At 43.6% G+C, this 134,723-nt stretch overlaps 3 protein-coding genes and 1 long non-coding RNA gene across 4 annotated transcripts; all 4 read right to left on the bottom strand.

The window, feature by feature from the left end:
• Nucleotides 1–17,432: 17,432 nt before the first annotated feature.
• Nucleotides 17,433–29,586, bottom strand: aldoaa (aldolase a, fructose-bisphosphate, a). The gene is made up of 8 exons (XM_084145735.1): nt 29,321–29,586; nt 27,783–27,901; nt 23,823–24,086; nt 23,443–23,603; nt 22,934–23,017; nt 21,850–22,024; nt 20,027–20,226; nt 17,433–18,064 (listed from the first exon to the last, which is right to left on the bottom strand). The coding sequence occupies exons 2-8, from the start codon at nt 27,892–27,894 to the stop codon at nt 17,969–17,971; spliced, it is 1,092 nt and encodes a 363-aa protein (XP_084001861.1). The 5' UTR covers nt 27,895–27,901; nt 29,321–29,586; the 3' UTR covers nt 17,433–17,968.
• Nucleotides 29,587–32,981: 3,395 nt separating this feature from the next.
• Nucleotides 32,982–37,517, bottom strand: LOC311103561. The gene is made up of 5 exons (XR_014610103.1): nt 37,458–37,517; nt 36,927–36,991; nt 34,282–34,392; nt 33,794–33,946; nt 32,982–33,716 (listed from the first exon to the last, which is right to left on the bottom strand). It is a non-coding gene; the product is annotated as an uncharacterized lncRNA (long non-coding RNA).
• An 862-nt stretch (nt 37,518–38,379) lies between these two features.
• On the bottom strand, nt 38,380–93,999 carry LOC311103831 (transmembrane protease serine 9; the record flags this gene model as incomplete). The annotated part of the gene is made up of 11 exons (XM_084145468.1): nt 38,380–38,463; nt 79,708–80,079; nt 80,191–80,288; nt 80,617–80,873; nt 84,492–84,669; nt 84,782–85,052; nt 87,402–87,547; nt 88,143–88,414; nt 88,719–88,881; nt 89,031–89,051; nt 93,942–93,999. 11 exons carry the CDS (start codon nt 93,997–93,999, stop codon nt 38,380–38,382), a joined length of 1,920 nt encoding a protein of 639 aa, XP_084001594.1.
• A 21,680-nt stretch (nt 94,000–115,679) lies between these two features.
• LOC311103604 (transmembrane protease serine 9-like) lies at nt 115,680–126,884 on the bottom strand. Its single transcript, XM_084145199.1, has 10 exons — nt 126,812–126,884; nt 122,491–122,511; nt 122,179–122,341; nt 121,587–121,858; nt 121,024–121,160; nt 120,091–120,361; nt 119,798–119,975; nt 117,530–117,786; nt 117,106–117,203; nt 115,680–116,994 (listed from the first exon to the last, which is right to left on the bottom strand). Exons 1-10 carry the CDS (start codon nt 126,867–126,869, stop codon nt 116,587–116,589), a joined length of 1,863 nt encoding a protein of 620 aa, XP_084001325.1. The 5' UTR covers nt 126,870–126,884; the 3' UTR covers nt 115,680–116,586.
• Between the last annotated feature and the right edge of the window lie 7,839 nt (nt 126,885–134,723).

Here is a 134,723-nt window from a genome sequence, read left to right on the forward strand (position 1 = left end):
TTTTTAAAGTTGAATAATTACTTTATAGTCTCTTTAAAAATATACATTTGAAATGTAATGAATTGCACATCAAACTAGCTCATTTAATTTCTCTTGAATCTTGAAAAATACACCCTCCCCCACTCCCGCCTCAAGCGCGCACTCGCCTGACTTCTGCATGTAGTGCACTGTACTGGCTACGGGTGGTGAGTTTGAATACTGGTAGGCTACTTTTGAGTCGGACCTGTCATGTATGTCTCTTACTGTTATGGACAGAGAAGGGGGCAATTCACGTGTTTGTTAGTAAGAGGCAGATGCAAACTCAAGTAAAAAATTGTTTGTTTTGACAGTTTTGCTAAATAGCTAGGTACTAGCTATGATCAGCTGATAGCCTCTTTTCCCAATGTCACTCATTATCCCACTGGGCACACAGTGGTTGAATCAACGTTGTTTCCATGTAATTTGAATGAAATTATGTTGAACCAACATGGAATAGACGTTGAATTGACGTCTGTGCCCAGTGGGACGTCTCTAGTTAGTAGCCTACTAGGAATCACTGGCAGGAGTGATGAGTGTGTTGTTGCATGAAATAAATAGGCCAATGCAACAAAATAAAAAAAGAAATAATCTGATACAGAAACAGTTAGTAAATTATGAATTTCGAGTTATGAATATGAATTATGAAGTTTTCTTTCTTCTGGGGGCACCCTTTTTTTCATTTTGAGAACCTGCATCCCCAAAGGTCTGTGCACGGCCCTGCTACATGCAGCAAAGTTTAATGAGATAGTGGTGGAAACACTTCCTATTCAAAGAAGGCGTTACAGATCCACTGCTAGAAAAGTCGCTTTTTTTCTCCTCATTGTCATGTTACGTGGAGAGCGTTTGAGTGTCTTCTAACAGTGCAAGACAGTCGAGTGAGTTTTACTCTAGAAGGTCAGATACTTATTAGATTGGCACCGTGAAAATGCACAAATACAGATTTGACACTAGATTGGAGAAAACACTGACGGTGACTATAGCTCTTCCAACGTCGTGCCGCGTGACAACTTTCCGAGAATCATATCTGTACATCACACTCAAGCTTTGCGTGTATTTCTCGTTTTCCTCTAAGAAAATGAATTAGCAAATCAGATATGCGGCCCGCTTTCTGTGGGCAAGTGTGTCAGCAGGGCCATGCACAGACCTTTGGGGGGCAGGCGCTCATTGAAAAATGGGCAGTACACACGGCCCTGAAAAATGGCAGTAACCTGGCAGTACAGATGCCACAGATGCACCACCCAAGCTCCATCCACTCTTCTCCGTGGATCTGGCCTAATTTTCAGCAGCAACAATTTTGTTATTTGATTTTACATTGGGGCCATTTTCTGTTGTCTAAGTAGTTCAACACAGAGTGTTATTAAAGCATTAGTATAGTGTTATGTCAAGAGGTGAACATTTGATCAGGTTATTTGGATCTGAGTTGAGCAGAGTGAAGTAGAGGGAGACACAAAGATCATTTTCAAACATTTATTTTAAGGCATGGTCCTGTCCATAACTATTCAATTCAGTATCAACACATATGATTGATTTTGTTATTTTACATTGTATCAAAATCGAAAGGCTCTGTGACAGACTGGTGTCCTGTCCAGGGTGTGTACTTGTACATCAAGCTGCCTCGTGGTATAGAAACAGGAGATAGGCTTCTGCCCTATAGGCCGTTCTGGCTCGGACAAGGCTACTTTCTTACTTATAAAACCTTAATAAGTTACTTAACAAACATTACAAGATAAAATCATACCAAATAACAAAAAAACGGAAACCAAATCATAAGAATTGGTGCAGCCCAGAAGGCAGACGTCCTTCTTTTTCAAGGCTTTTTCAAGGCCCCCATTACTATTAACTCTAAGGAACCACCATGTCTCTGGACTGCATCGTCTACCGTGGGCGGCAGCACCTCAAACAGAATTAAACAAGGCTTTAATACAATTGAGGTGAACATACAGTACAATTAGATAATTAACCAATGACATCACTTTGAGAGTTAACGAGGCAACCTGTGACAGTTAAAATCCTATTTCAAAGAGGTTTCCACATTTTGAACTGTCAGTAATGGATCATCAGCATATAATCATTCTTCACTTGAATTCCTTGGTTATTTCCCTTGTGGTTCTTGGGAGAAAACAAATAAGAGGCAGGGCTGCCAAGTTTTGTAGACAGCTTGGAGTGAGATTTGCTATTGTGAATTTCATTGCCCCCTGGCACAATCCCTATATGGGGGTTCAAGGGGTCCTCCCCAATAAATGTTTTACTGTTTTAAAGCAAATGTCCTGCAATTCAATGTATTTTTACATGGCTTAGGCCTATGACCAGGGAGGCAAACTGAATTTGTTAAAATCACAGGTCAGGTGTATTCAGGATGCTTTGAACATTGAATGCATAATCAAAATTCGAAGACTTCAGTACTTTGAGATTTTGAGGGGATTAAACATTTTTTTATATATATACATACAGTGCCAGTCAAAAGTTTGGACACACCTACTCATTCAAGGGTTTTTCTTTATTTTTACTATTTTCTACATTGTAGAATAATAGTGAAGACATCAAAACTATGAAATAACACATATGGAATCATGTAGTAACCAAAAAAGTGTTAAACTAATCAAAATATATTTCAGATTTCAGATTCTTCAAAGTAGCCACCCTTTGCCTTGATGACAGCTTTACACACTCTTGGCATTCTCTCAACCAGCTTCATTAGGTAGTCACCTGGAATTCATTTCAATGAACAGGTATGCCTTGTTAAAAGTTAATTTGTGGAATTCCTTTCCTTCTTAATGCGTTTGAGCCAATCAGTTGTGTTGTGACGAGGTAGGGGTGGTATACAGAAGATAGCCCTATTTGGTAAAAGACCAAGTCCATATTATGGCAAGAACAGCTCAAATAAGCAAAGAGAAACGACAGTCCATCATTACTTTAAGACATGAAGGTCAGTCAATCCGGAAAAGTTTCTTCAAGTGCAGTCGCAAAAACCATCAAGTGCTATGATGAAACTGGCTTTCATGAGGACCGCCACAGGAAAGGAAGACCCAGAGTTACCTCTGCTGCAGAGGATAAGTTCATTAGAGTTACCAGCCTCAGAAATTGCAACCCAAATAAATGCTTCACAGAGTTCAAGTAACAGACACATCTCAACATCAACTGTTCAGAAGAGACTGCGTGAATCAGGCCTTCATGGACCGCAGAGTGAAGGAAAAGCAGCCCACAAGTGCTCAGCATATGTGGGAGGTCCTTCAAGACTGTTGGAAAAGCATTCCAGGTGAAGCTTGTTGAGAGAATGCCAATAGTGTGCAAAGATGTCATAAAGGCTAAGGGTGGCTACTTTGAAGAATCTCAAATATAAAATATATTTTGATTTGTTTAACACTTTTTGGGTTACTACATGATTCCATATGTGTTATTTCATAGTTTTGATGTCTTCACTATTATTCTATAATGTAGAAAATAGTAAAAATAAAGAAAAACCCTGGAATGAGTTGGTGTGTCCAAACCTTTAACTGGTACTGTAATTTCCGACATTTGGTAGGCTATTTGTTAGCCAACTTGTCTATAATTAGTTAGGCCTACATTCAGCTGTCATTAGACCTAGGCCAAGCCTCCCTATTATCCCTAGAAGACAACAAGTGGTGCTCACCAGAACAATGGAATAAATTGATAGAATGAATGCATCAATAATATGCCTAATCTAGGCTAGTTGACATCAGTAAAGTTCTCTTCCATTTCTGCTCGCAGAGCGATGACGTGTAGCCTAGGGACTGGGGAGAAAATTTAATAGCTTAACTCTAAAACAGCAGAAAGATTTCCTGCTAAATTTCCAAATGACATCAGTTTGCACGGTTTCAAGGAAATCCAAGGTGTGAAAACGATCCAACCTGAATCTGAAAAGATTTCAGTTCATCATTTTAGGTGGTTGAAATAGGCTATGTCAGCTTTTATGTTGATGACAAAAACAGCATGTTTGCACGGTCCCTAACCGCGCATTCCCATTCTCCCAAGATGCTAAAAAGAAATAAATCATATTTCTCCGCCCCAATTCCCCTGAAACAAAATTAACATTTGGTGTATTACTTTACCGCAATAAATTATATTAGGCTACATGTGAGAGTTACAGTTAAAGTCGGAAGTTTACGTACACTTAGGTTGGAGTCATTAAAACTCATTTTTCAACCACTCCACAAATTTCTTATTAACAAACTATAGTTTTGGCAAGTCGGTTAGGACATCTACTTTGTGCATGACACAAGTAATTTTTCCAACAATTGTTTACAGACAGATTATTTCACTTATAATTCACTGTATCACAATTCCAGTGGGTCAAAAGTTTACATACACTAAGTTGTCTGTGCCTTTAAACAGCGTGGAAAATTCCAGAAAATGATGTCATGGCTTTAGAAGCTTCTGATAGGCTAATTGACATCATTTTAGTCAATTGGAGTTGTACCTGTGGATGTATTTCAAGGCCTACCTTCAAACTCAGTGCCTCTTTGCTTGACATCATGGGAAAATCAAAATAAATCAGCCAAGACCTTTAAAATTAAATGTGAGGAATTGTGAAAAACTGAGTTTAAATGTATTTGGCTAAGGTGTTTGTAACTTTCGACTTCAACTGTATGTAAGGGATAATCAATGAGGGGCTATGCGTTCTCCGGAAAATAATCAATGATGTGGAAGGCGTGCTCCACGCGCTAGTGGAATAGAACTAACCTTCCACAGAGTTGCATTATTTTATAGAGAATGCATAGAGCCCCGAGTTGATTATCCCTTTTATACCATAGCTATAATTTAAAACATTTACCTCTAGAAATGTGTTCATTTGCTGGTAGAAATGTGTTCAACATCCACTGAAGTATCTAGGAAGTTTACTAGATAGAGACAGTAGTTGTCTTGGTAACCAAACATCAGACTTGCTAGATTAGCTGACCAAACCATCAGTCCTAGCTTGCTATTATGAAAATCGAATTGAACAATGCCAATAATATGTTTTCAATTCGATTTTTGCTTTCAAAAACAGCTCAAACATAGAACATGTAAGAATGAACTATAGCCATTAAATTCTACTGCGCAAATATACGGTGCACGCTCTAGAATGCCCTTCAAGCCAATCAGAAACAAGTAGGCAACAATGCCATGCTACACTATATATACAAAAGTAGGTGGACACCCCTTCAAATTAGTGGATTCGGCTATTTCAGCCACACCCGTTGCTGACAGGTGTATAAAATCGAGCACACAGTCATGCAATCTCCATAGACAAACATTGGCAAGAGCTCAGTGGCTTTCAACGTGGCACCTTTCCAACAAGTCAGTTCGTCAAATTTCTGCCCTGCTAGAGCTGCCCTGGTCAACTGTAAGTGCTGTTATTGTGAAGTAGAAATGTCTAGAAGCAACAATGGCTCAGCCGCGAAGTGGTAGGCCACACAAGCTCACAGAACGGGACCGCCGAGTGCTGAAGCACGTAAAAATTGTCTGTCCTTGGTTGTAACTCTCACTACCGAGTTCTAAACTGCCTCTGGAAGAAACGTCAGCACAAGAACTGTTCGTTGGGATCTTCATGAAATGGGTTTCCATGGCCAAGCAGCCGCACACAACCCTAAGATCACCATACTCAATGCCAAGCATCGGCTGGAGTGGTGTAAAGCTCTCCGCCATTGGACTCTGGAGCAGTGGAAACGCGTTCTCTGGAGTGAAGAATCACACTTCGCCATCTGGCAGTCCAACGGACGATTCTGGGTTTGGCGGATGCCAGGAGAACACTTGCTGCCCCAATGCATAGTGCCAACTGTAAAGTTTGGTGGAGGAGGAATAATGGTCTGGGGCTATTTTTCATGGTTCAGGCTAGGCTCCTTAGTTTCAGTGAAGGGAAATCTTAACGCTACAGCATACAATTACATTCTAGACGATTCTGTGTTCCAACTTTGTGGCAACAGTTTGGGGAAGGCCCTTTCCTGTTACAGCATGACAATGCCCCCGTGCAAAAAGCAAGGTCCATACAGAAATGGTTTGTCGAGATCGGTGTGGAAGAACTTGACTGGCCTGCACAGAGCCCTGACCTCAACCCCATAGAACATCTTTGGGATGAATTGGAACGCCGACTGCGAGCCAGGCCTAATCGCCCAACATCAGTGCCCGACCTCACTAATGCTTCTAGTGGAAAGCCTTCCCAGAAGAGTGGAGGCTGTTATAGCAGCAAAGTGGGGACCAACTCCATATTAATGCCCATGATTTTGGAATGAGATGTTCGACGAGCAGGTGTCCACATACTTTTGGTAATGTAGTGTAAGTGTGTTCACTGTGAAGTTTATGTGTTTTCTCAGTTGTATTCGATTTGACTGTGTATTGACCATGTTTTGTGGTTAATGTGTGGTATATCTGTCATGTGGTCCTCTGTAGCTCAGCTGGTAGAGCACGGCGCTTGTAACGCCAAGGTAGTGGGTTCGATCCCCGGGACCACCCATACACAAAAATGTATGCACGCATGACTGTAAGTCGCTTTGGATAAAAGCGTCTTCTAAATGGCATATTATTATTATTATTATCAGAGGGATCTGAGGTGCAGACAGCAGACGATGGGAGTGGAGGTGTTTGGGGTGGAGAGGACAGTGGACTCAGTGGAGGACATCCCAGCCACTTGGCAGTGTTGGCACTGTTACTTCTTCCCTGACGGTTAGGAGGACGCCACTCGACTTGTACAGTCAATCAAGCAAATTATATTTACATACAGGACACCACTGCTCCAGTCATCACTTTCTCCCTTTGTGATGTCATATCCCGTTTCTGTTTAGGCACCTGGCCAGCCGTGTGCAGGTGGGCTCTCCGTCAACATGAGGCTCTTGATGGTCCCACTCCAAATACACACAGGTACACACATACACAGGAACACACACAAACCACTAACCCCTAAGTTTCCAACATGACCTGTGTGTGTGTCCTGTGAGTTACAAGAGGAGTTGAAGGTGGCGTACCTGCAGCAGCACCTAGAGCTCCACGCCATGATGTGTGACTCCTTGCAGTTCCTGTTACTACGAATGACGTCATCATGTTCGCCCGCTAGGACTTCTTCCCCTCGTGCCGACCCCCGGGGGCACCTTCAACACCTCCTCACCTTGAGGACACACCGTGGCTGCGTCTCAATAGTCTAGTAGCTTCCTTTCACAGGCACTTTAGTGAGGACAATACTATTCTGGTTAGCACTTGTCACTAGTATGTACAGAAGCCCTCGAGATCTTTTGTTTTTGATTTTGTGATACTGTTTTTACTGTCTTCTTTTGTATGAGGTGCACTGAAACACATTCCAATCAACTCTGTTGATATGGCAATCACAAGAGTTACAGTTGTGTCAGTTAGTGTGAATTAAAATAAAATGTATTATTTCATGTCTTGTATATTTCCCATGCTTAATTTCTGTTAAGCACTTTTTCCTTTAGTGAGAATTCCAGTAACTGCTACTTTGCTTTGGTTCTTATTTGATCAACCCATTAATGTTTTAAGAATAAAGTTATAAATAAAATGAGGCTCATGCTTGTCTGACTCAACAAGTAATGCTATTGTTTGTAGATCTTATTCAACTGAATGTGACAGCCTTTGAAAAGCACGTATGTGTGTGTATTAATACTCCAGAACATATTGCAAGGCAGACAGACTGCATTGACATTCCATACCAAACTGTCTCTACTTTTCTTATTCCCCCATACATAAAATAGCAGTAAGACAAAAGTCTTCATTCATTCGACTTCACTAACAACAAGAGGGCTTTGTTTGAGCCTATTTCTTCCTATTAAATAAAATAAGAGGTAGGCCTACCTGTTGGACAGACGCAATTATGCTATCCGTAGATTTGTCAGTATGGCCAAATCCTCCAATGCTGTTACCATGCACTCCTTAAATACCTCAGTGTCTGAGAACGGCTTGGTGTCTTTGGTTAAAGCCAGGGCTCAAATTGAGTGAGTGTATGCCATAACCTTTCTTAAAGAAACGGGAGAAAAGGATACCAATTATCAGCTTTATATTTTGAAATAAATAAATAAAAAGTATCCAGATAATATAAAGTGTTCTATAACTATTGTCGTGGAAATTCTAATTAATTAATGAGGAGAGACAAGGTCAATCACCAATCAGGATTTTACTTTATTCAAAACGTATAAGGGAGCAGGTCACACCACACACACAAATTAATAGAGAGAGTGCTCTTCAATAATGAGGTTGGTCGACCCTACACACTCTTGAGTGTTGGGCCGAGAGCTCTGACATACAGAGATAAACAGAGGTCTTATATAGTTGACCTATAAATGCTTAGTCATGGCTGGTTCCACCACAACTGTCTCAATGTGTCGAACCAACAGATATCTACTGGATGTGGTAGCCAAGTAGTCCTCTGTGTTCTCATGCGAGTACTAAGAACTGTTTGTTCTTAGAATAGAGGATAAGGAGAGACTTCGTTCGGAACAGAGATACCTTGTGTTCGAACATGCAAGTTTCAGAGTACAGAGGGTGGGGTAAGAACACGAGATGTGAACAGCCGTGGTGGACCAGGTACAGAGTTATGTTAAAACAGCAACTTACACAACCAGAGTAACAGGATTGTACACACCTATCATTTATATTAACCTTAAATAATGCTAATACACATTTTTTCTCTCACACTATGCTTCACTCTGTGATGCCTTATGCTAGAAACATGCTTTAAAATGCCCACAAAAGATGTAAATCTGTTGCATATGGGGATATATTGATTCGTCTCTATGACATTCTGAAGCTGAGCTGCTGCCTTCAATATTCGAGGAGACAAAAATTGGACTTTGCTATTCTGTCCCTATTAATTGAGCTTTTCACTTTCTGAAAAGAGAAGATGTTTAAACCCAGGCATCTTTTAGGGAAGCGCTTCTGTTATTGGGTTAAGCAACGGACAAGTAGCCAGCAGTTGAAGCTTACATTTTTCTGCGTCGGTCGAGCCACTGTCTGGGTGGAAAGGTGACTTTGAAAGTGCCGTGCTTAGATTCATAAGGATGTCTAATGTTTATTATTTGCAAACAGCAACCATTTCTTGGAAACAAGACACTCTGGTTTGTAATTATCGGGTATTGTGTGTAGATGGGTGAGAAAAACGATCCATTTAATCCATTTTGAATTCAGGCTGTAACAACAAAATGTGTAAGTCAAGGGGTATGAATAATTTCTGAAGGCACTGTACGTGAGAATGCTGTTCATTGACTGAAGCTCAGTGTTCAATACCATAGTGCCCTCCAAGCTCATCACTAAACTAAGGACCCTGGGAATGAACACCTCCCTCTACAACTGGATCCTGGACTTGCTGGCGGGGCGCGACCCAGGTGGTGAGGGTAAGCAACAACATATCCGCCACGCAGTCCCTCAATACGGCAGTCGTAGGTGTACTCCCTGTTCACCCACGACTGCCTGGCCGCGCATGACTCCAACACCGTCATTAAGTTTGCAGACGACACAACGGTGGTAGGCCTGATCACCGACGACGGTGAGACAGCATGTAGGGAGGAGGTCAGAGACCTGGCAGTATGGTGCCAGGACAACAAGACAAAGGAGCTGATCGTGGACTACAGGAAACGGAGGGCCGGGCACACCCCCATTCACATCGACAAAAAGTTATACAGCTGCACCATTGAGAGCATTTTGGTATGGCAACTGCTTGGCATCCGACTATAAGGCGCTACAGAGGGTAATGGGTACGGCCCAGTACATCACTGGGGCCGAGCTCCCTGCCATCCAGGACCGCTGTACCAGGCGGTGTCAGAGGAAGGCCCTAAAAAAGACTCCAGCCATCCAAGTCATAGACTGTTCTCTCTTCTACCGCATGGCAAGCGATACCAGAGCACCAAGTCTGGGACCAAAACGCTCCTGAACAGCTTCATCCCCCAAGCCATAAGACTGCTGAACAGTTAATCAAATGGCTACTCTGACTATTTGCATTGTCCCCCTTTTTATTTGCACTTACTCTCTTGCACTGGCTTTATGCACACTCACTGGACTTTACCCACACACTCACACATACTACACAGACACACACACAGACACACACACAAACACACACACACAGACACTACATATGCTCACACACACAAAACAAACACATATTGACGCCACACACATTCACACATAGAAACACTTTCACATGTACATATTACCTCAATTACCTCAACTACGTCGTACCCCTGCACATTGACTCGGTACCGGAACTCCTTGTATATAGTCTCGTTATTGTTATGTTATTGTGTTACTATTTCCTTTTTTGGGCAAATGTATCTTACTTTTTAACTCTGCATTGTTGGGAAAGGGCTCGTAAGTAAGCATTTCACGGTAAAGTCTACACCTGTTGTATTCGGCGCATGTGACAAATAATATTTGATTTTATTTGTTCAGATCCCCCTGCTGTTCTTCACCCTTCGGTGCTGTCTGCTGACCATCGCTGAGGCCAGGAAGAAGTCCAGCTGAAGTTGGAGCCAAGCTCATCGCCATGCAACGCTCTACTGACTGAGGTATTGTAAACTAACTATGCTTTGAGTAGCAACTGACTGACTGATTGACAGGCAGTCAGGCAGGCAGAGACAAACACACATATTTGACTTGACCTTATATTGACAGCACTCTACTCACAGATATCCCCCCTCTACCTTTCCCTGCCATTAATCTCCCTGTCTCCACCCTAGGTGCCACCTGGTCTCCTATCTCCTTCATAGTGGCCTCAGCTGGACCCCACCGTATAACCTCTTGGTCTAGTCAATATAAGGTCAAGTCAAATGTGAGTGAGTGTCTCTGCCAGTTGCTACTTCAAGCATAGTCTCCCTCGGTCAGTAGAGCGTTGCATGGCGATGAACTTGGCTCCAATTTCAGTTGGCGGACTTCTTCCTGGCCTCAGCGATGGTCAGCAGACTTCACCAAGGGGTGAAGGACAGCAGGGGGATCTGATAGGTGCTCACCTCTCCTGCAATAGAAGTGTTCAATGCAGAACAAAGCTAGTCCCAGATCTGTATGTCCTCTCACCCACATCTACTAATCATAGACCAGGGGGTCAACCTGAAGTTATAGAAAGGATGAGAGAGAGAATTCACCATCAGAGTAGGAGTGCTGATCTAGGATCAGGTCCACTCTGTCCATATAATACTAGTATTCATTATGATTACATTTTAGTCATTTAGCAGACGCTCTTATCCAGAGCGACTTACAGCTTAGTGAGTGCATACATTTTCATACTGGCCCCCCGTGGGAATCGAACACACAACCCTGGCGTCGCAAACGCCATGCTCTACCAACTGAGCTACACGGGACTATGATCTTACCTTTTGCAAATTCTTAGTCTGGATTGTTCTCTTGGGTCAAAGTGGACCCTGTACCTAAATATGATTAGTACTGTAAATCTATACGTACATGTACAGTGGGGAAAAAAAGTATTTAGTCAGCCACCAATTGTGCAAGTTCTCCCACTTAAAAAGATGAGAGAGGCCTGTAATTTTCATCATAGGTACACGTCAACTATGACAGACAAATTGAGAATTTTTTTTCCAGCAAATCACATTGTAGGATTTTTTATGAATTTATTTGCAAATTATGGTGGAAAATAAGTATTTGGTCACCTACAAACAAGCAATATTTCTGGCTCTCACAGACCTGTAACTTCTTCTATAAGAGGCTCTTCTGTCCTCCACTCGTTACATGTATTAATGGCACCTGTTTGAACTTGTTATCAGTACAAAAGACACCTGTCCACAACCTCAAACAGTCACACTCCAAACTCCACTATGGCCAAGACCAAAGAGCTGTCAAAGGACACCAGAAACACAATTGTAGACCTGCACCAGGCTGGGAAGACTGAATCTGCAATAGGTAAGCAGCTTGGTTTGAAGAAATCAACTGTGGGAGCAATTATTAGGAAATGGAAGACATACAAGACCACTGATAATCTCCCTCGATCTGGGGCTCCACGCAAGATCTCACCCCGTGGGGTCAAAATGATCACAAGAACGGTGAGCAAAAATCCCAGAACCACACGGGGGGACCTAGTGAATGACCTGCAGAGAGCTGGGACCAAAGTAACAAAGCCTACCATCAGTAACACACTACGCCGCCAGGGACTCAAATCCTGCAGTGCCAGACGTGTCCCCCTGCTTAAGCCAGTACATGTCCAGGCCCGTCTGAAGTTTGCTAGAGTGCATTTGGATGATCCAGAAGAGGATTGGGAGAATGTCATATGGTCAGATGAAACCAAAATATAACTTTTTGTTAAAAACTCAACTCGTCGTGTTTGGAGGACAAAGAATGCTGAGTTGCATCCAAAGAACACCATACCTACTGTGAAGCATTGGGGTGGAAACATCATGCTTTGGGGCTGTTTTTCTGCAAAGGGACCAGGACGACTGATCCGTGTAAAGGAAATAATGAATGGGGCCATGTATCGTGAGATTTTGAGTGAAAACCTCCTTCCATCAGCAAGGGCATTGAAGATGAAACGTGGCTGGGTCTTTCAGCATGACAATGATCCCAAACACACCGCCCGGGCAACGAAGGAGTGGCTTCGTAAGAAGCATTTCAAGGTCCTGGAGTGGCCTAGCCAGTCTCCAGATCTCAACCCCATAGAACATTTTTGGAGGGAGTTGAAAGTCCGTGTTGCCCAGCGACAGCCCCAAAACATCACTGCTCTAGGGGAGATCTGCATGGAGGAATGGGCCAAAATACCAGCAACAGTGTGTGAAAACCTTGTGAAGACTTACAGAAAATGTTTGACCTGTGTCATTGCCAACAAAGGGTATATAACAAAGTATTGAGAAACTTGTGTTACTGACCAAATACTTATTTTCCACCATAATTTGCAAATAAATTCATAAAAAATCCTACAATGTGATTTTCTGGATGTATTTTTCTCATTTTGTCTGTCATAGTTGACGTGTACCTATGATGAAAATTACAGGCCTCTCTCATCTTTTTAAGTGGGAGAACTTGCACAATTGGTGGCTGACTAAATACTTTTTTTCCCCACTGTACATGAACTAGCTAGCTAGCTAGCGCTGTAGTAGTACCTAATATAGGATACTTGAATCAGCTGTTATAGATGATTGTAAGTAAGCATTTCACTGTAAGGTCTACACCTGTTGTATTTGGCGCATGTGATAAATACAATTTGATTTGATCATTGCCGAGAAAAAGTTAATTCGGGGACGAATATTCATCTTAATGATGAAAATTCTAGCTTGTAGAGAGTTTGAAGCTGTGACCATTTTGAGAGGTCCGCTTCTACTCACTTATATATTCCTGGGACTCCTCAACATTCACAACATCAACCAATTCCAAATCTGCCTGTGCTCAAAAATAACCTTTACCTGGACTTTTTCAAGGACCACTTCCAAACAAACTCACAGGACTCCATTTGGGGTATTCATTCATTTAGGATGTAGTAGGCCTACAGTTAGTACAACTCATCCCCTGCTTTAATAACCATGTTAGCCTAAAATATTCTGTAAATATTCACCTATGATTCCCAATAGAGTGCTTGATTGGAGATCTAAAGATGGCGGATTTCCACTGGAAAGGCTCATATCAGATATGCCGCCATTCACGAATGTTGGTGTGGACTTGTTCAGTCCCATTGAAAACAAAAACGGAAGAGGTACAGTAAAGAGGTGTGGAGTAATCTTCACTTGGGGTGCAATTGCGGCTCGCAATTCGGGGCGCTCCTGCATGTGGGCATTCCTGCATCTACAGGAAGCTAGCTAGCTGTCCAAGATGTTCAAACATTCATAGATGACCAGCAGGGTCAAATAATAATCACAGTGGTTGTAGAGGTCGCAACTGGTCAGTACATCAGGAGTAAATGTCACTTGGCTTTCCATAGCTGGGCATTTAGAGGTTGAAATAGCAGGTGCGGTAGAGAGAGAGAGTTGAAAACAGCAGGTCTGGGACAAGGTAGCATGTCCGGTGAACAGGTCAGGGTTCCATAGCCGCAGGCAGAAGAGTTGAAACTGGAGCAGCAGCACGACCAGGTGGACTGGAGACAGCAAGGAGTCATCAGGCTAGGTAGTCCTAAGGCATGGTCCTAGGGCTCAGGTCCTCTGGGAGGGGAGGGAGAGAGGGAGAGAGAGAGAATTAGAGGGAGCATACTTCAATTCACACAGGACACCAGATAAGACAGGAGAATAACACCAGATATAACAGACTGACCCTAGCCCCCCGGCACATAGACTATTGCAGCATAGATACTGGAGGCTGAGACGGGGGGGGGGGGGGTCAGGGGACGACAACAAGAAGCGCGAAGTCGAAAATCCTAACAACAATGATGACTGCTCTTGAGGAGGTTGCTGTTGATTCTGCTATAGCAGCAGTTATATCAGAACTGGAGGGCATAACTTAATTGAAAGAACAGCATATAACTGCATTCAAGGCTTTTCATGGGAGAGAAGATGTTTTCGCTCTTCTTCCGACTGGGTTGGCAAGAGAGAGCTTGATTTACCAGCTAGCTCCGCTGGTAGTCAAGAAAATGGGATGGATCGAGAACCCAATTTCTAGCCGTTGGTCACCCTCATGGAGGACCAGATCAGAGAGAATGCAAAGCTGGGGATCACTAACATGCAGCTTGGTGTAAATAATGACGCAGACATCCTCCCTGGACATTGACAAATTGTTTTCAGTAGCCCAGAGTCTTGGTTGCTGAACAACAAGTGGTGGAATATGCTGGCATCAACAGTGTATTGAAAAAACCTCATGGAGATTGTTGTGTATGAGGTTCACGTCACATACAAATGGTAAATATAACCACATAATTTGAAATTAAACAAGTCTGCGCTATGTTGAACATTAATTGGACTCCTAGCTAGCAGCTAACTGCTGAGGGCCTCAGAATAAGCCAGCATCCCCCCTGACGTTCCTTGGACAATTAAAATATTTTTTGCATCATTTTTGCATCATAACGGACAATTGTGGACAATATATTGAACTTTGGCTCCATCTAGTGTATATTATTGGTAATTGTTTTGTGTCCTCACGGTCACAATTAGGGTCTGGTATAGACGGGTAGGTTGTCTAGCAACAAAACCGATGCATGTGCAACTATGTAGCAAAACAGATGGAGTTGACAAAATGTCAACCATATTTCATCGCCAAATGTTTATTGAAAAGATAAATACAATGGATACCATAGCATTATTCTATCACACATTCAATAGTCAGTCCTCTGGATACTGTAGAGAGATACATTTTTACCCTTTTACCGGGGAATGGCTGACTGGTCCTTGGGCATCACAGGAGGCTGCTGTCATAATGGCTGGAACAGAGCAAATGGAATGGTATCAAACACATGGAAACCATGTGTTCAATGTCTTTGATACCATTCCCCTGATTCCGCTCCAGCCATAACCACGAGCCCATCCTCCCCAATTAAGGTGCCACCAACCGCTTGTGTTGGGCATTGTCTTGGGCCATTTGCCATGCAGCCAGAAGTGACAAACAAGTTCCCTATCTTCTCCCCCTTCCACTTGCCTCCTTCCATTTTTGCAGTAATGCTGCAATCAGTTGGTTGTAATTCTGGATAGCGCAAACATGTCCATATATTTTTGTTAACTGCACGTGTGACATAACTCCACCATTCCTAATATCATTAACAAATAAATTCCCTAAAATAAAAATAAATCCATAAAGAATGTTTTTTTTTTTTATATCAATTAGTATATTTGAGTTTAATAATAATATTTGTTGTAATATTTGTTCAGTCTTTTCTGGGGGATGAAACTGGAATTGCAACCAGCTTTGTATGTTTTATAAAGGGCGATATTTTGAAAAAGGTTCCACTTTCAATTAACCGAAAGTGAGAAGTTGTAACCTGGATTAAGGGAAAAAGTTCTTCTTACTGGATAACCAGTAGATGTTGGCTTTTCTGCATCCTACCTTTCTTGTTCTCCTCCCACTCTCTCTCCTTCTTAATCTTTTGTTCTCTAGATCCCTTACTTGATCTTTTAACCCAATGTTTACCCTCTCGGTCCCCCTCTCTCGCTCGATCACCCTCTCATGTTCTCCAGGACCGTTGTCTGCCGATAAGATCCTGCAGCAGCTGAGAGTGCCCCCTCATTAACTCATTAAGCAGTGTGCTTGCCTGGAAGCGTATCCTGTTCTCACCTCTGACACGTGTGCTAGGTTCTGGGAGGGTGGAAAGGACACCTGCCAGGTACTGCATCACTTGAAGGAACACACTTGTGGTTTATCTTGTCCAATTTTCAGGGGGACTCTGGTGTGCCGTTGGTGTGTCTCTCTGCTGGTCAGTTTGTCCAGGTGGGAATCACGAGTTTCGGGAAAGGCTGCGGTAGAGAAGTTTTCCCTGGAGTCTACACCCGTGTGGCCCGCTACATGGACTTCATCCAGGAGACCATAACCTCAGACACACAGGCTTCTGCTGAGGTCATCCTGACTGTTTATAATAGGACACACTTTTTATATTCTTCTTTATCTCAGCTGAACCAAAATCTCTGTGACTTGTGACTTTTGTTTAAAAGGGATAGCTCACCCAAATTCACAAATACAAATTGACAATGGTTTCCTTACCCTGTACGCAGTCTATAGAGAAGGTATGACAGCAGGCCTTGCTTTGTTTTTGTCTACCTTGTGTAGCTCAAAGAAGTTACTGATGAATGATATCGGGACTTGACTTGGATTTAATTTGTCCCACAAATTTGGAAACAGTGGCCAGGTAAACAACACCAAAGCATGGATTGCTGTCATACCTTGTCCATAGACTGCTTACAGGGTAAGGAAACCATTGTCAATTTGTAATGTCAATTTGTATTTGTGAATTTGGGTGAGCTATCCCTTTTAAACAAAAGTCACAAGTCACAGAGATTTTGGTTCAGCTGAGATAAAGAAGAATATAAAAAGTGTGTCCTATTATAAACAGTCAGGATGACCTCAGCAGAAGCCTGTGTGTCTGAGGTTATGGTCTCCTGGATGAAGTCCATGTAGCGGGCCACACGGGTGTAATTTTGTAATTTAGGTGAATTATCCCTTTAAATCATGCATTGATGTCTTTTTAAAGGCCGCATATTGGTACTGATTGTGAGTTAACTACTCGTTGATTCTTGACTGTGACTATTCATACTGCAATAATTATTTAGTCAACTCTGAAAGAATCAACCTGTTTGCGAGTCTTGTTTTAACTGTTGTCAGTGTGAGGCTGATATTGTGACTGTTCAAATGTGTCATTCATTGCCAGTCGGTTGGCATCTATAATATTCCCGTATTCCTTAGACTAATGTGTATCGTCCTTGTCCATGTTTTAATGGCTACAGCATGACATGTTGTGAATCCCCAAGCATTTTCTGACCCTGCTGTCACTTATAAATGGTAGTTACACCCCCACCTAGCAGTCTCTTTAGAGCAGGCAGTCTACCCAAACCCAAAACAGGATATCACAAAAGTGCATTTAGTGAATATGATTCTTTATTTCTATTTCCAGTGTATAGAATATCATACATTAAGAATATACTCTACAAGGTCTTCCTCCAGTGGTTGTTTCAGTCGAGAGAAGAAGGAACATGTACTTAGGAATCATCAAGATGACAACACTGAATCACGAGGGATAGTCTGGGGGAGGAGCTTGTAAGCAGAGCGGGGGTGGGGACAAAGAGGTGGAGCTCTCAAGCTCAGCAGCGAAGGGGGAGTGACTAGGGGCAGAGGATCACAGATTCTTCTCTTGGGGGAGGAGGGGTTTGAGTGCTAAAATGTAATAAAAGGTGACGAAACACACAACGCTCCTGCATTAGACATAACATAACAGCGACATCACAAGTCCAAAGCAAAAAAAATAAAAATGTGGAAGAGGGAAAGAGTTTTGGGAAGAAACGAGTAACAGGAATAGACCCACGAAGGGGGCGGGGTCGGGCCAGAACTGTATCAGCTGAGTGGATAGTGTGGGGGATTGGGGGTGTGGTTTGATATTGAAAGGGGTGGGTACTTAATAGGCGTGGTTGGCCACATAGAGGGATTCTCCGCCGGCGGCGCCCTTGTCTCCAGAGGAAACGTACTTGCCCTGACAGGCCTTGCTGTTGTTCTGTAAACGAGAGAGATAGAGAAGGAGAGAGAGAGAAAGAGTGAGAGAGAGAGAGAAGAAAGAGAGGAGAGAGCAGGTATGGGGGAAAGAGAAGAAAGTAAGATGGAGAAAGAGATGTTGTGAGACAGAAAGCAGAAGACACAGATCAAAGACAACGATTAGTACAGAACCTCTGTCTCCCCACACAAGAACACATGGAGCCTTAGCTCCACTTCCTCTTGCCATCTCATTATTATAGGAACAGTAGGCCACCCCATGGCCTTACTTTATTAGGTTTATATGGTGTATGCAGTACTGTTTAGGACCTTTCACCTTATCCTAGAGACTGTATTCCAGGGCTAGTCAACTAGCCTACTATACAATTTACAGTAGTGTACATGTGATGGCAGAGTTTGCAAAAACAAATGACCACCCGATTTATAGGCTACAAACCATCATGATATCATTCTGTCATGTAGGCCTACTTTGGAGTCAACATTTAATTGGGAAGGTTTTTGGGGAAAGCCTTAAAAATGACTGTTTCGGCATTCTAACTGGCTACACAACACATGGGCGCACACAAACAGGCGTTACTTCAGAAGGTCGCAGGAAATACGAATCAGTGATGCATTCTTTTTATGAATGATGAAAAACTAGTTTAATTAAACTACTCTACCGCTGTTGTTCGTCTGTAAACTGCTCCATGGGACAACCAGTTGTTTGAGCTGCACGCTCTTGCTTCCCAACAGATGTTATTCTGCTCAATTCGAGCCCTGAGTGTAGGGAAATTGAGCATTTTGTTGGGCCTCAAATCAGAGGAGAAAATAACAAATTTATTGTGAAAAGCAGACATTTTTTCAATCATGTCTATAACTATTTTATCCCTCCCCTGTAGTACCAAATTAAGTCCATTCAAGTGATTGCAGATCACTCAAAAAACAAACCTTTGCTACGAACTCCCTATCAAGCATTTTTGCTAGATTTGTGTTGCCTTTCTTGTTGCGGCAATCGCAGAAAAAAGCATTACACATGCTTTAGAGCATTACACATGCTTAGCCACCTAACATCATTATGTATAAGCAGATCATGATGACTATGAAACAAGCGATGTTCCTGCGGTGGCGCCGCCAGATGTTTGCAGCTGCGATTGGCTGTATGTTAGGAGATATTAATTGACAGCACTTAATGAGCGGGACTACAGGAAAACAGATTATCCTACTGGAGAATACTGACAGAGGGCTCATTTTGGCACTAAACATATCTTTTGGGATTTTTTAAATTAATGTTCCGAATTTATCAAAGGGGGTGGCCTGAAGTGGTCTAGCTGTTAGGGCCACATATATACTGTCTTGGCCCACGCCCTTCTGGCACAAACATCTCTCCAATTTCCTGTGTTTCTCCCACTGTCTCTAACCCCAATAAAGAAAAATACACAAGGAGTGGGAATGCCCCACTGCTTAAAAAAAAACATTAAAATAATTGATCAAAGGGCCATTATAAATGTATAAACCGGCTGCTAGTTGAATAGCCCTGCTGTAGTTTGTTATCACAGAGGGTCACAATAATTATAAGAACCTTGTGATGTAATGCCCATGTATTTCAGTTTGTATTCACTGCTACTGTTGAACTGTTGTACTATTCACAAAGTACCATCAGGCTTATTATATAAATGCCTTAACCTGACTCTGAGAATTGACAGCTGTGCTGCATTAGGGTCACTTGATAGATTAGTAATATCTTACGGGAGTTATCGTAGTTAAAAGTGAATCTAGGAACACTTTGCTTGCCTGGTGCAATGGAACAAATGGAATAATTCCGAAAGTGCAAACCCCGCCCATCTCACACTCCAGGCAGGCAGGCTCAATGAAACGCTCAATCAAAGTATTTGAAAGAAAACAAATACTACTATTTGAACCCAGGTCTCAATGTCACCCTTCGTATCTCCCTCCCTCCCTCATGTTCGTCGCTCTGTGTGGGTCATACCAGGGCTCTCTTGATGAACTCCTCCTGGCAGGCCTTGCCGTTCTCTGGCTTGCCTCCCCAGGCCTTGAGGGCGGAGGCCTGCAGTGCGCGGCCGTAGGAGAAGGTGATGGCCCAGGGCCGGTGAAGGGGACACTGGTTCATGGCATTCAGGTTGATGGAGGCCTCTTCCTCAGACTGGCCGCCAGACAGGAAGGTGATGCCTGTGGAAGGACGGAGGGAGGGAGACAGGAAGAGGAAGGGTAAGATAAGAGAGGGGGAGGGGATGTGTGTGGGGGGAGGGGGGTTGTGTGTGTGTTTGTATGTATGTGTGTGTGTGGAAAGTGGGTTGAGTGAGTGTGTGTGCGTGCGTGCGTGTGTAAAGGATGTCATGCTGCTTGCTTAGTGTGTACCACTTCCTCCCGATTCGGCACATACCTGGCTCGAAACCGGGACCTCTGCTTCACAAACACACCTGACTGTCCTCCCTCAAGCATCTCTACGGGTTGCGCCACTCTAAAGCTAGGTCTTGAGCGGCGCAAGCGTGGACACTTAAGGCTGAGGGGTACGTTTCACACATCTCCATGTGCTAAACATGCGTGCAATCATGTGTGTATGTGTGTGCATGTGTGTCTCCATTTTTATATATGTACACCACCAGTCAAAAGTTTGGACACACCTACTCATTAAAGGTTTTTTCTTTATTTGTACTATTTTCTACATTGTAGAATAATAGTGAAGACATCAAAACTATGAAATAACACATATGGAATCATGTAGTAACCAAAAAAGTGTTAAACAAATCAAAATATTTGAGATTCTTCAAAGTAGCCACCCTTTGCCTTGATGACAGCTTTGCACACTCTTGGCATTCTCTCAACCAGCTTCATGAGATAGTCACCTGGAACACATTTCAATTAACAGGTGTGCCTTGTTAAAAGTTAATTTATGGAATTTCTTTCCTTCTTAATGCGTTTGAGCCAATCAGTTGTGTTGTGACAAGGTATACAGAAGATAGCCCTATTTGATAAAAGACCAAGTCCATATTATGGCAAGAACAGCTCAAATAAGTAAAGAGAAATGACAGTCCATCATTACTTTAAGACATGGAGGTCATTCAAAATTGAACATTTCAAAAACGTTGAAAGTTTCTTCAAGTGCAGTCGCAAAAACCATCAAGCGCTATGATGAAACTAGCTCTCATGAGGACCGCCACAGGAATGGAAGACCCAGAGTTACCTCTGCTGCAGAGGATAAGTTCATTAGAGTTACCAGCCTCAGAAATTGCAGCCCAAATAAATGCTTCACAGAGTTCAAGTAACAGACACATCTCAACATCAACTGTTCAGAGAGGACTGTGTGAATCAAGCATTCATGGTTGAATTGCTGCAAATAAACCACTACTAAAGGACACCAATAAGAAGAAGAGACCTGCTTGGGCCAAGAAACACGAGCAATGGACATTAGACCGGTGGAAATTGGGATGGCTTGGGATGAGTCGGACGGCAGATTTAAGGAAAAACAGCCAACAAGCACTCAGCATATGTGGGAACTCCTTCAAGACTGTTGGAAAAGCATTCCAGGCGAAGCTGGTTGAGAGAATGCCAAGCATGCAAAGCTGTCATCAAGGCAAAGGGTGGCTATTTGAAGAATCTCAAATATAAAATATATTTTGATTTGTTTAACACTTTTTTGGTTACTACATGATTCCATATGTGTTATTTCATAGTTTTGATGTCTTCACTATTATTCTACAATGTAAAAAATTGTACAAATAAAGAAAAACCCTTGAATGAGTAGGCGTGTCCAAAATGTTGACTGGTAGTGTATATGTCTCTCCTTCTCACCAGGCACGGCCGGGGGCACGGTGCGGCGCAGGGCGGTGACAGTTGCCATGGCTATCTCCTGGTTGCTGTACTTTTGGGAGCAGGAGTGTCCGGGGGTGACCATGTTGGGCTTCAGCAGGGTGCCCTCCAGGTACACATGGTGGTCTGACAGAGCCTTATACACTGCAGCCAGAACCTGGGGGGGAGGAGGGGGAGAGAGAGCGAGCGAGCGAGAGAGCGAGACAAGGGGGCAGAGAGAAAGAGAGACAAGGGGACAGAGAGAGAGAGAGACAAGGGGACAGAGAGAGAGAGAGACAAGGGGACAGAGAGAGAGAGAGACAAGGGGACAGAGAGAGAGAGACAAGGGGACAGAGAGAGAGAGAGAGACAAGAGGACAGAGAGCGAGAGAGAGAGAGAGAGAGAGAGACAGAGAGAGACAGAGAGAGAGAGAGAGACAAGGGGACAGAGAGAGAGAGAGAGACAAGGGGACAGAGAGAGAGAGAGAGCGAGACAAGGGGACAGAGAGAGAGAGAGAGAGAGAGAGAGAGAGAGACAAGGGGACAGAGAGAGAGAGAGAGAGAGAGACAAGGGGACAGAGAGAGAGAGAGAGAGAGAGACAAGGGGACAGAGAGAGAGAGAGAGACAATGGGACAGAGAGAGAGAGAGAGACAATGGGACAGAGAGAGAGAGAGAGAGAGACAAGGGGACAGAGAGAGACAAGGGGACAGAGAGAGAGAGATGTTGAAATTGAAATGGATTGAATGACTGATTTATCTAATGAGTGTCCCTATCCTACAGACTAAGCACACTCTATTCCAATACCCACACTAGCACACTAAGGTTGCGTTTACACAGGCAGCCCAATTCTGATATTTTTTTCACTAATTGGTCTTTTGACCAATCAGATCAGATCTGAACATGATCTAATGTGAAAAGATTTGATGTGATTGGTCAAAAGACCAATATGTGGGAGAAAGATCAGAATTGGGCTGCCTGTGTAAATGCAGCTTACTTAGAATGAAGCAGACATGCATTTTAAGTGGCATGCTAGAATGGCCATTGGAAGGTAGCCACTGTTTTTCTGTTAGTCGGAGCGATCCCTTACCTTCTCAGTGACATACTGGCAGCGCTTCAGGTCATGGTCTCCGTCTGGCAGGATCTCGGGCTCCACGATGGGCACGATGCCGTGCTAGGGAAGGGAACAGGAGCATGGCAACCAGCGTCATGACTACAGAACAGACAATGCAACTTTATTTGTTAGGGTGCCCGTGCCCGGCATTTCAATGGCACCGGAGTTGGCAACTTGGCACTCGAGCTAATTTGATTCACTTGGTGGTTAACTCTAAAGCTACAGAGCAGGCTAAAATAACTACAACTCCTTGATAAGTAATTATAGTGGTGATATGGTTTTTCGAAGCAGAGATGTGAAACATTTATAATAAATAGATATTGTTTTGTGGAGATTGATGAAGAGTGGGGAATGATGTTATGTAAGCGTGAACTGTAGGGGCCAGGCCAAGTGTGTGCCAACTCATTTTATGTGTGCCAATATGTTCACATATGTTCAATGCGTGTTTGTTGTTCTTTATGTGTGTGTGTTTGTGTGTGTCTCACCATCTGGCAGATGCTGGCGTAGCGGGCCAGGACGTTGGCGTTCTCCATGATGGCCAGCTCTGAGGGGGTGGTGTCAGTGATCTTCAGCACACAACGCCACTTAGCAAAGTCAGCTCCGTCCTTTTTGTACTGGGCACACCGCTCGTACAGCCCATCCAGACCTGAGGGAGAGAGACAGAGAGACATACAGAGAGAGAGACAGACAGACAGAGAGAGAGAGAGAGGGGATGGATATGTTTAACATTATGAAATAAACATAACTCGACACTTTGTTCCAGTTTCACTCTTCAAACCATCCCCTGAATACAATCTGCATATGTAGCAAAGTTGAGCTCAATACTAGAGGTCAAAGGTCACCTAGCCCTGGCGTCATCTCTCACCCTGTGTGGTGGTCTCTCCGTTGGTCCCGGCTAGGGGGACGACACCTTTGTCCACCTTGATGCCCACCACCATGTCCCTCTCCTTGATGAGCTGGGGGAACAGCTTGCCGTCGTCTGTCTTCTGGTACAGGGTCTCATGGAAGAAGATGACTCCACCGATGCATGGCTCTACGCGGTCGGCCGTGAAGAGGAGCTGGCGGTAAAGACGGCGGTTCTCCTCAGTGTTCTCAGCGTTGATGCTTTGGAAGCGCTTGGCCACGCTGCCTACAGGTGGGTTGGAATGAGGTTAAATATTAATACAATAAATATAAAATATACACAGTGCATTCGGAAAGTATTCAGACCCCTTCCCTTTTTCCACATTTTGTTATGTTACAACCTTCTTCTAAAATTGATTAAATATATAAAAATCCTCATCAATCTACACACAATACCCCATAATGACAAAGCAAAAACAGTTTTTTAGAAATACCTTATTTACATTAGTATTTAGACCCTTTACTATGAGACTCGAAATTGAGCTCAGGTGCATCCTGTTTCCATTGATCATCCTTGAGATGTTTCTACAACTTGATTGGAGTCCACCGGTGGTAAATTCACTTGATTGGACATTATTTGGAAAGGCACACACCTGTCTATATAAGGTCCCACAGTTGACAGTGCATGTCAGAGCAAAAACCAAGCCATGAGGTAGAAGGAATTGTCCATAGAACTCCGAGACAGGATTGTGTCGAGGCACAGATCTGGGGAAGGGTACCAAAAAATGTCTACAGCATTGAAGGTCCCCAAGAACACAGTGGCCTACATCACTCTTAAATGGAAGAAGTTTGGAACCACAAAGACTCTTCCTAGAGCTGGCTGCCCGGCCAAACTGAGCAATCAGGGGAGAAGGGTCTCGGTCAGGGAGGTGACCAAGAACCCAATGGTCACTCTGACAGAGCTCCAGAGTTCCTCTGTGGAGATGGGAGAACCTTCCAGAAGGACAACCATCTCTGCAGCACTCCACCAATCAGGCCTTTATGATAGAGTGGCCAGGCGGAAGCCACTCCTCAGTAAAAGGCAAATGACAGCCCGCTTAGAGTCTGCCAAAATGCACCTAAAGGACTTTCAGATCATGAGAAACAAGATTTTCTGGTCTGATGAAACCAAGATTGAACTCTTTGGCCTGAATGCCAAGCGTCACGTCTGGAGGAAACCTGGCACCATCCCTATGGTGAAGCATGGTGGTGACAGCATCATGCTGTGGGGATGTTTTTCAGCGGCAGGGATTGGGAGACTAGTCAGGATCGAGGGAAAGGTGAACGGAGCAAAGTACTGAGAGATCTTTGATGAAAACCTGCTCCAGAATGCTCAGGACCTCAGACTGGGGTGAAGGTTCACCTTCCAACAGGACAACGACCCTAAGCACATAGCCAAGACAATGCAGGAGTGGCTTCGGGACAAGTCTCTGAATGTTCTTGAGTGGCCCAGCCAGAGCCCGGACTTGAACCCGAACATCTCTGGAGAGACCTGAAAATAGCTGTGCAGCGGCACTCCCCATCCAACCTGACTTAGCTTGAGAGGATCTGCAGAGAAGAATGGGAGAAACTCAATGACATTCTGAGACTTGTCCCAAAGCCACTCCTGCATTGTCTTGGCTGTGTGCTTAGGGTCGTTGTCCTGTTGGAAGGTGAACCTTCGCCCCAGTCTGAGGTCCTGAGCACTCTGGAGGAGGTTTTCATCAAGGATCTCTGTACTTTGCTCCGTTCATCTTTCCCTCGATCCTGACTAGTCTCCCTGTCCCTGCCGCTGAAAAACATCCCCACAGCATGATGCTGCCACCACCATGCTTCACCGTAGGGATGGTATTGGCCAGGTGATAAGCGGTGCCTGGTTTCCTCCAGCCGTGACGCTTGGCATTCTGGCCAAAGAGGTCAATCTTGGTTTCATCAGACCAGAGAATCTTGTTTCTCATGGTTTGAGAGTCCTTTAGGTGCATTTTGGCAAACTCTAAGCTGGCTGTCATGTGCCTTTTACTGAGGAGTGGCTTCCGTCTGGCCATTCTACCATAAAGGCCTGATTGGTGGAGTGCTGCAGAGATGGTTGTCCTTCTGAAGGTTCTCCCATCTCCACAGAGGAACTCTGGAGCTCTGTCTGAGTGACCATCGGGTTCTCCCTGACCATGGCCCTTCTCCCCTGATTGCTCAGTTTGGCCGGGCGGCCAGCTCTAGGAAGAGTCTTGGTGGTTCCAAACTTCTTCCATTTAAGAATGATGGAGGCCACTGTGTTCTTGGGGACCTTCAATGCTGCAGACATTTTTTGGTACCCTTCTCCAGATCTGTCCCTCGACACAATGCTGTCTCGGAGCTACAGACAATTCCTTTGACCTCATGGCTTGGTTTTTAATCTGACATGCACTGTCAACTGTGGGACCTTATATAGACAGGTGTGTGCCTTTCCAAATCATGTCCAATCAATTGAATTTACCACAAGTGGACTCCAATCAAGTTGTAGAAAAATATCAAGGATGATCAATGGAAACAGGGTGCACCTGAGCTCAATTTCGAGTCTCATAGCAAAGGATCTGAATACTTATGTAAATAAGGTATTTCAGTTTTTTATTTTTAATACATTTGTTAAAATTTCTACAAACCAGTTTTTGCTTTGTCATTATGTGTGTAGATTGATGAAGATTTTTTTTTTTTTTAAATCCATTTTAGAATAAGGCTGTAACGTAACAAAATGTAGAAAAAAGGAAGGGGTCTGAATACTTTCCGAATACAGTGTATTTGCAGAAATCCATTCAGGTGTATTTTGTGGCTTTTGCCTAATGCGTTCTAATGATCTAAAGTCGCGCTGTTGCTACTGCCTGTAAACACACAGTCCAGTTCAAAGTGAATGATGGCAGGCCTGTGTGACAAATGGCTTGTTTGCATAAAGACCTACCGTAGCTCTGATTGGCTATGGCACACTGGTCTGTGTAGACTCTGGTGCTGGGCGAGACAGATGTTTTTATCAGGTTTTATTTACTGCAGTGTCTATTAATTGTCCAAAAGCACGGCCGTTTTCCCACTCTATATTGCTATAGAATTTTCAAAAAGCCTTACCGTATGTAATTCCCAAACATTCTAATGACCATATCTAAGTGCTCGCTTGTCAGAAAATGTAAAAATAAATAAGTGGCATATTCTTCCTGCGGTGTATAAGAACAGATTTGAATAAGATTTCATGTTGCTAAAATACTATCAGTTCCACTTTAATACATTCCTAAATATACAGTGTTACTAGTGTTATGACAATTCCAAATCTCTACTTTGGTTAGCGGGCTGGCCTTGGGACATGAAGATTCTGGTTTGAAGTGCAATACCATGCACAGACAAACCCCACAAAATCACACTTAATAAATACTAAATTTGGAATACTGGCCTTGTTGGCACCAAATGCTCCAAGACATCTGTATTGTAATTTGAATGGGAGGTTTAGTGCCAGCATGCAGGACAGTTTGCCAAGTGTTGTATTTCCGAGGCTCTCGGAAGGATGGAGGAACATCACCATGGTAACAGCAGAGAGTGGATGTTGCCATTCTCCCTTTCAGGGATTGTGACATTTTTTCTATGTGTTATGTAAGTAGCCTACAGTGCCATTTGGGCAAGACTTTCTCTGCGGTAGGTTACAGCTGAAGATGTGGTTTTGCTTGCAGACATTGTGAAAAGTGATGGTAAGCGTTCAAATTGTGTTTAATACATTCTTATACCCTTCTCTTTCTGATAATACACTGTTTTTACATGTAGACCTTGTTATGTAGGGAAGGTTGTGTATGTAATAGTGCGATCTCTCTGTCTCTCTCTCTCGCTCTGCCAGTCTGGCAGTGTTAGTTATAGCCCATTATAGGCCACCGTACACCATCTTTGATATGCCATGTATGAGTGTGTTTAGTGGGTGATCTGATCCGTGTGTGTGGACTCATCGGCAGTCCCCTACCTGTGGACTCATCAGCAGCAAGGATTCCCTTGCCGGGAGCGACGATCTTCTGAGCAATATCACTGAGCTCCTTCTTCTGCTCCGTAGAGAGGAATGGGAATGAGTGAGGCATTGTGTCTCTGAGAGAGAGAGCGAGATCGAGAGGGGAGGTGGGAGTGAGGGAGAGAGGGGAGGGGAGTGAGGGAGAAGGGGGAGGGGGGAGGGAGAGAGGGGGATGATTGAGGGAAACATGGAGAGAGAGAAATCATTGTTATAAATCATTCTGTTGAAAGATTCAGTGTTTGTAGCATGGATGGTTTATCACCACGCAATCAAATGTCATAGCAGCGTCATAAGGTATAGGCCTGGGCCTGGGCCTATGCTACTAAATTACCTATGTGTATTATGTTAAATAAATACATTAACATTGGTAATCATAACCATATTGACATTCTTGACAGCCTTCGCTAGCTAAGTGTCCTTTACAAGCGGTTATTATGTAGCCGCTAGTGCGCTTTATGGATCTCCACTATCGTCTGAGCTTGATGTGCGTAGCCGGTAATGCACTCCCCCCGCGACCGGTTCGTACATAAAACATTCTCCATTCAGGCTGCAAAAGGCTTCAATGTCCTTTTAATGGCGAGAAGGGCGAAAAAATGGGGGAAATATGCGTACTACGAACCTGTCGCCCGGGGACACGAGTGTATTACCTACCGTCTGTGTACATCAAGCCCAGACGATAGAGTAGATATAACCCACTAGCAGCTGCGCAGGCTAGTTATCATGATGAGTCTCCCAACCTTGGTCTGCCTATGTGCGCCATCGGAAGAGACCGTCTGATTTCTCAAACAAAAGCATCTAAAATATTCTGGTGAGCATTTCAACCGTGAAAAACGAAATGACACTCGTTTGAAATCTCATTATACATCCAAATCTTCCCTTATAGCCGGTGCGTTGCGCTCTATGGAGTTTTCACATGCCGTGCGTACGTGAGGGATTCGCTTTTGGCATCCGTTGATGTAGGCGTGTACACGATGCCCTGATCGTCTTTTGGGGAGCGCTTGTGTGATATTTCTGGATTTATTTGCGCGCTATGAACAGTTTACATAATATACGCGTTATTAAATGCTATGTGAAGTCCTGGCTAGCGTTACTTCCGCGTCTGTCCTTGCCATTGCATCCGTATGACCTTGTAATACATTGGGAGGTGCCGGACAGGAAGAGTCACACGTAAGAGTCATACTTCAACAACTATAGTCATAAAATAAAATACGACATCATATATATATATATATATATATATATATTACATTTACATTTTAGTCATTTAGCAGACGCTCTTATCCAGAGCGACTTACAGTTAGTGAGTGCATACATTTTCATATATATATATATATATATATATATATATATATATATATATATATATATATATATATATATATATATATATATAACCTATTCAGCTTGAGGCTTATAAATACAATGATACAGTAATGTCTGCTGAAAACGACATCATCTTACCTAAAAAAAGGATTAGTTGATAGAAAAAAACTTACCAGTTTATCTGCGCAATAGATAATAGAGCAAAAGCTGTACGGGTTTGAGGAGGAAGCGATGCGTTCTGTTGCAAAATCAGGCAATGAAGAAGGATGTCTAGTATTGTTAAATGTCAAGTGACGCGAAGGCCAGTGACGAAAAAGAGGGCCTTACCCCAGGCCACGTACGGAGACTGTCCAATCAAAACGCACTATGAAAGATTGACATATCATTCCATCCATTGTCTGGAGAAAACGCTTTTTTTCCATGTGACAGTGGTTGGCTCACTTGCATCCAAGGGCCGTTCTTTTGAGTGACGGAAGAGAAAAAAGGCGTGTTTTGGGAATAACGGGGTGGAAAAATTTGTGATAACGTACGTGACAGATTTCACGTGAATAATGCATGCTCTATACGTGCTCGTAATATACAGCCACAGCAGTAAGGCACTAAATTGCAGTGGTGCAGCACTGCACCATTGAAGGGGCATTATCCTCAATATAGGCCTACTATGTATAATAAGCCTTTTCAATTGAAACCTCAGGGATGTTATCAACGTGTTGCTGCAGATTTGTCGTGAGACTGTTCATGATGATGATAGATTACATGGCATAAGAATAAACCTTGGTCATAATAATCAATTAAATGTAATTACTAGACCTACTATATACGATAAATACAATATCATGATGACAAGATGTACAAAAGACTACTGGCAGCAAAGCTATTCAAAATATGTCCTATTATAGACTTCCTGTAGCCAGCTCTAAGCTATCTCTGAATGCTCAAAACAGCATTGTCATGCTCAATGTGCATCATTATCATCACCATACATTACTTCATTGTCTCCCTCTTTCAAATGTCGTTTCTAACTCTGCTCTCCTTCGTTTCCTTCATCCATACCTCCCTCCATGTCACCCATCCCTCTCTCCATGTTACTGGTGTGGAACATGATGTGCCGGTTTGGTTTGGCCATGTTGATGTTCAGCCTCAGCCTCCATTGGTGCAACGACTTAGCACCATCATCACACATTGTAAAAACGTTTCCTAAACATTTCAGAAACACTGCATTTGTAGTATTGAATTAAGTCTGTGTGTGATGTGACCTTCCTCTTGCGCAGTCAGACCATCATGTTACATAATACTCGCTGTGCTGCCCAGGGGACCACAGACTGACAGATGCTGTTTCCACAGGGGACACACTCTTTTCAAGGCATTTTGATTCAAAGTTATTTTCGTAGCAGGTTAGGAGAGCATTTTCGCTAACCCTAACCTCTTTCCTTACCTTAACCTCAGTCTCCTAACCTTCTACGTTAATTCTCCTAACCTGATACGAAAAAGTCACTTCGGAATTGAAGTGCTGTGAAAATAGTGTTTCCCGTTTCCACAGAGGCCTTAAGGTGGAGTGTGTGTTGATCCTGTGTGTGTATTTGTGTGTGTGTGTGTGTGTGGGGGGGGGTGGGGGTAAAATACTCAATATCAAGTATCTGTGTCACTCACTGGCACTGCAGAATGATAACAGTCTGTGTGGGTAGTACTGTTATTCATTGCTAACCTTCACCTCTTCAGGATGAGTTGGATTCACTGCATGTCTGTCTACAATGGTCACTGCATCCAGTTTAAATGGCACCCCTTTTCTCGCATCCTTTGGACACAGTGTCAAACACCAGAGGCCAGAATATTGCAGATTTAGTAGTAGCATCATGGGAATCCTTGAAGTATCGTTGTTCCTCATAGTGTACATTCTGTGTTCTACTAGTACATTCTACTGTTCCAATGGAAGGTCTGGTGGTTTGTCAAATATCTGGGTCTATAGGATAAGGACACCATAAGCCTGACTAAACAGCAGTACATTTAATTCCAAGTGGGAGATGAAAGTTTTCCTTTTCCACATCAGGTTGACTCAGTAACAGCATGAACTTAATCTCATATCTATTAAATGAAGTTGCCCCAAATACTGCATAGTAACATGGGAGTTTAACCCCTTTGGGAGAAATATCTTAATTACATGTAACAGTTAAAAGTGAGTTAATTAATGCTACCAAAGTACTTATAACATACTTAGTTAATAGTAACTACCGGTACATGTTTGTTTTGGCACAATGAAATGCAAAGTGTTGCTAAATATTGGAAAACAACATCCGGATAACCAACATGTCCTAGCTTGCATGGATTGCATGCACTGTCCAAAATACATTTGATAGTGTTGGATCATGTTGTCATTTGGTTAATGTTGGCAGGCTCTCAACTCTTCAACACAGATATGAATCAATGTTATTTATAAACATGGCAGCATTAAACATGGCCTACATATGAGCTCAAAAGATGGCATAGCCTCAATAATACAGCTTCTAGCCCTGTCCCACTGCATGTGCTGTAGCGAACTATACACCAAAAGATTACATGATTGGCTATTGAAGAGTAGAATGCCTGGGATGAGGCTACAATACAACTAGAACCCTATCATCAGGCCCAACAACGGTATTGTGACTAACATGATAACATTCAGAATATCATTCACATTCTGTACATACTGTGCAGTCTGCAGACTGACACAGAATACACAGAGAAGGGTTATGGTCAATGCCTCCTGCCTTTTCTGAGGTGGAGGTATAAGACGATTGTGGTGAGAGAGGGAAAGCAGACGATCCTGAGAGCGTCGTAGGCCCACATGGCTAGTATTTATGCTCTGTTCATGACCTTTGACATTTGGCCAGCCTAGCTAATCTTAGCATAAACAGCAACAAGAGAAGGGCATACATTACATTTACATTTTAGTCATTTAGCAGACGCTCTTATCCAGAGCGACTTACAGGAGCAATTAGGGTTAAGTGCCTTGCTTAAGGGCACATCGACAGATTTTTCACCTAGTTGGCTTGGGGATTAGAACCAACGACCTTTCGGTTACTGGCACAACGCTCTTACCCACTAAGCTACCTGCCGCAGGACAAAGGGAATGCATGAGAGGTGGCGGAGAAAAGGTGGGAAAGGTTACAGAAACAGAGTCCGAGAGAAACAGAGAGAGAGATGGTGTGTTAGAAACTCACATCACTTAGACCACACAGAAAAGTTATGCAATGGGAATGACAATAAAATGCCTTAGAAAGAAGTGATTCAATCCACTCACTGCACCCTTCGGTGAACTAAACTTAAACCTGGTGACCTTAGAGGATGGGTAAACCCAGCTCTACTGCTGAAGGAGGAAGAATTCACTATCTGTTCCCCAGTACTATCCTCCACCTGCCACACTAATGACAGGATGTCACCTGGAACAACCCAGTCAATGGCATTTGGTTACCTTACTCCACAAACCAAAGCAATTTTATGTCCCTTGACTTACAAGCAACATAGGTTTACCACCAGTCCCACTTATGGTAGTAATTCTTCTGAAGTGAACTTCCTGCTGTAACTGAGCCAAAAGATACACTCTAGTGTGTAGGTTTTCAGGCAAGTCAGCTGACTGCAACACATTTTCTTTCCTGTGTTGGTACTTCGGAATGTATTGAACATTGATTTGGGACAGTGGTCATTGTCAAGTGACAGGGCTCATGTGACAGTTGCTATTAGAGAAATAATGATGGGACTGACAGTCTAATGTTGCTTGAGGCTGGGAGAGGACCATACTGAGGAAATGTCACAATATTGCGCATATTTTGAGAAAAAGAAGAACCGCACAATATATTTCATCAGGAAAAAAAGGTTTATTCCTTTCCGTGGATTTTCTTTTCTAAAGCACACATTTGTCAAATCTCCAACAATGAGATATACAGGCCATTGATAAGAAGTTTAAAAATAGTCATCTATAATTTATATTGGTCAATAGCTTAAAAAGTACAAGTCCACAGCGTCAAAGCTACAGTATATACATATGTATTGTGTAAAAACTTGAGTGTAAATGTGATAAAAATAACTGATGAATTAATTAAGGAACAACTCGGGGTGCAACTCGATATTAGGCAGGTGTGCTTAATGTTTTGTACACTCAGTGTGTTTGATTGCTGCAGAGGCACAGAATTGTACCTAAGTAGATGCCCTATATTGTAATAGCACTCTAATAATGTTGTTCTCTCTTGGACACATATGGCACAACTATCCATAAACTAGCCTTTGACGTTAAGGCTGTGTGTTAAAAGGATTCAGATTGTATTTTCATATTGGTACATAAATACAGTAACCCACCCTGTCTTCCCTTTCCATTTCTCTAGGGATGAACGGATAACTCCTTACTTTTGCACAAATTGTCCATTAACATCAAGGTGTGAATATGTAAACATGCTGTGCGTCTTGAGTTAGGATTCATCATTCAATCCTACCGCTCCTCCGTTTCTCCCTCTATCTGAACTTGATATCGAAGCAGAGGCAGTTGAAGGACTCACATTCTTGGGGTTGGCAGGTGCAAGCACGGTCCCACATGTTACACTTTGGGGAAACAAAGCAGGGGGTAAGAACAAGTGATTCAAACCCTGATTGGTCGCACACTCAGGGGTTTTACTCACATTAGGAAGAGAGGGGCAGGTTGAGGGGCAGGTCTGGTCAAGGCACGAGCGCAGTGATGGCAGGCGACAGTTGCACGACTCTGCACATGCTAAACAGTAATCGAATGGGGCGATATTTGGACAGCAGTCACCACACTCAGGACAACACTGTTCCTGTAGGGCAAGAGGCCATGAATGAATTACCATCACTCTCACCAGTCAAACCATATCTCTATTTGCTGCTGGAGCTTATGGTGAAGATAGTTTGCTATGGTCAAGTACAATTTGGGGCCTACATTAAAAAAGGCAACGTCAGCCAAACCTATCTGCAGCATCAGTGCCTCTCACTTGAAGTATTTAAAAAATATATTTGATTCAGCAAGGTTCATCTTCCTGGCTTCGTTGAACTGCACTCTTTTTTTTAGCAACATTTGCAAGGTATCTGCACAACAGCATACTGTCTCTCAACTGGACAACAGCATATCGGGATAGGGAAGTAAATGCTGTACCTTGAGGCATTGGTGGAACCATAACGCCATTGCAAGGAAAATAATGTAAAGACCAACAACAATCATCAGTACAGCGGGAAGAGGGAGTGTGAGGCCCCACACAGGCAACACCTGAGGAAGAATAGAAACAAGTTTACAGTGTGCAGGAGATGGCATGTTCAAGATTATACTACTATGAATACCATGCACACTCTACATTAGTTCGGTGTAACGTTAGCTAGATAGCTATGCCTAGCTAATAATGTAAAAAATATATATTACGTCTGCAAACAAGCACACACACAGGCCACAATGTGTTTATAATGCTGCGTTGGTAATAGATGGGATGGCTGACAACGTCACGAAAATGATGTGCGCGCATTGGGCAGAAGTCAGCCTGTTGTTGTGATTCTGGATGGCCAGATTGCTAGCAAGAATGACAAGAAACTGCCACGTGGGGACAGTGTTGCCAACTTATTTTTTATTTTACCTTTATTTAACTAGGCAAGTCAGTTAAGAACAAATTCTTATTTACAATGACGGCCTACAACGGCCAAACCCGGACGACGTTGAGCCAATTGTGCGCCGCCCTATGGGACTCCCAATCACGGCCGGTTGTGATACAGCCTGGAATCAAACCGAGAGGTCTGTAGTGACGCCTCAAGCACTGAGATGCAGTGCCTTAAACCACGCCACTCTGCTATATTTAGCGAGTTTTCAGACCCCTCTAGCGACACATTTTCAAAAAAGCAACTAGCAACAAATCTAGCGACTTTTTCTGGTGTTATTGGAGACTTTTAGAGACTCTGAGGTGAAAGCACGTATCGTTCTTACTCTTCTCAATGAGCAGCGGGTGCTTTGTTACCCCCGTCCCAAAGCACTCACAGGCGGCCCAGTGCTTGCGCAGCAGTCCCTCCCAGCTGCAGTCAGAGCAGGAGATGTTCACCCCTCCACGTCCAGACTGCAAATGAATCGCGCATGCAGGAAGCCGCCGCTGGCTGATCCCGCCCTGTAGGGTGTTTTTTAATCACTTTTTGTCTCTCCCACGACGTTATTCCTCTCTCCTACAGCATCCATCACAATTACATGCACATGGCCAATTATGCAAATTAGGTGATGACGTCATTTAGCAACTTCTAGCGACTTTTAGGACAGCCAATAACTACTTTCCTTACTGAGGAGTTTGCAACACTGCGTGGGGAATCGTGTGGCTCATTTCAGCTTGTTATTGATACCATGTCTTGTTTTGAGGGTTTTTCACCTGATATAATGTTAGTGCTAATATGGCTAAAATTCGCTAGCTAGCTAACCAACAACAATGTAAAAGACAACAAATGGTCATTGTGCACATTTATTTATGTTTTCAATAAACATTGGTGACTAAATATAGCTTACACGTTGTCAACAATCTAAGCCAACCTCATCTGTTTTGCTCCATGGTTGCACGCACATCGTTTTTGTTGCTGAACAACCAACCCATCTTGTTCAACCGAATTGAAAAACGTCTGTGTGAGCATTTGAAATAAGATCAGGATCAAAAATGTTAGCTCGGTAGTCCAACATTCTCCCCTACATGCAACCATAACAGAGGCAGGGGAGAAAGGATGGTGATCCTGATCCTGCTACTGCTGTCTGCCATATCACAAGCAGTTGCACCTGATTCAGTCTAGCCAAATATTTGTAGTGTTCTATCTGTGTCCTAGTCAAAATACAGAAATATAATCAAGCATTTTGTCAACATTGATGCAAGTTGTAAACTGGAGGTAGGCTGTCTCCCTACTACGTTGACTTTGGTTTGCAGTATGACAGTAACTCACAAATATCTTTGATATAGATGTTTTTAGCAACTTTTGGGGTAGCTAGCTAGCTTTAGCTTGGTACCTAGTTAGCACCAATGCAACCAGCCTGAAAACAATGACCAGTAACTGCAATCATTTTCAATATTCTTAGCAATGATTTGGGAATCCATGTGACTAAGTACTAGCTAGGCAGCCACTTGTTGTTCTCCTATTGAAATCGACCTTCAGTTCATGAAAATAACTAGCTAGCTAGATAACGAACTAAACAAGCTAGCCAGCTACTGTTACCCAGCCCTGTTGCCCCAAGCTAACGTTATAAGCATGGCTAGTGTGGCATGACCGGACCGGGTCCGACCATCACCGGGTCATCAACCAAATACGAAAACTGTCTTAGAAATTAGGGGTTTTTTAGATGATGAAACCTAGCTAGATAGTTAGCTAGCTATATTTACTGAAACAGATTGTCGTTTTGCTATGTTTTTGAGGGATAAAATTGTTTGCATCCAACAGCTAGCTAGCTTTTTTCTGACCAGCACTGTCCCAGAGCTTGGGTAAGTGTGTCTGCCTCATGCAGCAGGTGCAGGAGAGAACTTTACTAGCATCATATTACATATAGGTGAATCACTATGACATATGAAATACTAGCGATAGTGTAATCAATGTTTAATAACTATGTAAACATTTTATGAACGTGTTAAATTAGTATGTGATGTGCAGTCATATTCAGGTCCTGATTGGTCAACAAACTTATTTGACTTGTCAAATAGTGGTATTTCATGCGTAAATGTATTGTTATCACGTAAAGCAAACACCGTTCCATAATATGGTAACTAGCTAAAACGAGAGTAGTCTGTAAAACATACATACCATCATCTCCACTATTTATCTCCTTCCTGCTCCTGGAGCGTTTAAGGGACTCTCATTTGTGTCGGCTGTTTGGTGGATGAAACCAGCAGAAAAGAGGCAACGTTAACAGTACCAAGCTAACGTACTGTATCTAACTAGCTATAGTACAGTAGCTAACTTAGCTAGCTAACACGTTAGTTAAATCAGGATTGGACATGGCTGGCATACAATCGTGTTAACGTTATCTAGCTAGCAAAGAAAGGAACCCAATCTAGTAACGTATTTTTTCACACATCGTATAATTTTGGTAACTAGCTAGCTATCAAAGTCGAACAGCTGGCTAGTCAGGGTTTGTAAACGGACGTGCCTAGCTAGCGACGCGTTGCTAACGTTCGTTAGCTAGATAACTTACCCTCATCCCACGAGATATATGAATACATAACTTCTACCGGTATGTTATATGCAGAATTGCCTTTCCTAACATTTAGCTCGTGTGCTTACTTAAAATATATTCTAAAAACCGTTTAAACCATTATGCGTTAGCTAACTTACGTTAGGTTTTCATAGCTAGCTAGCTTCACACGCTACAGTCGTTGCTGTTGAAGTTGCCATAGAAACAGACAGCTCCCTGGGAGGAACATCTTCTTCAGTGGGGTTTATCGGTGGTTGGCATCCAACGTTACGGTGCATTACCGCCACCTACCGTACTGGAGTGTGGGCCAGAGACAGGGATAAACTAAATCCTACCTGCCAACCCCGTTTCTCTTAAAAAATAGAACACAATTTGAGACTATATCTAATTACGCTCTACTCAATATACTCTTTAAACTAATTTCCTGTATCCTCTTCTCCCTCATACTAAATCTCCACGCCCCCCAGAAGCAGATGAGTGCAAGCGGATGGAGCCTGTTGTTGTGGTGGGTCGTACCTGTGTTGGGGACTTTTGTCATGTCCCTGTCACTGTGGAGGGGGTGCCCTGCTCTGCCCTGGTGGACACTGGGTCCACAGTAACCCTGGTGAGGCCGGATATTGTGCCAGGTTGGACTCAGTTTGAGCCCACAACTGTGCAGCTCCGCACAGTCACAGCTGAGCTGGCACCCATGAAAAGGAAGGGAATAATGACTGACTGTAGGGGGCAGGACTGTGCGTCATCCTGTGTGGGTGGAGGCTGACAGTAGGGGGCAGGACTGTGTGTCATCCTGTGTGTGTGTGGCGGCTGTGCAGGACCCTTGTATCCTGGGGTTGGATTTTCTTAGGAGCACAGGCTGCCAGTTAGACCTAAATGGGGGCACACTGAGCTTCCAGGGAGGTCCGGCAGTCACCATGGCCCCCCCTAATGTCACATTCACACAACCCAACAACCCCCTTACAGTTAAAGCAGCAGAGACTCATGGCTGCCCCCCCTCCCCCACATCTGTGTGTGACTTTTCCCCAGCCCCTCTGTCACCTACGGCTGTGTGTTACATTCCCCCAGCTACCTCCACGACACATCCCTCCGTGAGCCCGGGCCACGCCCCCCCAGCCCATTTACCCCAGATGGGAGAGGAGAGGACGCTGTCTGCAGTGAGGGAGATATGGGAGAGGAACTGTGTTGGAGTGTCTGGTTGGAGTGTCTGGTACACCTCGACGACATTCTGGCCCATGGCAGCTCCTTCCAGTCAGCCCTGGGGGCACTACGGCGTGTGCTGGAGAGGGTGGATGCTGCAGGCCTGAAGCTCCACCCTGAGAAGTGCCACTTCATGAGAAGAGAGGTGTCCTTCTTGGGCCACCAAGTGGGGAGGAGGGTATCAGCACCACGGAGGACAAAGTGGGGGCTGTCCGAGACTGGCCCACCCCCACCGACCAGCATCAGCTGAAGAGCTTCCTGAGCCTGGCCTCGTACTACAGGAGGTTTGTACGGGGCTTCTCAAGCGTCACTGCTTCCCTGAACCGCCTGCTGCCGAAGGACTTCACTTGGACAGTGTAGTGCGAGGAGGCCTTCAACACCCTCAAACATGCACTGATTGAGGCCCCCGTGCTCGCCCCCCCTGACCTCACCTTGCCGTTTATCCTGGACACAGACGCGAGCAATGTGGGCATGGGTGGGGTGCTGGCCCAGGTGGGGCCAGAGGGGGAGAGAGTGGTGGCGTACTTCAGCAAAACATTCAACAAACATGAGCGTGTACTGTGTCACCCGGCGGGAGCTCCTCGCTGTTGTGGCTTCCATCAAACACTTCAAGTACTACCTGGGTGGCCTGCCCTTTACTGTAAGGACTGACCACTCTGCTCTCCAGTGTCTCATGTCTTTCAAAGAGCCAGAGGGGCAGGTTGCACGCTGGTTGGAGGAGCTTCAGCCGTACGACTTCACAGTGGTGCACAGGGCAGGGGCACGCCACTCCAATGTCAGTGAAGACACTTGCCAGTTGGTCAGTGCATGCTCGGAGTACACGTCCTGGTAATTCGTCTGAATGTTGACCTGTTTAAAAGTCATACTCACATCGGCTACGTAGAGCGTAATCACACAGTCGTCCGGAACAGCTGATGCTCTCATGCATGTTTCAGTGTTACTTGCCTCGAAGCGAGCATAGAAGTAATTTAGCTTGTCTGGTAGGCTTGTGTCACTGGGCAGCTCGCGGCTGTGCTTCCCTTTGTAGTCTGTAATAGTTTGCAAGCTCTGCGACATCCGACGAGCGTCAGAGCCGGTGTAGTACGATTCAATCTTAGTCCTGTATTGACTCTTTGCCTGTTTGATGGTTCGTCGGAGGGCATAGCGGGATTTCTTATAAGCTCCCCGGTTAGAATCCCGCTCCTTGAAAGCGGCAGCTCTACCCTTTAGCTCAGCAGATCGAAGTGGGTTCAGTAAAGGCAGGGGAACGATGGATCCTGTACTCTGCCTTGAGTCAGTCATACGGAAGGCACAGGCAAATAAGGAGGTGGTGGTAGCCATTTTCTTTGATGTAGAGAAGGCTTATGATGTGGAAGGAAGGCCTACTTATCAAGCTGGATAACATGGGGGTTGGAGGAAGGGTTTTTAATGGAATAAAGGTGTCGTGACGTGACTTTCATTAATGTGATGACTGTTATTTATCAAATAATTACCTTCTATGTTTAATTGTTACTAGATTAAATTAATCATGTAACAATTAACTCATTAGGAATTTGGGGCTCCACAAGAGAAGTTGTTTAACGAGTTACCATCTCCGGAATAAAACTCAATAATATATACACTACCGTTCAAAAGTTTGGGGTCACTTAGAAATGTCCTTGTTTTTTTTTGTCCATTTTAAAATATCATCAAATTGATCAGAAATACAGTGTAGACATTGTTAATGTTGGAAATGGAAACGGCTGATTTTTAATGGAATATCTACATAGGCGTACAGAGGCCCATTATCATTAACCATCAGTCCTGTGTTCCAATGACACGTTGTGTTTGCTAATCCAAGTTTATCATTTTAAAAGGCTAATTGATCATTAGAAAACCCTTTTGCAATTATGTTAGCACAGCTGAAAACTGTTGTGCTGATTAAAGAAGCAATAAAACTGGCCTTCTTGAGACTAGTTGAGTATCTGGAGCATCAGCAATTGTGGGTTCAATTACAGGCTCAAAATGGCCAGAAACAAATAACTTTCTTCTGAAACTCGTCAGTCTATTCTTGTTCTGAGAAATGAAGGCTATTCGATGCGAGAAATTGCCAAGAAACTGAAGATCTCGTACAACACTGTGTACTACTCCCTTCACAGAACAGTGCAAACTGGCTCTAACCAGAATAGGAGAAGTGGGAGGCCCCGGTGCACAACTGAGCAAGAGGGCAAATACATTAGAGTGTCTAGTTTGAGAAACAGACGCCTCACAGGTCCTCAACTGGCAACTTCATTAAATAGTACCCACAAAACAACAGTCTCAACGTCAACAGTGAAGAGGTGACACCGGGATGCTGACCTTCTAGGCAGAGTTGCAAAGAAAAAGCCATATCTCAGACTGGCCAATAAAAATAAAAGATTGGCAAAAGAACACAGACACTGAACAGAGGAAAATTGAAAAAAGTGTTATGGACAGACGAATCGAAGTTTGAGATGTTCGGATCACAAAGAAGAACATTTGTGAGACGCAGACCAAATGAAAAAATGATGGAGGAGTGCTTGATGCCATCTGTCAAGCATGGTGGAGGCAATGTGATGGTCTGGGGGTGCTTAGGTTTTGGTAAAGTGGGAGATTTGTACAGGGTAAAAGGTATCTTGAAGAAGGAAGGCTATCACTCCATTTTGCAACACCCTGTGGACGGCGCTTGATTGGAGCCAATTTCCTCCTACAACAGGACAATGACCCAAAGCACAGCTCCAAACTATGCAAGAACTATTTAGGGAAGAAGCAGTCAGCTGGTATTCTGTCTATAATGGAGTGGCCAGCACAGTCACCGGATCTCAACCCTATTGAGCTGTTGTGGGAGCAGCTTGACCGTATGGTACGTAAAAAGTGCCCATCAAGCCAATCCAACTTGTTGGAGGTGCTTCAGGAATCATGGAGTGAAATCTCTTCAGATTACCTCAACAAATTGACAACTAGAATGCCAAAGGTCTGCAAGGCAGTAATTGCTGCAAATGGAGGATTGTTTGACATAAGCAAAGTTTGAAGGACACAATTATTATTTCAATTAAAAATCATTATTTCTAACCTTGTCTATGACTACATTTCCTATTCAAACTAATTTCATGTATGTTTTCATGGAAAACAAGGACCTTTCTAAGTGACCCCAAACTTTTGAACGGTAGTGTACATATCGATAACAATCACTTATTAATCATTTACCTCATATCAGTCTCATTCTGAACGTCGCAGACTTCTAGAATCTGCACAAACCCGAGTCTTACTGATCATTCCGTACCACACAAATTGATTTGATTATTTATTTACTACCAAACTAAATGATAACACAGGATACAAACACACACACACACACACACACACACACACACACACACACACACACACACACACACACACACACACACACACACGGTATAGGTTATTGATTAGAAACTTAATATGATGAGGACAGGTCCCTAGCAGACTAACACAATATGACACTTGTTACAAAAGATGGAGAGTTAAAGAGAGAGAAAGTGATAGAGGAATAGAAGCAACACTTGGCTACATTTGGGAACTACTCTCACAGTAATCCTAATACCTTGCCCTGAACTGCCAACCCTTTTGGGTAAGAAGTAATGCATGTATTTACGTGTTGAAGGTCTTCGTCTTGTATCTCTGTTGGACCCTTAGTGGAAAGGGTTCGATTGGGCCTTTTCCTTTGGATGGGCCTTCTCCTTCATTCTCAGGTGTAAGGCTCTGATTGTCCACAAGAGGTCACAATGTCCTTCTTCTTAGTTGTCTGTTTACTTTCACTCATTCTGGAAGTGGTCTTCTGAGGACGGCTGAGCTGTGTCGATGATCCCCAGTGGGGTGATGAGAGCAGTGTAGTAGATGATGGTTTGAAGAGAGTAACATGATGGTCCCACTTAAATTCACCTTCTTCGATACAGTACTTAGAACAGCTACTCAGCCATAACATTGATTGTTAGAGAGGCGACTTTGTCATCTTCACCTCGTGTTGATTTTCAGGGTCGTAACCAATGGAGACCTAAGCTGCAGCTTGAGTCCGTCTGGTCTGGTATGTTAATTCTTAACTCAATCTTTTATACCCTCGGGTAAAAAGGGGCGTTTCCGTTATACTGACACGCTCTCTGAGCTCCCTCGGGCGTGGCTAGTTACGAGGCAAAATATCATCATCACTATGATCTTGTTAGAGCGCTAAAATCACATTCCTATCTTCACAAAATGTTTGTCCTCCTCCTTGATATTTTCTACACAAGGTAAAGGATGTATACCTGATATACACAGTGTAAAAGCTCTTCAAGTTACAATGTTTTCGTTATAACGTATTTATTCCGTCACAAAATATACATTAATTTTCCATATTCCATTTCTCATCACTCCCAACATTCGGATGTTGAAATATATTGTCCCAGTGTTCATTGTTGGATGTTGAGGTTTTTGGGTGGCAAACCTTCTGTAACAAAGGGATAGTTATTTCCCAATACTGAGGAGCAAAGGGAGAGATTCCCCTCCTGCCTAATTTATGACCCGAGTGTTAAGGTGTCAAAACAGGCGGGTAAGAGGGTCTGGTAGTTGTCAGCTATTTACCAAGCTGATGTGAGGCCTTTGATCCTCACCCAGCAGAGTCATGACAAAGGATTTTATTTTTGGGCGATCAATACAAGTGAGGGTGGGGAGCTCTATGTCAGAAAGCAGCCCCTGAGATGTACAAACTATGGCATAAGGGGACAACGAGTGGATAATGAGCAAGCTAGGACGGACGTAGTCAATATAACTATTTGTTCAGCGCTTTTGAAATGTACAGCGACAGAATTCAGAACATGGGCCGTTCTTACAATGTTCTCCCTGTACACCAAGTCAGAACCATAGGATAAATAAAGGAGGCATATATGCAGACAATGAAAGCTCTTACAATATTCGATGATTACATTTCTCTAAAACAGGCTATAGGCTACATGTGCACCACCAAGTCAGAACAGTAGGCTTAATTATGAGGGGAAAAGGGATCAAATTATTAGGGTGAGGCACATGGGCTACTAACAGCTTACTACACAACATACACTTAGCATTACTTTCTTAGCTACAGTATATACAGTGGGGGAAAAAAGTATGTAGTCAGCCACCAATTGTGCAAGTTCTCCCACTTAAAAAGATGAGAGAGGCCTGTAATTTTCATCATAGGTACACGTCAACTATGACAGACAAAATGAGAAAAAAAAATCCAGAAAATCACATTGTAGGATTTTTAATGAATTTATTTGCAAATTATGGTGGAAAATAAGTATTTGGTCACCTACAAACAAGCAAGATTTCTGGCTCTCACAGACCTGTAACTTCTTCTTTAAGAGGCTCCTCTGTCCTCCACTCGTTACCTGTATTAATGGCACCTGTTTGAACTTGTTATCAGTATAAAAGACACCTGTCCACAACCTCAAACAGTCACACTCCAAACTCCACTATGGCCAAGACCAAAGAGCTGTCAAAGGACACCAGAAACAAAATTGTAGACCTGCACCAGGCTGGGAAGACTGAATCTGCTGTAGGTAAGCAGCTTGGTTTGAAGAAATCAACTGTGGGAGCAATTATTAGGAAATGGAAGACATACAAGACCACTGATAATCTCCCTCGATCTGGGGCTCCACGCAAGATCTCACCCCGTGGGGTCAAAATGATCATAAGAACGGTGAGCAAAAATCCCAGAACCACACGGGGGGACCTAGTGAATGACCTGCAGAGAGCTGGGACCAAAGTAACAAAGCCTACCATCAGTAACACACTATGCCGCCAGGGACTCAAATCCTGCAGTGCCAGACGTGTCCCCCTGCTTAAGCCAGTACATGTCCAGGCCTGTCTGAAGTTTGCAAGAGTGCATTTGGATGATCCAGAAGAGGATTGGGAGAATGTCATATGGTCAGATGAAACCAAAATAGAACTTTTTGGTAAAAACTCAACTCGTCGTGTTTGGAGGACAAAGAATGCTGAGTTGCATCCAAAGAACACCATACCTACTGTGAAGCATGGGGGTGGAAACATCATGCTTTGGGGCTGTTTTTCTGCAAAGGGACCAGGACGACTGATCCGTGTAAAGGAAAGTATGAATGGGGCCATGTATCGTGAGATTTTGAGTGAAAACCTCCTTCCATCAGCAAGGGCATTGAAGATGAAACGTGGCTGGGTCTTTCAGCATGACAATGATCCCAAACACACCGCCCGGGCAACGAAGGAGTGGCTTCGTAAGAAGCATTTCAAGGTCCTGGAGTGGCCTAGCCAGTCTCCAGATCTCAACCCCATAGAAAATCTTTGGAGGGAGTTGAAAGTCCGTGTTGCCCAGCGACAGCCCCAAAACATCACTGCTCTATAGGAGATCTGCATGGAGGAATGGGCCAAAATACCAGCAACAGTGTGTGAAAACCTTGTGAAGACTTACAGAAAACGTTTGACCTGTGTCATTGCCAACAAAGGGTATATAACAAATTATTGAGAAACTTTTGTTATTGACCAAATACTTATTTTCCACCATAATTTGCAAATAAATGCATTAAAAATCCTACAATGTGATTTTCTGGATTTTTTTTTCTCATTCTGTCTGTCATAGTTGACATGTACCTATGATGAAAATTACAGGCCTCTCTCATCTTTTTAAGTGGGAGAACTTGCACAATTGGTGGCTGACTAAATACTTTTTTTCCCCATTGTATATATATCCCTGGCATATTACATCATTCATGCAGCAGCATACAATACATTTTTGGACTCACCTTGTTGTGCTCACTTGAACAGGAAGGTGGCGCAGTGGTCCTTCGTGGGCAAATTTTGTCATCAAAGTCTGGCATTCTCTGGATTTATGGTGCTTTCAAGACAACTGGGAACTCTGAAAAAAACAAGGTCGAATCATGTCGTCAGTGATCTTCAGGTCGGAGCTCTAGAAGAGGCCCGAGTTCCCGACTTGCCATTCCAAAACGTATTTTCCCAGTCTGAGCTAGTTTTTTTTCAGAGGTCCCAGTTGTCTTGAACTAACTGAATTCTGAGATTTCCCAGTTCTGTGTTTCCAGTTGTTTTGAGCACCGCAGAAGTCATGCTGGATTGACAGCATGGCCGACGTTAAATGTTTATCCTTTTAAACTTGGAAAAGAGACCCTTAAACCCAGACTTGGACCACACATCCACTCCACTGAATAGCAGGCTAGTGATTGCTTTGCAATGCTTGCAGTTAGCCACTGATTCCTTCCAAACCACTCATTGTTGAATTTGCGATTTCCAACTTGTTGTGTAATGTTTATGTCCAATGGCCGATATGCACAGATAGGTTTTATCTATCATTTCTCTTCATTATTTCTCTTCATATGACAAGGATTGAAAAGGATTTGCTAGTAGATTGTTGACTTGTTTCATGATGATGACTGCTAGCTTGCTAGCTAAGATTTTGAAAGTATGATGTTGACATGATTAGTCCAATCAAAGCTATGGTAGATATAACGTGATTTGACGTCATTTTATCTGTGGCCAATGACCTTGAGCCTTCTTGGTTGGGCACGTCTAATGTAACTCTATGGCAGCACCCAAGGGGCTTGAATTTTCGAGCTCTACCCGTAGATTTTGCAATGACATAGTGTCCCAATGAGTGACAGAACACTGAGCTAATCACGGCGCAACTAGAGAACATTACCAACCCCTACACTCCGTATTTTCCGCTGGCTGCCCCACCACCACAGAAAGCACTGAGCTTGGCTGAAACACCTGCATTTTGGAGCTGCCTTACTCAAGAAAGCAAAAACGAGACCAAGTTTGTATGCGGCTTTATTAACTCAATGATTTTTTGATATTTTTTTTTTTACATTGTTTGCAAACTGATATGCGACACATATTAATGCCAAAATAACATGCAAAACAGGCACAAAAAAATACAAATATATATATATACAGTATATATATTTTTTAGCTAAACAGGTGGGGCTCAAAACAGGTGGGGCTCTGCCCCATCTGCCCTGAATGACGGGTCGCCACTGCACATCGTACAAACAAGGTACTCGTAGAGTGCTGGAAACATGAACGAAATCTGAATACAAGCTTTGGTTGGATAGGCAATGGCATGGCTATAGAGATGGGGTTGTTTGAGAGGGAGTTTAGCTCCTCTGTGGTTCTTCCTGCTATCCCACCTTGGTTTCTCCCTCAGCCAGTGATAGATCTGGGGTTGCTTGAGAGGGTAAGATATGTTGAGGAAGGAGTAGATTCAGTTGTAAGTGAACATTTAAGAACACAGTACTATGCTTTCTTGAATATATTCACAGATGGATCTAAGGACCCAAAACGGAGAGGACAGGTGCAGCTTTTACTGTTCCTGAGTTGAAGGTGGGAGTGACAAAAAGAGCAACGGATCATTTATCTGTTTACACAACAGAGTTGTTGGCCGCCAACAACTCTGTTGTGTAAACAGATAAATGATCCGGTGTGGCCAGACAGGGTAGTCATCTGCTCTGACTCCTGTGCAGCACTGATGAGCTTAAATTCATGTGTGTCTCAGAGCAGACAGGATGTATTGTATGAGGTTTTGCAGTGCTGGTATAGGGTGAAACAGATGGGGGTATTTGTGATGTTCCTCTGGGTACCAGCTCATGTGGGAGTAGAGGGGAATGAGGAGGTGGATGTTATTGCCAAGCAGGCTCTTAAACATCCTAATGTTGAGATGGAATTGTCAATCCGTAAAGCAGAAGCCAAGGGGTTAACAAGAACAGTGGTTAAAAACAAATGGCAAGAGTTGTGGAACAGGGAGAGTAAGGGAAGACACCTGTATAAGATCTAGGAAAAGGTGGGGGCAGGGAGGAAAGAGCGACAGAGCCTGGATTCAAACCAGGATCTCTAGTGGCACAGCTAGCACTGCAATGCAGTGCCTTAGACCACTGCGCCACTCGGGAGTGTGATGTTGTCAGTGCTGGTGGTTCCCCAGCCGGTGACCCAGCTAGTAGTGCCAGCATAGAATGAGCTACCTGGTGCTGCCAGGCAGACTGGCTGGATGTAGTTGGTAAAAGTCACGGGGGAGGAGAGCTTCAACTATTTTTTTCTACCAATTAACATCAGCATATGTCCCGATTGTCATAACATACCGATTAACATCAGCATATGTCCCGATTGTCATAACATACCGATTAACATCAGCATATGTACCGATTGTCATAACATACCTGTCAATGGCTGAGGTTAATGTGGTGTGGGAGTCAGGCGCAGGACACCGAAGCTTAGTCCAACAAAGTTTACTAGTGCAAACCAAAGCACAAAACAATGAACGGCCTCAACAATAAACAGAGGCAAGCTATTATGCAAACTGTGCGTAAACCAATAAAACAATAAACAGAGAAAACACGCAGCACTAACGGACAGGCGAATAACAACACACAAACTAACCAACACCAAACAGGCAACTTATAGGACACACAATTAGACACAAACGGACACATGTGCAACAGACAGACAAAAGCAATCAAACATAGAAACATTCAACGGTGGCAGCTAGTACTCCGGGGACGACGAACGCCGAAGCCTGCCCGAACAAGGAGGAGGAGCAGCCTCGGCAGAATCCGTGACAGTACCCCCCCCTTGACGCGCGGCTCCAGCTGTGCGCCGACCCCGGCCTCGGGGACGGCCAGGAGGACGCGGACCCGGGCGCGTGGGATGCCCACGGTGGAACTCAGTCAGGAGGGATGGATCTAGGATGTCCCTCCTAGGCACCCAGCACCGTTCCTCCGGACCGTACCCCTCCCACTCCACGAGATACTGGAGACCACTCATCCGGCATCTCGAGTCCAAGATGGTCCGGACCCTGTACGCCGGAGCCCCCTCGATGTCCAATCGGGTCTCTCCTATCTCATCTTCCTGGAGTGGACCAGCTACCACCGGCCTGAGAAGAGACACATGGAACGAGGGGTTAATATTCTTATAATCAATAGGCAGTTGTAACCTGTAACACACCTCGTTCAATCTTCTCAGGACTTTAAAGGGCCCCACAAACCGCCGACCCAGCTTCCGGCAGGGCAGGCGGAGGGGCAGGTTTCGAGTCGAGAGCCAGACTCGATCTCCCGGTGCGTATACCGGTCCCTCACTGCGGTGGCGATCGGCGCTCGCCTTCTGTCGACGGATGGCCCGCTGCAGATGGACATGTGCAGCGTCCCACGTCTCCTCCGAGCGCCGAATCCACTCATCCACCGCAGGAGCCTCGATCTGGCTCTCGTGCCATGGTGCCAGAACCGGCTGATACCCTAAAACACACTGGAAAGGTGTTAGATTGGTGGAGGAGTGGCGGAGAGAGTTCTGTGCCATCTCTGCCCATGGGATATACCTTGACCACTCCTCCGGCCGGCCCTGGCAATAGGACCTCAGAAACCTACCCACATCCTGGTTGACTCGTTCTACCTGCCCATTGCTCTCTGGGTGGTAACCCGAGGTAAGGCTCACCGAGACCCCCATGAACGCCCCCCAGACTCTGGAGGTGAACTGGGGACCTCGGTCAGACACTATATCCTTGGGCACCCCATAGTGCCGGAAAACGTGGGTAAATAGGGCCTCAGCGGTCTGTAGGGCAGTAGGGAGACCCGGCATTGGGAAGAGACGACAGGCCTTGGAAAACCGATCCACAACGACCAAAATAGTGGTATTCCCCTGGGAGGGGGGAAGGTCTGTCACAAAATCCACCGAGAGGTGGGACCATGGTCGTTGTGGAACGGGCATGGGATGTAACTTTCCCCTGGGCAAATGTCTAGGCGCCTTACACTGGGCGCACACCGAGCAGGAGGAGACATACACCCTCACATCCCTAGCTAACGTTGGCCACCAGTATTTCACACTAAGGCAGTGCACTGTCCGGCCAATACCTGGATGTCCAGAGGAGGGTGATGTATGAGCCCAATAAATAAGGCGGTCACGAACCTCGAGCGGAACATACGTCCGCCCCACCGGACACTCTGGGGGAGTAGGGTCGGTACGCAGTGCCCGCTCGATCTCCGCATCTACCTCCCACACCACCGGAGCCACCAAACAAGACTCCGGCAGTATGGGAGTAGGCTCAATGGACCTCTCCTCTGTGTCATACCGCCGGGACAGGGCATCTGCCTTACCGTTCTGGGACCCTGGGATGTATGTGATCTTAAAAACAAACCGGGTTAGGAACATGTTTCACCTAGCCTGACGAGGGTTTAGTCTCCTAGCTGCCCGGATGTACTCCAGGTTACGGTGGTCAGTCAGAATGAGGAAAGGGTGTTGAGCCCCCTCAAGCCAATGCCTCCACACCTTTAGGGCCTGGACTACAGCTAACAGCTCCCTGTCCCCTACGTCATAATTACGCTCCGCCGAGCTGAGCTTCTTAGAATAGAACGCACAGGGGCGGAGTTTAGGTGGCGTGCCGGACCGTTGCGATAGGACTGCCCCAATACCGGCCTCGGACGCGTCTACCTCAACTTGGAATGGTAAAGCGGGATCCGGATGCGCCAGCACCGGAGCCGAAGTGAACAGGTTCTTTAGTTTAACAAATGCCCTGTCCGCCTCAGCTGACCACTGCAAACGCACCGGACCCCCCTTTAGCAGGGACGTAATGGGAGCTGCCACCTGTCCAAAGCCCCGGATAAACCTCCGGTAGTAATTAGCAAAACCCAAAAACTGCTGCACCTCTTTTACAGTGGTTGGAGTTTGCCAATTACGCACGGCCGACACACGGTCAACCTCTATCTTCACACCAGACGCGGACAATCGATAACCCAAAAAGGAGACGGACTCCTGGAAAAACAAGCATTTCTCTGCCTTGACATACAAGTCATGCTCCAACAGCCTCCTCAACACTCGGCGCACCAGGGCTACATGCTCGGCTCGTGTAGAAGAGTACACTAGGATGTCGTCGATGTATACTACCACACCCTGCCCATGCATGTCCTGGAAAATCTCGTCAACAAAGGATTGGAAGACTGAAGGAGCATTCATTAACCCGTATGGCATGACGAGATACTCGTAATGACCCGAGGTGGTGCTAAATGCTGTTTTCCATTCATCCCCCTCCCTAATGCGCACCAGATTGTACGCGCTCCTGAGATCTAACTTTGTGAAGAACCGCGCTCCGCGTAATGACTCCGTCATAGTCGCAATCAGAGGAAGAGGGTAACTGTACTTAACCGTGATCTGATTGAGACTACGGTAATCAATACACGGGCGCAAACCCCCGTCCTTCTTCTTCACAAAGAAGAAACTCGAGGAAACCGGGGAAGTGGAGGACCGTATGTATCCCTGTGCCAAGGACTCGGCTATGTAAGTCTCCATAGCCGCGGTCTCCTCTTGAGACAGGGGATACACACGGCTCCGCGGAAGTGCCGCTCCTGTTTGGAGATCTATCGCACAATCCCCCTGTCTATGAGGTGGTAGCCGTGTTGCCCTCGTTTTGCTGAACACAAGTGCTAAATCCTCATATTCAGGGGGAATGCGCATTGCGGGCACTTGGTTCGGACTCTCCACCGAGGTCGCCCCTAAGGAAACACCTAGACATCTCCCTACACACTGGGCAGACCACTCCATAAGAGCCCTCTGTTGCCACGCAATGGTAGGATCATGGGCGCTTAACCAGGGAAGCCCCAGCACCACGGGATACGCAGGAGAGTCGATCAGATAAAACTGAATGATCTCCTCATGACCCCCCTGCGTCGTCATCTTAAGTGGTGCTGTGACTTCTCTGATCAACCCCGACCCCAGCGGCCGGCTGTCTAGGGCATGAACAGGAAAGGGGGCTTCTACCGGCCGAAGGGGAATTCCTAACCTATAACAAAATTCACGATCAACAAAGTTCCCAGCTGCGCCTGAATCTACTAGCGCCTTATGCTGGGAATGAGGTGCCACCTGTGGAAATCTCACAGGTATACACAAGTGACCAACAGAGAGCTCTGGGTAAGTGGGACGCCTACTCACCTGAAATGACTCCCCAGTGCGTGACCTGTTGTCCCCACTCCCAGGAGACCCTCCCCAGCACCTAGCCGCAGTGTGTCCTCCACTGCCACAGTTGGTGCAGGGGACGGCCCCCCTCGGGTTCTCTCTCCTCCTCTCCCTAGCGCCAGCACCCCCGAGCTCCATGGGAACCGGCTCGGAGGTGCTGGAGGGTGGAATGGACGACCCCCACTCGGGACGTCCGCGGGTAGCCAGCAGGGTGTCGAGACGGATGGAAATGTCCACCAACTGGTCAAAGGATAGGTTGGTGTCCCTGCAGGCCAGCTCACGACGAACGTCCTCTCGTAGGCTACACCGGTAATGGTCGATGAGGGCCCTCTCATTCCACCCCGCATCCGCCGCTAGAGTCCGGAACTCCAGGGCGAACTCCTGTGCACTCCTCTTCCCCTGTCGGAGGTGGAACAGACGCTCCCCCGCCGCCTTCCCCTCAGGTGGATGATCGAACACAGCCCTGAAGCGGCGGGAGAACTCCGCGTAGGTGATGGTGGCGGCGTCTATTCCCCTCCATTCGGCGTTGGCCCACTCCAACGCCTTGCCGGATAGACAGGAGATGAGGGCGGAGACGCTCTCGTATCCCGAGGGCGCCGGGTGTATGGTGGCCAGGTAGAGTTCCACCTGCAGGAGGAACCCCTGACACCCGGCTGCAGAACCATCATATGCCCTCGGGAGCGAGAGCCGAATGCCACTGGGTTCCGGTGCTGGGAGAGGAGGACTGGCCGATGGTGATGGTAAGGTGTGCGAAGGCGTGGGCACCTCTCCCGTAACCAATCGGCGCAGCGTGTTGGACACCTCGTTCATGGCGGCCCCAAGTTGCCGGATCATGGTGTCTTGGTCGCTGATCCGATCCTCCAGCGACTTGGGGGCCGCCGCTGCTCCTGCTGACTCCATGATGGTGTGTTGTTCTGTCAATGGCTGAGGTTAATGTGGTGTGGGAGTCAGGCGCAGGACACCAAAGCTTAGTCCAACAAAGTTTACTAGTGCAAACCAAAGCACAAAATGATGAACGGCCTCAACAATAAACAGAGGCAAGCGATTACGCAAACTGTGCGTAAACCAATAAAACAATAAACAGAGAAAACACGCAGCACTAACGGACAGGCGAATAACAACACACAAACTAACCAACACCAAACAGGCAACTTATAGGACACACAATTAGACACAAACGGACACAGGTGCAACAGACAGACAAAAGCAATCAAACATAGAAACATTCAACGGTGGCAGCTAGTACTCCTGGGACGACGAACGCCGAAGCCTGCCCGAACAAGGAGGAGGAGCAGCCTCCGCAGAATCCGTGACAATACCGATTAACATCAGCATATGTCCCGATTGTCATAACATACCGATTAACATCAGCATATGTCCCGATTGTCATAACATACCGATTAACATCAGCATATGTACCTATTGTCATAACATACATTGTCGTCTTTCTTTTCATTTTGGTCTTCGGCAGGTTTTTTTACGGCTGTTCGTGTGCACAACATTTTTTCATGAGGCAAGTTGAAGTTCGGTAGTCAAAGTCTATGCCCCTTCATCGGTGATTGGTCAACAGTACTACTCCTAGTAGGAGTGGGAACATGAACCCACTGGTAACAGATGTCAGTTCAACATCTAGTTTTGATTTACATTTCAATGTGAAATCAACATTTTTTTACCATGCCATTGGATTTAGGTTAAAAGTTGGGTGAAAAAAATAAAAAATTCCCTTATGTTGATTACTTTTTTCAAATCCAATCAGTTTTTCACATTGATTCAATGTCATCACATTTAATTTCGGGGTTGAAATTGTGTGAAAACAATGTTGATTCGACCTGTTTTTGCCCAGTGGGAAGTGTTTATTGTCATTCAATGAGAGACGACTAGTTTTCATGCAAATATTTTCACTTGAGAAATACTGCACCAAACATGCTAGATGTAAAATTGCCCGACTACGACCTCTGCAAAAACGTCAAAATTAATGACAGATTTCTTGATTTATCTTAGATTAATTTGGACTGTTTTGAGGAAGTGTTTCTGGCTATGTTGTTACAGTGGCTCAAGAGGGACAAACAACAGTAATATTGCCGTTTTTCAAGCGAAGGACTTTAGGGAGTATGCGATCACAGACGGTCACTTAGCCTAGCCGAGTTCTGCTGGGAGCAAACCGAACCTATGTATGCGGACGCCTTTAAGCCCACCTGCTAAATTTAACTTTTTGCCTTCTGTGTGTATGGCATGTTCCCTTTAACCGAGATATACTTGTTAGATGAGGGTTTGTCTGAAAATGTATCATCACTGCCCTTTGTTCATAGCAATAGAGCGGAAAGGTTTTGAAAGATTTTAGAATGCTGGAAGTATGCTCAGACAGTAGTACAGGTTACAGGTTATACAGGTTAGTACATAACAGGATACTCACAAGGTCATGATGCGACTCTGGATGCCACCTTAAGTGAAATAGGTAATGCCGCATGGACAGTGACTCATATAACTGGCTTGCTTCTTTCCTCAATGTCATCAAGAAGTATTTCTGCTCCAATTTACTCAACACTTTTGAAAACACATAGGCCTACCTGTAAACTACTATCCAGATGAAAGATTTATCAGTGCTTGTTACCTTGCTTCTTTCCTCAATGTCATCAATGAGTATTTCTGCTTCACTCAATACTTTTGAAAATACATACCTGCACACCTGTGCCTTCTTAACTTGAAGAACATGAAAGTTGTGTCTGCTAAGCCCGCTTTCCCTGCACCAAACTATTATAGGATATCTAATATGAGAAAAATAAGACATATCTGCCTACACAGTAACTCCTACATTTCTCTAAACCCAGAGGCAGAAATCAATGAATACTACAATTTTCCTCCTTTTTATTCTATGTTAAAAGCTATAACAATATCACTCAAGTTTAGAACATCTAATGAATTAAAAACACAACTCTCCAGTTGGAGAATCTTTTCTACATTTGTTTTTATTTTGTTGATGAAACAGAGAAGAGGGGCGTCTGTCAGCGTGGTAAAAAAAATTGCAGTACATATTCTGCTGTTCTATTGCACGTGTCTGAGGGAGATTTTTTTTTATTTGTTTGCAGTAACTTCTTTGTAGTTGTAAATCCCAAACGGACTTGGCAGTTTCACCAATTTAAAGGTTCTAGCTTTAAGATAGATGCTCTAACTGTAAGTCGCTCTGGATCATCAGGTTTGCAGACAACACAAGAGCGGTAGGCCTGATTACCAACAACGACGAGCCTACATGGAAGAGGTGATGGCCCTGGTGGAGTGGTGCCAGGAAAATCACCTAAACTTCAACAAAATGAAGGAGCTGATTGTTGACTTCTGGATACAGCAGAGGGAGCACGCCCCCATCCACATCGACAGGGCCGCAGTGGAGAAGGTTAAATGCTTCAAGTTCCTCGGCGTACACATAACTGACAATCTGAAATGGTCCACCCACACAGACAGTGCCTCTTCAAGTTCAGGAGGCAACTGCACCGTTCACTACCGCAGGGCTCTCCAGAAGGTGGTGGGGTCTGCCCAACGCATCACCGGGGGCACACTGCCTTCACTCCAGGGTGTCACAGGAAGGCCAAGAAGATCATCAAGGACCTCAGCCACCCGAGCCACGGCCTGTTCACGCCGCTACCATCCAAAGACAAGGTCAGTACACGTGCATCAAAGCTGGGACCGAGAGACTGAAAAACAGCTTCTATCTCAAGACCATCAGACTGTTATATAGTCATCACTAGCCGGCCTCACTACCCTGCCCTGAACTTTAGTCAGTGGCACTAGCCGGCTACCACCCGGTTATTCAACCCTGCACCTTAGAGGCTGCTGCCCTATGTACAGTTGAAGTCGGAAGTTTACATACACCTCAGCCAAATATATTTAAACTCAGTTTTTCACAATTCCTGACATTTAATCCTAGTAAAAATTCCCTGTTTTAAGACAATTAGGATCACCGCTTTATTTTAAGAATGTGAAATGTCAGAATAATAGTAGAGAGAATGATTTATTTCAGCTTTTAATTCTTTCATCACATTCCCAGTGGGGCAGAAGTTTACATACACTCAATTAGTATTTGGTAGCATTGCCTTTAAATTGTTTAACTTGGGTCAAACGTTTTGGGTAGCCTTCCACAAGCTTCCCATAATAAGTTGGGTGAATTTTGGCCCATTCCTCCTGACAGAGCTAGTGTAACTGAGTCAGGTTTGTAGGCCTCCTTGCTCGCACACGCTTTTTCAGTTCTGCCCACACATTTTCTATAGGATTGAGGTCAGGGCTTTGTGATGGTCACTCCAAAACCTTGACTTTGTTGTCCTTAAGCCATTTTGCCACAACTTTGGAAGTATGCTTGGGGTCATTGTCCATTTGGAAGACCCATTTGCGACCAAGCTTTACATTCCTGACTGATGTCTTGAGATGTTGCTTCAATATATACATTTACATTTACATCATTTAGCAGTCCTTCCCCGGAAGGAAGAGCAGCTCCGTCTTGCCGAGGTTCAGCTTGAGGTGGTGATCCGACATCCACACTGATATGTCTACCAGACATGCAGAGATGCGATTCTCCACCTGGTTATCAAAAGGGGGAAAGGAGAAAATGAATTGTGTGTCATCTGCGTAGCAATGATAGGCGAGACCATGTGAGGATATGACAGAGCCAAGTGACTTGGTGTATAGAGAGAATAGGAGAGGGCCTAGAACTGAGCCCTGGGGGACACCAGTGGTGAGAGCACGTGGTGCGGAGACAGATTCTCGCCACGCCACCTGGTAGGAGCGATCTGTCAGGTAGGACACAATCCAAGAGTGAGCAGTGCCGGAGATGCCCAACTCGGAGAGGGTGGATCTGATGGTTCACAGTATCAAAGGCAGCGGATAGGTCTAGAAGGATAAGAGCAGAGGAGAGAGAGTTAGCTTTAGCAGTGCGGAGAGCCTCTGTGACACAGAGAAGAGCAGTCTCAGTTGAATGACCAGTCTTGAAACCTGACTGGTTTGGATCAAGAAGGTCATTCTGAGAGAGATAGCAGGAGAGTTGGAGGGAGAAGGATTGAGCAGAGGGAAGAGATGATAGGATGGAAGAGGAGAGAGTAGCGGGAGAGAGAGAGCGAAGGTTGAGACGGCACATTACCATCTGAGTAGGGGCAGAGTGAGTAGTGTTGGAGGAGAGCGAGAGAGAAAAGGATACAAAGTAGTGGTCGGAGACTTGAAGGGGAGTTGCAGTGAGATTAGTAGAAGAACAGCATCTAGTAAAGATTAGGTCAAGCGTATTGCCTGCCTTGTGAGTAGGGGGGGGGACGGTGAGAGGGTGAGGTCAAAAGAGGAAAGGAGTGGAAAGAAGGAGGTAGAGAGAAATGAGTCAAAGGCAGACGTAGGGAGGTTAAAGTCACCCAGAAATGTAAGGGGTGAGCCATCCTCAGGAAAGGAACTCATCAAGGCGTCAAGCTCATTGATGAACTCTCCAAGGGAACCTGGAGGGCGATAAATGACAAGGATGTTAAGCTTGAATGGGCTAGTGACTGTGACAGCATGGAATTCAAATGAGGAGGTAGACAGATGGGTCAGGGGAAAAAGAGACAATGTCCACTTGGGAGAGATGAGGATTCCTGTGCCACCACCGCGCTGACCAGATGCTCTCGGGGTATGCGAGAACACATGGTCAGATGAGGAAAGAGCAGTAGGAGTTGCAGTGTTTTCAGTGGTAATTCATGTTTCCGTCAGCGCCAAGAAGGCGAGGGACTGGAGGGTAGCATAGTCTGAGATTAACTCTGCCTTATTGGCCGCAGAACGGCAGTTCCAGAGGCTGCCAGAGACCTGGAACTCCACGTGGGTCGTGCACGCAGGGACCACCAGATTAGAGTGGCAACAGCCACGTGGTGTGAAGCGTTTGTATGGCCTGTGCAGAGAGGAGAGAACAGGGATAGACAGACACATAGTTGACAGGCTACAAAAAAAGGCTACAATAATGCAAAGGAGATCGGAATGAAATGAACTAAACATCAGGGAAAGCGAGAGAGCGGGGCCTCCCTCACTTACGTTTCACTGAAACACTCAAATTTAACTCTCCCAACTTCCACTTTAGAAAAACTAGAGCGGTTCAATGTTATCTAGGAATAGACTCTAACTTAGTTTATTCAGCTAGCTAACTTGGTGCAGTATTCTTCCGTGAAAACCATCCAGGGCACCAAATCCTATGACGCCAAAGCCAACTAGCATGCCAGCCTCCAATAACACGGTTTAGCACCAATTCTCGGTTACAACAAACCACCAGTGTGTTAACACGCCAAGCAGATCATTCGTGTCCGTGTCTAGCGTTGTGTAAAGTTTTGGGTTAGTTTTGAGTGAGTACGTCATCAACTTATTCAGCCAGTTAGTTAGCTAGAATAGTTTGCATACTAGCTAGCCATTGCTCTCTGCCAACGAACCAACCCCTCCTCCCACGGCACGAACACACAGAGAGCCAAGCTAACGTTAACTAGTCACCCATGTCCCGAATTCCCTTGAACGACTCTGGTTACCAGTATGTAAAAACAAAACAAAAATAAATGTAGGTTATAACTTACCCTTAGTAGCTACTGATTGCCAGTTAAGTGCAAAGCTAGCCACTGAATCGATTCAGCCAGTTCGCCTCTGTCCCAATGGAGAGAAAGCGTCTCCAAATATTAAAGCTAGGTCTTTCCAGCTATTGTTTAGTTAGCTATCCAGGTAGCAACAAGCTAGCTACATTTTGAGTACAGTAGCTACTAACTACCTAACGTTAACGCTTCAGATAATGAGGTTAGAAAAACAGCTGAATGGTAGGTAGCTAGCTGGCATAATTACAGGTACTCTTAAGCGTGAAATAACATTGGAAACAACTACCCACAGTTGCTAATAGTTACCAGTAGCTACCCGCTATCTAGCCTGAGAGTACCGGTAATTACGCCAGCTAGCTGCCTACAATAATTACATACAATAATGCCTACCATTCAGCTGTTTTTCTAACCTCATTGTCTGAAGTGTTAACGTTAGGTAGTTAGTAGCTACTGTGCTCGAAATGTAGCTAGCTTGTTGCTACCTGGATAGCTACTAAACAATAGCTGGAACGACCTAGCTAACAGATGCGAACTGGCCGAATCGATTCAGTGGCTAGCTTTGCACTTGGCTAGCTAACAGTAGCTGCTAGGGGTAAGTTATAACCTACATTTGTGTTTTGTTTTTACATACTGGTAGCCAGAGTCGTTCAAGAGAATTCAGGACATGGGTGACTAGTTAACGTTAGCTTGGCTCTCTGTGTGTTCGTGCCGTGGGAGGACGGGTTTCTTCGTTGGCAGAAAGCAATGGCTAGCTAGTATGCTAACTATTCTAGCTAACTAACTGGCTGAATAAGTTGACAACGGACTCGCTCAAGCTGTCGGGACTAACCCACAACGTTAGACACGGACACAAATGATCTGCTTGGCGTGTTGACACACTGGTGGTTTGTTGTGGCCGAGTATTGGTGCTAAACCGTGTTGTTGGAGGCCGGCATGCTAGCTGGCTGTGGCGTCATACGACTAGGTTCCCTGGACGGTTTTCACGGAAGAATACTCTACCAAGTTAGCTAGCTGTATAAACTAAGTTAGTCTATTCCTAGAAAACATTGAACTGCTGTAGTTTACAACAATTATAGTTTCTGAGGTGGAAGTTGGGAGAGTTATATTTGGGTGTTTCAGTGAAACGTAAGTGAGGGAGGCCCCGCTCTCTCGCTTTCCCAGATGTTTAGTTAATTTCATTCCGATTTCCTTTGCATTATTGTAGCCATTTTCTGTAGCCTGTCAACTATGCCTCTGTCTATCCCTGTTCTCTCCTCTCCGCACAGGCTATACAAACGCCTCACACCGCGTGGCTGCTGCCTCTCTAACCTGGTGGTCCCTGCACGCACGACCCACGTGGAGTTCCAGGTCTCCGGCAGCCTCTGGAACTGCCGTTCTGCGGTCAAGAAGGCAGAGTTCATCTCAGCCTATGCTACCCTCCAGTCCCTCGACTTCTTGTCGCTGACGGAAACATGGATTACCACTGAAAACCCTGCTACTCCTACTGCTCTCCCCTCGTCTGACCATGTGTTCTCGCATACCCCGAGAGCATCTGGTCAGCGGGGTGGTGGCACAGGAATCCTCATCTCTCCCAAGTGGACATTGTCTCTTTTTCCCCTGACCCATCTGTCTATCTCCTCATTTGAATTCCATGCTGTCACAGTCACTAGCCCATTCAAGCTTAACATCCTTGTCATTTATCGCCCTCCAGGTTCCCTTGGAGAGTTCATCAATGAGCTTGACGCCTTGATAAGTTCCTTTCCTGAGGATGGCTCACCCCTCACAGTTCTGGGTGACTTCAACCTCCCTACGTCTACCTTTGACTCATTTCTCTCTGCCTCCTTCTTTCAACTCCTCTCCTCTTTTGACCTCACCCTCTCACCGTCCCCCCCTACTCACAAGGCAGGCAATACGCTTGACCTCATCTTTACTAGATGCTGTTCTTCTACTAATCTCACTGCAACTCCCCTCCAAGTCTCCGACCACTACTTGTATCCTTTTCTCTCTCGCTCTCCTCCAACACTACTCACTCTGCCCCTACTCAGATGGTAATGCGCCGTCGCAACCTTCGCTCTCTCTCTCCCGCTACACTCTCCTCTTCCATCCTATCATCTCTTCCCTCTGCTCAATCCTTCTCCCTCCAATCTCCTGATTCTGCCTCCTCAACCCTCCTCTCCTCCCTTTCTGCATCCTTTGACTCTCTATGTCACCAATCCTCCCGGCCACCTTCTCCTCCCTGCTGAATCCTCCTCCCCCCTCCCTCTCTGTGGATGACTTTGTCAACCATTTTGAAAAGAAGGTTGACGACATCCGATCCTCGTTTGTTAAGTCAAATGACACTGCTGGTCCTGCTCACACTGCCCTACCCTATGCTTTGACTTCTTTCTCCCCTCTCTCTCCAGATAAAATCTTGCGACTTGTGATGGCCGGCCGCCCAACAACCTGCCCGCTTGACCCTATCCCCTCCTCTCTTCTCCAGACCATCTCCGGTGACCTTCTCCCTTACCTCACCTCGCTCATCAACTCATCCTTGACCGCTGGCTATGTCCTTTCCGTCTTCAAGAGAGCAAGAGTTGCACCCCTTCTCAAAAAACCTGGCGCGGCTCACTCTTGGATTGCGTCCTACCTGACCGGTCACTCCTACCAAGTGGCATGGCGAGAATCTGTCTCCGCACCACGTGCTCTCACCACTGGTGTCCCCCAAGGCTCAGTTCTAGGCCCTCTCCTATTCTCGCTATACACCAAGTCACTTGGCTCTGTCATATCCTTACATGGCCTCTCCTATCATTGCTACGCAGATGACACACAACCAATCTTCTCCTTTCCCCCTTCTGATAACCAGATGGCGAATCGCATCTCTGCATGTCTGGCAGACATATCAGTGTGGATGACGGATCCCCACCTCAAGCTGAACCTCGGCAAGACGGAGCTGCTCTTCCTCCCGGGGAAGAACTGCCCGTTCCATGATCTCGCCATCACGGTTGACAACTCCGTTGTGTCCTCCTCCCAGAGTGCTAAGATCCTTGGCATGACCCTGGACAACACCCTGTCGTTCTCCGCTAACATCAAGGCGGTGACCCGATCCTGTAGGTTCATGCTCTACAACATTCGGAGAGTACGACCCTGCCTTCCACAGGAAGCGGCACAGGTCCTAATCCAGGCACTTGTCATCTCCTGTCTGGATTACTGCAACTCGCTGTTGGCTGTGCTCCCTGCCTGTGCCATTAAACCCCTACAACTCATCCAGAATGCCGCAGCCCGTCTGGTGTTCAACCTTCCCAAGTTCTCTCATGTCACCCCGCTCCTCCGCACACTCCACTGGCTTCCAGTTGAAGCTCGCATCTGCTACAAGACCATGGTGCTTGCCTACGGAGCTGTGAGGGGAACGGCACCTCCGTACCTTCAGGCTCTGATCAGTCCCTACACCCAAACGAGGGCATTGCGTTCATCCACCTCTGGCCTGCTGGCCCCCCTACCTCTGTGGAAGCACAGTTCCCGCTCAGCCCAGTCAAAACTGTTCGCTGCTCTGGCACCCCAATGGTGGAACAAGCTCCCTCACGACGAGTCACTCACCACCTTCCGGAGACACTTGAAACCCCACCTCTTTAAGGAATACCTGGGATAGGATAAAGTAATCCTTCTACATCCCCCCCTTACCCCACCCCAAAGAAAAAAATAATAATAAATAAATAAATACAAAAATATATATATATATATTGTCAAGTGGTTATCCCACTGGCTATAAGGTGAATGTAACAATTTGTAAGTCGCTCTGGATAAGAGCGTCTGCTAAATGACTTAAATGTAAAAATGTAAATGTAGCTAGCTTTATTGGTCCAGGTAGTGAGTTAGCTAGCCTCGTGCTTCACCGGGCTCAGCCGAATACAATACCTAACTACAATACCTACCTACCTACCTAACTACAATCTAAATACATGGTTTAAGCTTTACTCAACACCATATAAGCCAAGCTTACCTCCCGCCAGAGAGAGACACAACCTCACCCGACGCTGTCCAGATATCCACATAATTTTCCTTCCTCATGATGCCATCTATTTTGTGAAGTGCACCAGTCCCTCCTGCAGCAAAGCACCCCCACAGCATGATGCTGCCACCCCCGTGCTTCACGGTTGGGATGGTGTTCTTCAGCTTGCAAGCGTCCCCCTTTTTCCTCCAAACATAAAGATGGTCATTATGGCCAAACAGTTATATTTTTGTTTCATCAGACAAGAGGACATTTCTCCAAAAAGTATGATCTTTGTCCACATGTGCAGTTGCAAACCATAGTCTGGCTTTTTTATGGCGGTTTTGGAGCAGTGGCTTCTTCCTTGCTGAGCGGCCTTTCAGGTCATGTCGATATAGGACTCGTTTTACTGTAGATATAGATACTTTTGAACCTGTTTCCTCCAGCATCTTTACAAGGTCCTTTGCTGTTGTTCTGGGATTGATTTGCACTTTTCGCACCAAAGTACGTTCATCTCAAAATAGGGTTACTTAATGTTAGATCCCTCACTTCAAAGGCAGTCATAGTCAATGAACTAATCACTGATCATAATCTTGATGTGATTGGCCTGACTGAAACATGGCTTAAGCCTGATGAATTTACTGTGTTAAATGAGGCCTCACCTCCTGGTTACACTAGTGACCATATTCCCCGTGCATCCCGCAAAGGCGGAGGTGTTGCTAACATTTACGATAGCAAATTTCAATTTACAAAAAAAAAAATGGCGTTTTCGTCTTTTGAGCTTCTAGTCATGAAATCTATGCAGCCTACTCAATCACTTTTTATAGCTACTGTTTACAGGCCTCCTGGGCCATATACAGCGTTCCTCTCTGAGTTTCCTGAATTCCTATCAGACCTTGTAGTCATAGCAGATCATATTCTAATTTTTGGTGATTTTAATATTCACATGGAGAAGTCCACAGACCCACTCCAAAAGTCTTTCGGAGCCATCATCGACTCAGTGGGTTTTGTCCAACATGTCTCTGGACCTACTCACTGCCACAGTCATACTCCGGACCTAGTTTTGTCCCATGGAATAAATGTTATAGATCTTAATGTTTTTCCACAAAATCCTGGACTATCGGACCACCATTTTATTACGTTTGCAATCGCAACAAATAATCTGCTCAGACCCCAACCAAGGAGCATCAAAAGTCGTGCTATAAATTCTCAGACAACACAAAAATTCCTTGATGCCCTTCCAGACTCCTTCTGCCTACCCAAGGACGTCAGAGGACAAAAATCAGTTAACCACTTAACTGAGGAACTCAATTTAACCTTGCGCAATACCCTAGATGCAGTTGCACCCCTAAAAACGAAAAACATTTGTCATAAGAAACTAGCTCCCTGGTATACAGAAAATACCCGAGCTTTGAAGCAAGCTTCCAGGAAATTGGAACGGAAATGGCGCCACACCAAACTGGAAGTCTTCCGACTAGCTTGGAAAGACAGTACCGTGCAGTACCGAAGAGCCCTCACTGCTGCTCGATCATCCTACTTTTCCAACTTAATCGAGGAAAATAAGAACAATCCAAAATTTCTTTTTGATACTGTTGCAAAGCTAACTAAAAAGCAGCATTCCCCAAGAGAGGATGGCTTTCACTTCAGCAGTAATAAATTCATTAACTTCTTTGAGGAAAAGATCATGACCATTAGAAAGCAAATTACGGACTCCTCTTTGAATCTGCGTATTCCTCCAGGGCTTAGCTGTCCTGGATCTGCACAGCTCTGCGAGGGCCTGGGATCGGGAGAGACACTTAAGTGTTTTAGTACTATATCTCTTGACACAATGATGAAAATAATCATGGCCTCTAAACCTTCAAGCTGCATACTGGATCCTATTCCTACTAAACTGCTGAAGGAGCTGCTTCCTGTGCTTGGCCCTCCTATGTTGAACATAATAAACAGCTCTCTATCCACCGGATGTGTACCAAACTCACTAAAAGTGGCAGTGATAAAGCCTCTCTTGAAAAAGCCAAATCTTGACCCGGAAAATATAAAAAACTATCGGCCTATATCGAATCTTCCATTCCTCTCAAAAATTTTAGAAAAAGCTGTTGCGCAGCAACTCACTGCCTTTCTGAAGACAAACAATGTATACGAAATGCTTCAGTCTGGTTTTAGACCCCATCATAGCACTGAGACTGCACTTGTGAAGGTGGTAAATTACCTTTTAATGGCGTCAGACCGAGGCTCTGCATCTGTCCTCGTGCTACTAGACCTTAGTGCTGCCTTTGACACCATCGATCACCACATTCTTTTGGAGAGACTGGAAACCCAAATTGGTCTACACGGACAAGTTCTGGCCTGGTTTAGATCTTACCTGTCGGAAAGATATCAGTTTGTCTCTGTGAATGGTCTGTCCTCCGACAAATCAACTGTACATTTCGGTGTTCCTCAAGGTTCCGTTTTAGGACCACTATTGTTTTCACTATATATTTTACCTCTTGGGGATGTTATTCGAAAACATAATGTTAACTTTCACTGCTATGCGGATGACACACAGCTGTACATTTCAATGAAACATGGTGAAGCCCCAAAATTGCCCTCGCTAGAAGCCTGTGTTTCAGACATAAGGAAGTGGATGGCTGAAAACTTTCTACTTTTAAACTCGGACAAAACAGAGATGCTTGTTCTAGGTCCCAAGAAACAAAGAGATCTTCTGTTAAATCTGACAATTCATCTTGATGGTTGTAAAGTCGTCTCAAATAAAACTGTGAAGGACCTCGGCGTTACTCTTGACCCTGATCTCTCTTTTGACGAACATATCAAGACTGTTTCAAGGACAGCTTTTTTCCATCTACGTAACATTGCAAAAATCAGAAATTTTCTGTCCAAAAATGATGCAGAAAAATTAATCCATGCATTTGTTACTTCTAGGTTAGACTACTGCAATGCTCTACTTTCCGGCTACCCGGATAAAGCACTAAATAAACTTCAGTTAGTGCTAAATACGGCTGCTAGAATCCTGACTAGAACCAAGAAATTTGATCATATTACTCCAGTGCTAGCTTCCCTACACTGGCTTCCTGTTAAGGCAAGGGCTGATTTCAAGGTTTTACTGTTAACCTATAAAGCGTTACATGGGCTTGCTCCTACCTATCTTTCCGAGTTGGTCCTGCCGTACATACCAATACGTACGCTACGGTCACAAGACGCAGGCCTCCTAATTGTCCCTAGAATTTCTAAGCAAACAGCGGGAGGCAGGGCTTTCTCCTATAGATCTCCATTTTTATGGAACAGTCTGCCTACCCATGTGAGAGACGCAGACTCGGTCTCAACCTTTAAGTCTTTACTGAAGACTTATCTCTTCAGTAGGTCATATGATTGAGTGTAGTCTGGCCCAGGAGTGTGAAGGTGAACGGAAAGGTCTCCGGACCGCTCCTGTCTCAGCCTCCAGTATTTATGCTGCAGTAGTTTATGTGTCGGGGGGCTGGGGTTAGTTGGTTATACCTGGAGTACTTCTCCTGTCTTATCCAGTGTCCTGTGTGAATTTAAGTATGCTCTCTCTAATTCTCTCGTTCTCTCTTTCTCTCTGAGAACCTGAGCCCTAGGACCATACGTCAGGACTACCGGGCATGCTGACACCTTGCTGTCCCCAGTCCACCTGGCCTTGCTGCTATTCCAGTTTCAACTGTTCTGCCTGCGGTTACGAAACCCCTACCTGTCCCAGACCTGCTGTTTTCAACTCTTAATGATCGGCTATGAAAAGCCAACTGAGAGACCTGAGCCCTAGGACCATACGTCGGGACTACCGGCCGTGGTGACTCCTTGCTGTCCCCAGTCCGCCTGGCCTTGCTGCTATTCCAGTTTCAACTGTTCTGCCTGCGGTTATGGAACCCCTACCTGTCCCAGACCTGCTGTTTTCAACTCTTAATGATCGGCTATGAAAAGCCAACTGAGATTTATTCCTGATTATTATTTGACCATGCTTGTCACTTATGAACATTTTTGAACATCTTGGCATGGTTCTGTTATAATCTCCACCCGGCACAGCCAGAAGAGGACTGGCCACCCCTCATAGCCTGGTTCCTCTCTAGGTTTCTTCCTAGGTTTTGGCCTTTCTAGGGAGTTTTTCCTAGCCACCGTGCTTCTACACCTGCATTACTAGCTGTTTGGGGTTTTAGGCTGGGTTTCTGTACAGCACTTCGAGATATTAGCTGATGTACGAAGGGCTATATAAAATAAAATTGATTGATTGATTGATCTCTAGGAGACAGAACGCATCTCCTTCCTGAGCGGTATGACAGCTGCATGGTACCATGGTGTTTATACTTTATACTTTTTTTCTGAGGTCTTGGCTGATTTCTTTTGATTTTCCCATGATTTCAAGCAAAGAGGCACTGAGTTTGAAGGTAGGCCTTGAAATACATCCACAGGTACACCTCCAATTGACTCAAATTATGTCAATTAGCCTATCAGAAGCTTATAAAGCCATGACATCATTTTCTGGAATTTTCCAAGCTGTTTAAAGGCACAGTCAACTTAGTGCATGTAAACTTCTGTCCCACTGGAATTGTGATACATTTACATTTACATTTATGATACAGTGAATTATAAGTGAAATAATCTGTCTGTTAACAATTGTTGGAAAAATTACTTGTGTCATGCACAAAGTAGATGTCCTAACCAACTTGCCAAAATATAGTTTGTTAACAAGAAATTTGTGAAGTGGTTGAAAAACGAGTTTTAGCGACTCCAACCTAAGTGTATGTACACTTCCGACTTCAACTGTACATAGTCATGGAACACTAGTCACGTTAATAATGTTTACATACTGTTTTACACAATTCATATACATATAATGTATTATAGTCAAGGCCTATCCTATTTAACTATTGCTGTACATAAACCATTCTATCTTAAGTATTCTACAGATATACTACATATTCTATCCATATACTGTCCATAATGTCTATACATCCCATCATACAGTGGGGAAAAAAAGTATTTAGTCAGCCACCAATTGTGCAAGTTCTCCCACTTAAAAAGATGAGAGAGGACTGTAATTTTCATCATAGGTACACGTCAACTATGACAGACAAAATGAGAAAAAAAAATCCAGAAAATCACATTGTAGGATTTTCAATGATTTTATTTGCAAATTATGGTGGAAAATAAGTATTTGGTCAATAACAAAAGTTTCTCAATACTTTGTTATATACCCTTTGTTGGCAATGACACAGGTCAAACGTTTTCTGTAAGTCTTCACAAGGTTTTCACACACTGTTGCTGGTATTTTGGCCCATTCCTCCATGCAGATCTCCTCTAGAGCAGTGATGTTTTGGGGCTGTCGCTGGGCAACACGGACTTTCAACTCCCTCCAAAGATTTTCTATGGGGTTGAGATCTGGAGACTGGCTAGGCCACTCCAGGACCTTGAAATGCTTCTTACGAAGCCACTCCTTCGTTGCCCGGGCGGTGTGTTTGGGATCATTGTCATGCTGAAAGACCCAGCCACGTTTCATCTTCAATGCCCTTGCTGATGGAATGAGGTTTTCACTCAAAATCTCACGATACGTGGCCCCATTCATTCTTTCCTTTACACGGATCAGTCGTCCTGGTCCCTTTGCAGAAAAACAGCCCCAAAGCATGATGTTTCCACCCCCATGCTTCACAGTAGGTATGGTGTTCTTTGGATGCAACTCAGCATTCTTTGTCCTCCAAACACGACGAGTTGAGTTTTTACCAAAAAGTTCTATTTTGGTTTCATCTGACCATATGACATTCTCCCAATCCTCTTCTGGATCATCCAAAGGCACTCTAGCAAACTTCAGACGGGCCTGGACATGTACTGGCTTAAGCAGGGGGACACGTCTCGCACTTTAGGATTTGAGTCCCTGGCGGCGTAGTGTGTTACTGATGGTAGGCTTTGTTACTTTGGTCCCAGCTCTCTGCAGGTCATTCACTAGGTCCCCCCGTGTGGTTCTGGGATTTTTTCTCACCGTTCTTGTGATTATTTTGACCCCACGGGGTGAGATCTTGCGTGGAGCCCCAGATCGAGGGAGATTATCAGTGGTCTTGTATGTCTTCCATTTCCTAATAATTGCTCCCACAGTTGATTTCTTCAAACCAAGCTGCTTACCTATTGCAGATTCAGTCTTCCCAGCCTGGTGCAGGTCTACAATTTTGTTTCTGGTGTCCTTTGACAGCTCTTTGGTCTTGGCCATAGTGGAGTTTGGAGTGTGACTGTTTGAGGTTGTGGACAGGTGTCTTTTATACTGATAACAAGTTCAAACAGGTGCCATTAATACAGGTAACGAGTGGAGGACAGAGGAGCCTCTTAAAGAAGAAGTTACAGGTCTGTGAGAGCCAGAAATCTTGCTTGTTTGTAGGTGACCAAATACTTATTTTCCACCATAATTTGCAAATAAATTCATTAAAAATCCTACAATGTGATTTTCTGGAAAAAAAATTCTCAATTTGTCTGTCATAGTTGACGTGTACCTATTATGAAAATTACAGGCCTCTCTCATCTTTTTAAGTGGGAGAACTTGCACAATTGGTGGTTGACTAAATACTTTTTTTCCCCACTGTATATATACAGTACCAGTCAAAAGATTGGGCACACCAACTCATTCCAGGGTTTTTCTTTTTTTTTACTATTGTAGAATAATAGTGAAGACATCAAAACTATGAAATAACACATATGGAATCATGTAGTAACCAAAAAAGTGTTAAACAAATCAAAATATATTTGAGATTCTTCAAAGTAGCCACCCTTTGCCTTGATGACAGCTTTGCACACTCTTGGTATTCTCTCAACCAGTTTCATGAGGTAGTCACCTGGAATGCATTTCAATTAACAGGTGTGCCTTGTTAAAAGTTAATTTGTGGAATTTCTTTCCTTCTTAATGCATTTGAGCCAATCAGTTGTGTTGTGACAAGGTAGGGTTGATATACAGAAGATAGCCCTATTTGATAAAAGACCAAGTCCATATTATGGCAAGAACAGCTCAAATAACCAAAGAGAAACGACAGTCCATCATTATTTTAAGACATGAAGGTCAGTCAACCCGGAAAATATCAAGAACTTTGAAAGTCTCTTCAAGTGCAGTCGCAAAAACCATCAAGCGCAATGATGAAACTGGCTCTCATGAGGACCACCACAGGAAAGGAAGACCCAAGCTGTGTTCGAATACCCATACTAACATACTGTATACTACATACTTAATGAGGATATACTATATACTACAGTCATGGCCAAAATTGTTGGCACCCCTGAAATTTTTCCAGAAAATGAAGTATTTCTCACAGAAAAGTATTGAAATTACACATGTTTTGCTATGCACATGTTTATTTCCTTTGTGTGTATTGGAATAACACAAAAAAAACAGGAAAAAAGCAAATTTGACATAATTTCACACAAAACTCAAAAAATGGGCCGGACAAAATGATTGGCACCCTTAACTTAATATTTAGTTGCACACCCTTTGGAAAAAATAACTGAAATCAGTCGCTTCCTATAACCATCAATAAGCTTCTTACACCTCTCACCCGGAATTTTGGACCACTCTTCTTTTGCAAACTGCTCCAGGTCTCTCATATTGGATGGGTGCCTTTTCCCAACAGCAATTTTAAGATCTCTCCACAGGTGTTCAATGGGATTAAGATCTGGACTCATTGCTGGCCACTTCAGAACTCTCCAGCGCTTTGTTGCCATCCATTTCTGGGTGCTTTTTGAAGTATGTTTGGGGTCATTGTCCTGCTGGAAGACCCATGATCTCGGACGCAAACCCAGCTTTCTGACACTGGGCCCTACATTGCGACCCAAAATCCTTTGGTAATCCTCAGATTTCATGATGCCTTGCACACAGTCAAGGCACCCAGTGCCAGAGGCAGCAAAACAACCCCAAAACATCTTTGAACCTCCACCATATTTGACTGTAGGTACTGTGTTCTTTTCTTTGAAGGCTTCATTACATTTTCGGTAAACAGTAGAACGATGTGCTTTACCAAAAAGCTCTATCTTGGTCTCATCTGTCCATAAGACGTTCTCCCAGAAGGAATTTGGCTTACTCATGTACATTTTGGCAAACTGTAGTCTTGCTTTTTTATGTCTCTGTGTCAGCAGTGGGGTCCTCCTGGGTCTCCTGCCATAGCGTTTCATTTCATTCAAATTTCGACGTATAGTTCGCGCTGACACTGATGCACCCTGAGCCTGCAGGACAGCTTGAATTTCTTTGGAACTTGTTTGGGGCTGCTTATCCACCATCCGGACTATCCTGCGTTGCAACCTTTCATCAATTTTTCTCTTCCGTCCACGTCCAGGGAGATTAGCTACAGTGCCATGGGTTGCAAACTTCTTGATCATGTTGCGCACTGTGGACAAAGGAACATCTAGATCTCTGGAGATGGACTTGTAACCTTGAGATTGTTGATATTTTTCCACAATTTTGGTTCTCAAGTCCTCAGACAGTTCTCTTTTCCTCTTTCTGTTCTCCATGCTTAGTGTGGCACACACAGAAACACAATGCAAAGACTGAGTCAACTTCTCTCCTTTTTATCTGCTTTCAGGTGTGATTTTTAGATTGCCCACACCTGTTACTTGCCCCAGGTGAGTTTAAAGGAGCATCACATGCTTGGAACAAACTTATTTATCCACAATTTTGAAAGGGTGCCAATAACTTTGTCCGGCCCATTTTTTTAGTTTTGTGTGAAATTATGTCAAATTTGCTTTTTTCCTGTTTTTTGTTGTGTTATTCCAATACACACAAAGGAAATAAACATGTGCATAGCAAAACATGTGTAATTTCAATACTTTTCTGTGAGAAATACTTCATTTTCTGGAAAAATTTCAGGGGTGCCAACAATTTTGGCCATGACTGTATATACTATTAGTTCATTTTAATATTCTGTAAACGAACGGTATCCTTTCAGTTGAGCATACTAGCTCTTCGCCTGTCTACCGGAAGTTGATGCTGTTGTTATGTAACCTCTTGCTAGCTTATTACCATAACAAATTACTAGCTAGACATTTTACCATTTTGGGTGTGTTCGTATATTCTAACTGGCTAACAATGGCTAGCTTACTAGCTATTTCCAGACACAAATGTGAGAACATCTCAATCTGACCATTTTACTCGCCCTAGCAGAGCTGGTCAGGCTGTTTTCATGTTATCTAGAGTGTTTGTGACTGTACCTGTGCTGCTGGCAACAATTTAATTAAGCGTTTTTTATTTGCCTACGTTTTCTGACACCGGCCATATATTCAACGGTTGTTGAGCGTTCGTAAATTCATCAATTATTCTGTGCTCTGGCACACTCAGAAGAGAGTGCTGTCACGAACGTTGAGAGACGGGTCAGACCAAGGTGCAGAGTGAAAAGCGTACATGTTTATTTAACTCAATAAACATAAACATAAACAAACAAGAAACAACGTAACGTGAAGTCCTCAGGCTAAACACATACAAGCCTAACACGGAACAAGATCCCGCAAACAGGCTACTTAAGTATGATCCCCAATCAGAGAAAACGAGCGACAGCTGCCTCTGATTGGGAATCACACCCGGCCAAACCTAGAAATACAATTCTAGATCCTAAACATAGAAATTCTAACATAGAGTTTCACACCCTGACCAAACTACCTAGAGAATAACAGTCTCTCCAGGTCAGGGTGTGACAAGTGCTCTGAAATCGGAGTAGATAGCCAGAATTCACAATGTCCATTGAGAACGCACAATGACTATACCACTTAGCTAAGAATGATGTGAATAATCAAGTCAATAAACGTTGGGTAGTTAGTTAAATTATAGTTAATATACTGCCTGGTATGTTCGATGTATTAGTAGCCAACTAACTTTAGGTAACTAGCTAACATACCGGTACATACTGCTGTAATGCGGTTCGTAAGGATAGTGTAGCTAACAAATTGTCAGCCAACATAACGTAACTTGAAAAGTCATTACTTTATTACATTGCTCAACATTTTCTTAACATTTGTCATAATTAGTTAAAGCAATGAATTTGTATCCGCTCTCGTTGGACTTTGGCTGCATATTTTCCATTTTCTACTAATCTAAAAACGTTGTGAAGCCACACCCATTTTCTGAAGAATTGCATTATGGGCCCTAAAAGCACGGAAATAGTGTCCACTGCTTGTATACTTCCTATTTTGGCGAATTTATTACGATATCTGGGAACTTTTGGCATACTAACCATATCCATACTATGACCAATAAGCATACTACATACGCAATTTACATCACAAATAGTACGGTTAGGCGGTTAGTATGGGTATTGGAACACAGCTCCAGAGTTACCTCTGCTGCGGAGGATAAGTTCATTAGAGTTACCAGCCTCAGAAATTGCAGCCCAAATAAATGCTTTACAGAGTTCAAGTAACAGACACATCTCAACATCAACTGTTCAGAGGAGACTGCGTGAATCAGGCCTTCCTGGTCGAATTGCTGCAAAGAAACCACTACTAAGGGACACCAATAAGAAGAAGAGACTTGCTTGGGCCAAGAAACACGAGCAATGGACATTAGACCGGTGGAAATCTGTCCTTTGATCTGATGAGTCCAAATTTGAGATTTTTGTTCCAACCGCCTTGTCTTTGTGAGATGCAGAGTAGGTGAACGGATGATCGCCGCATATGTGGCTAAATATGTGTATGCGACCAATAAAATTTTATTGGATTTGGATAAGAGAGATTACTAAAATGTAATGGAAATGTAAAGAGAATTTGTCTTTTAGACCTAAGAAATTCCATATTTGGCTGGGCTCAAGAGTATCCTCACTGATATTTGCATTGATATACTGTACAGATAGCAAGAAAGCAGTTTATCCTCTACTTCCCTTACATGGGAATTCTGACCCGAGTTAAGTGCACGAAAATGGAACGTAATTCCCCTTTTTATGCACTTTTCTCTCTACTCTAACCTTGAATTTAACCATTTGAATAGCATGATATTCACCCGCTATTCATTGGGGGTGGAGATCAAAGAAATGTGTCGGAGGTGTGTCTACTGATACGCCGTATTCTGACCATGACTTTACACGTGATGAAACGATAAGGTCCAGCAACCTGTCGGTTTCAAGTGGAACAACATCTACATTCTCTTTTCCGATAGAAATAACACCATTCTCCATGTACTGTAATTTACAAAATTGATAAGGGCTATTCATAAGAGCCAGGTAAATGAATAAGCCGTTTGGATAAGGGGATTGTAAATATAAATGACAATTGTTTTAGATCTATTTACCTTGTGATCGCCGGAGACAAATGTGAAAAGTCATATGGCAGCAAACTGAAGCATATCAACATATCATCGTGAAATGCTAGAGGTTACCGGAGGTTACTTGTCAAAAAGCGCCTCTTTCTAAAGATCTAATTTGACTGTACTGTATATATGAATATGTACAGTGTCGTCAAAATATTCCCCTTGACTCTTTCCACATTTTGTTGTGTTACAAATTGGGATTAAAATGGATTTAATATACTTTTTTTGTCAACAATCTACACAAAATACTCTGTCAAAGTGGAAGAAAAATTCGAACATTTTCACAAAAAATATTTATACAAATAAAACACTAATGTATCTTGATTACATAAGTATTCAACCCCCTGAGTTAAAACATGTTAGAATCACCTTTGGCAGCGATTACAGCTGTGAGTATTTCTGGGTAAGTCTCTAAGAGCTTTGCACACCTGGATTGTACAATATTTATACATTATTATTTGTACAATTATTCAAGCTCTGCCAAGTTGGTTGTTGATCATTGCTAGACAGCCATATTCAAGTCTTGCCATAGATTTTCAAGCCGATTTAAGTCAAAACTGTAACTAGGCCACTCAGGAACATTCAATGTCGTCTTGGTAAGCAACTCAGTGAATATTTGGCCTTGTGGTTTAGGTTATTGTCCTGCTGAATGGTGAATTTGTCTTCCAGTGTCTGTTTGAAAGCAGACTAAACCAGGTTTTCCTCTAGGATTATGCCTGTGCTTAGCTCTATTCTGTAAATTTTTATCCCCCCAAAAAACTCTAGTCCTTGCCAATGATAAGCATACTGTCACGCCCTGACTCAGAGGACGCTTGTATGTTGAGTCAGGGTGTGTATTTTCCTTGCTGTGTTTGTCCATGTTGTACATTCTAGTATGTATAGATCTATGTTGGCCTGTGTGGTTCCCAATCAGAGGCAGCTGTAGCTCGTTGTCTCTGATTGGGGACCATACTTAGGCAGCCTATTGGCACTAGTGGGTTGTGGGATCTTGTTCCAGTTAAGGTATGTTGTGTTGTGCTGCCTTGGACTTCACGTTTCGTTTTGTTGTTTTGTCGGTTGTTTATTCCTTTAAATAAACATGTATGCATATCACGCTGCGCCTTGGTCTGACCCGTTCATGAACGATCGTGACAGAAGATCCCACCAAACGAGGACCAAGCAGCGTGCCCAGGAGGAGCGAATAGCCATGGCACAGGTGGGCAAATTGTGGTCATGGGAAGAGATATTCGCGGGGAAAGGGCCATGGGCGAAGGTAGATGCCCAGGCAGGAGAGGAGCAACGGCAACACGGAAGCCGGGGGGTGGCTAAAGGGGTGGTCGGGGAGCGTGAGAGAAGAGCCCCGACCACTGCACCCGGTTGGTTTTCAGTTTGGGTCCCTACGACCTTGGGAAGAGGAGTGGGAACAGTATTATACTGAGGAGTCGGAGGATGACGACGACGACCAGTTTCTGTTCCCTAACTCGTGGGGGCTCCCGGAGGAGTCCTCACGGGAAGAGGAGTGCCGACGACGGAGACCCGAGAGGCAACCCCAATAATTTTTTTTGGGGGGGGCACACGGTGTGGACGACGAGGCAGCAGGAGGCTGCGACAGGGCGGATCTGCAGGTTAGGAGAGGAGGCCACCATGTTACGGGGGCGATTGGTTCAGAGGGAGCAGGAGTTATTCGGTCAGAGGGAGGCGCTACAGGAGGCTATAAGGGAGAAGGAAAGTGTAGAGGCACGGCGAGAGAAGCTGGTTAGGCAGCAGAAGGAGCGGGGGTTAATAAAGGAACCCAGTCCTGTCCCTCGCACCAAGCCAGTCCGGCCCGTCCTGTTCCTGCTCCTCGCACCAAGCCAGTGGTGCGCGTCGCCAGCCCGGTCCGGCCTGTTCCTGCCCCTCGCACCAAGCCAGTGGTGCGCGTCGCCAGCCCGGCCCGGCCTGTTCCTGCCTCTCGCACCAAGCCAGGGGTGTGCGTCGCCAGCCCGGTCCGGACTGTTCCTCACCCTCGCACCAAGCCAGTGGTGTGCGTCGCCAGCCCGGCCCGGCCTGTTCCTGCCCCTCGCACCAAGCCAGTGGTGCGCGTCGCCAGCCCGGCCCGGCCTGTTCCTGCTCCCCGCACCAGGCCAGTGGTGCGCGTTGCCAGTCCGGTACGGCCCGTTCCTGCTCCCCGCACCAAGCCAGTGGTGCGCGTCGCCAGCCCGGTCCAGCCCGGCCCTGCTCCCCGCACCAAGCCAGTGGTGCGTGTGTCCAGTCCGGCACGGCCCGTGCCTGTTCCACCGGTTCCTGGTCCGGCACCGGTCAGCTGCTCCACTCCGGAGCCAGAGCAGTCCGCTCCACCGGTGCCCAGTTCAGCTCCGGTCAGCTGCTCCACTCCAGAGCCAGAGCAATCCGCTTCACCGGGGTCCAGTCCAGCTCCTGTCAGCGGCTCCACTCCGGAGCCAGAGCAGTCCGCTCCACCGGTGCCTGATCCAGCTCCGGTCAGCTGCTCCACTCCGGAGCCAGAGCAGTCCGCTCCACCGGGGTCCAGTCCAGATCCGGTCAGCGGCTCCATTCCGGAGCCAGAGCAGTCTGCTCCACCGGTGCCCAGTCCAGCTCCGGTCAGCGGCTCCAGTCCGGAGCCTGTGCAGTCCGCTCCACCGGTGCCCGGTCCAGCTCCGGTCAGCGGCTCCAGTCCAGACCCAGACGTCAGACCCTCTCCAGGTTCGGGGTCTCCCACACCAGGGTCCAGACAGGGCTTGGTACTTCGTGGGAGGAAGGAGAGGGGAAGCAGCGCGCCGAGGTCCAGACCAGACCAGGGGCGCAACAGGGAGGCGGAGAGTAAGTGGTCGTCACGCCCTGAGCCGGAACAGCCTCCGAGGCGGAATGCCCACCCGGCCCGGCCCCTACCCTGTTATGTTTATGTTGTGCGGTCGGAGTCCGCACCTTTGTGGGGCGGGGGGGTACTGTCACGCCCTGACTCAGGGGACTCTTGTATGTTGAGTCAGGGTGTGTATTTTCCTTGCTGTGTTTGTCCATGTTGTACATTCTAGTATGTATAGATCTATGTTGGCCCGTGTGGTTCCCAATCAGAGGCAGCTGTCGCTCGTTGTCTCTGATTGGGGACCATACTTAGGCAGCCTATTGGCACAAGTGGGTTGTGGGATCTTGTTCCAGTTAAGGTATGTTGTGTTGTGCTGCCTTGGACTTCACGTTTTGTTTTGTCGGTTGTTTATTCCTTTAAATAAACATGTATGCATATCACGCTGCGCCTTGGTCTGACTCGTTCATGAACGATCGTGACACATACCCATAACATGATGCAGCCACCACAATCCTTGAGTGGGACTCAGTGATGTGTTGGGTTGGATTTGCCCCAAACATAACCCTTTGTATTCAGGACATAAAGTTAATTTATTTGCCACATCTTGTTTTGTTTTACATTAGTGCCTTATTGCAAACAGGATGCATGTTTTGGAATATTTTTATTCTGTACAGGCTTCCTTCTTTTCACTCATTTAGGTTAGTATTGTGGAGTAACTACAATGTTGTTGATCCTATGGATGATTTTCAAGTACATATGTTGTAGAATTAAACACCTATATGCCTTAAAATGTTTATGGATTGAGAACCAGTTGAAGGGTTAATACAGAGCAGAGACATTTATGTGTTTTTCATAAACTCCCTGCAGCTGGTCTGAGTATGTCAATAACATGTGTGGAGATTGGAGTAACAATGGAACTAGTGTTATCATTTCGTTTTTCTTATGACCTTATGACCTGACACATGGCCACATGCACATAATCTCAAGGGCCAGGGAGGATGATAAATGATAAATGCTTAAATGTATGTGGTTGAGAATGGGTTATGGATGACATGTTTAAATCATGTTTAAGTATTAATGGATATGTTTTATAATGTGTTATGAAATGATAATGGTGAAACAGAATGAACATAATTGATACTTTGTACTCCAGATGCATGCCTACATAGTGAATATAGTCAATACAGAGTGTGATTGTTCTTTAACGTACGTATGTACATAATTTTTTGAGTCATGCCACTAATAAGATACAGAGGCCCTATTTAGAGAAGCGCAAGTAGCCCTCGTGAGTAGCCAACATGTGATACTGAAAGATGCTATTCATTCACATAGGGAGGAACTATCAGCTGTATCAGTGTGGCTATGCATGTGTCTGTATAAAAAGGAGCACTCCGGTTCAGGACAAGCAGTTGTTGCTCCATGGAGCAAGCTCGGCTTTGTTATGCAAATAATAAAAGTCTAAATTCACAAGTTCCAGTCTCTTGAGAAATATTTTTAAGTTGATTAATTATTAGTCAAATATTTCTACGACAATCCATCCTCAGTTTTCTCCTAACACAGCCATGAAATTCTAACTGTTTTAAAGTCACCATTGGCCTTATGGTGAAATCCCTGAGTGGTTACTTTCCTCTCCAGCAACTGAGTTAGGAAGGATGCCTGTATATTTGTAGTGACTGGGTGTAGTGATACACCATCCAAAGTGTAATAACTTCATCATGCTCAAAGGGATATTCAATGTCTTTGGAAAATCTCCCTGGTCTGTGGTTGAATCTGTGTTTGAAATTCACTGCACGACTGAGGGACCTTACAGATAATTGTATTTGTGGGGTACAGAGATGAGGGTGCCATTCAAAAATAAGTTGCACATAAGTTACAGTGTTTAAATTATGTGACTTGTTAAGCGCATTCATTTTTTTTATTCCTGAAATTATTTATTTTTGTATTTTTATTTACAATCATGTAATATCTTGTTGTTCTTGTCAATTACTGTTCTATACTTTGTCAATGTGTTTGTACGTTTTATGTAGACCTCAGGAATAGTAGCTGTATAGTAGCTAAGGGGGATCCTAATAAACTAAACTAAACTCATCACCTTCTCCACAGTGAAGTTTATGAAATGCTGGCCTTATAACTTGCAAGAATTACATTTGGAGATCCAATCTTCTGTAGCCATGCGCAAATGACAGTATAGCGCCAAACCTACCGAATTGATATATGATTTCTAGAATGTTTTAATTATATGCCTGGACTTTTTACTGTATGTTTTACAATTTGTACCGTGTTAAATATTAGCCGCTATCGGTAGCCACTGTCAGTTATACCCACATACATTTATATCGGTCACTTTAGTTTTAGTTTCCTTACATTTTGCATCATTCCATTACATCGTTAGTTTATCTTTCTTTCCTCTGTCACATCCGTGTGTTTGTTCCTGAGGATCGCTAGCAATAGTGGATCATATTAGGCCAACGTATTACAAGTTGTGCAATAATTTGGGACATGTAGCCTATTTGAATCATTATGGAACGCAGGCCATACGTAGCAGTTTAAACCTGGAGCCTGGTGCACATTTCATGATAATTGGACCGTTGTCATCACAATTCCATGATTAGTGTGGATTATTAGGGTAGATTTATAGGACTCTTGTTGGAGGACTCCGAATTTTGTGATTTTTTTCTACAATCAAAATTGATAAACAGTTGACTAGACAAAGGGACACAAACTGGCAACCATACATTTATTTACTGAATATTACAGAAACATTTTTGTCAATGTATTTTTTGTCTTGGAATTGTATTAATTCATCACTGACATACAGTATAGGACTACTTCCTGCATAGAGCACTTTAAGATGGTGGAGAGACAAGGTTCTTCAAGTAAAGCAAAAGATCTTAGAAAATGCTTTCAGAACATGAAAATAAAAAACGTGTCATATTTTATTTAAGGATTACCCTGCTTACACCGAGATAGTTGTTAAAACACACAGTCATATTCAAAGCTTAGTTAGAAACATGATGAAATACAAAATCTCATACAAAATATACCTTCGACAGGCAGGATTTTGGATTCAAGTCTGTTAAAACCATCATCATAACATTGTGGTTTGTTAAGTATATAATAATCCATGGCACATGTCCAGTAAAGTGCAGAATGACTATCTAATAGTTCAGTGCATGCAGGCTACTTAAAGTGCCATTTTGGGTCACAGATACTCCAGTATAGACTCTACTATAATCTTTGGGGAAAGTCGAGTGTGCTACTACGGTCATATTTATCTGGATATTAATATGTAACACATGCCCAGATAGCTTTGAACAGAAAATCAAGCATATTGAATCATAGCATCACAACAAATATTGTGACAGCACAAATATATATTATTGATTGTTTTTCTTTACTATGTCAAAGCCAAAGGGGAAGTTGTAAACATTCATCATTCAAGTGATTGGAGATGAAGGCTCCCTGAGTTCAACATTGCAATCTTGGCTTTGACAGACACTGCCAGTCACTGACAGAAATTGATGAATTGCTAGAAAAATAGACTTTTGATTGGTGGAAAGTTACATAAAGGGCTTGGTTGCCATGGAGTTGCTTAGTGTCAATTCCAACCCAACAGGAGGACAGAGGAGAGGGAGAAGAGGAGGACGAGGAAGAGAGAGAAGGAGGAGTGGGCTGGGGAAGCTCCACTGCTGCCACTAACTGAGGGGGTTGTGATAGCAATGGTAGCAGTGGTTGTGGTCTTTGTGGCGGTGGTGGTGGCGGTGGCGGTGGCGGTGGTGGGGGATAGAAAGGGTCCCAGTTTGTCAGCCAGGAAGTTCTTAAAGTGAGAGGTTTTGGTGAAGACTTGGATGGTGGAGATACGGGGACTCTGGCTCGATAGTGCTTTGCTAGTGCTGTTAGTGCTAGTGGTGTTGCTGCTAGTGGTGTTGCTGCTAGTGGTGTTGCTGCTAGTGGTGTTGCTGCTAGTGGTGTTGCTGCTAGTGGTGTTGCTGCTGCTGCTGCCGACAGTCAACACAGCAGTCTGAAACCATGAGTTGCCCTGCTTACACATCAGAGGACCACCAACATCACCCTATGGGGAGAGAAGCATGGGTTAATATGGTTATACTGTTATGTGCTGATAATAACATGATGCAAGCAAAATAGTAAGACGGGACAGATTAATAGATCAACTGTACCATACCTGCAGTAGTGTCACAGTTCCGGTGCAAATGTTGTCCGAAGATGAAACATTCACGCAGTCCACCACAGAGGTCTGGAACTCCTGCAGGACTTGCTCAGCTGAGGACAGAGAGAGAGAGAGTGTATTACTTATCATACCAATACACACACACACACACATCCACCCATACTCCTAAAGTCGTATATTTTCGGAAACAATCCCTAGCCAGCCCCTACCCTAGGCATTTGTGTACATCTGAGAGGCATGGATAGAGTGTAAGCAATATGGTGAAAATCCCACCTATCCTATCAGAGGAAAGGTGGACCTACAGTACTACCATTGCTTTTCCAATTCTTTCAGATGTACACAAGTGTCTAGGTGCTATAGAGGTTGTTCCTGAACAGGCACATTTCTCACAAACACACAGACAGTTGTCCATCCACTTACCCCCACCCTGGCCCGTGCCCCAGCCAGCCACCCAGCACTTAGTCCCTGTGCTGAAGGTGCTGATTCCCTGGTCCACACAGATAGGCTGGATATAGTTAGACAACATAGGTTTGCTGGCCAGTAGGAGGATGGCCACGTTGTTGCCCGTCAGGTTGCTCATGGTGATGTTGAGGACATTCAGGGTTACCTCGTTAGGGTTGGAACCGTTTTGCTTCAGACGGCCCAGGATCACGGTCCACTGAGAGACGTTGGGCTGGCTTGAGAGACGGAATGAGTTGTGTCTGTTTAGTGAGGGACACTAAACTCTTCATTCTGATTGCTGTCTTATGAAATGCTTATGTACTGCTTATAAATGTGATATGTAGGGGTTATGAATGTGTTATGAAGAATGTGTTACTCCCTAGGTAGGCACCCGTCATACAATATCTAACTTTTTGGGCGACCCCGACCAAGTTCGCATAGAAATGTGAATTATAGATCTTTCATTCCCGTTGAAAGCAAGCTGTAGATCTTTTGTATGTGTGCTATTTCTCTGCTTCCCGTTCTGAAGTTTTGTTTTTGCATCTTTTACTTTCAGTTTTGTACACCAGCCTCAAACAGCTGAAAATACATATTTTTGGTTATGGAAAATATATTTCACAGTGGTTTAGATGGTACAATGATTGTCTACACAATGACTGCTTGTTTTGTCACATAAACTGAAATTAGGCAAATGGCGGCGCGATTTCTGCATAGTGCATCTAACTTTAGTATGAATATTGTCATCATTTTGAATACAATTAATGATTGTAGCAAGTTCATATTTTCTTACTTGCAGTTGTTGACTTAAGTATTTATTAAATAATATACACTGCTTATGAATGTGATATGTATGGGTTATGTATACTGAACAAAAATATAAACGCAACATGTAAAGTGTTGGTCCCATGTTTCATGAGCTGAAATAAAAGATCCCAGAAATGTTCCATTCGCACAAAAAGCGTATTTCTTTCAAATGTTGTGCACATCTTTGTTTACATCCCTGTTAGTGAGCATTTCTCCTTTGCCAAGATAATCGAGCCACCTGACAGGTGTGGCATATCAAGATGCTGATCAGCATGATCATTACACAGGTGCAACTTGTGCTGGGGACAGGGCACTCTAAAATATGCAGTTTTGTCACACAACCCAATGCCTCAGATGTCTCAAGTTTTGAGGGAGCGTGCAATTGGCATACTTACTGCAGGAATGTCCACCAGAGCTGTAGCCAGATAATTGAATGTTAATTTCTCTACCATAAGCCATCGTTTTAGAGAATTTGGCAGTACGTCCAATCGGCCTCATAACTGCAGACCATGTGTAACCACGCAAGCCCAGGACCTCCACATCTGGCTTCTTCACCTGCGGGATCGTCTGAGACTAGCCACCTGGACAGCTGATGAAACTGAGGAGTATTTTTGTCTGTAATAAAGCCCTTTTGTGGGGAAAAAGTCATACTGATTGGCTGGGTCTGGCTCCCCAGTGTGTGGGCTTGGCTCCCAAGTAGGCCTATGCCCTCTCAGGCCCACCCATGGCTGTGGTTCTGCCCAGTCATGTGAAATCCATAGATTAAGGCCTAATTTATTTATTTCAATTGACTAATTTTCTTATATGAACTGCAACTCAGTAAAATGTTGCATTTATATTTTTGTTCAGTATATACAGTGGGGAGAACAAGTATTTGATACACTGCCGATTTTGCAGGTTTTCCTACTTACAAAGCATGTAGAGGTCTGTAATTTTTATCATAGGTACACTTCAACTGTGAGAGACGGAATCTAAAACAAAAATCCAGAAAGTCACATTGTATGATTTTTAAGTAATTAATTTGCATTTTATTGCATGACATAAGTATTTGATCACCTACCAACCAGTAAGAATTCCGTCTCTCACAGACCTGTTAGTTTTTCTTTAAGAAGCCCTCCTGTTCTCCACTCATTACCTGTATTAACTGCACCTGTTTGAACTCGTTACCTGTATAAAAGACACCTGTCCACACACTCAATCAAACAGACTCCAACCTCTCCACAATGGCCAAGACCAGAGAGCTGTGTAAGGACATCAGGGATAAAATTGTAGACCTGCACAAGGCTGGGATGGGCTACAGGACAATAGGCAAGCAGCTTAGTGAGAAGGCAACAACTGTTGGCGCAGTTATTAGAAAATGGAAGAAGTTCAAGATGACGGTCAATCACCCTCGGTCTGGGGCTCCATGCAAGATCTCACCTCGTGGGGCATCAATGATCATGAGGAAGGTGAGGGATCAGCCCAGAACTACACGGCAGGACCTGGTCAATGACCTGAAGAGAGCTGGGACCACAGTCTCAAAGAAAACCATTAGTAACACATTACGCCGTCATGGATTAAAATCCTGCAGCGCACGCAAGGTCCCCCTGCTCAAGCCAACGCATGTCCAGGCCCATCTGAAGTTTGCCAATGACCATCTGGATGATCCAGAGGAGGAATGGGAGAAGGTCATGTGGTCTGATGAGACAAAAATAGAGCTTTTGGGTCTAAACTCCACTCGCCGTGTTTGGAGGAAGAAGAAGGATGAGTACAACCCCAAGAACACCATCCCAACCGTGAAGCATGGAGGTGGAAACATCATTCTTTGGGGATGCTTTTCTACAAAGGGGACAGGACGACTGCACCGTATTGAGGGGAGGATGGATGGGGCCATGTCTCGCGAGATCTTGGCCAACAACCTCCTTCCCTCAGTAAGAGCATTGAAGATGGGTCGTAGCTGGGTCTTCCAGCATGACAACGACCCGAAACACACAGCCAGGGCAACGAAGGAGTGGCTCCGTAAGAAGCATCTCAAGGTCCTGGAGTGGCCTAGCCAGTCTCCAGACCTGAACCCAATAGAAAGGGAGCTGAAAGTCCGTAATGCCCAGCGACAGCCCCGAAACCTGAAGGATCTGGAGAAGGTCTGTATGGAGGAGTGGGCCAAAATCCCTGCTGCAGTGTGTGCAAACCTGGTCAAGACCTACAGGAAACGTATGATCTCTGTAATTGCAAACAAAGGTTTCTGTACCAAATATTAAGTTCTGCTTTTCTGATGTATCAAATACTTATGTCATGCAATAAAATGCAAATTAATTACTTAAAAATCATACAATGTGATTTTCTGGATTTTTGTTTTAGGTTCTGTCTCTCACAGTTGAAGTGTACCTATGATAAAAATTACAGACCTCTACATGCTTTGTAAGTAGGAAAACCTCCAAAATCGGCAGCGTATCAAATACTTGTTCTCCCCACTGTATGTATCTATGAAGGTATCAAAACTTTAAACTGTCCAGCTGATCAGGATGGTAAAACCAGAATTGTACAGTAGTTTTGGAGAGATGTTGGCTGATGGCTCTCCCATTTGGTACATTACAGTAAAGGGCTCTACACACTCTACGCAAACAGAGCGACAGAGCGTTGTATACAGACCGTTCCAAAAATTCAGTACATAGAACCATGCAGAGAGTGACGCAAACGGAGGTCCGTCGCGCAGTTGGCCCCATGCAGTCACATCCAGACACTGATTGACATGATGATTACACCATGGCCATGCTTTCTGCAGCACTGGTTGTGTAAAACATGGATGGTGTTTTTGCACAGCTATCCCTAAAAGGATTTTCACTAGCACAATGATTGTACGAATGTCCTACGTCGGACTAATTAACCTTGGTTAACCTTTTGCATGAGTCTTGAAAAGGAAAGCGTCATTAAATGTTAATGTAATGGCACCTTGAAAAATCTAAATATAGGTTATATGACTAGATTTCCTTAGAATCATGTAAGGACTGACATTTTAATCCAGAATTTAACTACTTGCTCTCCCCTTTCACATACAGGTAGAGTTAACTTACCTGGAGAAGCAGCTAGCGTCGCTCATGACAGAGTCCACCGCCACTAACGTGCCCCCGCAGACGTGTGCTCCGTTCTTCCGTAGGCTGGCTATCCAGGGCCAGGTACCTGCTGTCGCCAACGAGCTTCCCCCACCAATACGGGAGTTCAAAGAGGCGCTGGCGCTGCCACACACCACAGCTGCAGAGGAGACAGATAAAAGGGAGTAATCCAGTAGTCAGATTTGTTACAGAGGTAGAGAGATTCACATCAAGGTTTAGCCATATTCACAAGTTAGACTATAGGTGCGTACGTGCAGGTGTGGTAGTAGGGGTGGTGGTGGTTCCGACTGATGGCAGACCAGCGCAGGTGACACTGAGGTCAGAGTCAGTCCCATTGGAGGAGAAGGTGACGAAGCCTGGCTGGTTACTGGTGATCTGGCTGTTGATCCAGGTCTGGTACGGGGAAACTCTGGCGTACACACCTGGGAAATTTGCCAGAGCACAGCCATTGCCAAAGCTCACAACACCAGACTGGATCCAGCGAGTACCCTGTTTGCTCACCATCGGACCTCCTGAGTCCCCCTATGCATAGACAGATTTACAGTGTCACTGAGATTGAATTTTCACAGGATTATGAAATATAATGGGTCGGTTTCCTAGATGAAGCCTAGTCTCAGACGAAGAAGCATTTTGAATTGAATTTTTGGGGAATCTCTATTGAAAATACTTTTTATTCTAGGATTAGGTATAACCTGTGTCTGGAGAATTGGTCCAATGTGTAATTGACTGACACTGTAATAAACAAAAATGAATCTTTTTTTTTCTTTTTTTTAGGGGGTAGATCAGCTTTAATGTTGCAGATAGATTGTAACTTCCATTAATGTAATTGTCTGCATCACTTCCAATCCCCCATGTTTTTTTTCTCGCATATATATATATATATAATAATATAATATATATATATATATATATATACACACATACATACATACACACATATCCTTTTTTAAATTATATTTCCCTTCATTACTTTCCAACCCCACCACCCCTTCCCTAATTGGAGTAAACTAGTGAACAACAATGCTTAGGCCTCTACTTCCAGCTTATACAGTGGGGAGAACAAGTATTTGATACACTGCCGATTTTGGAGGTTTTCCTACTTACAAAGCATGTAGAGGTCTGTAATTTTTATCATAGGTACACTTCAACTGTCAGAGACGGAATGTAAAACAAAAATCCAGAAAATCACATTGTATGATTTTTAAGTAATTAATTTGCATTTTATTGCATGACATAAGTATTTGATATATCAGAAAAGCAGAACTTAATATTTGGTACAGAAACCTTTGTTTGCAATTACAGAGATCATATGTTTCCTGTAGGGCTTGACCAGGTTTGCACACACTGCAGCAGGGATTTTGGCCCACTCCTCCATACAGACCTTCTCCAGATCCTTCAGGTTTCGGGGCTGTCGCTGGGCAATACGGACTTTCAGCTCCCTCCAAAGATGTTCTATTGGGTTCAGGTCTGGAGACTGGCTAGGCCACTCCAGGACCTTGAGATGCTTCTTACGGAGCCACTCCTTAGTTGCCCTGGCTGTGTGTTTCGGGTCGTTGTCATGCTGGAAGACCCAGCCACGACCCATCTTCAATGCTCTTACTGAGGGAAGGAGGTTGTTGGCCAAGATCTCGCGATACATGGCCCCATCCATCCTCCCCTCAACACGGTGCAGTCGTCCTGTCCCCTTTGCAGAAAAGCACCCCCAAAGAATGATCTTTCCACATCCATGCTTCACGGTTGGGATGGTGTTCTTGGGGTTGTACTCATCCTTCTTCTTCCTCCAAACACGGCGAGTGGAGTTTAGACCAAAAAGCTCTATTTTTGTCTCATCAGACCACATTACCTTCTCCCATTCCTCCTCTGGATCATCCAGATGGTCATTGGCAAACTTCAGACGGGCCTGGACATGCGCTGGCTTGAGCAGGGGGACCTTGCGTGCGCTGCAGGATTTTAAACCATGGCGGCGTAGTGTGTTACTAATGGTTTTCTTTGAGACTGTGGTCCCAGCTCTCTTCAGGTCATTGACCAGGTCCTGCTGTGTAGTTCTGGGCTGATCCCTCACCGTCCTCATGATCATTGATGCCCCACGAGGTGAGATCTTGCATGGAGCCCCAGACCGAGGGTGATTGACCGTCATCTTGAACTTCTTCCATTTTCTAATAATTGCGCCAACAGTTATTGCCTTCTCACCAAGCTGCTTGCCTATTGTCCTGTAGCCCATCCCAGCCTTGTGCAGGTCTACAATTTTATCCCTAATGTCCTTACACAGCTCTCTGGTCTTGGCCATTGTGGAGAGGTAGGAGTCTGTTTGATTGAGTGTGTGGACAGGTGTCTTTTATACAGGTAACGAGTTCAAACAGGTGTAGTTAATACAGGTAATGAGTGGAGAACAGGAGGGCTTCTTAAAGAAAAACTAACAGGTCTGTGAGAGACGGAATTCTTACTGGTTGGTAGGTGATCAAATACTTATGTCATGCAATAAAATGCAAATTAATTACTTAAAAATCATACAATGTGATTTTCTGGATTTTTGTTTTAGATTCCGTCTCTCACAGTTGAAGTGTACCTATGATAAAAATTACAGACCTCTACATGCTTTGTAAGTAGGAAAACCTGCAAAATCGGCAGTGTATCAAATACTTGTTCTCCCCACTGTACATACTATATAAATTTTATGGACACAGTCAAATTTTACAATAATTATATTTTGTTTGTTTTTACTCCTGAACTTCCTCCGATCATTTTCATGATGTCCATCTGGTTTGCCATATTTTTCTAACTGTGCTCTTTCACAAAAGCTCTCAACCTATAACCTATATACTTATTATGGACACAGTATGCTTTACATTAGTTAACAAAAAGGCATTTTACCTGACAGGAATCCTTTCCTCCTGCTGATAAACCAGCACAGATCATGTTGTCAGTGATGGAGCCAACTCCATAGTCACAGTTACACTGCCTGTTTCCCACTACTGGTACATTCACCTCCTGTAGGGTCTGTGGTGAGGGCAGGGACACTAAGGAGAGACATTCAACCCATAAAAAAAGGTCCTCCTCAACATACACAAGACAAGATCTATCAGTATTCTGTTCCATCATCAGTAGTACTTAATGCAAGCTACAGTATATCTGTGCGCTCACCTCCACTGCATTTACATTTTTACATTTTAGTAATTTAGCAGACGCTGGGATGATAAACGGAAAATTATCGACACCGACCATACCAACCACTTACAGGCATTGCTGATATTATTCATTAAGATAAGTAGCCTATGATAGAGACATTTGAAATGAAATAAGTTTGCTGATATGGGTGATTGTTAATGGGAAAATTGGTGGCAACAACAATCAAACTAGTAGTAGTAGTTTAAAGGGTAATAAAAAATACTGGGTTGTACATGAATGTTATAAACTTATTGTGCCATTCATCGTTATCGCATCAATTCAGGCAATTTATCGCAATATAAATGTTTCGCCATATCGTCCAGCTCTAATCTTTGGTGAGGGCAGGGACACTGAGGAGACACATTCAACCCATACACAAGACAATATCTCTCAGAATTCTGATCCATCATCAGTAGTACTTAAAGCAAGCTATATCTGTGTACTCACATCCTCCACTGCTGGTGGTTCCCCAGCCGGTGACCCAGCTAGTAGTGCCAGCATAGAAGGAGCTGCCTGGTGCTGCCAGGCAGACTGGCTGGATGTAGTCGGTAAAAGTCACGGGGGAGGAGAGCTTCAGCAGACACATGTCGTTGTCACTGGTACTACTGAGGTAGTTGGGGTGGCGGATGATCTGAGCGACCGTCTTGCTTACCTCGTTGGGGTTGGAGCCCTGCTGGCTCTGACGACCCAAGGAGACCACCAAATTTGATGTACTGGTGCTGAGAAAAAGTGTATTAAATGTTTGAAGGGCCGGTAGCACCCACCTCAGCAATATTTGAGTATTATCGTATTTACGAACGTCTTCCCTTTACTTCCCACATCTCATTTTGGTTGGTAAATTAAAACATGGGGAGGAAAGTCTGTTTACAAAGTATTTTTACTGTCCCAAAAACTATTTAGTGGTTTTATGTGATCACATGAAAATCTAAATATATATTATTATTCCTACTTTGTGACAGTTTGTGGAAATACTACAATACGGATTTGATTGAATTGAGCCCTGTGTTTTTTATGGGTCCTCACCTGGGAAAGCAGTGAGCAGCAGTCAGCACCCACTCTTTGTTGATAAGGGATCCCCCACAAAAATGGCTGCCAGATCTCTGCAGACTGACCTGCCATGGCCAACTCCCTGGAGGAGCATCCTGACCCCCCACGATCCTAGTGTTGAGAGGAGAGATTCCACACACTAACAAAGACACAGATGGACAAGGGATTACAACAGAGCACACACAGGAAGTGAAGAGATTGGAAGCTCACAGTCAGTGAATAGGTGCATGGTTATGTCGTTCAATTAGGAAAATAACTGACATTTGATTGAAAAACGAGGGGACTTACCATCCAACTGAGAGTGAGACCCTGTAAAACAGGAGAAGCAGAAAACAGTTGAACAGTTTGGTTTTGGCACACTGTGGGCAAACATGTAATTCATAACTCTTTGCACTCCATTGGTTTTATAGTAGCTACATACAGTCATGAAGCTCTGTCTGTCTGGCTGGCTAGGTGGCTGGCTGTGAATGATTATTGTGTTTTCTGACGATACTGTACAGTATGTGTGTATTTAGTGTCCCTACAGAGTTTTCCTGTGAACAAACTCTGTCAAACTGTTTTCTTGTTATGAGTCTGTGGATTGTTAAGCCAAACGCCATCTGTCAAAACTAGTTTCATCACTGTGTGTGTTACCTAATGCTACTGTGCACTTAACATTGTCCAGAATGTGTGTTTAACACTAATTAGCACATTACCTATTAAAACAACCTATGAGAATAGATTACTCTCAGAATTACTAAGACATTTTTATATTGTATACTAATACTAATGAACTAATACTAAATAAATATAATTTGTGGACCAAAGCCTTATGAGTAAGATAAAGAGGATGATTAAATATATACTGTATCTTTAGATAAGAGCTAAAGAAAAACAGGCTCACCAGGAAACAAAATCTCTAAACAAAAGATAACAAGAAAAAATGCACAATCATCCTATAAAGGAAGCAATGTCGTCACAACAAACAGTAATCCGTACTGTAGGACTGTAAGGGGATTTCACATGAAAGAATACTTGGTAGCGTTTTATAATGTATTGCTTCTACATCTGCATTGCTTGCTGTTTGGGGTTTTAGGCTGGGTTTCTGTATAGCACTTTGTGACATCGGCTGATGTAAAAAGGGCTTTCTAAATCAAATTTGATTGATTGAAAAAATGTGATTGATAAGACTAAAAAGGATAGATCCCCCAATCACCCTTCTCTTGCCTCCACTATTGTTTTGAATCTTCTCAGTATGTGACAAATCAATGGTCTAAAGAGGCTTCCTCTCCTTACCTACTTATTTGAAGTCATCTAAAAGGTGAAATTAAGCCAACTGCTAAACGTCTGTCATACTAACACTTTCACCTACTCTGTCTTTTCAGACCAGTGCAGCTAAAGGAGCACCTTACTTCTGGGTGCTCTGTGGGTGTGACTGTCAGGTTGGCTGGCTTCACATTCAGTCTCCACCCACTAAATTAAAATCAGGTCATATTTTTTAATGAATGTATACAACACATAAAGAGGCAAACAGACAAATCAGACTTGAGATTTGTTTCTACAAGTTCATTGCGTTACATAATGAACATATCAAAGATTCTGTCCTCTGTAGCTCAGCTGGTAGAGCACGGCGCTTGTAACGCCAAGGTAGTGGGTTTGATCCCCGGGACCACCCATACACACAAAAAAAATGTATGCATGACTGTAAGTCGCTTTGGATAAAAGCATCTGCTAAATGGCATATTATATTATTTTATTCCATCCAACTGTTTTGTGTGAGGACAAACACATCTTGCCAGTCACCACCAATGTTCATAGACTTTGGAACCTCAATTTCCTCCCTGTACTCTCACTTAAGACAAGGACAGACGAGCATTGCATTGGTGACACAAGTTTCCACTAAGATGGAATATGTCATTGTCAGCCGAAGGCACAACATTTCCTTTACATGCTCATTGAACTAGTGTTAAAAAGCCATTCATTGGTCTTGCTCAACTCTCCAAACACTTCAGAAGGCACGCACACACGCACTCACTCACCCACACACACACACACACACACACACACGCACGTCAGTGAAAAAATGATAGGCCTAATTAAGGTATGTCTTTTTCACGTCAGGTCCAGTGGCACAAACAGGAAGACCAAGTGTCAATCATTTTACAGGTGCATCGATACTGGCTTTACAGATGTATTAGATCTAAGAACAAACCACAGTCATACAGGCCGCAAATGTTGTGCATGTGTCAATTAAAAAATATGAACTGAAAAAAAAAACTGAACTTGAGGTGAAAATGTGCTTACCTCCACGTAAACTTTAGACCATGCGTACACACAATTTCTAGTGGTTGAAGTATTGCATTGCAAGCAGGCCGTTAATGAGAAGAGCAAAAATCTGTTTATTTTATCTTTGATAATCTGAACTAATTAAAAATAGAAATATTTATTTCCATAATCATTGCTTTTCTGACTGTGATGTTCTAGAATAACATCTGTTATTAGATAAGCTATTTGAAGTATTTGGTCTGAGATCCGGAGCGCGGTTTACAATATAATTTAATGGAACAGACAGTTTATATTTTCCATTGACATAGCCTTTCAAATTTCTTGAGTAGACAATCATTCTTAATTGGTAGGCAGTGCAGCATATTTACATTGGGTGGAAAAGTCAATACAAAACATTGTTGAATTAAAACCTTCTGCTAACAGGTCCACAACAATTTGTCGTGTTTTTTTCCTTTTAGAAACAATCACAGTCCTTTGCCAAATACAGCAGAAGTCCTGCAAAATATTAAAACATTCTGGCAACACCTCCAAAAACATTTGATCAGATTTGCCTTTGCTCTTTCTTTTAGAAACTGCTGTGGTCTAATCCCAATACTTCCAATAATTTTTTTATTTTTTATTTTTTATTTAACCTTTATTTAACCAGGTAAGCCAGTTGAGAACAAGTTCTCATTTACAACTGCGACCTGGCCAAGATAAAGCAAAGCAGTGCGATAAAAACAACAACACAGAGTTACATATGGGGTAAAACAAAACAAAAATACAACAGAAAATATATATACAGTGTGTGCAAATGTTGCAAGTTATGGAGGTAAGGCAATAAATAGGCTATAGTGCAAAATAATTACAATTAGTATTAACACTGGAATGATAGATGTGCAAGAGATGATGTGCAAATAGAGATACTGGGGTGCAAATGAGCAAAATAAATAACAATATGGGGATGAGGTAGTTGAGTGGGCTAATTTCAGAAGGGCTGTGTACAGGTGCAGTGATCGGTAAGGTGCTCTGACAACTGATGCTTAAAGTTATTGAGGGAGATAAGAGTCTCCAGCTTCAGAGATTTTTTCAGTTCGTTCCAGTCATTAGCAGCAGAGAACTGGAAGGAATGGCGGCCAAAGGAGGTGTTGGCTTTGGGGATGACCAGTGAGATATACCTGCTGGAGCGCAGACTACGGGTGGGTGTTGCTATGGTGACCAATGAGCTAAGATAAGGCGGGGATTTGCCTAGCAGTGATTTATAGATGGCCTGGAGCCAGTGGGTTTGGCGACGAATATGTAGTGAGGACCAGCCAACAAGAGCATACCGGTCACAGTGGTGGGTAGTATATGGGGCTTTGGTGACAAAACTGATGGCATTGTGATAGACTACATCCAATTTGCTGAGTAGAGTGTTGGAGGCTATTTTGTAAATGACATCGCATAAGTCAAGGATCGGTAGGATAGTCAGTTTTACGAGGGCATGTTTGGCAGCATGAGTGAAATTCTTTGTTGCGAAATAGGAAGCCGATTCTAGATTTAACTTTGGATTGGAGATGCTTAATGTGAGTCTGGAAGGAGAGTTTACAGTCTAACCAGACACCTAGGTATTTGTAGTTGTCCACATACTCTAGGTCAGACCCGTCGAGAGTAGTGATTCTAGTCGGGTGGGCGGGTGCCAGCAGCGTTCGATTGAAGAGCATGCATTTAGTTTTACTAGTGTTTAAGAGCAGTTGGAGGCTACGGAAGGAGTGTTGAATGGCAACCTTATACATTGTCACCATTAAAGGTGAATGAAGTGTGTTTTCCAGGTGGAGTTATAATGCTTGTTCACGCACACAGTTTTAGGAAATGGCGTACGCAGATATTAATGTGACATTATGCAACGTTTATAAATTAGGCCCCTGGCCAAGCTGGCTAAGAGGGAAGTCATCTGTGTTAATTATGGTTTGTAATTTTTTCTGTCACCAAGTCACGTGTGCGATTCACCTTTCATCTCATAAATTGTATTATGCTGTCCCCTTCCCTGTAATTTTGTTTGTAATTTCTATCAAATTTTACCCCATTTTCTCGTTATCCAATTTTGTATTTACGACCTTGTCTCATTGCAACAACTCCCCAACGGGCTCGGAGAGGCGAAGATCCGGACATGCATCCTCTAAGACATCCCCTCGGGTCGTAACTAGTTAACACAGCCACAAAGTCATAAACCCTGCTTATTTCTACAATTTCAAACCTAACCTTAACCCTAACCTTAAATTAGAACCCAAAAAGCTATTTTTTAATTTTTTTTACGATATAGACAATTTTGACTTTGTGGCTGTGCTATCTATTGGGAACCAATGTGTCGGAGGCAAACATGGTTCAAGGAAACCCCAGCCGGCCTATACCCTCCCCTAGCCCGAACGACGCTGGGCCAATTGTTCGCTGCCCTTGGGAGCTCCCGGTCATAGCCGGCTGTGACACAACTTGGGCTCGAACCCCCCTTCCCTTTCTTTACTGTTTTGAAATTAGATGTATAACTTCAACTGGTCCACAAACCCTATACACACACTGTCCCTTTTGCAGTGTAATGAAGTTATGTTATGTTGCCATGATGCTCCGCTTTAGACCGATAAATGTCTTTAAGGACACACATTATACCTAGCTCACACAACATACATCCATCCGCTTGTTAAACAAATATTTGACAAATGTAAACGTTCTGCCTTAAATTAGGCACAGGACCACCCTCAAGGCCCAAAACAGTCTAACAGGTCTCTCCTGTGTCACAAGGCACATGACATCCTACTTTGACTGTCTTTATTGGCTATGCCTGTATTCTATAAATAGTCAATACGGCCCATATCACCCACCACCAACACCAACACCATTCCATAACCTGACCAACTCCTTGACTCCAGTCACCAGTCAATAGAAGGAAAGAAGTGGAATAATGGGAATCTCGTCTCTTACCTTTTGAAAGGAGGGCAACTAGTAGAGTCACCAAACAGAGTGCTGTGTAGACTTCCATCGTTTCAATGCCCGCCACAATAGCCCGTCCTGTTTACTGTTTATGCTTTTATACTCCACCCTGCCTTCACTCCTCCCCTTTATCTGAGACAAACCCACATCCTGATACACCTGTTCTCTCTCCTCCTTCTCTCCTCCCTCTTTCCAAGTCAAAGACTTTAGAACCGCTGAGGTTGTCACAAGGGCAAGGCCATTGGTTTTCCATTGCTGTAATCTGTGATCATTTCTCCCGTCTATCTATCTATAGATGGGTATAGATATATATCTATCTCATCTGTAATTTATCCTGTGTATAAGAGAGGATGTGTTGCACAGTTATGTTCAAAGGGTTGTGTGTGAGTTTAGTGTGTGTGACAAGAAGAATACTTATAACCTGTTCAATGACAGACATGTACAGTTGAAGTCGGAAGTTTACATACACCTTAGCCAAATACATTTAAACTCAGTTTCACAATTCCTGACATTTAATCCTAGTAAAAATTCCCTGTTTAGGTCAGTTAGGATCACCACTTTATTTTAAGAATGTGAAATGTCAGAATAATAGTAGAGAGAATGATTTATTTCAGCTTTTATTTCTTTCATCACATGCCCAGTGGGTCAGAAGTTTATATACACTCAATTAGTATTTGGTAGCATTGCCTTTAAGTTGTTTAACTTGGGTCAAACGTTTCAGGTAGCCTTCCATAAGCTTCCCACAATAAGTTGGGTGAATTTTTGCCCATTCCTCCTGACAGAGCTGGTGTAACTGAGTCAGGTTTGTAGGCCTCCTTGCTCGCACACGCTTTTTCAGTTCTGCCCACAAATGTTCTATAGGATTGAGGTCAGGGCTTTGTGATGGCCACTCCAATACCTTGACTTTGTTGTCCTTAAGCCATGTTGCCACAACTTTGTAAGTATGCTTGGGGTCATTGTCCATTTGGAAGACCCATTTGCGACCAAGCTTTAACTTCCTGACTGATCTTAATCTTGATATCCACATCATTTTCCTTTCTCATGATGCCATCTATTTTGTGAAGTGCACCAGTCCCTCCTGCAGCAAAGCACCCCCACAGCATGATGCTGCCACCCCGTGCTTCACGGTTGGCATGGTGTTCTTCAGCTTGCAAGCGTCCCCCTTTTTCCTCCAAACATAAAGATGGTCATTATGGCCAAACAGTTCTATTTTTGTTTCATCAGACAAGAGGAAATTTCTCCAAAGGTATGAACTTTGTCCCCATGTGCAGTTGCAAACCGTAGTCTGGCTTTTTATGGTGGTTTTGGAGCAGTGGCTTCTTCCTTCCTGAGCGGACTTTCAGGTTATGTCGATATAGGACTCGTTTTACTGTGGATATAGATACTTGCACCTGTTTCCTCCAGCATCTTTACAAGGTCCTTTGCTGTGTTTCTGGGATTGATTTGCACTTTTCGCACCAAAGTACGTTCATCTCTAGGAGACAGAACGCGTCTCCTTCCTGAGCGGTATGACGGCTGCGTGGTACCATGGTGTTTATACTTGCGTACTATTGTTTGTACAGATGAACGTGGTACCTTCAGGCGTTTGGAAATTGCTCCCAAGGATGAACCAGACTTGTGGATGTCTACCATTTTTTTCTGAGGTCTTTGCTGATTTCTTTTGATTTTTCCATGATTTCAAGCAAAGAGGCACTGAGTTTGAAGGTAGGCCTTGAAATACATCCACATCCACAGGTACACAAATGATGTCAATTAGCCTATCAGAAGCTTCTAAAGCCATGACATCATTTTCTGGAATTTTCCAAGCTGTTTAAAGGTACAGACCACTTAGTGTATGTAAACTTCTGACCCACTGGAATTGTGATACAGTGAATTATAAGTGAAATAATCTGTCTGTAAACAATTGTTGGAAAAATTACTTGTGTCATGCACAAAGTAGATGTCCTAACCGACTTGCCAAAACTATAGTTTGTTAACAAGACATTTGTGGAGTGGTTGAAAAATGAGTTTTAGTGACTCCAACCTAAGTGTATGTACACTTCCGACTTCAACTGTACATAGTCATGGAACACTAGTCACGTTAATAATGTTTACATACTGTTTTACCCACTTCAAATGTATATACATATTCTAGTCAAGGCCTATCCTATTTAACTATTGCTGTACATATACCATTCTATCTTAAGTATTCTACAGATATACTACATATTCTATCCTTATACTGTCCATAATGTCTATACATCCCATCATATATATACATTACCAGTCAAAAGTTTGGACACACCAACTCATTCCAGGGTTTTTCTTTATTTTTACTATTGTAGAGTAATAGTGAAGACATCAAAACTATGAGATAACACATATGGAATCATGTAGTAACGAAAAAAGTGTTAAATAAATCAAAATATATTTCATATTTGAGATTCATCAAAGTAGCCACCATTTGCCTTGATGACAGCTTTGCACACTCTTTGTATTCTCTCAACCAGCTTCATGAGGTAGTCACCTGGAATGCATTTCAATTAACAGGTGTGCCTTGTTAAAAGTTAATTAGTGGATTTTTTTCCCTTCTTAATGCGTTTGAGCCAATCAGTTGTGTTGTGACAAGGTAGGGTTGGTATACAGAAGATAGCCCTATTTGATAAAAGACCAAGTCCATATTATGGCAAGAACAGCTCAAATAACCAAAGAGAAACGACAGTCCATCATTACTTTAAGACATGAAGGTCAGTCAACCCGGAAAATGTCAAGAACTTTGAACGTTTCTTCAAGTGCAGTCGCAAAAACAATCAAGCGCAATGATGAAACTGGCTCTCATGAGGACCGCCACAGGAAAGGAAGACCCAAGCTGTGTTCGAATACCCATACTAACATACTGTATACTACATACTTAATGAGTATATACTATATACTATATACTATTAGTTCATTTTAATATTCTGTAAACCAAGGGTATCCTTTCAGTTGAGCATACTAGCTCTTCGCCTGTCTACCGGAAGTTGATGCTGTTGCTATGCAACCTCTTGCTAGCTTTTTACCATAACAAATGACTAGCTAGACATTTTACAATTTCGGGTGTGTTTGTATATTCAATCTGGAGTGCCAGAATGCGCTCAGAGTGCGTTCGTAAATTCAAAGTGTTGTCAGATTGTCTGTTCGTAAATTCAGAGCGTTTCGCTCTCGGAGCGCGTCACTGGACGCTCTGGCCGAGGAGTAGGGTTGATCTGAGCGTTCCGACCTCACAACGGCAGTCAAGCACGTTGGCTAGCTTGCTAGCTATTTCCAGACACAAATGTGAGAACATCTCACTCTGACCATTTTACTCGTGTGGTGTCGAGAAAACGTTGCTAATTATGCTGTGAAAACAAGGAAATCCGCTGACGCTGTACTCTGATTATAAAGGTTTATTTATATCAAAGTGTTACAGCTTCAATTTACAGATATCTGCAGAATATCTGGAGAATAACCGGACCCCAATTTGTAATATGTTATTCTGTCCTCCTTTGTTTTAACCAAGTATTTATATCCTATGCCCTATGTAACATAATATGGGTGTTTTCCCTTACAGACCAATCCCAGGAGGCCACCTAACAGACTTCCTCGGCTTTAGGGTGCCCCTATAGAACTACTCCCCAGATGCTCCCTTTAAGCTGAGTCAACATCCTCTAAAACCATTTGAAACCATTAGCAAAGTCATAAATTCCTCAGATACCACATATTCCCCCCTTCGAGACAAATGAAGTCTCGAAAACAAAAAGAATAGGATTATGACAAATATTTTTTTTTCTCTTATTGAGTATCTTTTAACAATAAACCAAAAACACATTTTTCTATGGAGTGTAAATACATTTCTATGACATATGAACAAATCTCTATGGAGTGTGAATACATTTCTATGAAATATGAACAAATCTTTATGGAGTGTGAATACATTTCTATGAAATATGAACAAATATTTATGGAGTGTGAGAGCGAAAAACCTGTCTGGCAGCTTTCTTTCCAAATATCCATCAATCAATCAAGACAGTAAAATTCTCTCACGGCCCCTCTGCCCCAGGCACCACTTAAGTACTCCAGATCAATTCATACATCTGTATCAATGCATTTTAAACTATGATGCAATTAAATACACATGAAAGCCTCAGCAAACAAAATACAATCAAAAATGTCCACATTCAGGCTGGTCAACCCATCGGACCCTCCTGTGGATTCTCTCTATCCCTGCCTAGACCCATATCCCTAAGCATCCACGAAAAAACAAAAACATCTGAGATCCCCACATGTACCCAATAACAGCAAATATCATTCTACAAAAATTAATACAGAAAGAATATGACACAAATTATGTATTACACATGCAAATATGTCTATATATCATTGCAGACACTGGAATGTAGTCCACTACACTTAATCTCCTCAGCAGTGTCGACTTCCAACGAAATGTCAATGATGGAATCTGAACCTTTCCACACCTTCCTTGTTCCACTTCCTCCAGTCCCTTCATATTGTCCCTTCATATTGTCCCTTCATATTGTCCTTTCATATTGTCCCTGTTTGAGTATTTGAATCCACTCTACACATTCCCCCATATGCTTCTGGAAGAAAAGAAAAGACCAAACAGTATCTTTTGCAAAACAACACATTCAAATTAAAACATCAATATCAACTAAAAATATAAAAATGATTTATAAAATGAATCACATACAATTTCCCCTCTTTGATTCATCACAAAATACTAAAATCACCATAATATTTAAAAACATTTGAAAAATTCAAAATTGATATCTATCTATCAATACTCCTTTGAGTCTTGACAGAAGGTTAAACCCTCTTATCGTTTCATTTGCAAAACCCTTCAAAGTATAGGTAATATTATCTATGTTATCTTCCCAAAATTTTACACCATACCATGGAAAAATCCCCACTTCTCTCCTAGACTTATCCTCCAATGGTAGGCTTCCCAGACTATTAAACTTCTCTCTTTCAGAATCAGATGTATCTCTTTCCCCGAGCTTCCCCTCTTTTAATTTTAAACCTCATATGGAAGCTTCAACTTCAACATGTAACAACATCCTTTCCATCCATAGGGTAAGAATATATTCTCTCTCACCACAAACCCCAGATGTTTCTCTAAAATCCCCAATAGTCACATTACCATGCAAAAACTTCTCTCTCCATCAAAGTCCTTCTCTTCTTACTAACTTAAACATCAACAGTTACATTATATTTCTCATTACTAACCTTATGTTCCTGCTTACCCCAAAGTCATCATATAATCATCACCATCTGATATTCCCCTAAACATCCTCTTTCCATCATATGTTTTATTTCAACAAAAACAGCTTTTAGCCTTCACTGGTTTCACCTCCAATGCTTCATGATGCGCTGTTAACTGATATTCCTTCCCATCTAACAAATTCACATAGGTTAATTCACTTAACCAATAACACTTAAACCTAGGCCTAAACAAATGCTTCCACAACTACATTATTTTCTCTCTTAATGATTGTTGCTGATACAACATCCCTTATAAAGCATAAGATTGACACATACTTGATAGAGATTTAGCTACCTTCTAAGATTCAACCCCATGTTCCTTATGCTGAAATTCTCAACAGACATTTACCCTCAAGATTCCTCACTGATCTTACAGAATGAGGTAACTTCTTCAACCAAAGATTCCTACCTGCCCATCCATCTTTAATTTCCAAACAGAAAAATCAAATCCATATGCCTTCCATTTAGTTTCTCTCTTCCCTAACGAACTGTATTGATCAGATATATCTTCTTGTCTTCCATTAAAATCAAAGAACTCATCCTGTACCTCCATGATAGTATTCTCCCTCTAACATTACTCAAAATAAGTTAGCAATCACTCATAACCCTCTTCCACTTCATATCATTTTACAAAATACACTTCCTTTCACTAGGTGAAACAGCTTCTACTTCTTATCCTCATAACAACACTTCTTCTCCATAATTATCTCTCCACATGAGAGGAATCTCACCTTTACACATTCCTTCTCTCACATCTACAAGGAAGATGAGCTGTACCACCCATCCTAACCCTAATGGTGCTGGAGCAATTGGCTCCCTTGTAATCAAATGTGATACATTTATAGCTTTAATAACTGTCCATGTTGAAAGAGTTGAATTGCTTCTCACTGTTGTTATAATAGACTGAAGTGTTGATGTCATTGTTGTTGATTCATCCATTCTCCCTAAAGCTTTTAACTCTTTACTTGTATTTCCATCTATCACCACTAGTGTCACTACATTAACTCTCAGTCCCAACTCTAATCCCTCACTTTCAAACTGTTGATTATAAAAAATACATTTATAATCACCTTGATCCTCCTGCTGGGAATTGTACATATAGATACTGCAATCACCCTCAATCTTCATTCTTCTCTTATCATTCAGCAACGCATACTTTCTCAATGCATCTGCTCCTTACAGATCTAAACTCCTACCATATCTATCTTCCCACTGAACTGTACATTTCCCTTCACCACTGTTCTCTCTCTCATACTACTAACATTGAAGCTTAGCTGACTGCCCTAGAGTTCCTTCAACCCTAGTTTTCCTAACTTTTTAGTCTGACTTTTCTCTTAATTTTTCAAAAACCATTTCACTGATTTATCCACAAATTCCTTTCCCTCTAATTTTTTCAAAAACCATTTCACTGATTTATCCACAAATTCCTCTCCCACTAATTTTAGGATATTTGATCGGAAGTCCCCACCTGCTTATGACTTCTTTACACAAAAACTTGGCAAACGATTGAGCATCCTTTAGCCTAGTTTGAAATCTTATTCCCCTCTTGGTGTAGGAATGTAACCAAGAATAACAGTCACCCCCTCCTTCCTATGATATAGTCAATCTTTTCAAGCAAATCTGATTCCCAAAAAACCCTACTCCTTTATGATCTGTCTCCTAATCTCCCCCCTTGCAACATTAGCTAACAACTAGCTTCCTAAATCATCAGACCTAATAGGTCCAGAGGCGCTACTATCAACCCCTCATGGTTTCTCCCTAAATAACAATTGATTCCTACTCTAAGGATTTTTTCTATTGTCTTCAAAACACCTGCTTTTGAAAGTCCTTCAATTTCTTGTTCAATCCCTTGGATTGCTTCATCTTTCAATGGATACTGATTCTTCCAAGGAGGTCTTGCTCCTCATCGAAGTTCAACTTTCACCTCAATTGGGCTGATTTCACAAATCCAATATCAGTACTACATTGATATCACAAACATTTTTGAACTTTTTGCAACATCTCCTCTTTAATAGATTCTCAATCCATCTTCACACTTCAAACAGATTCATGTGTCTTCCGTACAGCTTATGACTCTCCTTGTCCTTGAGCCAAAATCATCATTTTCAGAAATCGCTGATCTTCACTCCTCCAAATCCCCCTCCTAATTAGTTGATTTGACATAGTGAGATGTGTAACCTCTTCAGGCTGAACACAGATAAAAGCCTTTCCGCTATCCATCATCACTTCCCATAGTCCATTGTTTATTTTCACTTCAATTGTTGGATCTTTTTTCTCTAACTGGTGCTACCAGCTGACACCCCCCTTTCGGATCTTCTAGGCACCCCTAGAATCCTTGCTCCTTGCCCCTATAAGGGTTCACCTGTCCTCCAGATGATCTTCACTTGCTCCTGTATCTTCCTCTGAAATTCTCTCTTGTGTTTCCTTCTGGCCCATTACACTCACAGCAAAGTCACCAACCTGTCCACAATCATAACACACTTCTTAAGATTGTTGGAAGTATGGCTTAAATCTTCCTCCTCTTCCTCAGCCTTCTCTTCCTCTTCCTCTCCAATTATTTCAGTCCAGAAACTATCTATGGATATGAAACAACTTGTACCACTAGTTGTGGCTGGTACAATTGCATTTGACCTTGTTCAGTTGAAGCTGTGGCAGTGATTGTTGATTTGGTTCACACTGATTCTTCATAACCAAAGCTTTTCTTCTCCTTCTTATTCTCCCCCAGTTGTATTTCATCAAGTTTTCTGAGAGTTTCTTGGTCCTGTTCTTTCTTGTTGTGTTCCTTCTTCCTCTACAGATCCACTTGATGGGCTATATAATCTCTATAGACACCTTTTGTCATGCTTCCAAGTCCAACCACCTCTGCCAGTTTGCTCCTTACTTGTGAGGGCAGTCCCCTCTGCAGTTTAGCTCTCTGAAATATTTCTTCCATATCTGGAATCCCAAAGAGATTAGCCAAAAAGTATCTTCATGTCTCCTATGGCAGACTGTGTTCCCACCATAATTTCTTCCCATTTTTTTTTTTTGAAATCCAAGGATATGCTCCATCTTGAAGAGTAGACAGCTTCTCAAGTATATCTGACATATCGGTATTTTGCAAAGGCTTATATTCTAGGTTATGTCCTCGAATGATCACTGGCATCATCTTCTTAATGGTGCCCTATTTCCTTTCCTCAATGTATACTTCTTCTCCAATTCTTAGGATCCTTTTCTCAGCAGTTTTTTCTTCTCTTCTGTATCTTCAGCTTCTTGAGTTGTTCTTCCAGTTGTCTTCTTCTAAATTATTCCCCTTATCCAGGCATAATACCCATCAGTCTATATCTCTTTCTATTTCTTCTTTGCTAATCATTGTAGGATAAAATCCTCTTGAACATAAAGCACCTTTAATCTCCAAATCTTCATTGCTTTCTCCATCTTCACTTTCCTCAGAGATCGAATCTCTAGTATCCTTCTTCTTCCTTCAACTTCCATCTTCCCTTCTTTCCTCTCTTGCCCATCTTCCTTCTGATCACAGAGTCATATCCACCCATGATCTCATCTCAATCACTCTGATCATCATCATCATCATCTTCAAGTTCCATCTTCCTTAACCTCACTCCACCCTTAGTTTCCAGACATCTCGTTTTCTTCTTACTTTTGGAGTTTGGATTCATTTTTATGGTCGTTTCTGCTTGTCCTCTCTCTATTATTCAATCACTTTCATCATGTTGATGACGTCAGGGTTAAGAATCCCTTCCACTAGCTATGGTTGTTCAATGTCAGGCCAACGTTTATTCCATTTTCCAGATAACCTTGCAATACCATTAACTAAAGGATTACTATTTTCTACTACATCAACAGGAGTAATTACTTTCATAGTTTTTATGTCATTTTTCCCCCTTGTAACAACTCTTTTATATTCCTTTATTGTAAATTATTTCATTATTTTAGATTATGTAGCCTATTGTTTCCCTCTTTTTTTCTTTCCCCAAATTAATTAATTAATCAATTTATTTATTCATCAATTTATTTATTTATTCATTTAATTTAATTTTACCAAATTATTGATTAGTGGCAATCTTACCACATCCAATCAGGAAAGTAAATAGCAGAACTGGTTAGGCTGTTTTCATGTTATCCAGAGTGTTTGTGACTGTAACTGTGCTGCTGGCAACAATTTAATTAAGCTTTTTTTTGCCTACGTTTTCTGACACCGGCCATATATTCAACTGGTGTTGAGCGTTCGTAAATTCATCAATTATTCTGCGCTCTGGCACACTCAGAAGAGAGTGCTCTGAAATCGGAGTAGATAGCCAGAATTCACAATGTCCATTGAGAACGCACAATGACTATACCACTTAGCTAAGAATGATGTGAATAATCAAGTTAATAAACGTTGGGTAGTTAGTTAAATTATAGTTAATATACTGCCTGGTATGTTCGATGTATTAGTAGCCAACTAACTTTAGGTAACTAGCTAACATACCGGTACATACTGCTGTAATGCGGTTCGTAAGGATAGTGTAGCTAACAAATTGTCAGCCAACATAACGTGTAACGTAACTTGAAAAGTCATTACTTTATTACATTGCTCAACATTTTCTTAACATTTGTCATAATTAGTTAAAGCAATGAATTTGTATCCGCTCTCGTTGGACTTTGGCTGCATATTTTCCATTTTCTACTCATCTAAAAACGTTGTGAAGCCACATCCATTTTCTGAAGAATTGCATTATGGGCCCTAAAAGCACGGAAATAGTGTCCACTGCTTGTATACTTCCTATTTTGGCGAATTTATTACGATATCTGGGAACTTTTGGCATACTAACCATATCCATACTATGACCAATAAGCATACTACATACTCAATTTACATCACAAATAGTACGGTTAGGCGGTTAGTATGAGCATTGGAACACAGCTCCAGAGTTACCTCTGCTGCGGAGGATAAGTTCATTAGAGTTACCAGCCTCAGAAATTGCAGCCCAAATAAATGCTTTACAGAGTTCAAGTAACAGACACATCTCAACATCAACTGTTCAGAGGAGGCGTGAATCAGGCCTTCCTGGTCGAATTGCTGCAAAGAAACCACTACTAAAGGACACCAATATGAAGAAGAGACTTGCTTGGGCCAAGAAACACGAGCAATGGACATTAGACCGGTGGAAATCTGTCCTTTGATCTGATGAGTCCAAATTTGAGATTTTTGTTCCAACCGCCTTGTCTTTGTGAGATGCAGAGTAGGTGAACGGATGATCGCCGCATATGTGGCTAAATATGTGTATGCGACCAATAAAATTTGATTGGATTTGGATAAGAGAGATGACTAAAATGTAATGGAAATGTAAAGTGAATTTGTCTTTTAGACCTAAGAAATTCCATATTTGGCTGGGCTCAAGAGTATCCTCACTGATATTTGCATTGATAATACTGTACAGATAGCAAGAAAGCAGTTTATCCTCTACTTCCCTTACATGGGAATTCTGACCCGAGTTAAGTGCACGAAAATGGAACGTAATTCCCCTTTTTATGCACTTTTCTCTCTACTCTAACCTTGAATTTAACAATTTGAATAGCATGATATTCACCCGCTATTCATTGGGGGTGGAGATCAAAGAAATGTGGCGGAGGTGTGTCTACTGATACGCCGTATTCTGACCATGACTTTACACCTGATGAAACGATAAGGTCCAGAAACCTGTCGGTTTCAAGTGGAACAACATCTACTTTCTCTTTTCCGATAGAAAAAACACCATTCTCCATACACTGTAATTTACAAAATTGATAAGGGCTATTCATAAGAGCTAGGTAAATGAATAAGCCGTTTGGATAAGGGGATTGTAAATATAAATGACAATTGTTTTAGATCTATTTTACCTTGTGATCGCCGGAGACAAATGTGAAAAGTCATATGGCAGCAAACTGAAGCATATCAACATATCATCGTGAAATGCTAGAGGTTACCGGAGGTTACTTGTCAAAAAGCGCCTCTTTCTAAAGATCTAATTTGACTGTACTGTATATATGAATATGTACAGTGTTGTCAAAGTATTCCCCTTGACTCTTTCCACATTTTGATGTGTTACAAATTGGGATTAAAATGAATTTAATATACTTTTTTTGGTCAACAATCTATACAAAATACTCTGTCAAAGTGGAAGAAAAATTCAAACATTTTCACAAAAAATATTAATACAAATAAAACACTAATGTATTTTGATTACATAAGTATTCAACCCCCTGAGTTAAAACAAGTTAGAATCACCTTTTGCAGTGATTACAGCTGTGAGTCTTTCTGGGTAAGTCTCTAAGAGCTTTGCACACCTGGATTGTACAATATTTATACATTATTATTTGTACAATTATTCAAGCTCTGCCAAGTTGGTTGTTGATCATTGCTAGACAGCCATATTCAAGTCTTGCCATAGATTTTCAAGCCGATTTAAGTCAAAACTGTAACTAGGCCACTCAGGAACATTCAATGTCGTCTTGGTAAGCAACTCAGTGAATATTTGGCCTTGTGGTTTGGGTTATTGTCCTGCTGAATGGTGAATTTGTCTTCCAGTGTCTGTTTGAAAGCAGACTAAACCAGGTTTTCCTCTAGGATTATGCCTGTGCTTAGCTCTATTCCGTAAATTTTTATCCCCCCAAAAAACTCTAGTCCTTGCCAATGATAAGCATACTGTCACGCCCTGACTCAGAGGACGCTTGTATGTTGAGTCAGGGTGTGTATTTTCCTTGCTGTGTTTGTCCATGTTGTACATTCTAGTATGTATAGATCTATGTTGGCCTGTGTGGTTCCCAATCAGAGGCAGCTGTAGCTCGTTGTCTCTGATTGGGGACATACTTAGGCAGCCTATTGGCACTAGTGGGTTGTGGGATCTTGTTCCAGTTAAGGTATGTTGTGTTGTGCTGCCTTGGACTTCACATTTCGTTTTGTTGTTTTGTCGGTTGTTTATTCCTTTAAATAAACATGTATGCATATCACGCTGCGCCTTGGTCTGACCCGTTCATGAACGATCGTGACAGAAGATCCTACCAAACAAGGACCAAGCAGCGTGCCCAGGAGGAGCGAATAGCCATGGCACAGGTGGGCAAATTGTGGTCATGGGAAGAGATATTCGCGGGGAAAGGGCCATGGGCGAAGGTAGATGCCCAGGCAGGAGAGGAGCAACGGCAACACGGAAGCCTGCCCAATAATTATTTTGGGGGGGGGCTAAAGGGGTGGTCGGGGAGCGTGAGAGAAGAGCCCCGACCACTGCACCCGGTTGGTTTTCAGTTTGGGTCCCTACGACCTTGGGAAGAGGAGTGGGAACAGTATTATACTGAGGAGTCGGAGGATGACGACGACGACGAGTTTCTGTTCCCTAACTCGTGGGGGCTCCCGGAGGAGTCCTCACGGGAAGAGGAGTGCCGACGACGGAGACCCGAGAGGGCACACGGTGTGGACGACGAGGCAGCAGGAGGCCGCGACAGGACGGATCTGCAGGTTAGGAGAGGAGGCCACCATGTTACGGGGGCTATTGGTTCAGAGGGAGCAGGAGTTATTCGGTCAGAGGGAGGCGCTACAGGAGGCTATAAGGGAGAAGGAAAGTGAAGAGGCACGGCGAGAGGAGCTGGTTAGGCAGCAGAAGGAGCGGGGGTTAATAAAGGAACCCAGTCCTGTCCCTCGCACCAAGCCAGTGGTGCGCGTCGCCAGCCCGGTCCGGCCTGTTCCTGTCCCTCGCACCAAGCCAGTGGTGTGCGTCGCCAGCCCGGCCCGGCCTGTTCCTGCTCTCGCACCAAGCCAGTGGTGCGCGTCGCCAGCCCGGCCCGGCCTGTTCCTGCCCCTCGCACCAAGTCAGTGGTGCGCGTCGCCAGCCCGGTCCGGCCTGTTCCTGCCCCTCGCACCAATCTAGTGGTGCGCGTCGCCAGCCCGGCCCGGACTGTTCCTGCTCTCGCACCAAGCCAGTGGTGCGCGTCGCCAGCCCGGTCCGGCCTGTTCCTGTCCCTCGCACCAAGCCAGTGGTGCGCGTCGCCAGCCCGGCCTGGCCTGTTCCTGCCCCTCGCACCAAGCCAATGGTGTGCGTCACCAGCCCGGCCGGCCTGTTCCTGCTCCCCGCACCAGGCCAGTGGTGCGCGTCACCAGCCCGGCCCGGCCTGTTCCTGCTCCTCGCACCAAGCCAGTGGTGCGCGTCGCCAGCCCGGCCCGGCCTATTCCTGCTCCCCGCACCAGGCCAGTGGTGCGCGTCGCAAGCCTGGCCCGGCCTGTTCCTGCCTCTCGCACCAAGCCAGTGATGCGCGTCGCCGGCCCGGCCTGTTCCTGCTCCCCGCACCAGGCCAGTGGTGCGCGTCGCCAGTCCGGTACGGCCCGTTCCTGCTCCCCGCACCAAGCCAGTGGTGCGCGTCGCCAGCCCGGTCCGGCCCGATCCTGCACCCCGGACCAAGCCAGTGGTGCGTGTGTCCAGTCCGGCACGGCCCGTGCCTGGTCCGGCACCGGTCAGCAGCTCCACTCCGGAGCCAGAGCAGTCCGCTCCACCGGTGCCTGATCCAGCTCCGGTCAGCTGCTCCACTCCGGAGCCAGAGCAGTCCGCTCCACCGGGGTCAAGTCCAGATCCGGTCAGCGGCTCCATTCCGGAGCCAGAGCAGTCCGCTCCACCGGTGCCCAGTCCAGCTCCGGTCAGCGGCTCCAGTCCGGAGCCTGTGCAGTCCGCTCCCCCGGTGCCTGGTCCAGCTCCGGTCAGCGGCTCCAGTCCAGACCCAGACGTCAGCCCCTCTCCAGGTTCGGGGTCTCCCACACCAGGGTCCAGACAGGGCTTGGTACTTCGTGGGAGGAAGGAGAGGGGAAGCAGCGCGCCGAGGTCCAGACCAGACCAGGGGCGCAACAGGGAGGCGGAGAGTAAGTGGTCGTCACGCCCTGAGCCGGATCCGCCTCCGAGGCGGAATGCCCACCCGGCCCCTACCCTGTTATGTTTATGTTGTGCGGTCGGAGTCCGCACCTTTGGGGGGTTGTACTGTCACGCCCTGACTCAGGGGACTCTTGTATGTTGAGTCAGGGTGTGTATTTTCCTTGCTGTGTTTGTCCATGTTGTACATTCTAGTATTTTATTTTATTTTATTTTTTTATTTCACCTTTATTTAACCAGGTAAACCAGTTGAGAACAAGTTCTCATTTACAACTGCGACCTGGCCAAGATAAAGCAAAGCAGTGCGATAAAAACAACAACACAGAGTTACATATGGGGTAAAACAAAACAAAGTCAAAAATACAACAGAAATAAATATATATACAGTGTGTGCAAATGTAGCAAGTTATGGAGGTAAGGCAATAAATAGGCTATAGTGCAAAATAATTACAATTAGTATTAACACTGGAATGATAGATGTGCAAGAGATGATGTGCAAATAGAGATACTGGGGTACAAATGAGCAAAATAAATAACAATATAGGGATGAGGTAGTTGGGCGGGCTAATTTCAGATGGGCTGTGTACAGGTGCAGTGATCGGTAAGGTGCTCTGACAACTGATGCTTAAAGTTAGTGAGGGAGATAAGTGTCTCCAGCTTCAGAGATTTTTGCAATTTGTTCCAGTCATTGGCAGCAGAGAACTGGAAGGAATGGCGGCCAAAGGAGGTGTTGGCTTTGGGGATGACCAGTGAGATATACCTGCTGGAGCGCAGACTACGGGTGGGTGTTGCTATGGTGACCAATGAGCTAAGATAAGGCGGGGATTTGCCTAGCAGTGATTTATAGATGGCCTGTAGCCAGTGGGTTTGGCGACGAATATGTAGTGAGGACCAGCCAACAAGAGCGTACAGGTCACAGTGGTGGGTAGTATATGGGGCTTTGGAGACAAAACGGATGGCACTGTGATAGACTACATCCAATTTGCTGAGTAGAGTGTTGGAGGCTATTTTGTAAATGACATCGCCGAAGTCAAGGATCGGTAGGATAGTCAGTTTTACGAGGGCATGTTTGGCAGCATGAGTGAAGGAGGCTTTGTTGCGAAATAGGAAACCGATTCTAGATTTAACTTTGGATTGGAGATTCTTAATGTGAGTCTGGAAGGAGAGTTTACAGTCTAACCAGACACCTAGATATTTGTAGTTGTCCACATACTCTAGGTCAGACCCGTCGAGAGTAGTGATTCTAGTCGGGTGGGCGGGTGCAAGCAGCGTTTGGTTGAAGAGCATGCATTTAGTTTTACTAGTGTTTAAGAGCAGTTGGAGGCTACTGAAGGAGTGTTGTATGGCATTGAAGCTCATTTGGAGGTTTGTTAACACAGTGTCCAATGAAGGGCCAGATGTATACAAAATGGTGTCGTCTGCATAGAGGTGGATCTGAGAGTCACCAGCAGCAAGAGCGACGTCATTGATATACACAGAGAAAAGAGTCGGCCCAAGAATTGAGCCCTGTGGCACCCCCATAGAGACTGCCATAGGTCCAGACAACAGGCCCTCCGATTTGACACATTGAACTCTATCTGAGAAGTAGTTGGTGAACCAGGCGAGGCAGTCATTTGAGAAACCAAGGCTATTTAGTCTGCCAATAAGAATGCGGTGGTTGACAGAGTCGTAAGCCTTGGCCAGGTCAATGAAAACGGCTGCACAGTACTGTCTATTATCGATCGCGGTTATAATATCGTTTAGGACCTTGAGCGTGGCTGAAGTGCACCCATGACCAGCTCGGAAACCGGATTGCATAGCGGAGAAGGTACGGTGGGATTCGAAATGGTCGGTGATCTGTTTGTTGACTTGTTGACAGGCAGGGCAGGATGGATATGGGTCTGTAACAGTTTGGATCTAGAGTGTCACCCCCTTTGAAGAGGGGGATGACCGCGGCAGCTTTCCAATCTCTGGGGATCTCAGACGTTACGAAAGAGAGGTTGAACAGGCTAGTAATAGGGGTTGCGACAATTTCGGCGGCTAGTTTTAGAAAGAAAGGGTCCAGATTGTCTAGCCCAGATGATTTGTAGGGGTCCAGATTTTGCAGCTCTTTCAGAACATCAGCTGTCTGGATTTGTGTGGAGAAGTGGGGGGGGGGGGCATGGGCAAGTTGCAGCGGAGGGTGCAGAGCTGGTGGCCGGGGTAGTGGTAGCCAGGTGGAAAGCATGGCCAGCCGTAGCAAAATGCTTGTTGAAATTCTCGATTATTGTAGATTTATCGGTGGTGATAGTGTTTCCTAGCCTCAGTGCAGTGGGCAGCTGGGAGGAAGTGCTCTTATTTTCCATGGACTTTACAGTGTCCCAAAACTTTTTGGAGTTAGTGCTACAGGATGCAAATTTCTGTTTGAAAAAGTTAGCCTTTGCTTTCCTGACTGCTTGTGTATATTGGTTCCTAACTTCCCTGAAAAGTTGCATATCGCGGGGGCTATTTGATGCTAATGCAGTACGCCACAGGATGTTTTTGTGCTGGTCAAGGGCAGTCAAGTCTGAGGAGAACCAGGGGCTATATCTGTTCTTAGTTCTGTATTTTTTGAATGGGGCATGTTTATTTAAGATTGAGAGGAAATTACTTTTAAAGAACAACCAGGCATCCTCTACTGACGGAATGAGATCTATATCCATCCAGGATACCTGGGCCAGGTCAATTAGGAAGGCCTGCTCGCTGAAGTGTTTTTGGGAGCGTTTGACAGTGATGAGGGGTGGTCGTTTGACCGCGGACCCATTACGGACGCAGGCAATAAGGCAGTGATCGCTGAGATCCTGGTTGAAGACAGCGGAGGTGTATTTAGATGGTAAGTTAGTCAGGATGATATCTATGAGGGTACCCATGTTTACGGATTTAGGGTTGTACCTGGTAGGTTCGTTGATAATTTGTGTGAGATTGAGGGCATCTAGTTTAGATTGTAGGATGGCCGGGGTGTTAAGCATATCCCAATTTAGGTCACCAAGCAGTACGAACTCTGAGGATAGATGGGGGGCAATCAATTCACATATGGTGTCCAGGGCACAGCTGGGGGCTGAGGGGGGTCTGTAGCAAGCGGCAACAGTGAGGGATTTATTTCTGGAAAGGTGGAATTTTAGAAGTAGAAGCTCAAACTGTTTGGGCACAGACCTGGATAATGTGATAGAGCTCTGCAGGCTATCTCTACAGTAGATTGCAACTCCACCCCCTTTGGCAGTTCTATCTAGACGGAAAATGTTATAGTTGGGGATGGAAATTTCAGAATTTTTGGTGGCCTTCCTAAGCCAGGATTCAGACACTGCTAGAACATCAGGGTTGGCGGAGTGTGCTAACGCAGTGAATAACTCAAACTTAGGAAGGAGGCTTCTGATATTTACGTGCAGAAAACCAATACTTTTACGGTTACAGAAGTCAACAAATGATAGCTCCTGGGGAGTAGGAGTGATACTGGGGGCTGCAGGGCCTGGGTTAGCCTCTACATCACCAGAGGAACAGAGGAGGACTAGAATAAGGATACGACTAAAGGCTTTAAGAACTGGTCTTCTAGTGCGTTGGGTACATAGAATAAAGGGGGCAGTTCTCCGGGCGTTGTAGAAAAGATTCAGGGCATTATGTACAGAAAAGGATATGGAAGGATATGAGTACAGTTCAGGTAACCCTAAGCGTTGGGTAACAATGAAAGAGATAGCATCACTGGAGGCACCGATTGAGCCGGTCTCGGCGTGTATGGGGGGTGGAACAAAGGAACTATTTGAGGCAGTTTGAGAGGGACTAGGGGTTCTACAGTGAAATTGTATAATAAGAACTAACCCAAACAGCAATAGGCAAGGCATAATTGACATGGGAGAGAGGCATAAAGCAGTCACAGGTGTTATTAGAGAGAGCTAAGACAACAACTGGTAATAGCGATAACGTTTGGGCTAAGGCTAAACAGAATAAACAGGACAGGGTACCGTGTAAAGGAACAGTCCAGCAGGCATCAGCTGTGCAGCTGAGTGATCATAAGGTCCAGTGAACAGCAATATGTGAGTCCGAGAGCAGTTCAAATTGGTGCTTCAGCACAGCTAGCAGGGAGCACAGTTGTAGTTTGCGTGTGCTAGCAGGCCGGGGCTGGCAGATGGATCTTCGTGGTCGTCGCAACGGGAAGCCTGTTGAAACCACATCAGACGATTTCGTCTGCAAACCAGTCGTGTTGGATCGGCGGGGCTCAGTGTCAACACTAGGAGGTCCCGTCCGGTTGACAGAGAGGTAGATAGCCGGGAGATGGGCCTGAGGCTAGCTCAAGGCTAACTGGTGCTTGCTATAGGGCAATGGTAATTAGCCAACAACAGGTTGCAGCTAGCTAGCTGGTTGCGATGATCCGGCGCTAGGCTCCAGTGATTCCGGCAGAAAGTCCAATAAGCTCTGGGTCGATAGCACGCTGTGCAGACTGGCCGACGAATTGTCCAGGCTAGAGCTAGAGCTGGCTGGTGGATAGTGTAGGCCACGGACAATGGTGAAGACGCTAACGGTGACTAATAGCAAGTAGCCATTCAGTTGCAGCTACACTAGTTTCAGCTTAAGGTTCTTGATGAAAGTTATAAAGAAATAATAGAATCCTTTCCACGTTGGGTGAGTCGGGTTGCAGGAAAGTATATTTAGTTAAAGAATGAAAAGTAAAAATTGAGAAATATATACAAAATAGACAAAAAAACTAGAAACGGGATATTTACACAAGGACAATGAATAAAAGCGACCGCACTGCTACGCCATCTTGGAAAACATAGATCTATGTTGGCCTGTGTGGTTCCCAATCAGAGGCAGCTGTCGCTCGTTGTCTCTGATTGGGGACCATACTTAGGCAGCCTATTGGCACAAGTGGGTTGTGGGATCTTGTTCCAGTTAAGGTATGTTGTGTTGTGCTGCCTTGGACTTCACGTTTCGTTTTGTTGGTTGTTTATTCCTTTAAATAAACATGTATGCATATCACGCTGCGCCTTGGTCTGACCCGTTCATGAACGATCGTGACACATACCCATAACATCAATCAATCAATCAATCAATTTTATTTTATATAGCCCTTCGTACATCAGCTGATATCTCGAAGTGCTGTACAGAAACCCAGCCTAAAACCCCAAACAGCTAGTAATGCAGGTGTAGAAGCACGGTGGCTAGGAAAAACTCCCTAGAAAGGCCAAAACCTAGGAAGAAACCTAGAGAGGAACCAGGCTATGAGGGGTGGCCAGTCCTCTTCTGGCTGTGCCGGGTGGAGATTATAACAGAACCATGCTAAGATGTTCAAAAATGTTCATAAGTGACAAGCATGGTCAAATAATAATCAGGAATAAATCTCAGTTGGCTTTTCATAGCCGATCATTAAGAGTTGAAAACAGCAGGTCTGGGACAGGTAGGGGTTCCATAACCGCAGGCAGAACAGTTGAAACTGGAATAGCAGCAAGGCCAGGCGGACTGGGGACAGCAAGGAGTCACCACGGCCGGTAGTCCCGACGTATGGTCCTAGGGCTCAGGTCTCTCAGTTGGCTTTTCATAGCCGATCATTAAGAGTTGAAAACAGCAGGTCTGGGACAGGTAGGGGTTTCGTAACCGCAGGCAGAACAGTTGAAACTGGAATAGCAGCAAGGCCAGGCGGACTGGGGACAGCAAGGTGTCAGCATGCCCGGTAGTCCTGACGTATGGTCCTAGGGCTCAGGTTCTCAGAGAGAAAGAGAGAACGAGAGAATTAGAGAGAGCATACTTAAATTCACACAGGACACTGGATAAGACAGGAGAAGTACTCCAGGTATAACCAACTAACCCCAGCCCCCCGACACATAAACTACTGCAGCATAAATACTGGAGGCTGAGACAGGAGCGGTCCGGAGACACTGTGGCCCCATCCGAAGAAACCCCCGGACAGGGCCAAACAGGAAGGATATAACCCCACCCACTCTGCCAAAGCACAGCCCCCGCACCACTAGAGGGATATCCTCAACCACCAACTTACAATCCTGAGACAAGGCCGAGTATAGCCCACAGAGGTCTCCACCACAGCACAAACCAAGGGGGGGCGCCAACCCAGACAGGAAGATCACGTCAGTAACTCAACCCACTCAAGTGACGCACCCCTCCTAGGGACGGCATGAAAGACGGCATGAAAGAGCACCAGCAAGCCAGTAACATGATGCAGCCACCACAATCCTTGAGTGGTACTCAGTGATGTGTTGGGTTGGATTTGCCCCAAACATAACCCTTTGTATTCAGGACATAAAGTTAATTGATTTGCCACATCTTGTTTTGTTTTTACATTAGTGCCTTATTGCAAACAGGATGCATGTTTTGGAATATTTTTATTCTGTACAGGCTTCCTTCTTTTCACTCATTTAGGTTAGTATTGTGGAGTAACTACAATGTTGTTGATCCATCCTCAGTTTTCTCCTAACACAGCCATGAAATTCTAACTGTTTTAAAGTCACCATTGGCCTTATGGTGAAATCCCTGAGTGGTTGCTTTCCTCTCCAGCAACTGAGTTAGGAAGGATGCCTGTATATTTGTAGTGACTGGGTGTAGTGATACACCATCCAAAGTGTAATAACTTCATCATGCTCAAAGGGATATTCAATGTCTTTGGAAAATCTCCCTGGTCTTTGTGGTTGAATCTGTGTTTGAAATTCACTGCACGACTGAGGGACCTTACAGATAATTGTATTTGTGGGGTACAGAGATGAGGGAGCCATTCAAAAATAAGTTGCACATAAGTTACAGTGTTTAAATTATGTGACTTGTTAAGCGCATACATTTTTTGTATTCCTGAAATTATTTATTTTTGTATTTTTATTTACAATCATGTAATATCTTGTTGTTCTTGTCAATTACTGTTCTATACTTTGTCATGTGTTTGTACATTTGATGTAGACCTCAGGAATAGTAGCTGTGTAGTAGCTAAGGGGGATCCTAATAAACTAAACTAAACTCATCACCTTCTCCACAGTGAAGTTTATGAAATGCTGGCCTTATAACTTGCAAGAATTACATTTGGAGATCCAATCTTCTGTAGCCATGCGCAAATGACAGTATAGCGCCAAACCTACCGAATTGATATATGATTTCTAGAATGTTTTAATTATATGCCTGGACTTTTTACTGTATGTTTTACAATTTGTATCGTGTTAAATATTAGCCACTATCGGTAGCCACTGTCAGTTATACCCACATACATTTATAACGGTCACTTTAGTTTTAGTTTCCTTACATTTTGCATCATTCCATTACATTGTTAGTTTACCTTTCTTTCCTCTGTCACATCCGTGTGTTTGTTCATGAGGATCGCTAGCAATAGTGTATCATATTAGGCCAACGTATTACAAGTTGTGCAATAATTTGGGACATGTAGCCTATTTGAATCATTATGGAACGCAGGCCATACGTAGCAGTTTAAACCTGGAGCCTGGTGCACAGTTCATGACAATTGGACCTTTGTCATCACAATTCCATGATTCGTGTGGATTATTAGGGTAGATTTATAGGACTCTTGTTGGAGGACTCCGAATTTTGTGATTTTTTTCTACAATCAAAATTGATAAACAGTTGACTAGACAAAGGGACACAAACTGGCAACCATACATTTATTTACTGAATATTACAGAAACATTTTTGTCAATGTATTTTTTGTCTTGGAATTGTATTAATTCATCACTGACATACAGTATAGGACTACTTCCTGCATAGAGCACTCTAAGATGGTGGAGAGACAAGGTTCTTCAAGTAAAGAAAAAGATCTTAGCAAATGCTTTCAGAACATGAAAATAAAAAACGTGTAATATTTTATTTTTGTACACAAAATAAAGTCTGTGCTTCACACAACATCAAGGATTACCCTGCTTACATAGAGATAGTTGTTAAAACACAGTCATATTCAAAGCTTAGTTAGAAACATGATGAAATACAAAATCTCATACAAAATATACCTTCGACAGGCAGCATTTTGGATTCAAGTCTGTTAAAACCATCATCATAACATTGTGGGTTGTTAAGTATATAATAATCCATGGCACATGTCCAGTAAAGTGCAGAATGACTATCTAAGTTCAGTGCATGTAGGCTACTTAAAGTGCCATTTTGGGTCACAGATACTCCAGTATAGACTCTACTTTAATCTTTGGGGAAAGTCGAGTGTGCTACTACGGTCATATTTATCTGGATATTAATATGTAACACATGCCCAGATAGCTTTGAACAGAAAATCAAGCATATTGAATCATAGCATCACAACAAATATTGTGACAACAAAAATATATATTATTGATTGTTTTTCTTTACTATGTCAAAGCCAAAGGGGAAGTTGTAAACATTCATAATTCAAGTGATTGGAGATGAAGGCTCCCTGAGTTCAACATTGCAATCTTGGCTTTGACAGACACTGCCAGTCACTGACAGAAATTGATGAATTGCTAGAAAAATAGACTTTTGATTGGTGGAAAGTTACATAAAGGGCTTGGTTGCCATGGAGTTGCTTAGTGTCAATTCCAACCCAACAGGAGGACAGAGGAGAGAGAGAAGAGGAGGACGAGGAAGAGAGAGAAGGAGGAGTGGCCTGGGGAAGCTCCACTGCTGCCACCAACTGAGGGGGTCGTGATAGCGATGGTAGCAGTGGTTGTGGTGTTTGTGGCGGTGGTGGGGGATAGAAAGGGTCCCAGTTTGTCAGCAAGGAAGTTCTTAAAGTGAGAGGTTTTGGTGAAGACTTGGATGGTGGAGATGCGGGGACTCTGGCTCGATAGTGCTTTGCTAGTGCTGTTAGTGCTACTGGTGTTGCTGCTAGTGGTGTTGCTGCTAGTGGTGTTGCTGCTGCTGCTGCTGTCGACAGTCAACACAGCAGTCTGAAACCACGAGTTGCCCTGCTTACACATCAGAGGACCACCAACATCACCCTATGGGGAGAGACGCATGGGTTAATATGGTTATACTGTTATGTGCTTATAATAACATGATGCAAGCAAAATAGTAAGACGGGACAGATTAATAGATCAACTGTACCATACCTGCAGTAGTGTCACAGTTCCGGTGCAAATGTTGTCCGAAGATGAAACATTCACGCAGTCCACCACAGAGGTCTGGAACTCCTGCAGGACTTGCTCAGCTGAGGACAGAGAGAGAGAGAGTGTATTACTTATCATACCAATACACACACACACACATCCACCCATACTCCTAAGGTCGTATCTTTTCGGAAACAATCCCTAGCCAGCCCCTACCCTAGGCATTTGTGTACATCTGAGAGGCCTGGATAGAGTGTAAGCAATATGGTGAAAATCCCACCTATCCTATCAGAGGAAAGGTGGACCTACAGTCCTACCATTGCTTTTCCAATTCTTTCAGATGTACACAAGTGTCTAGGCGCTATAGAGGTTGTTCCTGAACAGGCACATTTCTCACAAACACACAGACAGTTGTCCATCCACTTACCCCCACCCTGGCCCGTGCCCCAGCCAGCCACCCAGCACTTAGTCCCTGTGCTGAAGGTGCTGATTCCCTGGTCCACACAGATAGGCTGGATATAGTTAGACAACTTGGGTTTGCTGGCCAGTAGGAGGATGGCCACGTTGTTGCCCGTCAGGTTGCTCATGGTGATGTTGAGGACATTCAGGGTTACCTCGTTAGGGTTGGAGCCGTTTTGCTTCAGACGGCCCAGGATCACGGTCCACTGAGAGACGTTGGGCTGGCTTGAGAGATGGAATGAGTTGTGTCTGTTTAGTGAGGGACACTAAATTCTTCATTCTGATTGCTGTCTTATGAAATGCTTATGTACTGCTTATGAATGCGATATGTAGGGGTTATGGATGTTTTATGAAGAATGTGTTACTCCCTAGGTAGGCACCCGTCATACAATATCTAACTTTTTGGGCCACCCCGACCAAATTCGCATAGAAATGTGAGTTATAGATCTTTCATTCCCGTTGAAAGCAAGCTGTAGATCTGTTGTATGTGTGCTATTTCTATGCTTCCCATTCTGAAGTTTTGTTTTTGCATCTTTTACTTTCAGTTTTGTACACCAGCCTCAAACAGCTGAAAATACAATATTTTTGGTTATGGAAAATATATTTCACAGTGGTTTAGATGGTACAATGATTGTCTACACAATGATTGCTTGTTTTGTCACATAAACTGAAATTAGGCAAATGGCGGCACGATTTCTGCATAGTGCATCTAACTTTAGTATGAACGTTGTCATCATTTTGAATACAATTAATGATTGTAGCAAGTTCATATTTTCTTACTTGCAGTTGTTGACATAAGTATTTATTAACTTAATATACACTGCTTATGAATGTGATATGTATGGGTTATGTATACTGAACATAAATATAAACGCAACACGTAAAGTGTTGGTCCCATGTTTCATGAGCTGAAATAAAAGATCCCAGAAATGTTCCATTCGCACAAAAAGCGTATTTCTTTCAAATGTTGTGCACATCTTTGTTTACATCCCTGTTAGTGAGCATTTCTCCTTTGCCAAGATAATCCATCCACCTGACAGGTGTGGCATATCAAGATGCTGATCAGCATGATCATTACACAGGTGCAACTTGTGCTGGGAACAGGGCACTCTAAAATGTGCAGTTTTGTCACACAACCCAATGCCTCAGATGTCTCAAGTTGAGGGAGCGTGCAATTGGCACACTTACTGCAGGAATGTCCACCAGAGCTGTAGCCAGATAATTGAATGTTAATTTCTCTACCATAAGCCATCGTTTTAGAGAATTTGGCAGTACGTCCAATCGGCCTCATAACTGCAGACCATGTGTAACCACGCCAGCCCAGGACCTCCACATCTGGCTTCTTCACCTGCGGGATCGTCTGAGACTAGCCACCTGGACAGCTGATGAAACGGAGGAGTATTTCTGTCTGTAATAAAGCCCTTTTGTGGGGAAAATGTCATTCTGATTGGCTGGGTCTGGCTCCCCAGTGGGTGGGCTTGGCTCCCAAGTAGGCATATGCCCTCTTAGGCCCACCCATGGCTGTGGCCCTGCCCAGTCATGTGAAATCCATAGATTAAGGCCTAATTTATTCATTTCAATTGACTAATTTTCTTATATGAACTGTAACTCAGTAAAATTTTGCATTTATATTTTTGTTCAGTATATATGTATCTATGAAGGTATCAACACTTTAAACTGTCCAGCTGATCAGGATGGTAAAACCAGAATTGTACAGTAGTTTGGGAGAGATGTTGGCTGATGGCTCTCCCCTTTGGTACACTACAGTAAATACTACAGACAGAGCGACAGAGCGACAGAGCATTGTATACAGACCGTTCCAAAAATTCAGTACATAGAACCATGCAGAGAGTGACGCAAACGGAGGTCCGTCGCGCAGTTGGCCCCATGCAGTCACATCCAGACACTGATTGACATGATGATTACACCATGGCCATGATTCTGCAGCACTGGTTGTGTAAAACATGGATGGTGTTTTTGCACAGCTATCCCTAAAAGGATTTTCACTAGCACAATGATTGTACGAATGTCCTACGTCGGACTAATTAACCTTGGTTAACCTTTTGCATGAGTCTTGAAAAGGAAAGCGTCATTAAATGTTAATGTAATGGCACCTTGAAAAATCTAAAAATAGGTTATATGACTAGATTTCCTTAGAATCATGTAAGGACTGACATTTTAATCCAGAATTTAACTACTTGCTCTCCCCTTTCACATACAGGTAGAGTTAACTTACCTGGAGAAGCAGCTAGCGTCGCTCATGACAGAGTCCACCGCCACTAACGTGCCCCCGCAGACGTGTGCTCCGTTCTTCCGTAGGCTGGCTATCCAGGGCCAGGTGCCTGCTGTCGCCAACAAGCTTCCCCCACCAATACGGGAGTTCAAAGAGGCGCTGGCGCTGCCACACACCACAGCTGCAGAGGGAGAGACAGATAAAAGGGAGTAATCCAGTAGTCAGATTTGTTACAGAGGTAGAGAGATTCACATCAAGGTTTAGCCATATGCACAAGTTAGACTATAGGTGCGTACGTGCAGGTGTGGTAGTAGGGGTGGTGGTGGTTCCGACTGATGGCAGACCAGCGCAGGTGACTCTGAGGTCAGAGTCAGTCCCATTGGAGGAGAAGGTGACGAAGCCTGGCTGGTTACTGGTGATCTGGCTGTTGATCCAGGTCTGGAACAGGGAAACTCTGGCGTACACACCTGGTAAATTTGCCAGAGCACAGCCATGGCCAAAGCTCACAACGCCAGACTGGATCCAGCGAGTACCCTGTTTGCTCACCATCGGACCTCCTGAGTCCCCCTATGCATAGACAGATTTACAGTGTCACTGAGATTGAATTTTCACAGGATTATAAAATATAATGGGTCGGTTTCCAAGATGAAGCCTAGTCTCAGACGAAGAAGCATTTTCAATAGGGAATCTCTATTGAAAATGCTTTTTAGTCTAGGATTAGGTATAACCTGTGTCTGGAGAATTGGTCCAATGTGTAATTGACCGACACTGTAATAAACAAAAATGATATATTTTTTTAGGGGGTAGATCAGCTTTAATATTGCAGATAGATTGTAACTTCCATCAATGTAATTGTCTGCATCACTTCCAATCCCCCATATGTTTTTTTTCTCGTATATATATATATATATATATATATATATATATATATATATATACACACACATATATATCCTTTTTAAAATCATATTTCCCTTCATTACTTTCCAACAACAATGCTTAGGCCTCTACATACATTTTTTGGACACAGTCAAATTTTACAATAATTATAATATTATTTATTTTTTACTCCTGAACTTCCTCCGATCATTTTCATGATGTCCATCTGGTTTGCTTCTATATGCCATATTTTTCTAACTGTGCTCTTTCACAAAAGCTCTCAACCTATAACCTATATACTTATTATGGACACAGTATGCTTTACATTAGTTAACAAAAAGGCATTTTACCTGACAGGAATCCTTTCCTCCTGCTGCTAAACCAGCACAGATCATGTTGTCAGTGATGGAGCCAACTCCATAGTTACAGTTACACTGCCTGTTTCCCACTACTGGTACATTCACCTCCTGTAGGGTCTGTGGTAGAGCTGGGATGATAAACGGAAAATTATCGACACCGGCCATACCAACCACTTACAGGCATTGCTGATATTATTCATTAAGATAAGTAGCCTATGCTAGAGAAATTTGAAATGAAATACGTTTGCTGATATGGGTGATTGTTAATGGGAAAATTGATGGCTACAACAATCAAACTAGTAGTAGTAGTTTAAAGGGTAATAAAAAATACTGTGTTGTAATGAATGTTATAAACGTATTGTGCCATTCATCGTTATCGCATCAATTCAGGCAATTTATCGCAATATACATTTTTCGCCATATCGTCCAGCTCTAGTCTGTGGTGAGGGCAGGGACACTGAGGAGACACATTCAACCCATACACAAGACAATATCTCTCAGAATTCTGATCCATCATCAGTAGTACTTAAAGCAAGCTATATCTGTGTACTCACATCCTCCACTGCTGGTGGTGCCCCAGCCGGTGACCCAGCTAGTAGTGCCAGCATAGAAGGAGCTGCCTGGTGCTGCCAGGCAGACTGGCTGGATGTAGTTGGTAAAAGTCACGGGGGAGGAGAGCTTCAGCAGACACATGTCGTTGTCACTGGTACTACTGAGGTAGTTGGGGTGGCGGATGATCTGAGCGACCGTCTTGCTTACCTCGTTGGGGTTGGAGCCCTGCTGGCTCTGACGACCCAAGGAGACCACCAAATTTGATGTACTGGTGCTGAGAAAAAGAGTTTCAAGTTAGAAGTGTATTAAATGTTTGAAGGGCCGGTAGCACCCACCTCAGCAATATTTGAGTATTATCGTAATTACGAACTTCTTCCCTTTACTTCCCACATCTCATTTTGTTTGGTAAATTAAAACATGGGGAGGAAAGTCTGTTTACAAAGTATTTTTACTGTCCCAAAAACTATTTAGTGGTTTTATGTGATCACATGACAATCTAAATATATATTATTATTCCTACTTTGTGACAGTTTGTGGAAATACTACAATACGGATTTGATTGAATTGAGCCCTGTGTTTTTTATGGGTCCTCACCTGGGAAAGCAGTGAGCAGCAGTCAGCACCCACTCTTTGTTGATAAGGGATCCCCCACAAAAATGTCTGCCAGATATCTGCAGACTGACCTGCCATGGCCAACTCCCTGGAGGAGCATCCTGACCCCCCACGATCCTAGTGTTGAGAGGAGAGATTCCACACACTAACAAAGACACAGATGGACAAGGGATTACAACAGAGCACACACAGGAAGTGAAGAGATTGGAAGCTCACAGTCAGTGAATAGGTGCATGGTTATGTCGTTCAATTAGGAAAAGAACGGACATTTGATTGAAAAACGAGGGGACTTACCATCCAACTGAGAGTGAGACCCTGTAAAACAGGAGAAGCAGAAAACAGTTGAACAGTTTGGTTTTGGCACACTGTGGGCAAACATGTAATTCATAACTCTTTGCACTCCATTGGTTTTATAGTAGCTACATACAGTCACGAAGCTCTGTCTGTCTGGCTGGCTAGGTGGCTGGCTGTGAATGATTATTGTGTTTTCTGACGGTACTGTACAGTATGTGTGTATTTAGTGTCCCTACAGAGTTTTCCTGTGAACAAACTCTGTCAAACTGTTTTCTTGTTATGAGTCTGTGGATTGTTAAGCCAAACGCCATCTGTCAAAACTAGTTTCATCACTGTGTGTGTTACCTAATGCTACTGTGCACTTAACATTATCCAGAATGTATGTTTAACACTAATTAGCACATTACCTATTAAAACAACCTATGAGAATAGATTACTCTCAGAATTACTAAGACATTTTTATATTGTATACTAATACTAATGAACTAATACTAAATAAATATAATTTGTGGACCAAAGCCTTATGAGTAAGATAAAGAGGATGATTAAATATATACTGTATCTTTAGATAAGAGCTAAAGAAAAAGAGGCTCACCAGGAAACAAAATCTCTAAACAAAAGATAACAAGAAAAAATGCACAATCATCCTATAAAGGAAGCAATGTGGTCACAACAAACAGTAATCCGTACTGTAGGACTGTAAGGGGATTTCACATGAAAGAATACTTGGTAGCGTTTTATAATGCATTGCTTCTACATCTGCATTGCTTGCTGTTTGGGGTTTTAGGCTGGGTTTCTGTATAGCACTTTGTGACATCGGCTGATGTAAAAAGGGCTTTCTAAATCTAATTTGATTGATTGAAAAAATGTGATTGATAAGACTAAAAAGGATAGATCCCCCAATCACCCTTCTCTTGCCTCCACTATTGTTTTGAATCTTCTCAGTATGTGACAAATCAATGGTTTAAAGAGGCTTCCTCTCCTTACCTACTTATTTGTAGTCATCTAAAAGGTGAAATTAAGCCAACTGCTAAACGTCTGTCATACTAACACTTTCACCTACTCTGTCTTTTCAGACCAGTGCAGCTAAAGGAGCACCTTACTTCTGGGTGCTCTGTGGGTGTGACTGTCAGGTTGGCTGGCTTCACATTCAGTCTCCACCCACTAAATTAAAATCAGGTCATATTTTGTAATGAATGTATACAACACATAAAGAGGCAAACAGACAAATCAGACTTGAGATATGTTTCTACAAGTTCATTGCATTACATAATGAACATACCAAAGATTCTATTCCATCCAACTGTTTTGTGTGAGGACAAACACAACTTGCCAGTCACCACCAATGTTCATAGACTTTGGAACCTCAATTTCCTCCCTGTACTCTCACTTAAGACAAGGACAGACAAGCATTGCATTGGTGACACAAGTTTCCACTAAGATGGAATATGTCATTGTCAGCCGAAGGCACAACATTTCCTTTACATGCTCATTGAACTAGTGTTAAAAAGCCATTCATTGGTCTTGCTCAACTCTCCAAACATTTCAGAAGGCACGCACTCACTCACTCACACACACACACACACACACACACACACACACACACACACACACACACACACACACACACACACACACACACACACACACACACACACGCACACGCACGTCAGTGAAAGACTGATAGGCCTAATTAAGGTATGTCTTTTTCACATCAGGTCCAGTGGCACAAACAGGAAGACCAAGTGTCAATCATTTTACAGGTGCATCGATACTGGCTTTACAGACGTATTAGATCTAAGAACAAACACAGTCATACAGGCCGCAAATGTGGTGCATGTGTCAATTAAAAAATATGTATTTATTTAGAATGGAGACGTCTCTTCTTGAAAGTGCTTTAGCTTTTTTTCTCAAGCTGTTCACAAATGCAAATTCTCATGCAAAAAAAAAGTGAATTTGTCTGGCTGCCTAGTTTGTATAAAGGTATACACATCACATGCATAGGAACATTGCCTGTGGTCTTTTCTATTTCAGGAATTGCTCATCTCCTTTATGCTGTCATCAGTTGTTGTCATGCCATGCTATCATCAAAGTGAGCTCTCTCTCTCTCTCTCTCTCATTACTTAATGGCAGATTGTAGTTTAATGAGTCTCATTACTTGAATGAGGAATTTTGATGCTTTTTAAATGTTTTACAGGGGGAAATTTTTGTATTGAACCTTTATTTTATTGAACCTTTATATTGAACCTTTATATTGAGCTCCTGAGTGGCGCAGTGGTCTAAGGCACTGCATCGCAGTGCTAACTGTGCCACTAGAGATCCTGGTTCGAATCCAGGCTCTGTCGCAGCCGGCAGTGACCGGGAGACTCATGGGCGGCGCACAATTGGCCCAGGGTAGGGGAGGGAATGGCTGGCAGGGATGTAGCTCAGTTGATAGAGCATGGCGTTTGCAATGCCAGGGTTGTGGGTTCGATTCCCACGGAGGGCCAGTATAAAAAAATATGTATTCACTAACTGTAAGTCGCTCTGGATAAGAGCGTCTGCTAAATGACTAAAATGTATTTATCTTGGGCACTTTTGAGGGAGACCTGGGGCCTCATTTATAAACATTGCATACCTACAAAATATACCCCAAAACATGCACAAGCCAGTTTTCATTAAAACATTGGCATTTAGAAAAACTGAACTTGAGGTGAAAATGTGCTTACCTCCACGTAAACTTTAGAACATGTGTACACACAATTTCTAGTGGTTGAAGTATTGCATTGCAAGCAGGCCGTTAATGAGAAGAGCAAAAATCTGTTTATTTTATCTTTGATAATCTGAACTAATTAAAAATAGGATTATTTATTTCCATAGTCATTGCTTTTCTAACTGTGATGGTTTAGAATACCATTCGTCAGATCTGTTATTAGATAAGCTATTTCAAGTATTTGGTCTGAGATCCGGAGCGCGGTTTACAATATCATTTAATGGAACAGACATTTTCCATTGACATAGCCTACTCTATTTCCAATTTCTTGAGTAGACAATCATTCTGAATTGGCAGGCTGTGCAGCATATTTACATTGAAGGGAAAATGCAATACAAAACATTGTTGAATTAAAACCTTCTGCTAACAGGTCCACAACAATTTGTCGTTTTTTTTTCCTTTTAGAAACAATCACAGTCCTTTGCCAAATACAGCAGAAGTCCTGCGCACAGTTTTATGAAATGGCGTACGCAGATATTAATGTGACATTATGAAACGTTTATAAATTAGGCCACTGGCCAAGAGGGAAGTCATCTGTGTTAATTATGGTTACCAAGTCACGTGTGCGATTCACCTTTCATCTCATAAATTGTTTTATGCTGTCCCCTTCCCTGTAATTGTGTTTGTAATTTTTAGCAAATTTTACCCCATTTTCTTGTTATCCAATTTTGTATTTACGACCTTGTCTCAATGCAACAACTCTCCAACGGGCATCCTCCGAGACATCCCCGCCAAGGCGCGCTGCTTCTTATCGACACTGCTCGCTAACCCAGAAGTCAGCCGCCCCAATATGTCGGGTCGTCACTAGTTAACACAGCCACAAAGTCATAAACCCTGCCTATTTCTACAATTTCAAACCTTAACCCTAAGATTAAATTAGAACCCAAAAAGCTCATTTTTGTTTTTTTTACGATATAGACAATTTTGACTTTGTGGCTGTGCTATCTATTGGGAACCAATGTGTCGGAGGCAAACATGGTTCAAGGAAACCCCAGCCGGCCTATACCCTCCCCTAGCCCGAACGACGCTGGGCCAATTGTTCGCTGCCCTTGGGAGCTCCCGGTCATGGCCGGCTGTGACACAACTTGGGCTCGAACCCCCCTTCCCTTTCTTTACTGTTTTGAAATTAGATGTATAACTTCAACTGGTCCACAAACCCTATACACACACTGTCCCTTTTGCAGTGTAATGAAGTTATGTTATGTTGCCATGATGCTCCGCTTTAGACGGATAAATGTAAGGACACACATTATACCTAGCTCACACAACATACATACATACATACATACGCTTGTTAAACAAATATTTGACAAATGTAAACATTCTGCCTTAAATTAGGCACAGGACCACCCTCAAGGCCCAAAACAGTCTAACAGGTCTCTCCTGTGTCACAAGGCACATGACATCCTACTTTGACTGTCTTTATTGGCTATGCCTGTATTCAATAAATAGTCAATACGGCCCATATCACCCACCACCAACACCATTCCATAACCTGACCAACTCCTTGACTCCAGTCACCAGTCAATAGAAGGAAAGAAGTGGAATAATGGGAATCTCGTCTCTTACCTTTTGAAAGGAGGGCAACTAGTAGAGTCACCAAACAGAGTGCTGTGTAGACTTCCATCGTTTCAATGCCAGCCACAATAGCCCGTCCTGTTTATGTTTATGCTTTTATACTCCGCCCTGTCTTCACTCCTCCCCTTTATCTATCTTTCTCTCGCTCACACAGAAACCTGAGTCAAACCCACACCCTGATACACCTGTTCTCTCTCCTCCTTCTCTCCTCCCTCTTTCCAAGGGAGGGAGGAGAGCCGCTGAGGTTGTCACAAGGGAAAGGCCATTGGTTTTCCATTGCTGTAATCTGTGATCATTTCTCCCGTCTATCAATCTATCGATGGGTATAGATATATATCTATCTCATCTGTAATTTATCCTGTGTATAAGAGAGGATGTGTTGCACAGTTATGTTCAAAGGGTTGTGTGTGAGTTTAGTGTGTGTGACAAGAAGAATACTTATAACCTGTTCAATGACAGACATGTACAGTTGAAGTCGGAAGTTTACATACACCTTAGCCAAATACATTTAAACTCAGTTTCACAATTCCTGACATTTAATCCTAGTAAAAATTCCCTGTTTTAGGTCAGTTAGGATCACCACTTTATTTTAAGAATGTGAAATGTCAGAATAATAGTAGAGAGAATGATTTATTTAAGCTTTTATTTCTTTCATCACATTCCCAGTGGGTCAGAAGTTTACATACACTCAATTAGTATTTGGTAGCATTGCCTTTAAGTTGTTTAACTTGGGTCAAACGTTTCAGGTAGCCTTCCATAAGCTTCCCACAATAAGTTGGGTGAATTTTTGCCCATTCCTCCTGACATAGCTCGTGTAACTGAGTCAGGTTTGTAGGCCTCCTTGCTCGCACATGCTTTTTCAGTTCTGCCCACAAATGTTCTATAGGCTTGAGGTCGGGGCTTTGTGATGGCCACTCCAATACCTTGACTTTGTTGTCCTTAAGCCATTTTGCCACAACTTTGGAAGTATGCTTGAGGTCATTGTCCATTTGTAAGACCCATTTGCGACCAAGCTTTAACTTCCTGACTGATGTCTTGAGATGTTGCTTCAATATATCCACATAATTTTCCTTCCTCATGATGCCATCTATTTTGTGAAGTGCACCAGTCCCTCCTGCAGCAAAGTACCCCCTCAGCATGATGCTGCCACCCCCGTGCTTCACGGTTGGGATGGTGTTCTTCGGCTTGCAAGCGTCCCCCTTTTTCCTCCAAACATAACAATGGTCATTATGGCCAAACAGTTCTATTTTTGTTTCATCAAAAACATGTTTCATTTCTCCAAAAAGTACGATCTTTGTCCCCAAGTGCAGTTGCAAACCGTAGTCTGGCTTTTTTATGGCGGTTTTGGAGCAGTGGGTTCGTCCTTGCTGAGCGGCCTTTCAGGTTATGTCGAAATAGGACTCGTTTTACTGTGGATATAGATACTTTTGCACCTGTTTCCTCCAGCATCTTCACAAGGTCCTTTGCTGTTGTTCTGGGATTGATTTGCACTTTTCGCACCAAAGTACATTCATCTCTAGGAGACAGAACGCGTCTCCTTCCTGAGTGGTATGACAGCTGCGTGGTCCCATGGTGTGTATACTTGTATACTATTGTTTGTACAGATGAACGTGGTACCTTCAGGCGTTTGGAAATTGCTCCCAAGGATGAACCAGACTTGTGGATGTCTACAATTTCATTTTCTGAGGTCTTGATTTTCCCATGATGTCAAGCAAAGCGGCACTGAGTTTGAAGGTAGGCCTTGAAATACATCCACAGGTGCACCTCCAATTGACTCAAACAATGTCAATTAGCCTATCAAAAGTTTCTAAAGCCATGACATCATTTTCTGGAATTTTCCAAGCTGTTTAAAGGCACAGTCAACTTAGTGTATGTAAACTTCTGACCCACTGGAATTGTGATACAGTGAATTATAAGTGAAATAATCTGTCTGTAAACAATTGTTGGAAAAATTACTTGTGTCATGCAACCGACTTGTCAAAACTATAGTTTGTTAACAAGGATTTTGTAGAGTGGTTGAAAAACTAGTTTTATTGACTCCAACCTAAGTGTATGTAAACTTCCGACTTCAACTGTATTTGTTTAAAATCTATCACTTGACAGTTTCATTTCAGAGAGACAAGTAACCATGTATACAAATATTTGTTTTAAGTATTCAATACAGTATTATGAGATCTGTATGTAAAACATTTACATTTGAAATTGTTGTCATTTAATCAGATGCTCTTATCCAGACCAATTTACAGTGAGTGCATTCATCTTAAGATAGCTACGTTTTGCAACAACAACAAAAATCATCTAAAATGTATGAATTGAATATCTGAGATCAGTAATATTTTACGCACACATGAAAGTACACATAAGCAATGATGTCTGATGAAAAAACACAATGTGAAAAATGTGTGGATATTGTGTTTTGGAAACTCTTCACATATACAAAACGATGTGCACACCCCTTCAAAGTAGTGGATTCGGCTATTTCCACCACACCCGTTGCTGCCAGGTGTATAAAATCGAGCACACAGCCAGGCAATCTCCATAGACAAACACTGACAGTAGAATGGCCTTACTGAAGAGCTCAGTGACTTTCAACTTGGCACCGTCATAGGATGCCACCTTTCTAACAAGTCAGTTTGTCAAATTTCTGCCCTTCTAGACCTGCCCCGGTAAACTGTAAGTGCTCATATTGTGAAGTGGAAACATCTAGGAGCAACAGTGGCTCAGCCGCGAAGTGGTAGGCCACACAAGTTCACAGAACGGGACTGCCTAGTGCTGAAGCGTGTAACAATCGTCTGTCCTCTGTTGCAACTCTCACTACCGAGTTCCAAACTGCCTCTGGAAGCAACGTCAGCACAAGAACAGTTAGTCGGGAGCTTCATGAAATGGGTTTCCATGGCCGAGCAGCCGCACACAATCCCAAGATTCGGCTGGAGTAGTGTAAAGCTCGCCGCCATTGGACTCTGGAGCAGTGGAAACGTGTTCTCTGGAGTGATGAATCACGCTTCACGTTTTTTATGGTTCGGGCTAGGCCCATTAGTTCCAGTGAAGGAAATCTTAACGCTCAGCATACAATGACATTCTAGACGATTATGTACTTCCAACTTTGTGGCAACAGTTTGGGGAAGGCCCTTCCCTGTTTGAGCATGACAATGCCCCCGTGCACAAAGCGAGGTCCATAGAGAAATGGTTTATCAAGATCGGTGTGGAAGAACTTGACTGGCCTGCACAGAGCCCTGACCTCAACCCCATCAAACACCTTTGAGATTAATTGGAACGCTGACTGCGAGCCAGACCTAATCGTCCAACTTCAGTGCCCAACCTCACTAATGCTCTTGTGGCTGAATGGAAGCATGTTCCCGCAGCAATGTTCCAACATCTAGTGGAAAGCCTTCCCAGAAGTGGAGGCTGTTATAGCAGCAAAGGGGGGACCAACTCCAAATGAATGCCCATGATTTTGGAATAAGATGTTCAACAAGCAGGTGTCCACATACTTTTGGTCATGTAGTGTATGTCGCCCTAAGAGTTGGTAGAATATCAGTACAAATAATTGACACCTGTAATTTCTGCCAAAGGTGCTTCCACCAAGAATAAAACTCTGCGGTGTGAAGACATACGGAATTAACTTTGTTTTTAATTTTCATTCACTTTGAAAAAGTTGGAGCAGGTTGTGTTGGTCTGTAGGAACAAAATCAAATGTAATCCCTTTTTAGATTTAATTATAAGGCAGCAAAATGTGACAACTGTGCAAGGCACTGTATTGACAGAAGACATTACATAAAGGTTGTGATGGGATGAAACCTGGAGGAAAAAACACCTGGACCAGCAGCATTCTTGTCTGTCCATTATGTTCTCTAGTGACTGAGCCACATACACATATTGTTTTTCTTTGACCTGCTTTGTTTCCCTCTCAAAGTACTTGCTGACAAATGTATTTAAACGTTCCGCTACCGGTACTTACTAGCTTTTGTTCCGAGCACTAAGTGTGTCTTAGTATTATTTGAGTTTGAGACAGCCACCATTCTACGCATACGAAGTGTACTGTACATGTTACATTATGTATACATGGTTGGGGACATTTTATTCAGGGATTAATTGGATATTCAATTGACATAGAGAATATTCTCATTGGAAATAATAGGCAATTCACTGATTTAGAAATAGTGATTTAATATAGTGAGTGAATTGAATTGAGATGGCCCTCATCCTTGTCACACAAATCCAGTCAACCTGAATGTGTTGCTGTATGACCCATCCCTTTTTAATCCCTTAACAAATCCTGAAGTGAATGAGATGACCAGATCGGCAGACAGCCATGCAATCTCCATAGCCTAACATTGGCCTTACTGAAGAGCTCAGTGACTTTCAATGTGGCACCGTCATAGGATGCCACCTTTCCAACAAGTCAGTTCGTCATATTTCTGCCCTGCACTTCTGTCCACTATTCCTCTCCTGAAGTGAAGTGTTAAAACGCACACTAGCTTGTGTTGCAGTTACACCCACAATTTACATTGTAGAAAACATTGAGATAACTCCCACACACACGATTTAACCTCTGCACATTTACTATCAATATTTTAGTCAGAGACCTTTTTGAAGAAATGTATCTATTTTCTCCCTATTCCTCTGTCCAACCCCTCATTTCCTCTGCTACATAAATATAAACGCAACATGCAACAATTTCAAAGATTTTACTGAGTTACAGTTCATATAAGGAAATCAGTCAATTGATTACATTCACTATGGATTTCACATGACTGGGAATACAGATATGCATCTGTTGGTCACAGATACCTTTTTTAAAAAGGTAGGGGCATGGATCAGAAAACCTGTCAGTATTTGGTGTGACCACCATTTGCCTCATGCAGCGCGACACATCTCCTTCGCATAGAGTTGATCAGGCTGTTGATTGTGGCCTGTGGAATGTTGTCCTGGGACATTTTCAGCTTCCGGGAATTGTGTAAAGATCTTTGCGACATGGGGGCTGTGCATTATCATGCTGAAACATGAGGTGATGGCGGCGGATGAATTGCACGACAATGAGCCTCAGAATCTTGTCACGGTATCTCTGTGCATTCAAATTGCCATTGATAAAATGAAATTGTGTTTGTTTTACGTAGTTTATGCCCCCCCTCAGACAATCCTGCCGGTGAAGAAGCCGGATGTGGAGGTCCACACGTGGCCTGCGGTTGTGAGGCCGGTTGGACATACTGCCAAATTCTCTAAAACGATGTTGGAGGCGGTTTATAGTAGCGAAATTAACATGAACTCTGGTGTACATTCCTGCAGTCAGCATGCCAATTGCACGCTCCCTCAAAACTTGAGACATCTATGGCATTGTGTTGTGTGACAAAACTGCACATTTTAATGTGGCCTTTTATTGTCCCCAGCACAAGGTGCACCTGTATAATGATCATGCTGTTTACTCAGCTTCTTGATATGCCACACCTGTCTGGCATAGGATAAATGCTCACTAACAGGGATGTAAACAAATTTGTGCACCAAATGAGAGAAATAAGCTTTTTGTGCGCATGGAATATTTCAGCGATCTTTTATTTCCGCTCATGAAATATGGGACCAACACATTACATGTTGCATTTATATTTTTGTTCAGTGTAATATAAAAGCGAAAATAGTCGCTAGCTATATCATTTGAAGAATGACCATTTTGAAATGATAGTAGGTGGTTCCACCACCAAGGTACACAATGTCTAACCAAAGTACAAAGTTAATGGGGTCCTTATCACCAAACATGATTTATTAACCATAATTCATCTTTTAACCCCTACAGTCCCATGGCCTTTAGGCTGGGGTCAAACGGTTAACCTCCTTCATGTTACCATGCTAGTATATTTGTATATTCTCCTTCCTGTGGCTTCATCAAGTCATACTGGCCAACTACCTGAGTGATGTTCACATCAACTCTCAAAACCACTTGGTTAAAGGAATCAAGTCCATCCTGTACTGTAAATTCACACAAATGCCATGACAATGGAAGGAATGCTAACCTTGGTGAACCGACCCTACCGGTTTATCTACCCATGTCTCTAATTATCCATACATACACGCCAGGGGACATGGAAACACACACACAGGGTAAAAATACTACAGCTCATTAGGGCCTGAAACTGCAAACTAATCCAAGCATTTGAAGGAAACGACAAGACAGTTGGGCCACAGACAATGGAATGTGTGTTGACAAACAAATCCTTATTCAGCCCCTCATAGTTGCATAATTATATTTAAGTTTGCTAATTTCTGCTAGAAAGCTTTGAGTTGGTGGGAAACTTGTCCTATTTCCTCAATTGTGGAAAACAAACAAATGAGGGATTCAAAGTTCAACTGTGATGAGTGGACACAACTGTGTAGGCCAGAAAGCCCTTTATTCCTAATAGTAGGCTCTGGCGTAAGCTATTGCAGCAACATCGACCAAAATAAAAGAAAGCATAGTTGTGTGTTTACACAGTTTCACAATGGTACCTGTTTGTCATCAATAAGGATGGAATGTGCTCAAGCCACTTCTCTGTTCCCATTAAGTTTCTAATGGTCAGGCTTCTTAGAATTTCTAATGTTTACTGTTGCGTGGAGGACTAGCTGAACTCGCTTCGAATGCCTGTCAGGAAATGTTCACTAATAATAACAAATAATAAGTGTCAAACAATCGCCTGGGCAAAGAAACCTCACTCTGTGGCAAAGCTCATCTTAAGCATAAACTGAAGAATATTCCATACACAGAAGGGTTGCGTAGCAAATGGCACCCTATTCTCTTTATAGTACACTACCTTTGACCAGAGGCCTATAGTGGTAGTGCACTATAAATTAAACAGCGTGCCATTTGGGACACATCCAAGGTTGATAATTAAACCATCAAAGTTAAATGGTAGCTTCTTCCTCCTGCGGTGTTCTAGCTGCACATGACAACCCAGGTGAAATGGTGGGACATTCAGTCTTACCACATACAGTGAGCTCCATAATTCATTGGACAGTGACCATTGTTTTGTTACTTTGGTTCTGTACTCTAGCACTTTGAGTTTGAAAGGATACAATGAGAATGAGGGTGAAGTGCAGACTGTCAGCTTTAATTTGAGGGTATTTTCATACATATCGGATGAACCGTTTAGAAATGACAGCACCTTTTGTACATGGTCCCCCCATTTTAAGGTACTACAAGTATTTGTTAAATTGGCTTCACAGATGTGTCGTTAGGCAGATGTATTCATTTGTGTCGTTAGTGAATGCAGGAGAGCTGTTGATGAATAGTAATGATTCTAGACTTTGCTATTGCCTTTGGAGGTTGTTATTGGGGTGTGACAACATGAGGAAGACAGCAGTGTCGATGCAAATGAAGTTGGCTGTCATAAGGCTCAGAAATGAAAATCAATCATTCAGGAACATTGCAAAAACCCTGGCCATGCCCAAGTCAACAGTTTCGTTCATCATTAACAAGAAAAAAACAACCGGTGAACTCAATTATGTCAAAAGATCTGGTAGACCGAGGAAGACCACTGTAGTAGATGACCGGAGAATACTCTCTATGGTGAAGAAACCCCCCTGACAACAGCCCAACAGATCAAAAACACTCTCCTGGATGCAGGTGTAGATGTGTCAGTCTACCATACGTAGAAGACTACACCAGCAGGACTGCAGAGGGTACACTACAAGATGCAAACCACTGATAAGTCTGAAGAACAGAAAGGCGAGATTAGTTTGCTAAAAAGCACCTAAAAGAGCCCCAAGAGTTCTGGAAAAAAGTATTGTGGACAGATGAGACAAAGATTAACATGTACCAGAGTGATGGAAAGACAAAAGTGTGGAGAAAAAAAAGAAATGCCCATGATCCAAAGCATACCACCTCATCCGTGAAACATGGTGGAGGGGGTGTTATGGCTTGGGCCTGTATGGCTGC

Source organism: Coregonus lavaretus (genome assembly GCF_964263955.1).
Source record: "Coregonus lavaretus genome assembly, chromosome: 28".
Classification (NCBI taxonomy): Eukaryota; Metazoa; Chordata; class Actinopteri; order Salmoniformes; family Salmonidae; genus Coregonus; species Coregonus lavaretus.

Coding starts and splice junctions, on each gene's coding strand:
- aldoaa (XM_084145735.1), bottom strand. CDS start 27,894: ATGCCTCACTCATTCCCATTCCTCTCTACGGAGCAGAAGAAGGAGCTC. Junction 23,604..23,822: donor CGGAGAGACCACCACACAGG/GTGAGAGATGAC, acceptor TCTCTCCCTCAG/GTCTGGATGGGCTGTACGAG. Junction 20,227..21,849: donor CGTGCCCCCGGCCGTGCCTG/GTGAGAAGGAGA, acceptor GTCCTTCCACAG/GCATCACCTTCCTGTCTGGC.
- LOC311103604 (XM_084145199.1), bottom strand. CDS start 126,869: ATGGAAGTCTACACAGCACTCTGTTTGGTGACTCTACTAGTTGCCCTC. Junction 122,512..126,811: donor AGTTGCCCTCCTTTCAAAAG/GTAAGAGACGAG, acceptor CCTGTTTTACAG/GGTCTCACTCTCAGTTGGAT. Junction 116,995..117,105: donor GAACTGTGACACTACTGCAG/GTATGGTACAGT, acceptor CTCTCCCCATAG/GGTGATGTTGGTGGTCCTCT.